The following is a 112,705-nucleotide window of genomic DNA, read 5'->3' on the forward strand; positions in this document are numbered from 1 at the left end:
GATTGTTTTATTTTGGGGAAAAGGCTCAGTGAGGATTGTGACTTTGAGGCTGCAGTATGTAGAGACTCCAGGAGGTGATGTACTTGTGTTTTAAACTGCATTTCTTTGTGAGGGATTTTTATTTCTAATTCTCTTCTCCAAGAGCTGTTTCCCAGACTTCAGAAGCAGGTCTCTCTGCTGAGTTTTATATTTTGTAAAATCTGTAACTTCACCATTCAGAAGATTTTCCCCTAAATTGATCCCTGCTCTTCTCAAACTCCCCTCTCAGCCTCTGTCCTTTCTCCCAGTGACATCAGCTGTTGTCTAGGAAACCCATCTTTGTGTTCTCCCAGCATCCCAGCCCCGATAATGAGAGAAATCCCAGAAATCCCTTTGCATCTCTGGGTCACATCACATTCATTCAGCAGCTCTGGGGGGGAGCCAAGCAGCTGATTTAGGGAGCAATCTGCACAGCAAAATGCTCTTTATAGGACAGGCAGAGAGAAGGAGCTCCCAGAAGGAAATCCTTCCTGACAATCCCCAACAGAGGCTGGCTGGACAGGGAATTCCACACATTCAAGTTGATCTCTCATCTTGGGCATTTCAGAGAGCACTGGAAGCCAGGACTGCCTGAAATTCTTATCTGATTTAATTAGAGGCTTCCATGCCTTTTAAGAACATTGTTTTTTCTGGGCCAGATAGGAAATCAATTAAGAGTAAATCTGCTAAATTCACAGACTGATCATGAACAGCTCTCTAGAAAACTGCTCAATATGAGCACCAACTTCAGTGAAACCATGTGTTACTTCTTGGCTAAGAAGAGTTATTTGCCAACAGCTTTCTTTTTTTCTTTTTTTCTTTTTTTTTTTTTCTTTTTTTTTTTTTTTTGCTGCAGGGCTGCAACAATGAAGCAATCTAAGGTTTATACATAAATACAAACACAGGCACATAAAATGTACAGAAGACACAGCTGGAAGAAGCCATGAGGAATAATCTTGCTACTCCCAATTCAAGGAATAATCAGCTTTGGTTCTGTCTCAGACTGCTCTAAAAAATGGCCTTTAGGATGGATGCTCTGTGAGGACCAAAAGTGGAAAGGCACCCAGAGATTGTGTAAAAGCAAAAGGGAGAGTGCTCATTCTATCCCAAAAGAGAGCAGATACCAAAAAACATGGTAACAGAGAGCAGGAATGAATGAATTTCAAATAATTCCTTTTAACATAAGTAGATTATTTGTTGTCCATACCTACTGACACCGTCTCCATGATTTTTTAATGATTTGCCACACTCCTGCTCCCTTGCTCCAGGGAAAGCGAGCCTGCATTAAAATGATAATAAAAAAAAGCCCTAATCCTGGTGATTTATAGTGTCTTACTGAGTTGTGCAAATGATCCACTGTCCTCAGAATATTAAAGCTATTTGCCATTCAAACCCAGATCCGATTTTCACAGAGGACCTCTCCCATTAATTGAAGGTTAGATCAATATCACTGTTTGTAGTGTATTTGAAATACATGCCAGGAGACATTTCCATATTAAAATTCAACAACATATTACACTGACAAACTCGTTCTTGCCTGAGGCCAACCTTAAACAGGAGATATTTTACCCTGTTAATCTCATTCTCCTCCACAGCAGCTCCTCATGTCGCTGGGCTCAGCTTCCACCTTCACAAATTTAATTCACCTCAAAGCTTGCACCTTTCACTGCTTGTTGTCACCACGTTACAGTTCTGGCCTTCGTGCCAGGAGTGTTGTTTTCTGGAATGTCCTGTTAAACCAGCACAGAGGGATGTGGAAGTTGGGTGATTTTCACTACTCTGTGTTTTGCACACTGGTCAGTGTGATGGAGACTCAGCCACACTGTCACACTCTAGACAAGGTTCTGCACCCTGCCCAGACTTTCTGGCTGTAGATTTGCAGAGAAATCAAGAGCTTTACTGAAAATGGATGCAGGCAAAACAGAATTTCAGCATTTCAGAGTTACAGCAACTGCTAATCAATCAAGTGGGACCCAGATCTTGCTCTCACCTTGCCCTGCAGCGCAGCCAGCCCCGTGTCTCAGCCTGCAGTGAGGGCAGGCAGCCTGGATGACCTCAGGGGCCTCTTCTATCCCTATTAAGAAGGGAAGTGCACTGGGAGTGGAATCAGAAATGTGAATGTTGCCCACTATAACCTTTTTTAATTGTCTCAGGTGTATTTTCCACTCCTCTAGTTGGATGGGAATGCACAATTGGGAGGCCCAGGTAATGAGATCTGCAGGCTCTGCTTTTTACATGAAATGCTCATCAGGATCATCCATTATTAACCTCTGCAGCAAAAGATCACCAGGCCTTTTTCCTCTTTCATTAAAAGTTTGCCAGAATGAAAAAGGGGTCAGTTTATCCCAAGCATGGTGTCCTCAGTGACCTCAAGAAGTTTTCCACCAAGGTGATTTGCTCTCACCACTATATATTTTTCTCTTTCCTCCCTATTCTGTACACATGAGGTAAAGCCAATGTCAATGCTTCTTTGAAGCCCCAATTAACATGACCAACAACCATTTTAATGAATGGTTAATGATTAGTTTCAGGATTTTACATTTTCATTTTGTGTCTCGAAAACACTAATCCTTTTTAAAAAACATATTTTCTTGTATCTAGAGATTCTTAACTGTGAGCAAAGCTCTAATAGAGAGTTCATCAACTCCAAGCAAATTTCACCACAGACGGAACATCTAACTTGGAAGCAAAAATGGAGGGAAACCTCCCCAGAAGAAACCTTCAAATTGCTTTCTGTATTTTGTGAGTGAACACCAAGACCTTTGACATAACTGATGACAAGTGTCTCCCTCAGATCTGGCAGCACTTACCAGGAAAACATCCCTGATGGGAAATGCAGAATTGAATTGCAGAGTTAGAGGAGGCTGAAGGCTCAGCAATCACTTCCAAAACTCCCATTTAAAATCTCAGTGGATTTTATAAATTGCATCCCCAGAAGCCATTGCACCTGGGCTGGTTTATATGTAAGGTAACCTTCATGTGGATGCATGCTTTCCTCTACAATTTACTCCTAAGAAAAGAAGGTGTTTCTCCTTAGAAAAAAAATGTGTGAGTGGGAATGCCTGTTTCTTCTTGTATTGGATAGATTTTTCTCCCATTTAGAAAGAATAACATTCAAATGATGATGACAATTTTTCCTTGTTAAAGCAATTCCAAGAATTAATGGAAATTCATTACCAAATTAAAAAGAAGCAACCATGGAAGTAACAAAATAGTTTGTATAAAACAAAAATTAAAATTTGAAAACCTAAAGAACATCCTTCACCATTAATACTGAAACAAGGGCAAAGTAAATTCTTGGCAAATTGAATGGAATTTTGCTTTCATCCTGTGGGGACTGCAAATGTAACTTGGTTGCAGAGACCTGAGGACCAGGGTTGGTGCTCTTGACCACCACACCTACAAGAAGTCAAGATTGAAATGCAACTAATGATGCTCAGGCAGGTGATAAGGCCAGCTCATAGTGCTATTCCTACATATAAGGTGATTTATTAAAAACCTGAGCAGTCATACAAACTGAAATCAGAATAATAAAATGCACTCAGAGGCTGAGGAAAATGATTTCCATTTGCTTGAAAGACATGGATACTGGAAGTTTGAGCTGACTGCTGTTCAAAAGTGGGAGTGAAGGTAAGATCAATCTCTCTCACTTTTAGGTAGCTAAAGAAGAACTTTGAAAAACCCCTTTTTGACAGATTTTGCAGCTTTTGTCATTAAGAGACCATTTGAATAAGGAAAAATCACCTCAAGATGGAACTGGCAGAAATAAAAACATTTAAAAATCACCTTAATCTTCATTGTACTTGGAGGCAAACTGTCCTCTCCTTCTGCACATGATCCCAAATCCCAGGATACACATGGTGGGTCCTCCAGAGAAGACATTTTTCCCACAGAAATCCTCATGGAAATCAATATCACATCCCACAATACCATTTAGAGTGGTTTCATGGATACCTGTGCATTCCAGCCCTGAGTGGAAAGAAGTTTCAACACATTATTTCTCTCTTCATCCCCTCCTTTTTCCTGCTGTTAAAAGGAGAGGAAGGCTCACTAGTCCAAGCTGTCTCCCTGAGAAAACTCCAGGAAAAAGCTGTGTGAGGCTAGGAGAGCAAGGACAAGGATAGCACCTTCCACTCACCTCCTCGGGAAGCTCAGCAAGGGGATTATACCGGCAAAATACTCCTGGGCATCAGCACCATCCATTGCCAATGGTGAATTCCTTCCCCTGTCCATCAGGAAGCTCCAGGCCCTTTTCAAGAGAGGAGGAGGAGGCAGAGTTGCTGTTTCATTTTCCCAATCCAATGCCACATAACATGAAGTCCATGTTTTCCACTCAAAATGAACAAGGCATTTCTGATACCAAGCCTGCACACAAATACTTGGATTTTAGACACATATTGCTGGCACATGGAACATCTCCAAAAGGATTTGGAAAGAAGAGTTGGAAAAGCTTTAGGAACTATACTTAACACAAACTGAAGGGACAGTCAGTTTTGGGGTTTTTTTAAATGAATGCTGACAGTTACTGCTCCTGGATCCCCTCCTGAACTGTGGTTCTTCTGTGAACACCATGTCATGCTTTCTTTGGGATTTCATTTAAAAGGAAAATCAGTCAAGCCAGTGGATACCTTTCCATTAACCCAGAAAATATTAATTGGAGATGACACCCTAGGATAAATTCTTTTACACTGATGGCAAGGCTGCAGCAATGCAAGGCTTTTACATATACAAAAACACACACACAAACTCCAATACTGAATTTCAGAAGTTAATGCCTTCACCAATAAAGTTAACTTTTAATGAAAAGTATGCTTTCAGATAAAGAACACATAAATTACCAATAATGCATAATTACTGTAATTAATTTAATGCCATCAGTAATAAACAACAAGCCTTTAAACCATCTTGAAACCCAGATTTATCACTGCAGAGTAATGACAGAGAAGCAGCCCCAGACACGTCTCCTGTAGGAGCTCTTCCTCCGCTTTGTTGGAAACTGGGCTGCTCTGAGGGTCTGCTGCTGCATTTTATCCCCAGCTGTATTCCCTCCCAGCCACTCCTGCTGCCAAGCTCACAACTTAATTAATTTATTTACACTGTTGCTAGATGGATGCATAATCTTCCAATTAAATATACACCAAAAGTGGGCACCAATTGAAGAGCAGAGCCACATCTCCTTTTCCCCAGGTGATTATATACCTGTATTCTGTATTTAAATCACACTTATCCCTGACTAAATTTACCATGTGGACTTTTGGCCCAAAGCCATAAGTTTTTTAAATACAGCCTGAGTAATGTATTTTTTATTATATTACTTTCAGTAAGTAATATCTTAATTATATGAAATATTAATATATTTTGATACATGGAATATATTTTATAACATAAAATAATTTCTTTTTAAAATTTTTATTCATCTTTTTACAGACATATTAAAATATACAGAAAGCATGCAAAAGTAAATCTGCCAAACTCACATCACCAAATTGAACCAAATTCAATGGGTTGGTTGGGTGTTTATTCTCTTTTGAGTTAATTTTTTTTCTGACCCAACACAAAACATCAGGATAGTTTTAAGGGTAAACTTATTTGAAGAATATTCTAAAAACAAGTATTATATCCTAGATACAAGTATTATTATTCCCCAAAATGAACTTAAATGGAAAAGAGATCTTCTCTAAATTTGAAGCACCTACAATATCAACATCTGTTCAGAGCTGGAGTTATTAATTAAAATCACCAGCTGTTTGAAACAATTCAGCTCTATATCAATCTTCTAAGGAAAAGAAATAATCAAATGTTTCCAGAACAGGGCTTTGGGATGCCAGGCCATCCTTCATTTGAAGGTTAGGAATACAAACGTAGGAAGAAGTTGAATAAACCAGAAAGCAATTATGTGAAAGTTAAAAAATATATATCGATAAATCAGATGTAAGAAGAAAATTCCTGCTATTTCAGGCAGGAAATAAATAAGGGAAGAGAAGGAAACCTCTGTGCTTACATAACTCCCAAAGTGCAGGTGGTTTCAGGAGTGAGGAACAGACCTGAAGCCATAAAGCAGGAGACTGCCTAAAACTGAGGCACTTCCCAGGTTTTCCCTCAAAACCAGGCACACTCAGGCCCTGCACAGCCCATTAAACCTGATCTAGGGATAACCAAAGTGTTAATGGATAGCAATACTCTACAAGAACCAAAACAATCCAGTCTTGATTTTATAGGTCGTGAGAATGAAATGTGAGCAGCAAGCACACTGGCAAAGAGAAAATACTGAGGAGAAACATCCCAAATGATCCCAGCATTTCTATTAAACATTTACATTGTCACCAGTGCCAGAAAACTGGGTCCCCACACCTTCCCTGCCATCCACTGTCAGCTCCTGGCAACAAATGCCCAGGGATGGACCATGGCCTGTGCTCTTTTCCAGCTGGAATATTGTGAATTGAAGCACAGGAGAGTAGGAATGCTCCATCCCATGGCTGCCTGTGCTCCCCCTCCATTCCCACAGCCCCCTGTGCATCCCACACTATCATTGCAGTCATTTGCAATGAAGGGATGGGATCTTTTCAGGTTAAGAACAATTTATTGTTCAGATAAATCAGTCTTAGAGGCTGCGAGACTTTAAAGGAATAAGCCAATGGCTATAGCTCAAGGGTAGTCACAAGTTTCTTGGCTATAAGGCAATATATAACTTTCTAACCTAATAGACAGTTGTTACAGGGTTGATTTTGTTTTTCTAACCTGTCACCTTTACTTCCTTTGCTGCACTGTGGATACTTTTGTCTAATAGGCTCTGTCTCACATGCACACATACACTTCTGTTATCACTTCTTAACTCTTAGCTTATTCTAAACAACCACACCCCTACATTATAAACCCTTCATCATCTTATCAATACACTTGCTTACTTACTTAAAGCATATTCTTACAACCATAGAAGCATATGTTTATGATTTTTCTGCTTAATGTTTGTGTATTGTATTTTTACATCAATCTAAGTTTCTCCCAAGGCTGCAAATTAAACACTTCAATGTCTGTGGAAGTTTCTATTTTTCTGATTCCCACACTGCACCATTCCCACTGCTGCTCCCCCTCACACACCCAGCCTCAGCCTTTGGGGACCCCCCTTTTGTACCCTGTGGATGGTTGGGCACTGCACTGCTGCGCTTTTGTCCCGTTTTTGGCACATTACCCAGGAATTCTCTTGTTTCATCCACACCCTGGTGCTTTCAGCAGTAGGATTTCCAAGCGCTGGGAAGAAATTTGTGGCTTGAATCAAAATCACACAAGGATCCAAATCACCCTTTTTTTCATATTTGGAGTTATCACAATAGTTATCAACTCTGTTTCTTGTCCCTTCCCTACCAGTCTGGGCTAGGGAGCCACTTCCACAAGTAATTCCTCCATCCAAGAGACAAAAAGAAAGAAAGCTTGAGCTGCAAGAGCCCATTTAGTACCTGACCATTGTTTGAGTTACAGCACTACCTGAGACCTCCACCCTAAAAATAATCACACTACAGGAAAGTGTGATTTTTGCACCTTTTTAACCTTCCTTAATTCCTTCTTCTAAGTAATTTCAGATGGGCTGCTCTTGCATCCAGAATTCCCAGAGAAAGAACAGGCACTGGTGTGTGCTGTGCACAGGACAATTGCCAGATGCAGATGAGGGAACATAAAATATGGGCCTACAATTTGATTTTCATTTTTTTTCCTACAGGAAAATGTTATTTCTTGCTGAATGCAGACAGCAGGAAAATTCTGAGGAAGAAAAACATAATGGGATGTAGTTAGAAAAGTGTGCTTGCAGCAAGCGGGGAGAGAATGAAATCCAAGTACTGTGCTCCCATCTAGTGGAATGAGTGGGCAAATTATTTCCAAATATCAACTGGGGAACTCCCAGTGCTCCTGGAGGAGCTTTGGTCTGTTCATTTGGAACAGCTTGGGTCCGTATCCAGCTTGGATATGGCACAGTAACTGAGTTCAGATACCTGGGTTATAACTGCACCTCGTCCTAGCAAGCAGAGCACAGAGCAACCCAGCCCTGTATCTCCCTTTCAGCAGCATTTTCTTCAGGAGAACAGTACCAGAAGCATTTCCCTGTGGAGCTTCCCCCAAAACAGTCCAGTTTTTTCTACATGCAGAGCCAGATACTTTCCAAAGAGATCAAGACACTTGGAATATTTAAGATATTAAATATTTGCAGCTTTTCCCACGAGCACACCTTGTTGCATGGCCCTGGAACTGGCATTTCCCCCAGAGCTCATTGCACAGTGCTAAGGAAGTGGTGCTGAATGGGATAAAGATGCCTTCTGACTACCCAGACATGAAATGTTAACTTTTAGCAACAGAAAAGCATGCTTTAAAAAAAAATAAATAAAAATCCTCCTCTCAAAGGATCAGTATAGGGATAGGAAACCCCAGACTGTCCTTTCCTCTGGAAGTGACAGAGAATGTCACAGGGAATGTGAGATGTGGGCACAACCCATCCTCTTGCTCATGTAGGTCAGTTCTAATGAGAGAAAATAACCCTCAGGCTTTGTTCCCAATTTCAGGAATTTAATATTTCTCCAATTCACCTCTGATGAATTGCAAGCTGTATTTTTTTTTAAACTTTAGCTTCTATCACTGTTTTGCCTCAGTAGGAACTTCATGACTGCCAAGTATGTGTAAATATAAAAACAAATAAACCACCCACCTTTCCCACTTCATCCCAGTTAATGATGATTCCACACTCAGTGGGATGTTCCAGTGTCAGGATGCCTCTTTTACTCTGTGCTTCATCCCCTACATTGCTGTATTTTTGACCCATTCCAACCATAACACCCTGCAAAGGACATTATTCTAATATTAGTGCAGTTTGTCAGGAACATCAGGGACAAAATACCATTTTGAATCTAAAACTTCCTGTGAAATACTGTTCCTGCTCCTGCCCTCACAGAATGCCCCCCCAAAACATGTAAGGAACTAAAATATGAATTTCTGGGTAACCACTTTGTAATAATTCCTTCCAGAAACCCTACAGAAAGACCAAGGCAGCTGCAAAAATTAAAAAAGTGCTGCTTGTGCAAGGAGCCCAGGCAAGGTGAGCATCAGCAAACTCATGGTTCTCCACAAGGAATGGGTCCTCTGGCATTGCACAAAGGAAAAAAGGGAAGGAATTGGAGGTGGAAAAGATGCTATTTCTCTAGATTCACTTATTTGGTGTCTCTCTCTGTCTAAGCAATTCCACTGTTTTGCCTTTTAACAGTGAGGTTCCCCCTTGGTCTAAGTCAAATGGTTTTGAAAAACTCATTAATATAAAGGGGAGAGAGATCATCTAAAAGGAAAATCACTTATGAAATACTGATTTTACTAAGTTTATCACATTTGCATTAGGAAGTCTGTCATGATTGCCCTAAATAACATCACAACATATGAGGTAAAATGTTATTCATCACACAGAACTTCAGGGGAGAGTTTTGACAGCCCAGAAAAATCAAAATCTGACTCATGATATGAATACATTCCAACAGGGGGAGCTTTCTTCCCTAAAACACATTCATATCATTAAAACACAACATTTTTGGGAAAGAATAAACCTAACCAGCAAAGTCAATGGATCTTACCATGCATGTGAAGCGTCCACATCAATTCCCACTTGAATAGGATTTCACAAAGCAAATTAATCAGGATATTGGCAGCCTTTTGTTTCTTCCAGAGGGGAAATCTCCTGCTGCAGCCCCCAGGGTCCTGTGATCCTGTTAATTAGCCTTGTGACCCATAGGCAAGCTCAGCCACAGGACACACACTCAGCTCTACTGAGACCTAGACATAAATCCCACCTCTCCCAAGGGGAAATTATCTTCTAGAAAGTTCCTTTGCTTAAAATAATTTAATTGTATGCACATACCAGCTGTAATATTAGTAGTTAATAGTAAATAAACCACCAAAAACATCTGTTACTTCAAAGACTGCAGTTTTCCTTCATAGAGCATTGAAATTTGCTGGGGTTTTTTGTTTGTTCTTTTCTTTTTTGAGGGTGATCATCAATCTCAAACAACCAACTAAAAATAACCCCCAGCAAGAGTTTTGGGGAAGCATTTGCCATGTGTTTTTGAGTGGCAGCCACTCTGTAATGCAGAGAGCTCACTGCAGGACCTATTCCATATTAGTAAGTGGCAAACACTTTAGCAAAGTGCCTGTTCTGGGAAAAAGAACAGGAGGCAGCTGGCACAGCAACACCTCAGCTTCAGGAGCTGGCCAACACCTCCAAGTCCTGGTGTCCCTGAAATTCATGGCAAAACCCTCCCCAAGGGCAAGCCCCACTATGGATCCCTGGGCAATTTTTAGGACCTCTTCAGGCAGTTGATAGAAGAGAAAGATTTTATTTTCCCTTCTTTGGCAACTTCACTCTGTAAGGAAAGTTACTTCAGAAATGGGAAAGGAATGAAAAGCAGCACTTGTCCAGCAAAGTTCTTGTCCCCAACAAGGCAGAAATTGATTTTATCACACAAATTTGGAAAGAGCTTTAATGTGGGAATCATCTGTGGGAATGTTTATCCCTTAGTTCTAGTTGCTGGTAGATTTGAATATTCATTCACATTGCCATTAATTATTTTCTCTAAAAACCCTTTGGACTGCAATAAACCCATTATTTACCAGCAGTATCCAACATTACAGCACTGCACCCATACTCTGGCTCCAACATCACAAACCAGAGGGAAATTCAGGTCTCAAATACATCAGGAATTGCATCACCTGAGACACTGGAATTTGAAGGTAGAGAATTTTAAACAAATTTTCTCAATTTGCTTGATCTCAGACCAAGCGAAGCCAAGCATTTAAATCATGAACTGTAGCAGCAGGAGCACAGTCTCAGGGCAATACTTACCCAGGAAAAGCTGCTCCCTAAATGACATGAGCTCACCTCCCAGGACATTTTTATCAGCCTCTGGAACGGAGTTCACAGGATATCCACATTTGTCAAGCCATTTGACTTTTTTCCCAGTTTGTGCTTATCACAGTGACAGCACAAAGGCCTGAAGAAAGCAGGACAGAATTTCAAACACCTCTGGATCCTTCCCACTCACTGAGCTCAGGACAGAGGGTTGTTTTCTCTCCCTCCAGGTTAAAAATCCCTCATACTGGATGGGTAAGACTGGAAGGACTGAAGGGCCACTGTTGCCTTTGGAAAACATTCTGCTTCAATATAACATAATTAGCTAAGAAAAGCTAATTATCATTTTGCTAACATCCATTTTCAGGCTGGGAAGGGATTATCAGTACTCATGTTCCCACTGCAGCTGGTGTTCATGAGTTGTCTCAGTATTTGGGTGACACCAGGGCTGAACACAGGGACTGAATCAGCCACTCAAAGGAGATGAACCATCACTATTTTTAAAAAATCAATTATAGCAGAGTATATTTGATTTATATAAAAATCCACACCTTTACCAGACTAAGAAATATTAAAGACCATCAAAAGAAGGTAGTTTACAGTATTTACCTGCAGCAGTAACTACCTCTTTAGCAGATAAATCACTTCACTAAAATATCTCCAAGTCAACCTTGGCTCTGCTCATCAGTAAAACCAATGGAATCCTTTCCATTTTCACTGGGTTTTCCTTTTCCCACAAGATTCTTAGCTGAATTTATTGGTTTGTACCATGAAGCTGAAACATGTAAAATATGTAGGGTTGTGTCTTTAGAAGCTTGAATTTCATGTGTTCTGCAGCTGAGTAACATTCTGCCTCCAAGACAGGCAGTAACTAAGCTCCACCAAGAAAAGTCCAAGTAAATTTAAAAAATAGTGAACCCTCCACAAGTTATAAAAACTAAAAAATTACAAAAAGAATATAAGAAGTTGGAAATATTTATGTCACCTCAATTGTGAATTTTTACTGAATCTTTAATTATTGGCTTACCTCATTACCACACACAGATCTGTGCATCTTGATTTCTTTACAAACTTAATGGGAAAGAACCTTCTTAATTCTTTTATTTTCAGCCAAGAAAATAGAAAAACCACCTAACCAACCAAAGAAAATCAAAAATACAGTAGTTCTTCCTTTATTGCACTCCATAAAACTTCTTGTTATAATCAAGAAGCCAATATACAGTAATAGTTTGATATTCCTTTAGAATTTATAGTTTAACTCTTAAAATAAAATTTGTATAGAAAAGATATCATTTACAACCCATTTAGTAGTAATCCACCATTATGTACCCACAAACGATATTAAATAACTTGTATGCAGCAGTTTCCTTATAGGGCAGAGGGGAATATTTTCTCCTTACAAATATAATATCCCACTGTAAAAGAGCAATTCAAGTCAACTTTGGAGCAAGTGTGATATGCAGGAGTTTCACTGGAGAAGCTCGAGGTTGGGTGCAGTGTCCCAGGGATTTGTAGGACTGTGTCCAGTGCACAGCAGAGAGCAGCATGTGAGGAGCCTCGGGGCTGGCACTGCCCACAGGGAAAGGAGCCTCCCAGGGAGGGCAGGGCATTCAGAGCACACCAGCGAGGCACAGGACAACAAGGAGGTGTAGTGTGACCAGGTAGGTGAGGAATAAATAGCGGGACTTGGCTCGCGCCGTCAGCAGCTTGGAGCAGTAGAGGCTTCGCCCCCGGAGCCAGCGGCGCAAGGAAATGGCTCCTCCTTTCATCTGGGGAAGAGACAGAAGTCACCAGAGGAAGAATCAGGAACACAAACCAGCTTTCTGGATTTCTGAGGCACTACAAACCTTTTGTCTCTGACACAGCAACCGACTCCAAACACAACCAATGCCAAATACCAAAGCATAAATGAAACGCCCCAAACCCAGCACTAATGAGAGGAAAAGATAAATCCAAGCTGTGAATTATGCAACTCCACACACCAACATGCATATTGCATTTTGGGCATGCATAATGAAATGCAGACACAGTTTATTTAATGGCCACACATGTAGTATAAATAAGATTACATACATTTTTAACCTGGACATATGCAGTGTTTTCTGGCATGGTTACCACAGCTGCTGGTCTTGGACTCACAGCCCCCACAGAAAGAAATGAAGGATGTTTTCCCATCACCTTTAAGGAGCTGAGGGTTTTTAAAGGCTTTCATTCCCTTACCTTTCTCACAACAACATGTTCACTGGGATTGATAATTAAGGCTTCCCTCTCCTCCTCATCTTCCATCTGGACAGTGTAGTCACTGGGGACAGACCTGTAACTGCCTACTTCAAATCTAGAAAAAAATTCAAGGCACAGAGACATGCACTGAATTATCTCCTCTTTTAAGTACTGAATTGACACAAAAGCCATTATTTTGCATACTGAAAACGACTAAGGGAAGGTGCCCACAAAATGCTGACTCACTTTATGCTGCCAGGTCTTTTTCAGTCTCTATTTACAATCTACTCTCAAGGTGCTTCATTTATTCAGAATTAATCTCCACCATCACCAGCTGACTGAACAGTGATTTTCAGGTGATGGTGGTGAGGGACCCTTTATTTATGCAGGTGCATAACAATATTTTCAATCTACCCAGTGGCTCTGCTAAAGCTGTTATATGGAAATTGTTTTCCTAACCTGGAAAAAAAGAAATAGCACCGACTACTAACAGATGAAATTAAATAAAGAAAAAAAATCCCAAAGCCTATAACACTTTCTTGATCTAGTGATTAACTTAGTTTTTTAACACACGGATTTTCACTACTTCAGGCACTGTGGGCTCACACACAGGTTTGTTTATTATTATTAGAAGTAGAATCTCAAAAAAATCAAAGACCCACAGGAAAACCTCTCACTAATCTCACCAAAAATAAAAGGCAAACAAATAGTCTGTGTTTTACCTGTTACTTCTCTCCTCAGAGAGTCCAAGAGCCTCTTCTGCAGCTTCTCTCCTCCTCCTCTCCTCTGCCAGTGCTTCTGTGAGCTGGGAGAGACTCTGCTGCACTGACTCATACTGCTGCTCAGACTCTGCAAGCCTGGGACAAAATAAAATCTGAAATCAATGTTTCATAGACTTAAAGAATTATTTACTTGTTCATTTTTTAATTAGGAGATCTTCCTTTTAGTGACAGACTTAATTATAATGAGATGCTTCAGCTTAAATATTGCAATAAAGCCACCAATAATCAGTATTTTATGTACAGATACAAACCACAAGTATTACCAGATGATAACAATTCAAGAATATGGCTTATGATTCATGTAATCCACTGCAAATCCACTCCTTCTCCATCTTCACACAAATGCCTCAGAGGGATAGAAAAGCATTACTTTCACACTCACAACACAGCTGTCAGGAAAATAATATTGCTAATACATGCTCTGAGTCCTGACCTTTTCCTGAGCTCATTTAGCTCCATATTGTCTGTCTCCACAATAATCCCAGATCTCTCCCGTGGTGCTCCAGGGGGAACTTCTGCTCTGGTTTCATCCTAGAAAATATTAAGGGGAAAAAAAACCAAACAAGTGACCATTTTTCTACTTGCCAAGTCTTTATTTCAATTACAGAAGCCATAAGCACCACAAAACAGTGGAACAGATAATTATTTGTGCCACTTAATGTTTTCATTTCCATCTCTCAACAATGTCTGAGGGGAAAAGAAATGCATCTACACATGAACAACTCCAGAAGCAAGACAGTTATTAATTTATTCTTAATTTACAGTTTTTGTTTGGATTCCAAACAAGAACTGGTTTTATTTCCATTTATGGAGAGCAACAGTTGTTTTCTGTATGTATTCATATGCTATTTCAGGGTGTTCTCTTAAAGATTGTTAATGAATAACTAAGGCAGTACAGGAAAGCTTTTTAAGAATAAAGGAATAATGATGAATCATAAAGGACTGGGTTGGAAGGGATCTTAAAAATCATCAAGGTCCAACCCCAAATAATAATCTTACAGATGTGTATGAGGTGTTGGCAAAGGGTACTGAAATGCTGAGCTGGTGATGTAGATCTCACTTCTGAAAATATTACTCAAGCATTGTAAAGTGATCTACAACTGATGTGAAATTATCACTAAATTTCCTGATCCACTGAGCAGTGATCATCCAGTTATCTCTGCCAGCTGCAGACCAACTCAAAAAAGATGTTTCAAACCAAAAAACACAGAAAACAGCTTCCTTAAATGAGAAGTCAAATTAGAGCAGCTTAACAACAACAAGGACAGTTATCTTCAGTCATGGGCCAGAAAAGTACTGGGTCACTGCAACAAAAAGCACTATTTCATTTTTAGCAAGAAAACCAGAAAAGTGTAAGCACAGAAGAAAGAAACCAAAGAACCTTTCCATGTATCTGTTTACCTGGACTGCACCTTGGAAAGCTGTCACTTGCATTGCCTGATATTCCCTCTCCAGCCTCACGTAACGATTTTGCAGATCAGTGTAATGGAGCTGGTTGTCCCTCAGAGTCTGGGAAAGAGTCTTCAGCTGGGCAGACAAGACAGCATTCTCTTCTGCTGATTGCACAACCTGAGAGAAATTCACATCCAAGTCATTAAAATTAGCTCTCCCAGGAAATCCCTGCAGATTTGAGACCTGCTGTTTCAAAATTGCATCCACTTTTTGGCAAGCTCATATTTCAGTTGGGATTTAAGATGTTTTATGGGCAGAGGAAATAATGAAAGCTGAGCAGTGATTTCCCCTGCCATCAGTACACCTAAAGCAGAAGCTGAAATCTTGTTCCAGCTAAGAGAGACACCTGTTTCTGTCTCTAAAGAAAAACATTTGACTGTGAGTAGAAGTTCAGAGAGTCAAACAAACCTCTTAGAAAAACACCAAGTCAGGAAAGCCTGGTAGAAAAAGCCCTGACATTTAATTATCTATGTTTCAAAGTAAAATACCATTCAATCATGCAAGATACCACCACTCGAGCAATATTCCAACATGAGGCCAGCCCAGATTCACATGAGCTTTTCAGGATCAGGGCTGCTGTTCTGAGCTACCTTGGAATTCATCTGCTGGAAGTGCAGGTCCTTCTGCTGCATCTCCTGGAGGCAGCGCTGCAGCTCAGCCTGCAGCTGGTTCCTCTCAGCCAGGACATGTTTGATTTCCTCTGCTCCATCTGCACTTCCAACAAGGGAGGCAGTTTCCAAAGCCTTAAAAATATCAGGATATTCAGGGTAAATGGTGCAGGAGTTCTCTAAATAATCCACAGCCCCAACACTAAATATACCCTACAGAATTCCCTTTTCACATTATTTTCTTCTCACAACTTAATACCACATTTGAAAGACATTTTAAATACAAGATTTTTTACACATATATATAGTGTTAATATTTGCATTGAAAAAAAATTACCACAAAAAGGCAACCCAATCTAATTTTTATTTTGCAAATAATGTGAAGCACAAAAATAAAAGGGGAAAAATAGCAAAATATTAATATAGAACACCTTTCAAAAATTATTTTCAAGCTAATAAAGTCTTGTATTCATGACTCGTAAAACAACTGTTTTGTAAATATTACGTTAAAGCCAAAAGAATTCATTTTGAAAAGAAAAAATGTTATTACCAATTTTCAGCTTTGGCCTTCTTTATCTCTGGCAGCTCAACATTTTGATATTAATCTCTAATAAGGGAGGGATATGTGCCATCTCTAATGCTTTATGGAATCTATTCACCCATACAATCATGAAATAGAAGGTTTTTACCACATAAAATACTCCACTACCCACAGACATTACTGGCCAATAGCTCTTACTCATGATTGTAATCACAGAAAATGAACAGCATACAAACTTCAACTAAAATGCTGGTTTTAATGAAATTAAAATGAATACTGCTTCCTTCATTTGGCACAGAAAAGGTAAATAAGAATACTATTCTAAAATAGCACTTTGCTTGAATCCTTCATGACAGTCCACAAAACAGCATTTGCCAGCCTGGGTGTCAGCTGCTGCCTTTCTAAACCCAGGATTTTGTTCCTGGCAGAAGCCAGCTCCAGCTGCTTCAGGGAAAGGACAGGAACACTTCCATTCCCCTTTCTCCCCCAGTTAGTCCTAGTCCAATCTGCAGTAACATGGATTTAGGCTCTGAAGGATGAACTTCATTAACTTCATTAATCTCTCTGCATCAACTATACAAACTGTGAAACCTGCTGTCCATGTAAACCACCAACTCTTTAATCCTCTTAAAAAGCCCGTCCCTGAAAATGGGTTATAGCCATAATAAACCTGAAAGAAATAAACCCATTTAATTTTTTTCAACTTCTTCCTTCTATATTCTGGATTTAACCAATTTAAGACAATAATTTACAGAATTACTACAGACTGCTCTTTGGAGAAGCAGGCTGCAAATTTCAGACAATAAGCTGCTACCTTCTACTTTACACTCCTGCTACATTCCATTTTGTTACCTTGACTGGGTAAGTGCTGCCAGCAGGGAGTGCCTTCTTCCCAGTCATGTCCTGCTGCAGCCTCTGGAGCTCTGCAATCTGCCGGTCCTTCTCAGCCACCGTGATCTGACACTGATTCCTCAGTGCCTGGGACTCAGAGAGGAGCAGGTTCTTTTCCATTCTGAACATAAAACACCAGATGTTAAATAATTCTATATTCTATACAAATCAATGAAGAGTATAAAGCTGCACTGTTATACCTTAGTCCAGCCAGCTCATTCTGGTACGATGTGATCTCTCTCTCTGTTTCTGCCTGGAAGGCTTTTGTCTGATGCAAAGCCTTCTCCAGATCATCAACCTTGGTCTTCAGTTTGGATATTTCAACAGCTGCAAGGTTGGCTCCTTCTTTAGCCTAGGTTTAATAAACATCATTAGTGAACTGGAATGAAAACTACATGGGTGAAGTTTGATTAAAACTAAAATTCTAATTATAGATGAAGGCTTTCCCTATTTGCTTTGTTTAACAGATTAATTACCTTAACTCCCAAAACTGTAAACACACCTTCTCTGGGCACACAGTGAGCTTAGCACTCACACAATCCACAAAGTTAAACTCCAGAATCCAACATGCCTCTGAGCATTTTCTGCACAAAGAATAAAATAAATCACAGAGCCATGTGGCTAATTACAACTTACCAAAGTTTCCCCATTGTTCTGAGGCACATCCAAACTATTTTTAACAGTGTTTTTCTCATTGATGCTGCTGCAATCAATGGGAAACGAAGCTGTGCCCTGGTGAGCTTCAGAAGTTACCTTCTGATGGCTGAGCTCCTGCAGCAATTTGTCTCGGTCATCCTGGAGACTGGCCATGGCCTTGGCAAACGCTTCCATCTGCTGGGCATAACTCCCACACTCGGCTGAGAGCCTGCTCACCTCCAGCTCCCGAGTGACCAAAGTCCTGCAGACACTTCCAAAGTCGTCAGCCACCCGGGCAAGGCTAACCTGGCCTGCAGCATCAAGGACATCCCCATGCACCAGAGAGTTTTCTTTGAGAATACTAATGAGATGGGATTTAAATCCCTCCAATTCAGCTGCAAGTTCATCTCCTTTTTTTCTTTCTGTCTTGAGCTCAGAGGTGTATTTGCTCTGAAGAACTCTGAAGTCCTCTATGATTCGATCTCTGTCATTCTGCAGAGCACTCATTGCCTTCCCAAAGGCCTCATTTTGGGATCTCAACTCCCTGTTTTGAGACTGAACTTCAAGCAGCATCTCCTCTGCAGAAGCATCAGGTTTATCTCCATCCTCAAGTGTCAAAAGAGTCCCACCGTATTCCTCATCTGCATTTCTGCCTCTGGATTTCTGGAGCTCCTGAACCTTTTTCTGAAGCTGTCCTCCATGCTGCCCATTGGATTCTTTTTTCTGAATACTCTCACTACTTAGCAGCTTCTCTCCAGACTCCGAAACAAGTTTCTCTTTGTTTAGTGATGCAACTAGAGATTCTAAATCATTTACTTTAGATGCCAATTTTTTATTCTCTTGCTCCAAAGTCACAGCAGCCTCCTTCTGCAGTTCAGTGGAAAGCTGCAGCTCTTTTATTTGTTTTTGAAGATCATATTTTTCATGCTCAAGGCTTTTAATACACTCCAGTTTCTGCTTAAGTAAGTCCTTCAGCTGATGGTCTTTCAGAGATAGAACCTGGTTTAGATCTTCCCTGTATTTTATCAGCTGTGCACTCAGCATTGCATTTTCAGAATGTAGATCATCAATCCGATTGAGGAGGACCCTTAACTCCTGTTTCAAAGAATTAGTCTCACTTGCATTGCCAAGCAGGAGACTGTCCCTCTGGTTTAAGACATCCTGGTGAAGATGTTCCAGCTCCTTGTATCTGGTAAAAAGATCATCCCTGTCATTCTGGAGAGATGACATGGATTTTTTAAAGGCATCTATTTCACTGGCAATCACAGCCTTCTCCTGACCTGCTTTTTCTGCTTTCACCTGGAGACTTCTCAGCTCGTTTTCCAGCCTCTGACAGGACTCCTCAGCTTGTTGTTTCTCCATCTGCAGAGACCCTACCTGAAGTTCATACTCTTTGATCTGATTCCTATGTTGAGTCTGTACCTGAATCAGATAGTCTGAAATTTCATCTCCTTTTGAAGAAATGAGTAAGGAAATTTCTTTGTCTTTATTATTTAGCATGACCTTCATTTGCTCAGAAATGGTGATCTGCTTTTGCAATTCAGCATTCATTTTTTCCTTCTCTGCTAGAAGCTCTTGCAATTCTTGCTCCTGTCTTGTAAAATTACTTTCCAGAGCTTTTATCTCTCTTCCTGCACTCTTACTATTCTCTATGAGATGATTTAGAGAATTATTTTCTTTCAAAAGTGCTTGCAAAGCTTCTTCTTTGGACTGAAGAACACTCTCCAGCTCTTGCTGTCTGTTAAAAAAGAAGGTATTTTCTTCCTTTATCCTGCAGAGCTCTTCATAGCGCTGCATATCAACAGATTTTTGCCTCAAGTACAGTTCATCCTTTGTTTCCTCTACCACAGAGTATTTGATATTTAGTTCTTGAATCTGAGTAATTTTATCTTTCAATTCATCTTGCAAGGCTGCTATTCTTTTGTTACTGTCTTCCAGCTGTTTCTCCTTGTTTTGGATGGCCTCTTTGAACTGCATTTCCCAGGTTTTCATCTCGGTGATGACCCTGTCCCTGTCATCCTGGAGGGAGGACATGCACTTTGTGAAAGCAGCCAGGCGTGCCAGAGCTGCGTTCAGCTCTGCCTGCAGCTGCTTGTTCTGAGAGTCCTTGGTGCTGACCTCCCCCTGCAATCCCTGGACCTCACCCATCACCCGATCCTTTTCTCTCTGGAGTGCACTGTGTCTTTCCTCCAGGCTCGAAATTTCACTTTTGTGAAGCAATTTCAGCTGCTGGAGATGAAATTCCAATTCTCTCTCGTATCCTCTCTTTTGAAGCTGCAGTTCATCTCCCTTCTTCTGAAGTTCTTTCCTCCAGTTTAGATTCTCATCTTTAAGCCTGTCCACTTCCCTTTTTGATTGATCCAACAGGTTCACCTGGGCAGTAAGCTTCCCCTTGAGATGAAGTATTTTGTCATTTGATTCTGCCAGCTTTTCTGATGCATTACTTAAGTCCTTTTCAAATTTTTCATTTTTTGACTGTGACAATTTCACAGATCTTTCCAAATCCAGGATCAGCTCCTGGAACTTTATAGAATCCTTTTGCAATTGGTTGATCTCTTGCTGTTTCTCCTTTAAGAGTTCTTGCAATTCTTTTGTTTTGTTCTTAGTCCCATTATTATCCCTCTGAGCACTTTTCACCTTTTCCTCAAATATCTTTACAAGATGGAGCTGCTGCTCTTCCTTTTCTCTAACAGCATTCGATTTTTCTGCCTTTAACTCTTCCAGCTGCTGTAACAGCAAGTTATTCTGTACCTGTGCTGATTTCATCCTATCAGTAAGATGATCAACTTTTTTTACATGATTAAGCAATTCTGTCTCAAGAAATTCTCTCTCACTCTTTACTTTGTAAGAACTTTCTTGTACATTTTCTAATTCTTCCTGTAACAGGCATTTGTCATCCTCTAAAATCTTAACTTTTTCATTTAGACTAACAATTTCTTGTGTTAAACTTTTAAATTCCGTGTCCAGCTTTGTTAGACAATGAGTTTTGTGCAGCAAAGATTTCTCAGTTTCTTGTGCTTTTTCTGAAATTAATTCTCTTTCTTGTTCTAGGACAAGCACAGCTTGTTCTTTTTCAGAGAGTTTATTCTTTAACACATTAATGTCCTTTAACAGTGATTCATTCTCACATAATGCGTCACTGATTTTGGATTGCGTATCATTTTGGTACACTTCCATTTGAACCTGTAGCTCTCCCAGTGCAGCTTTGGTTACAGTGATGTTATTATGAAGGACATCATTCTCATTCTGAATTTTCTCTAAAGCCTGCTTTAGGTTTTCAGAGGTTTGTTTCAGCTGCTCATTCTCCTCCATCAGCTGATGGTTCTGCTCAGTGAGCTCACACAGACGATCCTGGTGTTCCTGCATCCTGGCCTCCTGCTCACGGATCTGCCTTTCTGCTTTGCTCTGTAACTCCTCCACCTCCATCTTCTTGGATTCACTGAGTTGTTTCAGCTGGTTCTTAACAACTTCATTTTCATCAAGGAGATTTTTTAAATGCTTCTGCAGAGCCTCCTTTTCAGATTGTCCTTCCCTGAGTCTTTGAACAGCCTCTTGCTTCTCTTTCCTACTGACATCAATGACTTGCCTCATATCTGCCACTTTACCACTGATGTTCTCATACGCCTGAAGAAGCGATTCATACTCCTGCTTTAATTCACTGTGTTTAGCCTTCCATCCTGTCAATTCAACTGTCTGAGAATCTTTTAAGGTATTTAATTGGAAAGAAAAGGCCTCTTTTTCCTGAACTATGGACTCCATGGTGGATTTCAGACTTTCACACGCTGCAGTGAGGTTTTCATTTTCGGTCAGCAGCCTCGCATTTTCCGAAGCAAGGCTCTCCTCTCCGGACAACGGAGCCACAGCACTTGAACTCTGCTTTTCTCTGCCAAGCTCTAACAAGTGCTCCAGCATTCCTGTCTTGTTCATTAGTTCTTCTCTTTCCAACATCAGCTGATCAACCTGCTCCTTTAGAGATTTATTTTCTCTCAGGGCTTCTTTACGTGATATTAAAGCTGCCTGTAATTTCCTTTGGAGGCGTTCTCTGGATCTATCTTCTGTTACAGCTCTTTGCTCTTGGGCCTTGGAATCATTTAAATCTGCAGGTTTTGCCAGTGGCTCTTCCACTGTTTGCATTTTTTTCTGGATTTCACATTCTGTTGCTTCTCTCAGTTTAGTTTTCCCAGAGTAATCAGCCTCTGATAGTTGATGAGCAGTGACTTTTCTTTCCAAATTCTCTTGAAGGGAATTACTTTCTGAACCAACCTCTCCCAATTCCTTTTCAGTCACATTTCCTTCCTTAAGCTCTTTGCCCAACACCACAGGTTTACTCATCTCGGCTTTCTCACGCAGCATCGATAGCTCTGCCACAAGATTTTTGTTTTCTTCACTGAAATGTTCTACCTCCTTTTTCATCTTAATTAGTTCCAAATTGGACTTTTCCAAAGAGCTGAGAAGTTCCTCTTTTTCACTCTTGAGGTCTTCAAAGGCTGTTTTGTAATGGTGGGCTTCTTCCTGGCCCTCCTTTATGGCTTTGTTTAATAATTCTTTTTCCAGACCAAGTTTCTCTTTTAAATCCGTAAGTGAACATCTCAGTGCTTCTATTTCCTCATTTTTTCCTGCAACCTCCTGCTTAGCTTCAATTTGTGACCTCTGCAGCTCCTCCTGGCTCATCCTGTAATCCTCTTCACTTTTTTTAATAAGTGCTTTTTTCTCATCATTCACATGTTCAAGCACTGCCTTGAGCTCTACAGTTTCAGTCTGATGTGCTTTCAGCTTTTTCTGCAGATGCTTTATGTCCTCCAACAAGCTGCCCTGACATTGCTCCTCCTGTCTCAAAGGCTTTAAACTGTTTGTTTCTTCTTTATCATCACCGAATTCAACCAGTATTTTTCTCAGCTCTTTCCTTAACATCTCTGTTTCCTCCTGAAGTTTTGCATAATCACTTCTTAGTTCTTCTAGCTCAATGTTTTCACTTGGCACCAAAGTGACTGTGTTTTCTGACCCTTTCAAGGATGCAATGTGAACCTTGTTTCTTGGTTTGTCTGATTCCAGACTCCTTGGGTCAGCTTGCTCTTCTCCCAGCAGTGCCTTGGATGGAACCAGCTCCTTCCATTCTAACTGATTAAAGCCCAGTTCTTTACTTTTTGTTTGGAGAACTTCCCAGAGTGCTTTATGCTCTTGCCTGAGCTGCTCAAGGTGGGTTTTTTGATCATCAAAATCTGCTGCCAGTTTCAGGTGCTCCTCCCTTTCCTGCTGGAATTTTTTCATATCTTCTTTCATGAACAAAAGCTCCCTCTGTAAAGCTTCTTTTTCTTTTTGTAATTGATTCATGGCATTAACGTCATTGCTGGGATTCAGACACTCATTCCCAGCTCCAACACCTGAACAAGGCTCTTCTAAACTGCAATCTTTCAACAATTCTTCCTTCTTTTTAAGTTCAGACTTCACCTCTTCAAGAGTCAAGAGCAACTGAGAATGTTCCTCTTGATATGCCCTTGCTCTTTCATCAAGCATGGATTGCAGATGAGCAAGCATAGAGTCCTTCTCCCCTAAAGATTTTAGGTTCTGCTCACAAACATTTTGTTTTTCAGCTATGACATCATTCAGTTCTGCAATATTGTGCTGAAGTTCCTCTAAATAGGATGCTCTTGAAGATAAGGTTTTGGTCAGATCACTTATCTTGGCATCTTTTTCTACAAGTTGCTGTTTCAAAGTTTCAAGATGAGACTCAAAATCATTATTTTGTCCTTCAATTAGTTTCAGTTTGTCTGTTAACTCATTAACTTGCTTCAACAGGTCCTCTGCTTTTTTCTGCTCTTTTTCTATTTCTTCCTGTCCACTCTTTTCTAATTTCCCAACTTTTTGCATCAGATCTCTTCTTACTATTAATGCTGCTTGAAGCTTCTTTTTCAGATTCTCTTTTTCCTTTCCCATTTTCTCAAGATTACACTTCATCTCCTCTTTTTCATTCATTAAATCTTTAACCTCAGCTTCTCTACTGCTTAACATAACCTGGTTATGTTCCAGTTCTTTCTTACAATCTCCAAGTTCCTGCAATACTCGGTTTAGCTCTGCCACTGAACTATTATGAACAGCTTCAAGGTCTTCAAGTTTGGCATTTAACATACTCCTCTCTTCAGAAAAATTCAGCATTTCATTAGACAATGATTCCATGACCTGGGTAACAGAAGAGTCTTTTTCTTTCATTTGCTGGCTTAAACCAGAAATTAAATCCTTCTGCTGATTGACCTGGGATGTTAAGTTTTTGATGAGGTGATCTTTTTCCCCCATTTCTTCAAGGAGATTTGCTACTTTTTTACCTTCAACCTGCAGCTTTTCTTGACTAGCTCTTACCATTTCTTCTGATTTATTCATCTTGTCCTGAAGAAATTCCACCTGCTTATTTATTTCTGTCAAAGACTCCTCCCTTTCTTTCAGGAGACACTCTTGTTTGCCTACTGTCTCCTTGAGTGAGACCATTTCTTTTGACAGACATTCCATTTCAGACATGTATTTGCCTTTCATCTTTTCCATGTCACTCTGCAGCACTTCCTTCTGCTTCTCAAGCGACTCCATACTTCTTAATTCATCTTTCATGCTGTCTATTTCTTTCTGTTTTTCTAGAAGTGCCAGTTGCAAACTTTCTCCTTCTGCTTCTTTGCTCAGAATAGCAGTTACCAGAGTGGAGAATTTTTCCAACTGAGTTTTACTATCGGTTGGCTGCAGTTCAGAATCTGAAATTTGTGCCTTCTCTTCTTTACTTAAAAGCCTACTACTAAGTAATGGAGATAAGCTCTGAGTTAATTGCTCTTTTATAAGATCCAGCTCTTGCTGCAAAGACTGGATTTCGCTATCTTTTGATTTCATTTCACTTTCTAAACTGCTCAATTGCTCAGTAAGATCATTATTTTGTGAATTTGCCCTGTCAAGTTCTGTCACCCACTTGTTTTCTGACTCAAGCAGACTTAGTTCAAGAGTTTGACATTTAAGTTCTAAATTAGAAAGTTCTTCACCCTTCACACTAACCTGCATCTGTAACTTCTCTTTTTCAGTCTTCATCTGGAGTTTGACAGCATCTATCTGCATCCTTGAATAATTTTCACTGGTTTCTAGTTTTTCATGGATTTCCCGGAGTTCTTCCAATTTCTTTTGCAAATCAGTCTGAGATGCAGTAAGTTGTGTGTTTTCAGCCATCAGTTTACCAACATCATCTTGCAACAGTGCTTTTTCTTTCTCTAAAGACTCCACTTGACACTGCAGACTATTTATTAAAAGTGTGTTATCATGGCAGTCTTGAGATGATTTGGAATTTAAGTTGTTGAACTCCAACTTCAAACATTCCAATTTCTCAGCCTGTTCAGCGCACGTCACACGCAGAGATTCCACAGCCAAGTCTTTCTGCTGGAGTTCTTGTTCCCGGGTATTTATTTGGTCTAGTGCTTTTTGGTGCTCATTTTTAAGAGAGTCAAGCTCAACAGTCAAAGAATCAATTTTTTTCTGATGATTATCAAGCTTCCTGTTCTTTTCCTGAAATTCCTCACTGAGGTTTTTCATGGCTGTTCCACTTTCTTCTAATTTGGATCTGAGAACATCAATCTCACTAGAGAGAGCATTAACATTGATCTCTGCCAACTGTACACTGGCATCTTTTTCCTTTAAGGAATTAAGCAGTCCAGCAATAACTTCATCTTTGTGCTCAAGAGCAACGTTCAACTCTGTTCTCAGGTCGTACTGTGCTGCAATTTTCTCCTGAAGAGATAAAAAGGCATTTTCTTTCTCATGGACTAGCTCTTTAGAGTTTTGTAGTTCTTGTGTAAGTTCATGGACCTGACTTTGGAGTTGAGAAATTAAATGCGTCTTCTCTTCATCTTTTTTTGCTTTCTCCGTCAGAGTTTCGAGGAGACTTTTGTTTTCTGTAAGAGATGATTCCTTTTCTGATAAGGACTGGTCCATCTCAATTATTACATTCTTCTGATGCTCTATTTCTTTTTGGAAATTATCTTTCATTTCCTGCAGCTCCACTATCTGTTTCTTTAAGACACCACACTCAGCCTCTTTCTCTTGAAGCTGCATCTTTAAATTCTCACTGAATGATGAAATACTGTTGATGGCTGATTCTTTTTCTGAAACAAGTACTTTTAGCTGTTCTGCTTCAGAGGCTAAAAGCTGTAACTGCTTCTCCTGCACAACACAAGAATCCTGTAGGGCAGAAAGCTGTGCTTCTAAACCAAGGCATTCATCCACCTTTTCTTTCAAAGATGCATCTTTCTTTGCAACTGAGTCATTCAACTGGGATGCTTGTTCTGTCATGTTTTTAAGCTGACTTTGAAGGTTAGAAATAACCTCCATATTCTCAGACAGTTGAACCCTAAGTACATCAGACTCCTCAGATTTATCTTTTAATAACTTAAATTCTTGGGCTTGCCTCTTAAATTCATTTTCTTTTGCCTGCATTGTGTGTCTGAGCTCCTCAGCTTCAAAGCTCAGGGTTTGTATTTGGTGCTGGAGATCTGCAATGAATTCCACGTATCGCTCTTCTCCTGCCACTTTATCTTTCATTTCCTTAATCAAAGCCTCCTTTTCAGAAAGGAGACTTTCTTTTTCCTCAAAAGTAATTTTTAAGTTTTCTTTCTCCATCACCAGGCTGTCAATTTGGTCCTTCAAATCTAAAATACTATGACTTTGTTGGGACAGGTGTGAAGATAAAGCAGCTACTTCCTCTGACTTTTTGTTTACCGTAACACTAATTGTCTCTATGTCTGCTTTCAATTTTTTATTTTCTAGAGCTGATGTTTCTGCTTGGTGCCTTGCTGAAGCAACTTCAGACTGGAGACATTTACATTCATGTGACTTCTCATTCAATAACCTTGAAAAGTCCTCCTTTTCATGCCTAAGCACCTCCATTTCTTTGCTTAATAGTTGAAGCTGATTATTTAACCCTGTATTTTCTTCTATTTTTTCAAATATTTGCCTCTGAAACTTCTCAAGTTCTGAACCCTGACTTTTCACAGCCAGGTCTCTTTCCTCTACCAACTGAGTTAATTTAATCCTTTCATCTTTAAGATTTTTTATTTCATCCTGCAATTCTACAACACAAAGCTTACTCTCCTCCATTTCCTTATGCAATGAATCATTTTGAAGATTTTTCTCTTCTAGAGACTTGTTTGCAGTTTCAAAATCCAAAGTTATGCTTTGAATTTGTTCCTGCAGGAGCAAATTCTTTTCCTTGCTATGGCTGAGCTCCTGGATTAGACCACTGCATTCAGATAATTTATTATTTAACATTTCTTCTTTTTTTATTTCTTCATCTCTAACCTCCTTCAGCTGAATGAGCAGTGATTGCACTTGTTCATGCAAATGTTGGCTCTGTTCCTTGCTTTCAGACAACTGCTCAGCCAGCACATTACATTCCTTTGTTTTCTCCCCCAGCTGTTCTGCAACTGAACTTTCCTTTTGCTTGGCAACTACTGACAGTTGTTCAATCTCTTTTGCCAGAGCGTTTTTATCACAATTTAGTACTGAAAGAGTTTTTTCGTACTCAGCAGTGCTAACAGATAACTTGTTCTCCAATTCTGTCACAGCCTGGATTTTCTTTAACAACTCACACTCTTTTACATCCAGGAGTTTGGACAAATTCTCATTTTCTCTGATTAGCTGTTCCTTTTCATTTTCCATTGTACCTATACTTTTTTTCAGATATTCATTTGCTTTTATTTGCTCTGCCAATTTTTCTTGTTTCCCTTCAAGATCTGCCTGCAATTGGTTATTAGCTGAAGCTTTCTCCTGTGTCTCTATCTCCCATTTTTTAATTTGTTTATGCATTCCATTTAATTGGTCATTAAGTTCTTGGCAACACGCTTCTTTGGCTTTCAGATCCCCAATTAATTTAAGTTTAGTCTCTTCATTCTGCTTCTCCAAAGCCCCAAGTTTCTGCTCTAATGAAACAATGAGCTCTTGTTTCTCTTGCAACTCTTTTTCAGCTGTTTCCTTATGATCAGTATGTTCTGTGAGCTTTCTGGATAATTCAGCCAACTCTTCATCTTTTCTAGTATTTTCCAAAACCAGTTTGTTGTATGAATCTTTAATTGACTTTAACTCATTTTCCAATGTCTGTGCCTTGCTTTCTTTCTCTTTAAGCAAACAGTTCCATTTTTCCTTCAAAGCACTGTTTTCCTCAAGCTGAGATTTCAAATGTTCCATTTCTTTTCTTTGTTTATCCTCTGTTTCTTGCAGCTTTTCAGATGATTTAGTAATTTGCTCTTTCAGCAGAGCAATTTGTGACTCACACTCCGTGATCTTGTTATGGTACGCAACATTGCTGGCCTTGATTTCGGAGCGGAGATCCTTAATTGTCACACTGTTCTCAGTGCCCTGCCTGATTAACTCCTCGTTTTCTTTGGTTTTAGCTTCATTCTCAGCTCTAGCTCTCTCCAGCTCCATTCTCATGGCCTCACTCTGCTCAGAAAGGGCAGACATCTTCACGCTGGCATCTCTCACATCAGCTGTCTGCACTTCCTTCAGCAAATGCATTTCCCTTTCAGCCTTTGATAAAGCCTCTTCCAAACCTCGCATCTCCTCCTCTTTGCATTGCACTTGATGCTTCAGGATCATAACCTGCTCAGAATATTCTGTCATGTTCAGAGACAGGACAGACATCTCCTTGTCTTTTTCTGACAGTGCTTCTTTCAGATTATCAATTTCTCTTTCACGTTTCTGCAGATCTTGAATGAGTTGAGACCTCTCCTCCAAATGGCTTGAATTCAACTTGTCAAGCTCTTCATTTGTCTGGTCCAGGTCCAGCTGCATGGACTCCACCACGCTGTCTTGTTTCAACGTCTAAACAGTAAGAAAATATTGTTACAAGAATGCTCCAAAGACCTTTTAAAGGGAGAAGCTACACCCCACACGTAGGACAAGCATTTGAGGCAATCAGCCTGTACCCAATGTAAAGTCACAAGATGCTCTTCTTTAGATTGTTTTAGCAAACAGAAAGCTCAGTGTATGAAATTTAAAGCAGCTCATGCTGTCACTTTTGCTGACACTTAAATGGGCCATGAAAAATGAACACAGAATTTCTTCTCTTATAAATTGTTATAAATTACCTTTTCTTTCAGTGTAGCGACTCTTTCCGTGAGATCACTGATGGCTGTTTTCTGCTCAACGTTCTCCACTTCATACAGACTGCATTTCTTTAAGGCTTCATTCAGCTTAGCATTAAAAGTAATAGTTCGTATGATAGAAATACATAGAATTCTATTAAAATTGTGATGTTACCAGTTATAGTATTGAGTTTACACAACAGTGAAGTTTATACTTTTAAATTCATAACCAAAAACTTAATCACCCCACTAAAATGTAAATATTTTCATGCAAAGCTGTGTTGGGTCTAAGAAATTCTTACACCAAACTTTAAGAATGAACAAAATTATATTACTTAACTTACTTAATTGTACTTACTTACAAAATTAAATTTCTTAACAAACTTAACTAAATGAATAAAACTATAAAGACAAAGTACAAACTTTCAGACTGGGAAAACAGCAATAATTCTGTTGGGACACAAATCGAAAGTTATGGTTAAAGTTCATCAGTTCTAATAAGAGAAGTAGTAACTATAATTTTAGCTTACTTTTTGCTCAACATGCACAAACTTCTCCCCGAGCTCTTTGTTCAGAATATCCTTTTCTTGAAGCTGTTTCCTCAAAGTTTCAACTTGTTCCAGCTTTTCTGTTGTGCTTGCCAGTTTTTGTTCTCTTTCTCCAAGTGAATTTTCAAGGAAACTATTTCTGTCACTCAATCTGAAAAGAAAATACATATTTAGACATGTTGAAAACAAAGCTTGCATTAAGTTTTCTAAGCTTACTAACCTCAAACAAAGAGAACCATTATTTTTACACTGTCCACTTAAACTTTGAAGTACAAAAATAACACAACTGGAAATAGAAACATGAGCCAAGTAATTGTTTTTATGAGAAAAAAAGTGTTTTGAGAGACTATATGCCTAACCAGAATTTGAAGTTTAAAGCAGAGAAAGCCAATGGTGCGTGGTGTTGTAAAGAACCTTGGTTTTACCCTTTAAGCTGCTCATTCAAGCCAGAGATTAGAATCTGATGCTTTTCCACATCTCGCATTTGTTGGTTGCGCAATTGGGTGAGTTGAGTTTGCAAACGCTCATTTTCATTCTGCAAAAAAGCAATGATGAAGAGCATTATCACAACCAGAGAAGCATGAGAGAGCTTCACTTCACTTTGTTCACACAGCCTTTTGGAGGTTTCAAACACAGCACAAATCTCTCCTACTCTAGTCAGATCCACTGCACCAATTCAAAAATAAAACCACCAAAAGAAAAAAAAAAATCGTACAACAGCAACCAACAACCAAAAGCAAAACACATCCAGAATCAACAGCAAGTAGGACAAATGTGGCAAACTTGTCACCATTCATGAACAGAAGGCGGCATTTTGGAGGAGACAGAACACACCTGCACTGCCCTCAACAGCTGCCCTTCTTCCTCAACACCAAACGTTACCTGTATTGAAAGGCTTTGTTACAAGAGTCTCGATAATTAATGTAAGCTTGTCTCTCATCTTAAAACCAGTCATTCTTTTTTATACACGTGCAACTTAACAGATAAAGAACTATGAGTAATGCACCAAGAGTATGAGTACAACATCAGTTGTGTCACTTAAGTGAAAATATGGTTCCCAAATTACCACAGTAATTTGTCAGTCAGGCAATACTAAAAATAACTTTTCCTTTTAAAAGAACTCTACTATTCTTTGTGGGGCCTTCAGTGAATGGTTTTAAAATATAACTGTCTAGATCATATCTGGAGTTTAGATTGCATGTGTATTCATTTATATAAAATTATGGATCATTTTTATATAAGCAGTTTCTTCTCTAAAAATGTGTACATATATATAAAAAATTAAATTTAAAAAATTTTAAAAATTTAATACACTCTTACAGAAAAGAAACTTAAGCGATATAAGGAGTGGGAAATTCAAACGAGTCATAACCAAATCTAATTGTTGACTTTCTGGCAAAGACTTCACAAAGAATTATGAAAATCATGTTGTCTTTTTACTAAGTTTCTAGAACAAATAAAGCTTAATCCTAATCATAATTCTCCACATGCTGAACAAAAGCAACAGTCTTCAGCCTCAAAGCATAATACAGGATGTGCAAACTCTCTGAGAACATAATTAATGAGCGTAAATTGGATTTCAGCCATTTTTTGTCAGCTGCCAATTGATGGGTTTAGCTTACTGTAGGCTGTGATATAAAGAACATAAACTCAGAATGATTCTCTTGCATCATGAGAGTTACACAACTCCAAAGCTCACCTGGAGAGCCTCCATTCTACCTTGAAGCTGAAATCTGTCTTCCAAATCCTGACAACGCTCTTCCAGAAAAAGTATTTGTTCCTGCAGTTGGTTTCTTTCCAATTCCAGCTCTTCAACCACACTCCGTAAACCTACTCAGGTCAAAGAAGGAAAATTCTTTCAAGAGAAGTCCACCAAAATTCCCAAAGTCTAGAAATGGCTGCAGCTCTTTATTCAAAGTTCTCATCAGTGTTGGGCACAAACAAATCTCACCTATTTTCTAGTGGGAATGCCTGAGGCTCTACATCCCCAAAATTTAGATGGCAAAAGTACCCTTAACACAGTTGGAAAACCAAAATAAGTTGCAGAGCTCATGAACTCAGAGGACCTAGCAGATAAATTCAAATATTGAGCCACCACTATTGTGGCTCAGCCAGTAGTGTGGCTCACGTTACATTAACCACAAGTTGATCAGGTGCTTGCAGGATCACACCTTAAGTAATTATTAATAAACTAGTCTGGACTGACAATTTGTAAGTGAGCCCATTCCATCCTAACAATAACAGGTATTTGCAATCTTTACCATTAATATAAAATCATCAGCATTAAAAACTGAGAATTGTATTTTTAAATTAAGCAGCAATGGAACGGAATTCTGGTTTGCAACATAACTGTGATATAAACTGGAAACACATTCACAGGAGCAACTCATAACTTAAAAGAAACACATGATCTTGCCACATGGGATATTTGATGGGCATCAAAGCTCATCCAATTCCAGTGCTCAGCCATATTGATGCTGTACTTGTGAGCCAGAACTAGGCAGTTCATCCAGCACGCACATGCTTGGAAATGAAAAGGAAGAAAACAAAAGCCAAAAAAATCCAACAAAGATTAGAATACACCACAAATGGGCTGTTAGCTGAATTTGAAAACAAAAATAGACACAAAACGCAGATGCTGTGTGCATGCTTTCATCAACTGTCTAGTCGCTATCACACCTGCATTGGGTGAAGGGTACTCTGGCCACCAACCTCCCATGTTTTCTCCTTCAGCTGAGTCAGTGCTATCCAAGGTGACATTCAGTTCTTGGAAGCATTGTTTGCCATCGAAGGGGAATTCTTCCTACACACAGAACATGAGAAGGAAGCTTAACTTAAAGAAGGAAGCAAGCAGGGGTAAGATAATTCAGCTACTAAAACCACAGTTTCAATCCAAAATCCCAAAACTCAGCACTGATTCAGGCACTTAAATGCAAGTATGTGGGATTGCTGTGAACTAGAGAGGCCTGCCCAGCTTCCAGATATTATTTCCAGAAAAGCCAAGTCTCCCACAGGTTCTTTAAGACACCTGCAAGCTTTTAAAATCACCCTGGGCTATCTGAGAAGCTAATGGAAAACAATGTTTGGATATCTTAATTAATGCCCTGATTTCTGAAGTTGAGTCCTCTGAAGCATCAGTTAACTAATTATCTTCTTCCAACAGTCTGTTAATGGGACAATGACATCCTAATTCTTAAAAAAGTTACCATTTTTTCATGCAAGGTACACCACCACCTACCTAGAAGTCCACCTGAATGAAGTGGCACTAATTATTCAGTAAAGTTCCACCAGCAAAGAGATTTGTAAAGATTTTATAGGAGCTAAAAACAGCCTTAACATCTGAAGCATGCACATGGCTTCAGGCATGGGAATTAGTCCAGAGAGAACCTTGTGATTTTTCAGTGGAAAGGAGTAAGAGGTGTGAGAATTTCTCATATTCTTGCTCTGAACATGACCATTAAATTTACCAATGTTTTCAGTTCCAACCTCTGTTCCTAAGCTCCTAATGTTTTAAAGACTAAAGCACCACATGAATAACAGTACTTTCCACAGTTTTGTTAACAGACAGGTAAAAATAAACTCACATCTCTTTGAACCTACCTGCAGCTTCCTGCTGGTCTGACTGCCTTTCCTTCTTGCCTGCTGCAGCCTGCCCACTCCTTGAACTGTGGCCAGTTCCTCCTCCAGCTCCTGCTGCCCTGAGACTATGGCTGGATCGGAGCAGCCAGGAAAGAACCAGTCATCCTCAATCAGTTTTGTGCCACAGGAAAGCATTTACATTTATATCAGACACTACTACATGAAAAGAGACCAGGGACAGGGTGAAGTCCCTACAAATGACTGACAGGAACAAGATTAAAGATTAAAATCCACTGTGTTCACCTTGTGATTTCCCTCCAACATTGCTATGCAGAACATAACATAAAGTCTGAGTATCTCACTAAGAAGAAGCAAATCAAAGTCTAACTTCACTTCTTCATCAGCTCTAAAGGAAGACTTTATACAGGAGGGTGGAAAGGGTGAGGTTATACCATGCTAAGAAGTAAAGCAAATCAATTAAAATGCCAAATTACATCTCAATTCAATTTACCAGGTTCAAATATATCTAATTTGTATGATAAAAACCACAGCTTTTTCAGCTGATGACTTTTTAATCTCAACAATCACATCCATTTTTATAAAAACTTGAATTTTAGTACAAGCTCTAAAGCCAGATCATTTGAGGAAGTCACAAGCACATGTTATACTGGCATCAAACCATCTTATCATAAATTAGTAACATCATTCTTTTCAGAACAAATACAGATACAGAATCACTAGTAAATAAACACACTGACTAAACTGAGAATATGAAAGCTTAGGTATGCGTCCTGTTCATTGTTAGAAATGATTTGTCATCTGAAGTGCATTCCCATCTGTTTTGTGATACAACAAAACACATTTGGGGTAAAGATTAGGAAACAACACATTCCATGCAAAGCAGACACAACAGCACAGCCAGGGAAAGGGAGGGCAAGTACAGGTGGCTCCATATTTTAATTGAAAGTTACATTAATTGGATAATTAGGAATTTGGCCTTCAGTTTAACCACATGAATCCACAGTTGTCCTCACAGCACACAAAACTCAGAGAATTTATGTCGATGCATCTGCAAGGTCAACACTAGGAACGATTTGGAGATTCAGCCCTACAAGAAATACCTTCCTTTCATTTGAGTTGGCCAAGGATTACTTACACCACAGATTTCCTTAACTCACAATTCTGTAGCACCTGCTAGATTAAAATTCTTCCTGTAATATTCCAAAATTACACTCCTAATGTCTTGACAGAAAAGATTAGTGGGGAAAAAAACTAAAGAAAAAAACAATGACCCTTTTCAAGTGGGATTGATAAATTGGATTATACTTCTGATTTCAATTACACTTTGGCTTCTTACACTGTCAGTTCATAAGTGTTTTAAACACCCTTGTGTATTTTCTGGATTTTACACTTTTTTTTATCATTCTACCTACTTTTTCAAGGCTGTAAAATTAAATACCAAATTTTGATCACAGGTCTTAAACCTCTGTTGACAGGAACTGCCAGTTAAGGGGTTCAAAGAATAAAATCTATTCTAGGTAAAAATTTAACCCCTCTTCTGACACTCTAATATAGGAACCCAACATATTTAGGTTCCTAAATATCTAATGATGAAAAAAACAATGAAATTACAACTGTCACAAGAATAATGGAAGGACAGAAACTGGAGCTTTAGAATGATTTAGCACACTCAGAAGTGATAAAACACTTACAGTTAAACTGAGCATTGCTTTAAGAACAATTAGTAAGTAAATACATTTTCTAATGTTTTATAGCAGCTTAGGAAGCTTTTCATTTGCAATTATCTAAGATAAAAACCTGAAAAACTTCCCAGAACACCTTTTTTCAGATATGCTCTGCATATAACAAATGATGTGTCTGTACTTCCCTGAGTCACTACTGATGCTACATATTACTTACACATGGCTTAAAATATTGGCAGCTAATATTAATGCATGCAAGTTCAGCAATGTATGGGAAGGAACATTATTTTTTTTTAATACTACTGAATTTCAGATAGTAGTAAGAACTAATTTGATTCTTACTTAGTCACAACCACTTGTGGCAAGCCAAGAAATTTGCCTCTAGATAAAACATAAATATGGAGTCAGCTGTTACTAGAGTGAAAAAATGAAGATGATTTCATTAATATAAAAGAAGAAAACAGGTAGTGCAAGGCAGGAGAAACTCGAGTTAAAACCCAGAAGTTGTTACACACATTGCTAAAATCCACAAACCATCAATGGCAAACCTTGCAAGGTACTGTTGGCAATTTTCTCCACAAGAAGCAAGAGCAGGAGAAATCAGCAACAGCACATTGCAGGGAGCCATTGCTGCAGGAACCTGCATGCACAAAACTGATGGGAAACTGCTCTCCCTGGCTGCCCAGATCGCAGTGAGGGTAGGAGTGGAGGGGGAAGGGACGCTCAGGGCTCACCAGGTGGAACGGCAGGAAAAAAGGAACAGAAAGATCATGCTACTCCCAAGGGGAAAAAAAATGCAAAATTAAACCTGGACTGAGGCAGAGGAAATTTCACAAGTGTTATTAATATTGCATGTGGCTCTGTGGCCAGCACAGATGTGCCAACAGGTAGATTTGATGGAGGGGTATTATTCCCTTTCAATAGCAAAGCATAAATCCTTCAAACAGAAGAGACGTGATCTTTAAAACATTTCTGTGCTTACACACTGAACTTTCAAATGGATCATGGAAATGAAAAACAATTCAGCTGCAGATTGAAAAGAGAAGGCTCAAATTAACTAACAGGATTAATTATGATGGGAGGTCCTGTGCATTAAAACCTGCCATTATTCCCCATGCTAGGGGGGACAAAAATGGCAATTTAGTTCAGATGGCATGGAAAGAGCAGTAAAAGCTATCTAAAATTTAACCAGACTTTCATAAGTTTTAATAGAAGCTACTTCAGTTTCTCATCAGCTGATTAATTAATAATTTAGCAAGCTCTAAAACCTGACATTACTTGAAATGCTATTTTCTATAGGTAATTTGATATTTTTAACCACCTCCAAGCCACTGCCAGTGAGCATTATTCAGTTGGTCTATACAAGTGGCACCTACTAACAGATCACTAAATATCCTAAACAGAATTAATCAGAAGTTTCCTAAAGAGAAACTCCATGTCAGGCACATTTTGCTTAAGCACCACCTCCATTCCTCTAATCCAAACCAACACTATAGTCCCCCACACTTTCACCAGTTCTCTATGCAGGCAGCTTTAATATTTCAATGGGGAACTATTTATCATTGATAATTTTTTTTTATCATTTTTATCATTTATCATATGCACACAATAAGCCTGTCAAGCAGTCTTACAAAGCAGCAGCTCAAATGGCAAACAAACAGCACATCTACTTAATAAAAATTATATAAAACAAGATGAATATATGAAAAACAAACTCGAGGGAACAGGAAAAAGCAGAAATTGCACACTTCAGCAATTTCACTAACTATACATATTTTATGACTACAGAAATGAGTCATGGTGGTGTGCTATCAATTTGTTCTGAAGCACAACAGACACACACAGATCTATAAAAACAGGATTGTTGGCCTGGAAATAAAATAATTCACCTTCTCTCTCCTCCTCAATCTGAGCCATTCTCAAGGCCATGGCAGATTTCTCTTCTCGGACTTGATCCCGGGACTCCTCTGATTCTGGGACAGTTTCCTGCCATTCCAAGAGATGACTCTGCAGTTCATCCACACTGCCTGACTCACTGGCCTAACAAGAGAAATTCTGTATTAAAATAAATTTACCACACCTCTCTGCAAATGTAAATACGTTGTAAGTTGGCAAACCAACATAATTCATCATTTAACTTAAATAAAAATCTATGAAATTGGTAAATGCAGATTGTAGATATTGTAGACTATGTGAAAAACAAGTCCCATGAATTCATAAAGTATTAAAAATATTTTGTCTACAAAATAACAGCCACACTTTGATGACTCAGATTAAACATAACTAAATGAACAGCAAACTGCTTGGAAAAATGTAATTTAAAGTGTGTGCAAAGTAGGTAGAAATCAATCTTTTTGAGTAATTCAAAACCTGTCATCGTGTTCTCCAACTGAACAGCCACTGGCAATTCCATCTATCAATAAATTAATTCCCAGCTCCAAAATCCAGCTGACACACTTTTCAAAGTCTAATTAGCACCATTAATCAATAACTCATGCAAATCAATTTTCAAGTCAACCTGTGAAGCTGCTCTCTTTGTAACTTGGTCAAGATCAGCCTGCAGCTTCCTCTGCTGCTCTTCATAGAGCTCGAGCTTTTTCAGCAGTTCTTCTACAAAAACAACAAATTTGGTTAATGAGGACACAAATAATTTATTTTTGTTTCTTTACTTTGGATCATCTGCAAAAGATTTTCTGTTACCATTCTGAGTTCCAATCTCATGCAATGACTGAAGTTTTGACTGTAGTTCTTCATTTTCAACTTCTAATTCTGACACACGATTGCTTAAGGCAGATACATCATTGTTTTTTGATGAAAACTGAAAGAAAATACAGTTATGGGGGTTTAAAACACAGCAAATCACAGCAAAGTCCTTTTTTTTTTTCATATTCTTTAGTAGTATGTATAATAGTTGTTTTTCTAATATTTAAAGTGCAATACAGCAGCTCTCTCTAACAAATTTACTCCTGAATGCTGGTAACACAATTTGTACTATTTTTTATTTAAACTACATCTTGTATCAACACTTTATGTCCATTCCATTTTCATACCTTAATTCAGGTTTGAATAAAATTAAAAATAATTTACCTTACAGTAAACTATCTTAATATTCTATTTATGCCACAGTTGACTTTCTCCCAATCAAAACTCCAAGCACATTAGTTGGAGAAAGACACACAGCCTTAAACACAAAGCTACACATACATTTTTCAGTTCATCCTCCAGCTGTTTGATCCTTGATTTAGACCAAGCCTTCATTTTCAAAAACTTGGCTTCAGATTTGCTGGCCTCTTCTGTTTTCAATTTCACTTGGACTAAGAAACAAGAAGCAGGAATTATTTTAAACTGTAGACAGATTATTAATACAAACCTTGTGTGTAATTCCTTTAGCAACCGGAAGTTACACACACAAGACAACATTTACAGAAAAACATAAGACTTGGACACAGTGACAAATTTACAGCTTGTGATTATCTAGGTAATCCTCTAACCCTCATTACTATAGTACTTGATCCCTTTAATTACTGTGGCAATAACATTCCATCAAGTTTCATGTAGTTCTAATTGCACTAAGTATGAAATTGGCTCAAAAGACATTGAAGTCTGGGGCAAAGAAACCTTTAATACTGTCAGTGACAACTGTTTAAATAGGATACCTTCCAATTCTTCCATCTTCTCTTTGGTTATAGATTCCAGATCTTTGACTTCTTTGGAGTTACTCAGTCCACCAGCACTCAACTCTGCCACTTGTTTCTGAAGCTGAACCAGGGCCTGGTCTTTCTCTTGCAGCTCAGTTTCATGTTTCTCTTGAATTTCATGCAGTTCAGCATTGTATTTCGCCTTAACTTTTGTCATTTCAAGCTCATGTTTCTCCATCATGTCTTTTAATTGGGCTCTCATTACATGTTTCTCAGCATCCAGTTTAGACTGGAGGTTTTCTTTTTCAGACAGCAGGCGTTTCAGGTTGTCATTGTTCTCCTGTTAAAAGAAAAAAACAGCACAAAAAACATTTATCATTTCAATGCAAAGTATTTTCCTACCATTGTCAAACATTATATCTGTACTCCTACTCATGGCACTTCTTACTTTCAATTGCTGGTCCTTGGCATCCAGCTCCTTTTGCAAGACATCAATCACCTGTGTCCTTCCCAGCATGACTTCTTCCTTTTCATGGAGCTTCTGTTTCAAAGCCTTTAGCAGCTACCAAAAATAAAAAGTTAAATAATCCAGCAATCTATAAAAGACTTATTTTTATTCTCCCAACCAGACACTTGAACTGTGTCACAGAGTTTAGTAATTACATGACTCCCAATTCAGGCTGCTGAGTTTCCAGAGCAACATACCTGTTCTAGGTCAGCACTTGCATCAGATTTAGCAGCTAATCTAAAAAGCTCCTGCTCATGTTTTTCTCTCTGTGCTTCCAGCTCCTTTTCCTTTTCCTGGATAATATTTTGAAACACACGTATCTAGAACCAAAAAGAAAATAAATATGAAACCAGCCAACAAACTATTGTAAAACCACACTGAACTGTCTAACTAAAGGTACAGAAAGATAGTGGATTCCAAATTAACTCTGAATTTTGCTTCCAGTAACATTAAATACATTAATTAGTCACTTATGTTCATTCCTAGCAAGTTTCTAACAACTAAGCCCAAACGGCATCCTCCTCCTCAAACATTTGTATTCTACTTTTCCCAAGAACTGGACATAACTTTTGGAATCCTGCATTTACTTACATTTTCCATGTATTTAGCTTCTTTTCCTTGGAAATGTTCTCTTTCCTTGCTTTGAATGTTTTTCAGACTCTCGATCTGCTCCTGGAACAAGCTGCATTTTTCCTCACTGTCTCCCACCTTCTTGGTGAGGTTCTGCACCAGGATCTCCATGCTTTGCAGGGATGACTCTTTAGCTGCCAGCTGGTTCTTTACAATGCAAACCAAAAGACAATTAGCAGAAAAATGATACAGCAATCATGAAGCCTCTCCCTGGTAAGAACAAAATAAGCAAGTAAATATATATAAATTAAGATAGTCAGTAAAGAATTTTTATTCATATGAATTAACTGTATTTCAGCGAGGGACTGACTACATTTCATATCAAATTCATTGGTTCCTTGAAAGCTCTACAGAGATTTTATAACTGAGCTGCTAACATACCTTCAATTCCTCATTGGGCAGGAATATTTCATTGGCAGCATCACTGGATCCACAGGCCACCTGCAAATCCCTGATGTAAGCATCCCTTTCAGCCAGCCTCTTCTCCTTCTCTGCCAGCATGGCATCCATGTCAGCCCCACGGCCGCGCTGCGCCTCCAGCTCAGCATCCTGGGGTGAAAAGGCAGAATTGCTTGTGCTCTGTGCTTCCACCTCCAGCACAGAATGGTCTGCATCATTTCCTTACTGCCTGAGTTAAGAGTACTCCAAAAATTACAATCAGATATACAACTGGTTCTGTTTGAAATGTAATCATTATTTACTGAACTTTTCCCTCAAACTCTGCAGCATTCCCATTCCTGCCACCATCCCCAGGGAAGTTATGTCCAAAAAACACCACAACATGAAATCTGCCCTTGCCTACATTTTCTCCTGTTGTGACTTATTTTTTCAATGAGTAAAACTGAAGCAAAGCAGTACTTTTGTTCAAAATGCAAGATTTAAATACAACATTGACCCACAGAGCTCATCTTCATGTATCCTTCTCCATTCATCCAGGATTCCCTGCTCACTGAGGGCACAATGACAGAATTCCCACTGCCCTTGCTGAGGCTGTAACATAACAATTCCTCAACAGAAAACTCCCAGAATGGCTCTTCAGTAGCACAGAATTAAATATCTACTTAAATAAACATATTCAAACATAATCCTACACCACAAAGGTAAGAAGTCATGTCACACAAAACACCACCTTTTTCTGTAACTCTTCATTTTTTTGTGTGATCTGGGATTCCAGCTCTTCAATTCTCCTTCTCAGCACTAATATTTTCCCTCTATTTGCTGCAGCATTTTCCTGGTCTCCATCTTTTGATGCCTGCAAAAACAGGAAGGTTTGTATTCCATGAACAGGTAACTCCTGGATTCTGTACCTCTACTTAGTCTGATAATATGGATGAAAAAAGCAGACTTTACTCACAGACCCTGTTTCAGTTCTCTTCTCTATTTCATATTCCATGTAGAAGCTGGTACAGAATTTCTATTAAGCTTATAAAAGTCTTTGTATTAAAATTATTCATGATAATTACTGCTAAAAAGTGGACTGGAAGGAGATTAACTTTCTCCAGCAATTGAAACTCAGATAATCTGGCAAGTGTAGTCCATATGTACCAGAGGGAAAACAGGACTACTGGGGGAAAAATGTAAATTCAACCATTCCTAAGCATGTCTTTAAACAGAATTTCCCCAGCTGTAATTGCTGTTTTATAGAAATTATCTGCCATTACAAGAAACCAATTGCTAAGCATGTTTTGTCAGCCAAAAAAAGATCAGAAGAATAAATAGTTACTGCACATTTTTACGGAAAACTAGAGACTGTAACAAACTGATTGTTACCTTTCCCTTCCAGCACAGCTTTAATGTACAAATTTCCCTGAAAAACTGAAGCCTCACTAAAGTTATTTTAGAAGCTATAATGTCCTACTCTGAACAAATACAAGTCTACTTGCACAACTGTGTTACTCCAAACAGATCTGAGACTCTCTTGTTAACAGTAAAACACCTGTCACTTTCCAGCATTTAATTTACATTTTGCTAGTAAGGAGAGTTACACATTTCCTAAGGAACAAGACAGGTTTTGTTTTTATTTCTTCTCCAAAACTTATCTGCCTGATTTACATGTGTCAAAACTTAGAGGCGCTAATAGGATGAAGGATTGAGAAATTTTTACTAAAACAATTCGAAGGGAATGTGCAATTTTCTGGACTTCTACTGACAAATAAAAGAATTAAATAGAAACACAGATGAACTGACAGCACCCGCTCAGTCTACCTTGATCCTAACCTGACTCAGCTCAAAATCGGAATTTCCCCATTGAGTCCAGCATGGAAAACATCCCACAGCACCCTGGAAATTGTATCTGCTTCCAAATATGAGAACACCTTACCCTTTTTGGTTCTGCTTTGGCCTCTAAGCCTCCTGCCACTGGTAACTGCTTCTTCAGTTCTTCCAGCTGCGAGGTTAATGATGCAACCTTGGCTTTGTTCTGCAGCTTCAGCTTGGAAATTTTGGCATCAGCAGATTCCTTCTCCTCCTACAAACATCAAAGTCAGGACAGACTAAATTAGCTACATGGACAACTGCCTCCTTCAATTCTTCCATTAAAAAAAAATGAAAGAGGGAGAAATCTGAAATGATTAACAAAAAATATCTTCCCTGAAGAGACATTCCAATGTTTCATTTTCATTCTTTAAATATTCTCTTCTTTATCTAAACTTTCTGCACATGATGATTATTACCGTATGGAATTCAAAACCTTATTATATAAATTTCCCTTTTTTTTTTCACAGCAATACAAATTCTAGGCTTGACTTTTTAATGAGAAGAATTATCTTTTCATAAAAAAACAGGAATTATTTCTTCATAAAAATACAATAATTTTTTTCATAAAAAAACAAGAATTATTTTATCATAAAAAATACAAATATTTTTTCATTAAAAAATATAAAATACATTACCAAATGCAAAAAGACAGACACGTTCATGAAAGTGTAAAAGCTTTTTTTTTTTTTTTTTTGAGAACTCAATATACAATGAGTTTTAAAACATGCAGTATTTTAACACTTGGCTGTTCACATCCACAGATAAAAAGGGCAGAAAGAAATCTCTCCTAGGAAGAGATCAACCTTTATGACTTTTTCTAAAAGACTAAAAAGCCCCCAAAAAAGCCTTCAAGATATTAGATATAAATTCCTTCTAGCTCAGTCCTGGGACAGAACACACGCTGGGAACAAGCAGCAATGTCCAGAGCCCAGAACAGCTCCTAGTGACCATCCCAGAGCTGCTGTAACAGACCAGAATCTTGCAAAACATGACAAAAAGGACTGAACGGGGATTTTCACAATGGTTATGACATGAACACGTGCTCAGTACCTTCAGCTGAAGATCTTTGCTCCGCAGCTCAGCATCCTTCTCCCTGACAAGCTCCTTGAGCTGTGCCAGCAGCTGCTCGGTGCTCGTCAGCTGCTCCGTCAGATCCGTCACCGCCGCGCTCCCCACGTCCCCGGAGCCCGCAGCCTGCAGAGACAGGGAATGCTCAGCCTGGGGACATCCAGGGTGCCCCCCTAAAGCCAACTGGGGCACACTGCACTGCCCCTCACATGCCTGCGCCTTGTGTCCCACTTCACTACAACAGCCAGCAATGCTAAAGCTTCCATGGGTCATATATACTTACAGCAGGCTGGTTTTAGCAGGCCACATGGAATTCTAAACGTTATGAGCTGCCTTAGCAAGCTTGGCTTGAAATGCAGCAAAACCACCCAAGCATTCTAGGTATGAACACCTGAACTTCCTCATTCCCTTGATTTGTGTTGTGACAGCCAGCAGTGCTGCTAAATAAAATAAATACCCATAAAATATTGATATTGAATCTACTCTACCCAAAGATACCCTGAGGATGGAGCTTATGTAACTCCTACAGATGTTTTCTTAAGGCAGGATAAGCAGAGTGGGGACAGGCACAACAGCTGTGGAAGGCACAGAGATTAAACATCAAGGAGATAAGAAACCAGGACACAACCTGACTCTTAGAGCCCTAGAACTGTCATGGTAAAACCAGTCAAACAACTGCTTTATAAAAGAGAAAATACATATAGTTAGTGTATAAAAAATGAAATATTCTCTGTGTCAGAGAGTCTATAAAGGATATTAATAGTAATTCAGTACTTACTGCTGTTTTGGAAGGAGAATCATCTCCACTACCCCATTTCCACATAGTTCCACGATGGCTACAGAAAAATAAATGAAATAATACCTCTGTCAGTATCAGAGACTCCAATAACTGTAATTAATTCATACTTCTGTGTACCTCATTGTGAAATGCTTGAGAGTGATTTGCTCAGTTGTGACAGCACCTCTGATCTCCACTATAGCACCAGTTGTGGAGAAATAACACTTCTCATTATGTACAAAATATGCATAACGTGCCTTTTCTAAAGACTGCCAGTCAGTAAAATGCCAATACTTCCAAAAATAATCCAGAGAAGTCTTTAAAGAGTAAATGCTATGGAGTATTATTCTGCACAGCTGCCTCTCCAACATATAAATAGAAGACACAAACCACATATAGTTTGCTAATATTTAACCTGACCTTAAACACTGCCTGTCCCTGCAGGAAAGCAGGGATTACATCGACACAGATTTCTAAAAAAATCACACATTAAGGCTAAAACCATTAAATAACATCAAACTGCTTGAATTGCTGTGACTGCTGCTTATCTGAAAAGCACAACCAGCACTGCACCTGCTCAGCAATTGTCACTCTCAATTAGCAACACCCAGAGGAAAGTCAAGTGTCCTTCCCATTCTTATTAGAGACTTGTGAACCACACATGCACAGAGCAGGCCTGAGTGTGGAAAGCAGGTCATAGTGAGCACCAGCACACAGCTTATCTCTGAAAGAATGCAGCCTGATAGCAGGGGCTGCCTTCAAAGCAGTTCACCACTCCAAAGCTTAACCAGGAGCCACAGACTGCAACCCACATCACCTACAACTCCAGACTGGATCCTCCTAAGGATCTCTCTTAAATCAAATTAAAATCAAACAAGCCATGGATGTGGGGATGGGAATTGCAGAACCTGTAAGTAAACCTCTCCTCTCACAACTACTGCAGAGCTGTAACACCAAAGCTGTTCCCAGTGAAAAGCTCACTGCCAGGCACACCAAAGGGTTACCCCAGGTACAGAGAGGCCAGAATGACTCACTACATGGAACACGGTGGGGCATTTGTAAATATTTCAGCTCATTCCCAGCTCTGACTGACAGAATCATTTTGCTGGTCTCACCTGCCAGCATTTCCACCCAAATACCTCAACTGCTCCTTCCTAGTGTTTTTTTATTTACATCAGTGACACCAACCACTGACAAGTTTTCCAAATCAAGTTGGGAAACAAAACTGATCAGGCTCTTCCTACCCGGCATGAAATCAACCAAGGATGGGTTTTGCTTTTTTTCTGGGGTACAGAAAAATTAAAGCCACAATCTTTAGTTAAAGCTGCAATCCCTCAACTCTTGAACTCTTTTAGTTAAAGCTGCAATCCCTCAACTCTTTATCTTCCACAACTTCCACAAGACACAACAAATGCTGCTTAATTTTACAAAACAACTTTCTCTTAATGCTCAAAACTACAACTGAGGTTTCAGCTCTGATCACAACAGAATGTTACCAAAAAGAAAAGCCCCAGTGGCAGCTTTGCCTTCCTAAATCATCCCCTACCAGCTGCAGCCAAATCCAGCTAAAAAAAAACCCTAATCTCACATTATTCATCTGGGCACTTTCCAGCCTCCTCAGTGCCCTGAGTCAGAGAGCACAGGGCCCAGCACCAGGGGCACATGACAGATTTGGGCAGCAGCTCATTCCAGCCCTCCCTACTGAGGAAGGTGATGGAGTCCCCTCCCTCCTCCCTGCCACAGGCCTACAGCACAAAAACAAACTGTGTAATAGCTCAGCTAAACCTAATATTATTTTAAACGCATTGTCCGAAACAATTTGGTGTTGGCAACATATCTGCTGAAAGAAAACCATTTTTATTTGTTTTCTCCTAGTAACTGCTCACTTTTGCTTTTACCCACCAAGATGCTGGTTCTTTTGCAGAACAAATGAAATTTGTTTTCAGGAGATCTGTGCCACATATGAACTAAAAGCTCCTGGCCAAAATCTGCACGAACATACAACACACAGCACAAACTGAAGCAGTGTTAAGCAAACCACACACAAACACGTCCTGTAAAATACATTGAGACATCATATAGCCATTACTTGCACCTGTTATAAACACGATCTCTTAGTCACACTGACCACATTTAAATGTTAATCTGAATTGTTACGTATTTTCAATACTAAAGATATTATAGATAAATATTTTTAATACAAGGGAAGCACTATTTTGTATGAGTGACCCAGTGGAGAAACCGCAGATCAGAGCAGTGCAGGTGCACGAGGGGCGTAGAGAACTCCAAGGAGTCATTTCCACCCTTTCCCACATTTCCACCCTTTCCCACATTCCCAGCCCCTCCTGCCCGGCTCCATCAGCGCCTGGCAATGGGAGTGAGCGACCCCCCCGCCTCCGCCGCCTTCCCCCTCAGGGCTTCCGCGGGGCGGGCTCGCACCGGCCGAGGCCCGGGCAGGCCTGCCGGCGCAGGGCAGGGGTTTTACCGTGGCCGCGATGTCCGCACTCACCTGCGGGGCGGCGGAGGGGCGGCCGCGGCCCCCGAGCCCGCCGAGCCCCCTCAGCCCCGACGCGGCCCCGTCGCCGCCGCCTGTGCGGCCCCGAGCCCCGGCCCCGCCCGGCGGGAGCGGCCCCGCCCCCTGGCAGCGCCCCCTGGCGGCGCGGAGGAGCGCCCGCCTCCCTCACGGCGCTGCGGGCCGGAGGCCGCCGGAGCTCCCCGAATTCCCAAACTTTTTTCCCATTTTTCCTGAGGAAGCGGGGAGCTACAAGCCAGACATGCTTCTCCCTACACATTGCCACGTATTTATTAACTGCTCAGCTGTGCCCGCGCCTCACCACCACCCTCACAGGAGATAATTTCTTCCTGATGTCTACTCCAAACTCGCCTTCCTTCAATTTAAAGCCCTTACCCCAAGGCCTTTGTTCCAGCTTAGACTCTCCTTTAGTTTGTTACATTTAGACATGAGCAATGCCAAAGTCTCCAGTAAAATTCCACCAGCTCAGTACATTGCAGTGTATAATGTAATTAAGAGACATTTATAAACAAAACATTTTCATACTAGAAAAACTGGCTGCTGTAATATTAGGAAAGGGAGTTTTCATAACAATAGTTGTATTGATCTCACTGTCAGGGAGAGGAATGGATTGAAAATCCTTTTTCTAAGCAGAAAAAAAAAAGAAAACCACCTCCAGCTTGCTGTAGGGTAAAAGATGCAGGTACAAAAGGAAGCTGTGCTTCATATCTGACAGCGGCAGCATTGATATTCTGCATTTTGTAATCTTTTAGATAGCCCTTTTATCTGTGTGCAAACTACAGATTTCTAGAGATATCTGGCACTGGGTTCTGGGCTACAGCCCCACCACTCCCCAGACAAGCATCACTTCATCCCACAGAACAGAGAATAAACCTCAACTCACAGGATCCTACAGCATTACCATGGCTGGGAGCAGGAAAGAAGAAACCCATCAGACTTTAAAAGTCATTTGATTTCAAGATGTGGCTGTGTCATTTTAATCTCTTTAATCTTTTCCTGGTGCAACACTCTTAACATTGTTCCTATCAGATGTGAGCTAAACGGTGACACTGTGCATGTTCTCACCCAAGCCCTGAGCACTAAGGAACATGACACATGATGATGATGGGTGCCTGAAGATCCCTGCAAGACTTTAGAATCTCTGGAAATAGGAGTCTGAGCATGGAGTGAACTCCAGAACCACAGGTTTGCATGTGGCACAGAGCCCTCCTTGGAGAATGCTCTGGAGAATAAGGTTTCTGTGGTTTGCAGCAGTCTCCAAAACCAATTCCATTGTGAATCTGACCACAACATCCATCCTCTCAACCTGTACCCTTCGGGATTTTATCCCCATCCTGCAGTGTCTCCATAGCTTTTTTCCAAACCTGCCCCACAGCATCATCTCTGAATACCTGTGACAGAGGAGAAAACAGCAGCGCAGCTGCTGCACTCCCATCCCTACCTACCAAAATGGTGTGAGGGGATGGTTTGAATTGTTTGAATTGAATTGAATCAGGCACCAAACCAACCCTGTGCAGTGAGGAATGGTGGAGCTGTCATTCCTGAGCAGCACTAGTGTGCCATGAATAACTCAGCTGGACTCACAAGGTGCTGGGCTATGGGTTCAGAAACATCTAAATCAATTCAAGACTGCTTATCCCTTACATCCCTTACATAGAACCAACACTGGATCACATGCAGAGATTTCCTTGTCTGGGAGGGGAACTTTGCTCCAAACCCTTTTGTTTTTATTCATTCCACTTAGGAGGAAGAAACTACAAGTATTTTTAATTTGCCCTTTCCTAGGCTCCAGGACAGTTTTCCCTATGCTGTAAGTTGTCCTACCCATAAAAATAATATCATCTACTGGTCTTCATTTTATCCCAATGTATAAATTATTCTTGGAAAGGTAGGAGGGGAGATGACAACACACTTCTTTTGGAGATCTCACAGCCAATCAGTCGCTCCCTTCTCCCCCTCCAAAATGCAGGATGGTGTTAGCACTGTGCTGATAGTGCAATATTCACCTTGTGTGGAGTCAGAAAGTGCAGGGTGTTTGTTTCTGCCTCAGTAAACATGGGGATCTCACAGACAAGGCTTTCTTGGATGTTTAGGCCCAGCCAAACCCCCCTGCTGTGATGCCAGCTTAGGACTGACTGTATTTACCAGTGAGATCCAAGCCCTTGGAGACACACAGAGATTCAGACACATTAAACTCTCTTCCAGCTGGAGGAACACCACTGTAGTTCACTGCATTTAATATTCATATTTCAGCAGTATCCAGATGCCCCAGTTAGTGCAACAGTGAGGTACTTAATGTGCAGCTCTCTGCTGGGACTATTGTGTTATCTTAGCTACTCCTTTTTACGAAATAAAGCTGCTGACTGGTCAGCCTCCTCATTCCTCTCACACCAAAAAGCTGTGGGAGAAAACTGCTTGCTCTGCCTGTCAGTTTTTTCCCATGAATCTGCTTCTTTTCACAATTTCCTGCATCCTGAAATAACATGGGGACATCCCACGTCATTTTGAGAAAGGTAAAACTAGAGAAGGATTTCACACAGGATAAAGCCAAATTCTTCTCAACCAGGTGTATCAGCCCCACATTCCTACCAGTACCAGGAGGCTCCCAAGCTCTCTCCATGCCCAAGTTCAAGGCAAAGGACACTTGGTTACCACAGTGAGGACTTGGAGCAGGAATTCATGCTCAAAACAGACCACAAGAATGAATTGCCTGCTGCTGAAGCTTCCATTTGTTACTTTCTCCTTCTTGTTCCTATATAACTTGTGTGTGCCCCCCAAAAAAGAGACTGCTGGTTATGAGAAGTACATGTAGGGAAGGGTATTCTTGGATGATCAGATGATCATTAGTACATAAATGATGTGTAGTGGCACAAAAAGCACATTCAAAGGAGAGAGTTTTGGTCATGCCACTAATGCAGAACAGAGCAAACCACTCAGATAATGGCAAAATAAAACCAAAGAAACTCTAACAACAGTGACAAGTTACCCAGCACTCACTGCAGGGGGCAACAGACACCTCTGCACAGCAGCTCACCCGAGTTATTCTGCGTAATCCTGGGGCTTAGAGGACACAGCTGAACCACACACAGTGTCCGGCTGATGCTCCCACGGAGGGAGGCCCAAAGCCAGGAGTCCCTGGGTTTCAGGCACCACTTTGTGACACCCACCCCAAAACTGGGAATCACCCCAGAAAACAGCTTTGCAGAGGACTTGGGAGTCCTGGTAGAACAAATTTCAATATTTTAATACTTGAGCCAAAGTTTTCACGTCCCTCTTGGTTTTAATGGTCCTTTTTGTGGACTGGCCAGCAAACCTGGGCATAACACAGCAGCAACAGGGGAGAAATGCCAAAGTTCAAGGAGCAGCCACTGTTCAATAAGCAGCAGGAGAGCTCAGCAGTCAGCACAGCCAGACTCAGAAAATGCAAATCTTACAGGAATTAAATCACGTTCTGGTTGATCTTTACAAAAAGAAAGTAACACATTTAAAACACAAGAACTTGTTGCTTAGGCTGCCTCTAGAAGAGAAACAAAGAAGTATAATTTAGACAAAGTGTTCAAGGCTATCAAAAAAGAAATAGTAAAAATGATTGCTTGAAGATTAGACTCACAAAATACAGAGCTTCTTTTTGCACTTAACAAAAAAGGAGAATATTTTATGTATGCAGGCCATACGGCAATGAAACAAGTTTAAAAGTACCATCAAAAAGGAGACATTGACAATATAATAGAGAAAAAATGCTGCCATCAGGATGATTTAAGCATAAGGAATCTATCACCTTGTCCAACAAAAGATACCTCTCTGCTACAAACCTTCCCCCAATTTATACTGAGTCAGTGCTTTAATACTTTTTCACCAGAAATGAGCCTGAGTTTGACAAATGGTGCTGCAGCAATGGAAAAAGTCATTGTGCAGAAATTGCTGTCTTCCAGTGTCTGTTTTTAATGAGGTGGGAAATAAAAATAAGGAAGGAGAGTCTGCTTGGAACCTGCTGAGTCTCTGATGGGAAGCATGGATGCACCTCCCATGGAAACAACTGGAATCCTACCCAGCTGTAAATACCAATAAATCACCACATACTCCACATTCTTCTTTTTTGACATTTTTATTTATCAAAGACAGGACAACTTCTGTATTTAGAGTGATGGGAGAGATCCCAGGACACTTTCATAGCTACAATAAACTCAACCAAAAGGTACATTGTGGATTACATCAGGGATTTGGAACAACACCCTTGTTGTCACTGGTGTCACGAGCACAAGTGAGGGTCCTCAGGAAGAGGATATCCCATTGGCAATGGACACAACTCTGGCAGGGATATGCCAGCAGCTCCAGAAGAAGAAAAAGGAAGATCTGGCATCCCACCTGACTGAGAGGGTCCCCAGGTACCAGACACTGTCCCAAGGTCTGTCTCCACCACGGAGCAGAGCAATATAAGTATTTCAGGATTTGACCTCTCACACCTACAGATGGAGCAGGTATTGTTCATGCTATATAAATACACACCTATACTGTGCATTGCCATTTATGGAAAGAAAGTTCTGCAAGATTTTAATAATCTTAGGTGGAAGCTTGAAGGGTTAAGTTTACATGTCACTGTTTTCAACAAAACTCAAAAGCTAACTAGGTGAGGAAGTAACCTACATGTGCCATTTCAACTCCTCAGCATTTTATGATTGATTTTCAGTATACCAATAAATACTCAGTGCAAAGCACATGCTCACTTAAAATCCTAAGCATGGGTAATGTATGAGGAAAATCCAAAAAGAAGCTATCACGTTGTCTACATGCTCACAGAAATATGTATATATTTTAAAAAAAAGAGAAGTGTTTCTCACTTACAGCAATATTTTGGTTTTGGCTTAAGAAATGTTGATGCCTTCTCCCAAAATAACAGCACTTGACAAGGTTATATCATTGGCTTGTATAAAAAAAAAAACAAAAAAAACAGGTACAGTGATGGGAACAAAGTGTTTACATGACTTGAAACTGAATATTTCCATATTCATCACAAAGACTGCAGCAAGGTACAGTTATGGTCCAACACTTCTTGTGTTGAGGGCAAATCCACTGCTTGGTTTGTGACAAGGAGGATCCAAAGCAAAACAAATCAAAACCCACAGAAATGCCAACCAAAAATAATGACAGTTTATGGGACAGGAAAAAAATGACAGTTTCCAGCAGAAAAGCTGTAGTGTTCCTTCTCCTTCACATCACCCACCGGAGTTTGCCCAGGCTCTCCACAAGGTAACATGACTTCCCTAGAGCTGATATTCCCCATGAGCAGGGGGACAGATTAAAACACCCACTAAGTGGTAACAGCACACAGAACAGAACAGACAGAACCTTGAGAAACAAAATTACACAGGAATATTTCTGCCTATGGACTGGAGCTGAAAATATGCTATATAGAAAAGAGTTAATGGTTTTGTGTAACTTCATCTTGAAAGAACAGTTTACAAATCAGGATTATTACAGGAGCATCCATAACATGGCCATTACAGAAGCAATACTGAAGGCTGCTTTGTTAACCCCAGTAATTGCACTCTCATTGCACAGGTCGTGTTGGCAGCAAAAGAATTCAAAATTATCCAACAGGAAGGAATCAGCAATTTCATTCACATTGCACTGGGATGTCTTCCAGCAGGAGAAAGTTCTCAATTTACCTATGGAACAAAAAAAATTAAACAGATTAAGAGAGCATTGACAGTAACACTGTTTTTGGTACTGAGAGAGAAGCAGTGCTTCGACTGCCACTGTTAGGGAATGAAACTGTGAGGAGAAGGCAAAGCTCAATCTGTGTCAGGGGCCATGGTGTAAACACAGAAATTGGATGGAGGCCTTGTGCTCTGTGTTGCCATGGCATCAGGGGGCAGTGGAGGGAGGCAGAAGCTGCATGGTCTGGTTCTGTGACTCCACACCCAGAAATGCTGCACAGATCCAGCACAAACCTCCTAGCAAGAAATATTCTGTGCAAAGAGTGCAAGGTCTGACCACAGTCCCACCCACAGCACTCTGCACAGCAGTGGCTAATAAGGTACAAAATGTACCTCCAATTTCGTAGCAGACTGGAAATGAGAATTTGATGTGAAATTTCAGGGACAGATCACTGGGCTTGGCCTCTCACCCGCCCCCCCCCCAGAAGAGACACTTTTTGTGAAGTCTTGTGTCTTGCAGTTCATGGGCCATTTGTGCCCCCAGCATCAGCCCTATGGTTTTGTTTGTGCCACAGCCATGCACTTCCTTTTTTAAGTTCAAGTGCTTAGAAGTGTCCTGTCAACGGAAGGAGACCAGGACATTAATTAGATCATCACAGGCCTAATTTTATTGATCAGTACAACAGGTTAAATATAGTTTATAATGAGCTTCATACATATTGCAAAAGTTGAGCTCAGGATTGGTTAGTTACATATCAGCAACTACGCTTACTTCTGCATTCTTATGGTTCTACTTTTGATACTTTCTACATATTCTCAGGGAGAATCTCTCTTCCCTATCTTCATGTTGCAGCAAGGGCATTCTGTCCTTGCCTGTCATTGGTCACTGACTGCTGACTTCTCCTTTCAGCTTACTGACTGCTGACTTCCCTCTCTCAGCTTGACCAGCGGCATTATGTCAGTATAGCCTTTTTCAGCTAACTAATTATTAATAAATCTCTCCACAGTGTCCAAATTTGCTTTCACTAGAAATTTAGCAGTGTGTATCCAATTTACCCACTGGCAAAAACAGGGTGGATCCTGAGTGATACCTGGCATCACCAGCCAGCTCAGCTTGCATTCACAGAACCATCTGGGCTGAACAAGACCTCTGAGAGTATCAATCTTTAACCCAGCACTGCCAAGCCCTCCACTAACCCATGTCCCCAGGTGCCACATCCACATGGCCTTTAAATCCCTCCAGGGATGGGGACTCCAGCAGTGCCCTGACAGCCTGAGCCAGCACTTGGCAGGGCTCTCAGTGAAGCATGTGCAGAAGACAGAGCTGGAAGAGTAGACAGATATAAGGGTGGTAAAACACTGGCATAGGCTGCCAAGGGGGGTGGTGGATGTCCCATCCCTGGAAACATTCAAGGCCAGACTCTGAGCAACCTGATCTAGTTAAAGATGTCCATCCTCAGACACAAATCACTTCACTCTCAGGAAAAGAGAATTTATTTTAATAGTGTCAATTCATAAACAACTGAGCCATTCATCTGCAGCTTTATTTTGTGGGCTACACATCCTTTACCTGTTTTCATAGACTAACAGTTTGTATTTGAAACTCAATGCTGTCTTTATTTTTTTCCAGCTCCCTTGTGTGGGTTTTTGTTTGCTTGCTTTTTTTTTTAAATCTGGACGTATAGCTACAACTCATATCTAAATCATTACATTATTGCTTGGATATAAGCATGACCTTCAAGAGTATTTGCAAGTTCCTTTTGAGTGAGGCTGAGATATGCATGCTAGGGCCAGATTAGAGGTGTCCAGGCAATGAAAGCTGATCCAAGTTGGTTTATTTTAGGTCTGTGGGACACTGTACATACCAAATTTTAACTGCAAGCAAGTGTCTTCAGTCGCTAAGCAGGTGCTGTTGGTCCTGCACAGGGTAGGGCTGTTGTCACAGTGGTAACATCTTAAGGCAGAACCTAAGACAACAAGGGTTTATCTTCACTGAGTATTAAACTACTGAGACAGCAGCAGCATTAAAAAGGAAAAGAAAAAAAAAAAAAAGAAGAATCACTTATCTGCATCTAATTGTCACTAAGCATATGCCTGGTTATTAAGCTTAAGACTTCAGCTAAAATTGTTAAACTCAAGACTTCAGTTAAAATTGACAAGCTTATGTCAGAGCACCAATTGAGGCTGGCAATTTTGATAAGCACATTTTGAAGCATGTATTTATGTCACTTTTAAAAACACCATTATATGCCTGCAGAACAAGATGTTCGTTTGCTCCTTTTATCTGCTCTTGAAGACTGCCTTTTCCAGGCAATGACAGATACTTGCAGCTGAGTCTTTTTCTATCAATTTTTTAAAATCCATTTCCTTTCCCTCTCATACTACACACTAGTTTCCAATTCACACAAGAGGAATCCCATTTTCCAGCAGCAAAACACCAGTTTTCTGTTGTGTTAAGCAGCACCACATCCTACCCCTGATTCTCTCTCCTGAGAATCTCCTGTTCTGATTGTTTTGACCCAAGACAATCAGAACAGAAACTGAGCCCTGCTTCGATGGTTACTGACATTCCCCACAGTGGTATTAACTAATCCAGGCCTTTCTCACTGTTTTTCCTCCCTCTGGCATTTTTTTTCCAGGATTTTCTCAGCCTCTGCCATAACATTAAACCACTAAGTCCCTCTCTTCTACTCACCAGAGCCACAAAAAGCAATCAGAACAATGCAGGTGGTCAGCAGGATGCAGTTCATCTTGGTCATGCTTCTTCCCTAATCTGAGGGCATAAAGAGGTAATAGAAGTTTATTCTATTTAAAAGCAAAGTGCCCGGTGATGAACTAAGGTTTCAAGATTCGTTTCAGTATAAAACTGAAAGCACAGTCCAGGAAAAACAGGGAAACACAAGAGAGAAAAATAACTGCACTTTCCAAGAGAGGATTTTTATTCTGAGAACAGGATTTTTATTCTCAGAACTGACATTTGAGCCCTGACAGGCTCAGATGGGTCTCCTCTCTGATTACACCATTCAACAGGCCTCCCAACTTCTCACAGCTACAAATGCACCTAACAAAAAGAAAGGTCTCAAATGCTTTTTCTCTTTTAGCAATTCCCCGGTAACCCTGGAGCCAGACTGCTCTCCTTTCTCCTCTCTCACGGGGTTGCAAGAGGTTTGGCTGCTCTGCAGAAGCTTTTGCCTCTCCTCTCCCAAAATTTCTCCCTCTCACTGAGGGACTGACACAGGCAGTAACTCAGCAAGTGCCTGCAGCAGTGGCTCAGGTCTCCATGGCTGCTGCAATCTGTAGGCAGCAGCGAGATGGGAAGGTCAGGAATTTTTTTAACATAGGCAGCTCCAAAGCAGGAGTTCTCAGACTGATTTCTGCACACAGGCTCTGCACTACAATCACAGCTCCTGCTGAAAAACCTCTGCTACTGCAGGGGGGGATGTTTTGAGGAGGCATCAAGCGGACACAGCAGGGAGAGAGGGACCTCACTTGTGCTCGAAGGACATGATTTGTGTTTGTCTTTAAAGCCCAAGTGGCATTCAAAGTTCCAAAATATTAAAGGTATTCAGATAACAAGTTTTACATCCAATAAAATGGTAGTAAAACTGTCACTGCTCTTAATTCTGCCTGCAACTGTAAGATTTTAACATGGCAGACCTTAACCATTTTAGGATGGAGCTTTTTCCTCCCAGGACACTGATTGTGGACTTGACAAAATGGGTTCACAGCAAAAAAATATTTAAACACTTCTCAACCTTAAGTTTAGCTAATTTTTCTACTGACAAAAAATCCCAAAACTCATCAAACAAAAAACTCAAACCTATCCAAAAGAACCTTAAGAAAACTCATTCAATTACTAAAAAAAAAAACCACAACCTGCTCTCTTTTTTCTCCCCTCTATATGACTTACTGTTGAGCAGAGGGGAAACTATAAAAAACAAAACCATAATGTGCAAGATGAGCTTATTTTCTGGGCTAAACAACTTTGCAAGAAGCCTTTCAAAGCCAGAGGGTTGTTCCACAGTGATGGAGATCTACAGCAACTCTGTTCAGTCTGGTAGTTACAGCAAGAGCCCTTCTGGACAGCAAACAGAACCGCCCTGGGAATCTCTCCATCTTCCAGGAGTCCTCAGTCACCCATGTGTCAGCAGACAAAAACAGCTTTGCCTTTTAGCAACACCAAGTCATGACCAGCATAAATATAAGGCAGATGAATAAAAATCATCAGAGCCAGCAAAAGATCAGTAATTCAATGCATCTGTTTCTGGGAAAATAATTGTTGTGTGTTTTCAGAAATGTGTAATCGGGAAATTCCAACCTTTGAAAAGCAAATACTATATCTAAAAACAGCAATTCACAATGTGGCTTAGAAGAAATTAAAGAAGAAAACGCCTCCTAAACTGAATTTTCTAAATTATTCGTATCACCCGGCCCATCTCAATGACAGGAAACAGCAACCGTCACAGCGTGGAAGGCTCAGTGCCCGGTAGTGAAACAGAATTTCTCTGCAGTCCCACCTGGGAGGAGGCAGGCGGACAAGACCCGCTGCTGCTGTCACCGCCGATGCCAGCGTGGGGGGAAAGGGGAGAGGGCAGGGGGAAGTGGACCAGGAGCGGCATCCCCGCGGGGAGCGGCTCAGCCCGTGCCGGTACCGGTGCCGGTGCCTCCTGGCCGCGTTCCACCGCCCAGCGCGGCCGCTCCGTGCCTCGGCCCCGCAGCGCAGCGCAGCGCAGTGCGGTGCGGCCGCCCGCAGTGACTCAGGGCACGGCCCCGGCCCGAGCCCACCTGCCCCGGGCCGGGCACACACTCCCACCCCACCGCCCCCCGCTGCTCCCGGGAAACGCCGCCGCTCTCCCGCTCTCTGCCCCTGCTCTCCGCCGCAGCGGGACCTGCGCGCTCCCCCCGCCGCCACCGCTTGGCCTCGCCGGGCTCCCGGCGCTGCCGCCGCTGCTCCGCGCTGGTCCCGCTCACCTTCCGCGGGCAAATCCTGCCGTGCGCGGCGAGCGGCGATGCGGAGCGAGGCTGCCTCAGCCGGCGCTGCTCTCCCGGCGGTGCCGCCTCCGGGGCGGGGCGGGAGCCGCGGAGGGAGCCGAGGCGGGAGAAGCGCTCCCGAGGGCCGGGCGGCGGCAGGGTGGTCTCGGCCGGGAAGGGGTCCAGGAACGCTTGTGCCACCCTCCCTCACGCGTCATGTGGCCATCGCCGCTTTGGGGTTGGAAGGGAACTTCAGGACCATTCGTTCCTGCCATGGGCAGGCGTGAAAAGTGCATGTTACATGGCTCTACGCAGATATTTACTATATGTATTATGGTGTATTGAGTAGTGTCCTTTAAACATTTACCATACTCTTAAAAGGTACTTTTGTAATTGTGAAAAATGTGTATTTTATGATTGGCTTTTTGTAAATATTAAAATTAATATTAGTATGGTAAATGTAGTTTTATAGCTGGGAGAAACGCGTATTTTATGATTGGCTTTTCGCAAATATTAAAATGAATATTATATGTGTTGTGTTAGAAAGTAACACCGTATTAATTCTTTTAAGTAGTGTGTTAAATATAGTTTTAGGTTATAACAATGTTAAAATAGAAACTATATAGATGGGATATATTTTTAAGAGGGGAATGAGGTACTTGCAACAGATAGCAGCCACAGGACACAAATCTTTCAGAGAAAGAGAATTTATTGCTCCATTATCAGAAGAAACGAACTTCTTCCTGCCTCGCTCAGCTCTCAGGATTAAGAGGAAGACCTTGACACTGACCAGACAGAATCCTGTGTTTGAATGGAATTTATGCACCATGTATGAGATGTATGAACATGCAACAGGCTGTTGCTTTTAAGGGTTAATCCTCTGTTAACGGGGGTCCTTTTTTGGGCTTATTTTGAAAGAGGTACCTGGACTGCCCATAACTCTTTGTTTTTATTGTTTCGTATTGTCCCAAAACCTTATTGTCCAAATTTTTATTATTCTAATTTTACTACTATTTTTGTAACCATTTTATTACTATTAACTTTTAACATTTTAAAAACAAGTGATTGGCATTTTTCACAGCAGGGACACCTTCCACTATCCCAGGTTGCTCCGAGCTCCATCCAACCTGGCCTTGAGCACTTCAAGGATGGCCACAGCTTCTCTGGGAAACTTGTGTCAGGGCCTCACCATGCTCTGATGAAATAATTTCTCCCCAATATCCCATCTAAATCCACCCCATCACTTAAAGTCCATTCCCTTTGCTCTGTCACCCCAGGCTCTTGTCCAAGGTCCCTCTCCAGCTTCCTTGGAGGCCCTTGGAGATACCGGAAGGTGCTCTAAGGTCTCCCCAGATACCTCACGGTATGAATTAAGAGAAAAATGAAAACAGTGAAGGGTTTTAGAACACACAAAGGACAAACCAGGAGTGGAAAGTGGCACACTGCTCCACAGGTACCTGAATCTAGATTTAAACATTCACAACCCAGGAAAGCATTGAACAGCAATAGAAATGAGGACCCCAAAATTATTTTACTAATACTTAAATGCATGCTATCTAGAAAAAAAAAAAAAAAAGGTTCAGTGCTGACTTGAGGACAATATGAAATACCTGTAAAACTACCAGTTATATTTAAAAAGGATTCTTAGATTTATTTTTATCCCACCTAAACTGTCTATTTATTTACTAAACCTAAAGCAAATCCTAAATCACTCAGAACTTACATCAGATTCTCTTGGTGTGTTGATTATCAGTCAGCTCACTATATTATTTTCTGTCTAAAAGATTTTGCCTCTGTTTAAGCCATAAATAAAAAAGAGATGTAAGAGTAAGATGCTTGTGGATTATTTGATGCAGCTTATTAAATGAGAATCCCCTCAATTAATATGATAGGAAAAAAAACCCATATTCATTCACTTAGCTGAGGAACTGGGATCAAGGAACTTCAGCCACTGCTGAACACTTACCAGTTTTCCTTCCCCAAAATCTGGCAAGAGTCCTCCAACAGAGCACACATTTATCTGTATCATCACAGTTAAACAGTATTTCAAACTTGACCTGAATTTTGCACCTTAAATTCTTTGCATAACTTTTGAGAAATTAAACAATGACAGAAAAACAATAACACCAGAACACTAGAATAACTTGCACAGCAACTCTCAGTTAGGCTTTTCTATTTCACTGGCTGGCACACCACTTGTTTTTCTCTCTGTGATGCAGTGATGGCAAAGAAATCATGGCCAAAGGTGCCCTCCATGAAACCATTCAGCCAGCAAAATCCCACAAAAATGTTGAAGGAATCCTAAAGAACAATTATAAAGAGACTTTCAGGATAGGGACAGAAGAAGGAGCAGAGCAGGCACATGTTTGTGTTGGATATAGCAGGGTTTCACCACAAGCTCAGCCACGGGTGTTCAACAAAGCTGGTTTTAGCTGGCCAGGTCAAGTCCTAACCAAGCACTAGAGCCAGATGTGAGCCAGGAGAAGGTGGCAGAGCTTCAGCTGAGCCTGCAGGAGGGTGGCTGAAGGGAAGGACATTGCTGTGATTCCAGTGACTACAGGACATGTTGGGCAGCTGGAGTGAGTGACCCTGCCCCACACCTGTGCTCACCCAGAGCAGTGAGGTGCTGTCTGTGGCACGGGGACCTCGACTCCGCTCTCTCCTGCTGCTCAGTGAACATTCCCACAGTCCCGCAGTGCTGCCACACATCACCAACTCCTTTGTTTTCCATTTCACACTGACTCCATGATTCATACCTCTTGGGAGGGGTGAGGAGCCCCTGGCTTCAGCCCCACTTCAAATGTACATCATGAGGAGCTGCAGCACCGCTGGCAGCTCCAGGCAACACACCCTGTTCTGAAATAGCTGCCTGAAGCAAAGCAACACCCTCTGGCCTGCTACACACACACACTGGGCTCAGGGCAGGAGCAGCAATCCCTCCATTCCCTGCCTGGCTGCCTCCTCACTCCAGACCCCTCTGCCACCAGCTGTGCCCAGAGCCGAGGCCTCAAACCCTGGCACGGCAGCGCTCAGGGGCTGAAAGCACAGCACTGTCCTGGACCTTGACTTCTCCCACAGACAGCAAGAATTCCAGCTCAGAACCACTCCCCAAAAATGTGTGAAATTGCCAAGAGTTAGCAGTGATTATTGTGTAGAGTCCCATGCCCTTGAGCTGATTCCACTGCACTGGAACATCGAGATCCTGGGAGGAAACTTCCCAAGAACAGCCTCCAACCATGAGGGTTTATCTGTGCCTGGAAACACACAGTGCACTGACAGCCCTGCAGTAAGTTCTAGTTCCACTAAAACCTTCTTGTACTGATCCTTGGCCAAACTTGTGGAAATTTCTTACCCCTCACAGCTAATAGTGTGGTAATCCTCAAAAATCCTCGTGTTTTGGAAGCATTCCAGCAACTCAGTGTTTTGAGGGACAACACAAGCTGGTTTAGTTTCTGGAGATGTTTCACCTAATGACTGTTGTTGTAGGGATCAGACTCAATATTTGTTTTTCCACCGTGTGCCACTGTGGAAAATGCATCAGGAAAAGCTCTGAGCACATGAAGAATCCAATACCTGGACTTGCAAAAAAAAGAGAAATCTGGAAATTAGTCAATAATGGAAAATTTGAGTTGGAACCACAATATACCAGTCTACTCATAAACCTACAATATATGGTTGTCAAAAGAAAGAACTGACTACACCAGTGCTAGTCACAAAATTATTGCTCAAGTTTTGGCAAAAACAGTCCCACTTAGCACTTGAGAACAAAAGAGGCAGTTGTTTATTAATGACAACAGAAACAAAAAAAAGATAAAGCAAACAGATACTTCTTTAAATATAAATCTTCTAGCCATCTGCTGTTCTGCCAGCCTCCTATTTATTTTTTTCTTTTTTATTGAGTTACAAAAATTCATCCAGGGCTCAGGAAAACATGATACATAACATAAATTTGTCACCTATGACAACAGCAAACATCATGTAACAGAAAAAAAACCTCAAAACATATTTACAAATCCATACTCTGTAGTCACTGAGAAATTCCTTACTTAACGAGTGGCAGATTATGCATGGACACTACATTCCCAGAGGCATTCTCCAGTCAGAGTCACTTAGCATAAAATCCAACTGACAAATAGATTGTCTATAAATAAGGCCAGTTTCACTCCTAATTTATACATTTTGATGACCAGAATTTTTTGCTATTACTATGTTAATAAAAAAAAATAGCATAACAGCACCTAATCTCACCCAAATGGGATATTCAGACCAAACTGCAGGTTTCATTCTTAGCAGCAGTTATCCAGAGCAGAAACTCACGAGAAAGGACAACAGGATACACCCTTCTAATGCTTTGTACAAACCAAATCCCTACACCATATTTGCAGTATGATCATAAGAAGGCAATATTTTAAAAATGTGAGATATGAGTACCTTGGACTATCAAGCTGTTTCACACTTCAGAAAAAGTAAACAAAGCCCAAACACCTTCCTCTTCCCCCACTTCCAAACCAAGGAAATAGAAGTTATACTCTTAATGAATATGAGAACTGGCACCAACATTCATGCTAGTTGCCCTGATGTGCAACAGAGTTCATTTACAACAGTCAGAGATATTCCTATGCACTAGCCCTGAAGAGTCCAGCTTACACAAACTGTTTGGGCAGAAATCCCAATGGCAGTATCCAGAGGGTACAGGAATGTCCAACACTGTATGTGGATCTCAGGAGTCATCAATGCCTGTGGAATCTTCATCTTCATCCACTGCAGATTCACTGGGATTTGCTGCCTGATACAAAACACACTCAGGGTTAAATAAAATCTTCCCTTCAGGTTAATTTTAAGAAAGCACTAACAATTGCCTAGAAAAATCTGGGCTGCATTATCACACCCATTAGCTGAAGCAGACATTGTGATCTATGTCCTAAAACCAAGGTTAATTTGCAACAGAGGTCATTTTGCTAAACTACTTGACCTTTCACTCCCTAAGGATCCACTGGGTTTCAATATTCCATACCTAAATTATGTAAAGCCACAGTTCAGTAGCTCAGCTGCACCCATTTTCTTGGTGGTTTAGGCTGTCTTTTACTAAAGTAACTTAAAAAGAAAAGGGTCATGACTACTTTTAAAATAGGAGTGGAGCAACAGAGAACAGCAAATTACTTTCCCAATCTACTGAAGGGAAGGAAGTTAGGAAGGCAGTTACAATTCCCAAAAATGTGAGCAAGAGCTGTCATTTTCTGTTAGAAGCACGACATCTGCTGGCACCTACTATTAGAGCCACTGGGAATGAGTGTCTGAAATCCTGGGATAAACCTGTCACAGTGTGCAAGCAGCTGCTTGCTCCTGAGGAAAGCTCACAGCTCCTCAGTGCTTGCACTAATGCTGGGGATAAAATAAATCAAGAGCTCTTCTCTAAATATGTCAAAGAAAAAGGAGAAATTATATAATTAACCCACAATCTCCAAACTAAAACTACATTGCAATTAACAGCAATTGAAGTATCTTGGTGATTTGCAAAGTCATTAAGTGACTTCATAAAATGCACTTTCAGCAAGAACTAATGCACATCATAGGCTCTACAGTTTTTAAACTGTCATTAACTAGAGCATGTCTGAATAGAGAGCTACATTATTATGGCTGCAATTAATGAGTGTGCTCCCACCAAGGAGGGAGCTCTGAAACCCAAGCAGTTCATGCAATGCCATGCTTGCAGGCACCAGTGAGGAGCTCTGAATCGTGGGGAATGTTTTGTATGGAATCAGCAACACAAACACTATTCAGCACTGTAATTGTAATTTTTATCATTTTGGGGTTTGTTTTACCCAACTGCATCTCTGCTTACCATTCATGCTGTGGACACCTTGAATGCTGGACACACCATATGAAACCTAGGGATTGTGACATTAAAGAATCTGTCCTTGTTGTAGAGGCAGTGGAAAGTGTAGTAGCCCTCCATGTATCCAGAGGTTGTGGTAAACGTGGTACAGCTGGTGTACTCGTAGACCTTCCCTGGGCTGATAACTGGGAACTCTCCTGTGGGTAAAATATCACATCACAATGGTAAGGACTGATGGAGAGCTAACATTTAGCAATTGCTAAAGAGTTGCACTCCACAACAGACTCAGGCAGATCACTTTGTATTCCAGTGGATGCATAAACTGATGCTCAGCAATTAGTGATATTACAAAAACTGGAGAGGGTTAAGCAGAAGGATGTTCAGATACCCCTTACAAACTTGAAAGCCAAAACAGAGGGACACATCTCTTTTTCTCTGACTTTGATACAAAGCCCACAACCCAACAAACAGGCAATAACAGAATTTTAATAACAAGAACATTAAATACTCTCTCCAGTAATTTTTCACTTACCAACTACTCCAGGACCTTGAACTTCTTCCACATCACCTTTGGCATTTGTTATTCTCCAGTATCGACTCTCCAGCTGACAGGCATTCTCAGGAAGGGCATCTTTGGACATTTCAATTCTAGAAGCCAAAGAACATAACACAGTCCTTTCAAGAAATGTTTTAGTGCCCTTGGGATCACCAAGCAGACTGGGAAAAGAAAACACCCACTAAAATGGCCCAAATCAGTTGGCAGGATCCATCTCCATGCTTCAGTATCTTTTACCCTTTTCTAAATCACAAGAGCTGCTTGCAACTGCTTTCCCCTACCCATTACTGCATTTTAGCAATTACCAATTTGACTGGTACTTTGTGTACCTGACCAAGTAATGATCAGGATTATTTTATTGAAAAGTACAGCATATTGTGCACCTCCTGTTCATTTCAGGACATTTGTGAATGCTGTGCATAAATTTGTTTTGAACATCCCACAGGTCTACCTTGCATTGTAAGAATAAATTCAGTTATTTTTACCTGATTCTGTAAGTGAAGAAATAATGTGGTGGATGTACAGAGCTGAGTTCAGGTAGAAAAGAGGTGGACACAGACACAGTGATATCTTCTGTGGTAGCAACACAATCTTTATCATGCACATACCTGCAGAGAGGAGAGCATTAACTCTGCAGACAGCTCTGCACACTCAATACACAAAACTAAACACAAAAAGTGGTTCATTATTAATAATTAATATTAATAAAAACATTTCTTTAAATAGGGATGTGTCATTATAAAAAGAAAACAACCCAGAAACTCTAGCAGCAAATTTATTTACAGATCCAAGGACTTGGTTCTACAGCATTCCAGTTTGACAGAATTAAAGTTCTTGATTGTATTTAGAAGAAATTGCAAGTGCATGAAGATTCAAACACCAGAACAAGTCCTGCTCATTTACATATTCAAGAGACCAATTAGCTGAAACATTTGTTTTTTTAGTAACTCTGAACAGTCCTGCAGCAAAACCACACTCATGGCACACAGAATAAATATCATGTTGTTTGCTAAACTTCAGGTAACTTATAATGCAAAATTCTGGTCCCATTAATGCAATCTGAAGATTCTGGTTAAAAAAAATAAAGTTGCTTTAAGCATTCTGATTTACATGTTCATTTTCAGTAGTTTCACGGGCTTTCTCCTCTCCCCACCACCAGTTTTTGTATCAGATACCTGAAACTACTTGGGGAGAGGTAAACATGCAGAGAAGCAGCACCAAAACCTGGCACTGAGGTTACAAATCCCAGTCACAATACCTGAAAATCTGGTCTCTGATGATAGGATAACCTCCAGTGACAACTTTGTTTACATAAGATGTAAACCATTCCAAGTAAGATGTACCTAGATGGCAAGGAAGGAAAACATTCCTAAGGATGGGCAAATTTACCACTAAGCACATTTACAGTGAATACTTCAAGGAAAAAGTTTAAAGCTTTGATTATTTTTATTAAAAACTCTCAGGCTTATTGAGATGACTCAGTCAATATTCCAGATCATTCTACCAACAAGGATCATTTGGAGAAACCAATTAAGAACTGAAGAGTTCAGGGTGCACCCTCCAGAAATGACACAGCCAACAAAGAATCTCTTCACTAAGTATTTAACATCATAATCAGGGTCTCATCACTTGGATTCCATATGGAAACCTTCTAAGGAATACTGCAGCATTTCCTCACCTTTAAAAGAGGGATAAATCAGAGATACACTCTGCACTCCTCTACAAGCTCAGAAGACTAAGGCTGTATGCCATTCTGGGATTTTGTACACTTGTAGCCATTGTCTGAGAGCAGCTTTTCACACACCCACAGCCATTATTATGGAACAGCTTGATTGCTAAGCACACTCTCAAGCTGTCACATTTAATTCTCAAAGAAGAGTTTTACAGGCCAGCTTTCTGCACAAGAATTTCTCAGCCATAAATCTTCCAAGCATTGCAATATACAGTTCAATAGAAAAGCAGAGAGTTCAACTGTTTGTCAATATTACTGATTCAAAACTGGATTGAAGCTGAGCTACCAAGAAATTATTATCCTTGCCTTCCCTGACGTGTTATCAAGTACTCCCACTCCTGCTAGATTAAGTGTACTTACCCCTTCTTCCTTAGAGCATGAGCTGTGTGTGCTGTCCCCTTTGATCTTTTGGAATGCTAAGGGACTCCAAGTTTATTATTCTCCTTTCTATTACTAATCCACAAAATGCAAACCTTGTATAAAGTATACTGTGTATAAAGTAAACCTTGTATAAAGCTCTGAAAGGAGGAAGTGAATCTATTTACCTGCCACCTTTAAAATGCTAAGAGAAATGCTGTGCATGGAATTTCCCCTCCACCCCATGGTAAACCAAGATTAAGCCAAGTGGAACATTTCTAAATATGTTGGATGATCCCACACTGACTATTTTATTTTGAATATTTAATCTGAAGTGTTACCTGTAATGAACATAACAATAGTAGATGGATTGCGAGCCATTTGCTCCTAAAAGGGAAAGAAGGTTAAGGACATATTAGAGAGCATTGGACTTTCAAGGTTACAATTTAAATATCACTTTCCCTATCCTCACTAAACCTGAAGTCTTGACACATCACTGTAGTCCCAGTCAGATCCTCAGACATGTAAAACTCACAGTGCTCCCATGACCACAGAATTTACAGCTTCAACTTCCCACAAGGCTCCTGCACTACCAATCAGCACAGAGGTACTGTGGGAACACAAACACATCTTCCTTACTGGGCACTGGTAGAAGATCTCGTATTTGTTGCGTCCCTCCACGCTCTCCAGGGCCATGTACTGGCTGAGGCCAGTGTGGATGCAGAAGGTCAGGGGCAGGCACTGCTTGAGCCCCAGCCTCTGCTGGAAGCCCCCGGCCGCCGTGTCGATGTCCAGCAGGTCCTCGGAGCGGTAGTGGTTGGACAGGGCCATGCTGCCCATCAGCCTGCGACAGCAGAAACAGGGAACACCAACATCACTCACAAGGCAAAGCTGCCCGGTCATCTTTTGGAAACTGCTTCTTTCAATGCTCTGGATGGATATGAGACTGAGCTGAAATCTGTAGCCATGATATCTTCTGAAAAATACCTTCCTTAGGGTTTTTTCTCCTGAGAAGCTGAGAGGCCTCAGGAACAAAATGTAAACAATGATTACCTGCTGCTGTGGAATGCAACAGGTGCAGCTGTGATTGGTCTCATGTGGTTGTTTCTAATTAATGGCCAATCACAGCCCAGCTGTCCAGACTGTCTCTGTCAGTCACAAGCCTTTGTTATCACTCCTTTTCTATTCTTAGCCAGCTTTCTGATGAAACCCTTTCTTCTGTTCTTTTAGTATAGTTTTAATATAATATATATCATAAAATAATAAATCAAGCCTTCTAAAACATGGAGTCAACATTCTCATCTCCTCCCTCATCCTGGGACCCCTGCAAACACCATCACAGAAATCCAAGTTGAACATCCACATGCTGCACCAGGTTATTAGTTCACATCAGCCAAACCTGAGTGTACACTCCACACCCACACTCCCAGCTGGGAACACCAGGGAAAGGCAAATGAGATGCAAATTCCTGCAGATGCTGTTATGAAAGCAGTGACTCAGGTGCAAGCTGCCACATGTCAGCATGCTAAAAGCTGATCCTATCCTGGGCAACAGGTTCCATTCCTCTTTCTCCTTAGGAAGTCTGGCCTGGAATTAGTATGTTCTACAGAAGCTGTGCCAACATGCCAACACAGAAACCTGAAGCACCTAACAAGGACAAGTCCCACATAGTTTCTGTTTCTGATCTAACAACCTGCTGCACAAACTTCCACTGCCTACCCCTCATCTTCCCAGTATTCATCCCCCGTGGGACCACACCTTCCCCTGGAAACCTTTCTCCAAGCTGGAAGACTTCCCCAGAGCTTTCTGTCTGCTCCTGCAGCCCCTCCATAGCCACATCATTACAGTGGAGGCTTTTTGGGAGTGAAACAGTGGAAGAGAGGGTGCAAATGGCTGCGGAACACCATTTGAAATCTACAGAACTAGGGCACCTATCTCCTCTCTAAAAAATTTTGAAGTGTCTTCTAGAAAACAGAACTAGAAATCATCCTTATGGTTTCATAAAATAGTTTCCTGTATCCCTTCTGCACATAAAACACTCAAATTGGAGAAAGCTGCACCTTCTTTATGAGTGAAGGTTTCAGCAGAGCAGTATTTGTGCACTCCTCCCTACAGACATTGCAAAGATTTGCTGCAGTTTTCCATCTTTTGCTTCTGTTTGCAGCACTTCATCAGGTGCTTCAAGCACCTAATTTTTCTACAGCAGAAATACCAGAAACTTTGGTCATCAGCCTTCTAACCTTAATGTAAAAAGGAGTTTGTCACTGTAGAAACTGCATAAAATATTAAAATCTTCTACTGAGGAAACTTAATTTGCAGAACTGAAAATTTGATTCTACCTTAATATGACTAACTGGTTTCAAGTCATTCCCTAACCATTTTAAAGAATAAAATAATTACTAAAGAATGAAGATTAAAGAGTGCAAGGGGCTAATTTATTTCTGTAATACAAAGCCAAACTTCAGGGGAGCAACTTGCAGTGCTATGATTAAAAGTCTAACAGCTGGAAGTTTAGAGTTGTTGCAAAAAACTGACAAGGGTTCTCATTAGGAAAAGGGGAAGTGGAAAAATAATTTGAGCAATTAGAAAACCACACTGGGCTTCCAATTACTTCCAAGATTAGAAGACAGCCAATTCTGGAAGTGTCACTTAAGCAGTGACTCAGTCACAATACATTTAAATGCTTCATTTATCCTGTTCTGGGGACATTTCACCTTTTAAAAAGTGAAGTGTCTAAGAAATACAAAAGGAATTAATACTTGGTAAGTAGTTTCAGTCCTTACCCTGGAACAACCAACTTCTGCCCATTATGGATACGGAAGGAGCACCGATAGTCATCGGGGAGCTTGCAGCGGATTTGTGCCTCCACAGCATCCAGATCCTCCTCCCTCACACTCTCTGGAAAACAAAGGATGGTGCAGGCATTTCAAACACAAAGCATGGAATCTGTAAATGCCCTCATCCAACCAGTGTGGACTCAAGTCAGTATCTGGTGGTTTCACTGTGTGCTGGGTGGTACACAGTGAGTATTGCATAGATGTGAAAGGAAAGTGATGACTCTAATTGATTATTTAATACAGCACCAATCTCAGTGCAGTGCAACCTCCACAGGCCTGAAAGCAGCAAATGTTTATTAATGGAATGAACCTTTCCCTCACAACACTGCCACAACTGAGTCCCAGTTACAGCTCTCAATCTCTATTGATTTCACTCTTCCATCACCCTAAGGGTTGCTTCTTTCAGTTTCCACTTCCATCAGTGACACAAATGCTGGCTGCAGCCCCCATTCACCTGGAATCTGAAGCAATAAATGGGTTGTAAAAGGGGGATTTTCAAGTCAATAACACAAAGGGGTGGAGAAGAACTATTCTTACATTTCCACATGCACTTCAGGGGCGTTCCAACACCCTCACTTCCAGCAAAAATTGGTCTGATCCAACCCATTTTCTTAAAGCCCTTTTCATAATCATTATCTGTTTCATTAACAGGACATAACTCATGGAAACAGTATCCCTTACAAATGATATGAAAAAGGCCTAAATTTTATCCAAAACCTGCCATCATTATGTAAGAGTGGAAATTGGTAATTTGAAATTTGTTTTTGTTTTTCCATACATAAATAAAAGCATCACATTCTGTCTTGAAAAATACTTAGCAAAATGTAAGGATCCAGCACTATCCAAGCAAACCAAGAAAATACAAAATTTAAATGGGAAGGAGATAATCTGTCTCTTAATATTGTCTCTTAAGAGATCATTTGTCTCTTAATTTCACAGATCAGGTTAAATTAGACATCATGGTTTAAAAGTCAGCTTCATACAAAAAACTGAAATGCAGTTGAAAATGTAAAAGCTTTTTTGTCCCCTATACTAGAAAAGCCAAAACTCACTGTAGCTGTGATTTACGACCTAGAACACAGGAAGTACTTCAAGGATTAAAATAGAAATTGAAACTGAAAACAGAATCTAGGAGGGGAGTAAAAACAGAAAGGAAAAAAATGTTCCAACACTGGGCCACTGTAAGACCTACAGAAAAAAATAAAACTCAACAACATTCTTTTTGTCTGGCTTCGGATTAGAACATCTACTTTCATGTGGCAGTGCTATAATGAGTTCTTATGAAAACCTCACAAATAAAATCCCACGAGCAGGTCCTCAAAGCAATGGAGTTACCACACTAAAAAAATAACAAACAATAGGACAGAGCAGCCTAGAAGTGTGATAAAGACAGAGCAGTCACTAGAAAAAAAATCACCTTGATTTCAGAGAATCTTTGGATCAGTAGGAACTGGGCAAGGACTCTGCCTGGTTTGCAAGGAAGGGAGAGCACATCTACCTGACTTTCAGGACTCTGCTAATTAAAGCACACACCTTGCATGAAAGCAGCATGAGGCCTAATAACAGGCAGGGCTGGGTGAACCAAGCTACTGCCAGGTGTGCCAGGTACCTTTCAGAGAGCTGATCATGCGCGGGCACCACTGCCCCAGGTACTGCTCCAGGTCATCCCAGGCCTTTTTCAGCGTGGCATAGTAGTGGATGTACCTTCCCAAATCAGAGTAGGTGCTGATGAAGATGGCTCTCCAGCTCTGGTTCCGTCTGCTTTTTTCCTCCCTGAGGGCACATGGAGAAAATGTGTTCAAATGGCAGCTTAAAGAGACTTCTAAACCCAAGGAGTTGGTATTTGTTACTTGGCAGGAACGGGATGCATAACATTAACCCAGGAACACTCTGTGCCATGTAAAGCTACACAAACTCAATTAATTCCAGCATCTATTCAACAGCAAGTTGGAACAGAATTAGGAAACATTTGGGCTACTTAGGGGAAAATTTAGAAACAATACTCCCTCACACAGAGTGCCTTCTGAACAGAGCTCTGTCTGGTAGTGAACCTCAGAGCTGGTGAAAAGCTAATTCACATCCTTCATTACTCAGCTTTTCTCAGCTATGCAGAAGCTGAGAGTATGAGCTGGGTGTAAGATGGACTGAAAATCAGCTGAACATCTTTTAGAAATTTATTGTCATAGGAAAAAAAAGCTTAAAACAATCCCACTTACTCTGAAATGAGCCAGTATTTTTTGCAGTGTCTTTTCCACAGTGGGTCATGGCTTGATAGCTGATTTAATCTTCTATTCAAATAGCAGCAACTATAAATATAAAATCATTAAATGTGATTGCAGCAAAACAAACAGGCAGAAATGCTGTATCACGCATCACATTCTCATAGAAAAAATGCAGAGTTTGAAAATGATTTGGCTGTCCTTTAAGAGCTGTGCTTACAATGGTTAAAGCTCTTCATCACAGTTGTGTAAGTCATGAACTACTTTTCCACACACTTAAAGAACTGGCAGCAATTAAGTATTTTTGTAAAGCAGGTCACCCTGCAGACCTACACCAGAGTAAACAGTGCCTGAACGATTCCAGCATGACTCCACTCCACCAGTGGAAAGCATTCCAGTAGCACAAGATGCTATGATTTAAATCCCTTTTTATCTGGATGGTCAGGCTCTGCCCCATCTTTTCCACAGTAAGCTACAGAAACCATGTGCAGTTTGAGTATTACAAACTTACTTTCCTCTTTAAATTGTTTAAATAACAAACTTTGAAGAAAGTCTCCAAAAGACACCATCAGTTCAGATGTGGCAACATCACTTCCTCTGGTAGCTTGTTCTACAGTGCCGGGTGTGTGTTTCAAAGACTGTCATTAACCCCAAATGAGGACACCAAACAAGGTCCCAGTTATTGCTTTTGGGGGTTTTATAAACTAAACTGGAATTGTATTAGTATCTCAAAATCAACCTCAACAAAGTGATTCTCCCATATTCCCTGACATCACCCCTTCCATCCACATCCCCACCAACACATTCAATTCACACCTGGCTGTGCAAAAATTTCATGACATGGCGACATGGGGATTTTTTATATTTTTAGGGGTGGGGAACTGAAATATCCCAATGGAAAAAAGCCCTTGCAGAAATCTATTGTACTGGTGTTTATCAACCAAGCCTGTAATTTCTGGAAGGGAGTAAGTCACAGCACCACAGAAACATGGGACTTCAAACATGATAAAAGTGAAATTCAAGCCATTCTCACTAATTACACAAACAATGGAGAAGTTGGCATGTGATCAAATATCTAAGGGCCACCGTAACAACTGTTATCATTTTTGTCTATGCTTAATGTCTTTTTTGCTGATATCCTAACAGAATTCTCCCTGATATCCTTGTCATTCTTGACTAATATTTATTAGGGGTAATAAAAAACCAAAATTCCCACATTTCTGGTAATACTCTGTTTTCTTCTTATGCTTATTCCTCACTCTTTGATTAAACACTGTGATTTCAATCACTGCCAAACCTTGCACCTGCCTGCTGAGGTTTTACCCAAAACCACACTTCATCTCCACATGATTCATAACCCTTCAGCCCAAGAGGCACCTGCCACTTTCATCCAAGTTTTTTTTTTCCCTTGAAAAGTCACCCTGTTTCATTTCGTTTGGTTTTCCTCAAACCGTAGAATACATTTACTAGCAGCAAGACCACCCTTTGTTGGCCCGTTGAAACACAAGCTTCGGGGAAATACTGATTTCCCAAATTTACTTACTGCTTCCTTTAGGTACAAACACATAATGAGGAGAGAGAAACAGATTCATTGAATGGTTTGGGTTGGAAGGGACCTTATAGATCATTAAGTTCTCCTATCATAGGCAGCGACACTTTCCACTATCCCGGGCTGCTCCAAACCCCGTCCAACCTGGCCTTGGACACTTCCAGGCATGGGGCAGCCACAGCTTCCCTGGGCAGCCTGTGCCAGGGCCTCAGCACCTTCTCAGTAGGAGGGAACATTTCATTTTGTTAGAAAGATGACGGTAAAAGAGGAGAAAGCCCGGTGCTGCTGGAAGGGAAAGGTGCTCAGACCGTGTCCTCCCCTCAGCGCTTCCTCCGGAGGCAGGCAAGCCCTTTCCCCGCACAGCCCGGGGAGCTCCGCCCGCCGCGCCCCTGCCATGCCCCCGGACCGCCCATGCCATCCCCACGGGCTGCCCGTACCTCACCAGATCCCGGTAGTCGAGGAAGCTGAGGATGAGCAGCAGCGGGTCGGTGGGGAGCAGCTCCAGGCTCAGGCTCGGGGAGAGCTCCATGTCCGGGGGCGCCGCCATCTTGCGAGACGTCCTCGGGACGCGCCGCCCATCACGCCGCGCTCCGCGCCGCCCGAGCAGCGCCTCCCGGGGGCGGCGGCTCCGCGGCGTCCTCGGAGCTGGCAAATCCGCCCTCTAAGCTGGGAAATCAGCCCTCCGAAGTGCCAAATGAGCCCTCGGAGCTCCCAAATCTGCCCTCAGAAGTGCCAAATGTGCTCTCGGAGCTGCCAAATGTGCCCTCAGAGCTGACAAATCTGCCTTCGGAACTCAGCGCTCAAAACTCTGAATTCAGCCCTCAGAACTCCCAAATCTGCCCTCAAGAGCTCAGCCCTCAAAACTCTGAAATCAACCCTCAAGAACTCCCGAATTCAGCCCTCAGAACTCCTCACTCAGCCTTCAACACCCTGAACCAGAACTCATCTCTCTGCCCTCAGAACTCAGTCCTTAAAATTGAGAACACGGCCCTCAGAATTTTGCCCTCAGAACTCAGTCCTGGGTCTCCTGAAATTCAATTTATGTGCCAAGGGGTTTTGGTCAGGGAATGGCCTGCTTTTCAAAAGATTAGCTTCTTAATGATCTAAATGGACAATAATAAGTGAGCAAGACTGGGAAAATAAATCTTACTGAGTTGAATATCATCAAAACAAAGCAAAAAAATGTTGCATGTTCAGGATCACGTTTTATAGGAAAAGAACACTCAATGTGCAACAGCTGCACAAGCAATAGACGCTGCTCTTTTAATGCCCCTCACCTTTAGTGAGTTAAATATTCTTATTTGAAAGAAGGAGTTATTTCTTCAGCATGATTTTATGCTAGAAATTATTTTCTTTTCTCTCTTCTTTTTCAGGTATCAGTAGGATTTTCATGAAATAATTCATTGTCCTAGCAACACTGCTCAAATAAGAACATGAAAGGAACAAGGGGGTGGTTTTATGACTACACTATTGCTAGCTGTTGGGGAGATTTTTGTCCTTTATAATTTCTATAATTGCAAAGTTTCCTGTAGAGAAGAAAACACAATAGCAAAAGTATATTTGAAACGCAAATAAAATGATATTACTTGTGTTTGTCCTTGAGTTTGTGGCCCATAAAAATCTAATAATGCAGAGCCAAGAGAAGGTCCATCATTCTTTATGTCTTTCAGGTTTTGCCAAAAGCCTGGAGAGTTTTGCTTCTAGCACTTGCATAGATCCAAGCTGTTGCTCAAGGGCTTAGGCAGTGGCGAAGATGGAGGTGGAGGATCTATAGGAATTAGTTCTAAAAATTGATTATCACCCCTGGTCAGGCTAGAGGCTCCTCAAGTGCAGAAAAGGCTGGCAATAGATGTCCTAACCATTATTTAAACAAAAACATAGTAAAACAGAAATATCTGTTGCTGAGACTGAAGGAAAAAAAATAAACAAAAAGCAAGCAACCAATCAAAACCAAACAGAACCAAAAGCCAACATAAACCCATTTGAAATTGTAGTATTTCAATGTTTTACCTACAGCAGCCTTTGCATCCTCCATCAAGTAACTGACAGCTGCAGAAACTGTGACACCAGTAAGCTATCATGGAATTTTCCTAGCTCAGCCTAGACATAAAAGTTCTTTTCCACTTCAATAATGGAGCCTAATTTTTCTTCCATGATGACTGGCCATGGAGCCCAAATGGCCAAATAGATCAGAGGTACTCATCAGGCTGGAAACTGCTCAGATTGCTCTGCATGTCCAGTGTTTAATCTGTGAGAGATGTTGAGGCTTTTATCATCCTTCATTTCTTTTTACTTCTTGAAAATCTAATGAAATGACACACTGGGGATCTTCACCGAGTGCTGAGCATGTCTGGAAATTCAGCTAATGTGCTAAAGTTTTGGGGAATAGCCTGCTCTTCACAAGAGCAGCTTTTTAGTGCTCTAAATGGACAATAATAGGTGGGCAAAACTGAGACTTTGAGGGGAGGAGGCAGCTTGGGGAATTGGTAGCAAGAAAGAAGCTGAGGTCCAGAAAATTTGTGTTGTTATTATGCTGTGCTTACTGGGTTTGTTCTTTGCTGTAGCAAAGATGCAATAAGGTCAGGGCTTCACAGAAATAGCCAGGCAGTGACCTTGGCTTGGAAATCTGATCATGTGAAATTAACCAGAACACAAAGAGTGACTGTAATAAAGAGCCTAGAAGGAGCAGGGTAGGAGAATTCAGAATGAGAGCTGTATGATCCTGAGGTGACTCCGGTGAACCACACAAACATAAAGACAGTTCAGCAGGCCTTTGAACAGAGGGAGATTTACATATGAACTGATAACAAATCACATCTTCAGGCTTCACAAGAGTGAATCTCAGATGAGATGTGAGAGATGACAGGGAGGGAGCAGAGCCAGAACTTCACGGAAATGTCTACATGAATAAACTAGGTATTGCATGGAAGCTTGTTGGACATTTTAGTAACAAATGGTATCTCTGATAGAGTGCAGCTTCAAGCTGCCTTCTGACACAATGAAACCACAGCTGAAAAAATCCCTGCCTTGTTACAGCCACATACACCCAGGATAAACCAACAAAACCCTCCCAAACCTCACACAGTGGTAAATTCGCCTTGGCAACTCCACAGTCAAATGAAGTCAAGGGATGTTGTCGTTATATTGCAAAGGTTCCACATTGCTAGGGTTTTGTACCTCCTTGATGTTTCTCATAGGCAGCTCCTCCAAGCACTAACTCACCCTTCTTCTTGCAGTAACCAACTGACTCCAGAACCCTCAACCAACCAACCCACTCTTTTATAACACTCTTATTATCAGCTACAGCTGTGGCCTGTTAAAATCAGGCCTGCTCTTAATCTTTAATAATTAACCCAGCTGCAAGTCTTTAGGGGGCAAGATTACTTTCTATACTACCTTTATTTACTTATATTCTATCCCCCTACAGGGGGGGAAACTCCAAGAATCAATCAATGGACTTCATCTGGTGCTTACAAAGCAACTGGAGTCTACTCCAAGCTTTCTTCCTTCTGGACCATCTGCCACATGGATGCTTTTGCCTGCATCAGTTGCCTGAGGTTATCAAAAACTCTGCATCAAGGTGGCTTCAGGCTTGCCTTTGGGTATTAGCAAATCTTTTTGTCTCAGATTCTTAGCTCCAAAACGGGTTTGAAATATTAATGTATGTTTGGAGAGCTTGGAATCCCACTTGGAGAGCAATGTTGATAGACTGCTCTTTTTTCCTCAGATCAAAGATTCCATGTTGACACAAACCATAGCCAAGTTTTATTCTTTCACAGCCTAGCTTAGCTCCAAGTTGGTTTTCAATTCATATAATCCTCTCACATAAATCAAATAAAAGATACTACTACAAATGGAAACATTACCTGGGAATGTATGAAAAGTAAAGTTTATTTACTTTAGAGAGCATGGATGGCATAGAAAGGCATGCTTCTTGCCTCAGGAGTATTTCTAATTTCACACAATTCCAGTGGTTTCACTGTGTGTGATTCCCAGTCCATGATGTGGTTCATGGCCTAAGGGATGTGTGAAAGACCCCACTGAAAGGGGCTGCAGGAATATTTCATGATCCCATGGAAAGTGCCAAGACCTGCTTGCTTTGTGTGGGAGCTCAGGAGATCTTCCTTTACCTGAGGAACATAGAGAAGAATGAGGCATCCCTATAGAAAACTGCTATTGAGCCTTTCCTGACCTGAAAAAACCCCACATGTGCATGACCCAGATAGCAGCTCACTTTCCAGCTGCACACACTGTTCTTAGGTCATTAGCTGAGATTGTTAATGAGACAGGCATTCGGTCATGGCTACAGTGTGGGGATTTTGGCTACTGACTCCTCGAGCCAGAGCACATTCATCAGAGCATGCAACAACAACTGACTGAAGTGCTGAGCTGCATTTGGAGAGGTAACACACAGATAAAAGCCTCCAGAAGCCCTTTGCAATTCCCTTAGTCATCCATTCCCACTGAAAGCTTCTCTTTGGGAGTTTCCAGGAGGCCTGGTGCGACCTTTGGTCGTCCTTTTGGTCAGAGCTCTTATCTGTGCAGCGCAGACCCGGCCTCTTTCTGCTTGCACTCCTCCAGAGCGGTTGTTACGGGATAAACAAGCGGCGTTTGCTGATGCACGCTCCCTTATCAGCTGGACAGCACGCTTCTCCTGCATGGAGGGTCACGCTCGCTGCTGGGCCAGCTCCAGGAATTCCAGGGCGGCTGCATCACTGTTCATCACAGCCATGGGCTGCAGAAAATCACAGCCACCACGTGGTGGGGCCTTATCTTAGAGCCCACCAGGAGTTTCCCGGTGTTGCAAAGCATCTTTAGGTTGATAATTGCAGGTCTTGGATCTTTTTAGTGAGATAGCAACATGATAAGCGCTGGTTTGGGGAGCTGTCACGATGCCAGACTGAAGGCTATGTGCCTTATTGAAGGAGAATTTCACTTTTATTGTGTTTCTTTAAAATAAATAGGTAAAGCATTTCTGTATCTCAAAACCAGATCAGAACTGTTATGAAACTCATTGGTAAAGTTGTCTGAGATGAGATGCAAGACACATCTGGGGAGAGGAGAAAACCAAAACCCTATGAATTTTTACCAACCAGCCCAAGTCACAGCCCTGAAGAGGAAACATCTCAGGAATCACATGAAAAGTAGGTGGTACAGAGCTACTGCACTACAGAAGGAGTTATTTCTCTTGGGTCACAGCTTTCAAAAGTTATTTCTCTCTCAACACTGCAGAGCAACAGATTTCCATCACCCTAGTCGCTTCCTGTTACAACATTCCTTGTTGCCTCTCCTCCAGTTCAGCACCTCCATGGGAATCAACCTTCTTTCAGTCCATTCCCAGGCTTTGCTGCCTTATGCCAAGCTGTAAATGTAACCAGAATATGCCAGATACAGAGCAGAGGTAATCATGGAGCACTTAGCAAAAGGTGCGCTCAATTTTTCATTAAAAAAAGAAGCATCTCTTCACTGAAACCTCTTTAAAAAATCAAAAATTGTCATGCACAGCCTGCTATGGGGCAGGGCTTGTGGCTTAAAACAGGAGCCAGACATACAATAATGCATTAATTAATGCTTGTGAGGCACTTGAAAATGGCACATGGTGTATGCTCCTGCAAACCACGTTGATTAATTACCATCAGTGATCTGCTGCTTTGTTAGAACCTTTCTGAGATGTGCCTTCTCATTAGCCTGGTACAAAGCAACCCTCAGCAGGAGGGAACAACTTGCTTCAAACACGGTTCAACTTTCTGCCAGTTTAATCTTCATCTCACTGACAGACTTCTGAATCTTAATTTAATTATAGTGCCTTAAATGTTTTTGATAGCATATCTCAATCTCTCAGTTCTGTCTTCTTATGCTTTTTTAAGTTGTTGTGGGACAGAGGAATAGATAATTTTTCCAGTGTCCATTAAATTTCCCTTTGCCTCCAGTGCAGTATGTGCTCCATAAAAGAGATGAACCTGCTGCAAGTGAAATAAGCTGATGCTGCAGTGTCTTTTTAGGGCAACAAAAATCTTTATAGATTATTTTCCCGAGTGCCATGAATCTCCTTCAAAGCCTTAAGTCACTGATACCAATTAATAAACTTAATAGTCTCATTTTCAATTCACATTCATGTCGTACAGAGCGTGTGCTCTGGCAGATGCTTAAAAGCTTTGCCTTTCAGAGATGAAATGTTACCTTGTGTGTGAGGTGGGGGTGATTCAGGAGCAGAAGGACCCGTTAAAGTGCAGCACCTGAGGCCTCCTTGTTTTCTGAATTTACAGTCTCAGGCTGGCAGTCGTATAAATGAGTGATGCTCTCTGATGTTCTCTTCCAAGCAGGCAACGAAATTGGCAGGGAGTCTTGGGTTTTGTGCTGATGTGTCCAGAATTCAAATAATTTCATTCTCGGCTATAATGACAATTGGAGGCAGAGTATTACCTTGAGAAAAGAGAAGGGAGAGATGGCTTCTGGATCCTGGATTGAATTAACAAGAGATTCCCATTTACTCTCTCCACTGAAAACTCTATTATGCAGGGCTCTTATTGCCCTTATTCAAGGGCAGGGAATTAAAAAAGTGATATCGATGGTAATGCTCTCATCTTCCTGCCATGACACTGAATAATGGGGACAAAGAAGGGGAATCTTGACGGATGATACGCCTTTTAAAATACTGCTGATAGCGGAAACGCAGAAAGGACGTCGCCTTTGAGTATCAGTGATGAAGTCATATTCAGATTTTTGTGCTCTTTGCTTAAGATTTTAAATCAGCCCTGCTTTCCTTTTTGCTGTTGTTTTTGGAACATTTTATTTTCTTGTTTTTGCAGCAGAGAGTCCTTACTGTAAGGAACATAATGGAGATGAGGTAAAGTGTTGCTTATACTAATTCCAAGAGAAATCTGCTCTCTCTTCTCCTGGACTCAGAGAGCAAGCATTGGGAATTTGTTATGGAAAAGTCCAGCAACAGATTGGTATCGTTATTTGGGGAGACCAATACTACTGCTCAGGTGGAGGCTCTTCTGCCACTTTCAGTTTAAGCTCTTTCTGAAGTTACATGGACTAAATAAACCTGGTGGTCTTATAAAAAATTATACCCAACACTGGTGGTAATTTAAAAAAAATATGTAAAGGACCCTTCCTTTACAAATACATACATTTAGGTCTAAAAAATATATTTCCCTGTGTAAACTAGACCTTACACAAAATAATGAGTGTGTTCGCATTAGAAACTTTCATGGACTAAGTGAGAACATCTCCATTCTATGAGTGGGTAAATGAGAAGCAAAATATTGAACTACCTGGCCAAAAGTCACTTTCTGACGTGAGAACAAAACACAGGTCTTGGTCTACTTTGTGCAAATCTACAAGGTCTCCCTGAGCTATTAACACTCTTTCCTGATCTCAGCCCAGATGTAAATGAGGCCTCTTGCCCTAAATTTTTTCAGTCAAAGGTTCTGTGAGGTGAAATAATGAAAATCAGGCCTGTTATGGCTCACACTCTGTGTATGTGTGACACGACCTGGAGAACCATTGTGCACCTCTCCCCTGCCTCAGCATCCTGGCTACACCCACAAAGCTTTGTAAATGAGCTCATTCATGACTTTAGGCACTGTTTCTTGCTGGACAGAATGTTTGCAAGGAGCCACTGTCAATGAAGAGAGCTGATAGCTGTATTTTCCTTGCCTTTCCTTTCCTCTGCTGGCAGGAATTCAGGCTAATAATTATAATTATAATTATAATCCGCCTGTGGCCTCCAGAGGTCAGCATATCACCGGAAAATAGCTAAATATCAGCGCCCTCAAACTATACTGTCCAAGTTGTTCTCATTAGGTGCAGTTTCCAGTTTCACTGATAACAAGATTTAAAGGGTTTGCTCCCAACTCTCCTTGTGACAGCAAAAGCCAGAAAAGAGCTCTCAGAATATGCATTGTAAAATGCAGAAGGTTGTCACTGATCAGGGGCTGGCACATCCCCTGGGTGATGAGTTTATTGAGAACAGTCAAGAGGATTTCCACAGGTTGAAGCTGCTTTTCCTGATGTGTCAGTAGTGATGGAGTGAATGGACCTGCCAAGCACCTTCTGGGTGGGTGCCAGACTTGCTCAGTTGTGGGAAAAGCTTTAATTTTTAGTGCCTTTCAGCACAACTTGAGTTGTAGTCCCACTCTCAGAAAGAAAATCAGAGATGAGAAATAGGAGTTTATCAGAGGCATGAAACAGCTTTCAGGCAAGAAGAAACTTAAGACTATTCACCTCAGGAAAAATAAGTTGGAGAGAATATATCATAGAATCATGGAATGGTTTGAGTTGGAAGGGACCTTAAAAATGACTGAAATTAATTCTTTCTAATTAGGTTTATTGGCTCTCATGATATTATCCTGGCTTCCCTAATCCAGAGCAAAATCTGGAAGAGCTACCTTTCTAAAAGACCCAAATTTTACATGATTCCAAGATCGGATAGATGCAATCTGTTGCAAAACACCCAGAACCAGCCTCAAAACATCCTCATAAACACCAAAGAGCCTTGGTGACACACAACACTGATTTCTCTTATTTCTTAGCATGAAGAGCACAAGATTTACTGAACCCTCGGTGTTCTCACATTTGTGCTTTGAAACAAAACCTGAAGTGGATCCAGCTGTAGGCAAAGAGTAGAAACCCAGCTACCAAAAAATAAAATTAATGATATAAACAAAAAAAATCCAGCACAATTAAAAAAAAAAAAAAAAGAAAAAAGAAAGAACAACACTCAAATCTTTCATTATTTTTATTAAAGCTGCAGAGTCTTACTACACACAACAAATATTTTATTGATATAATCTAAGTTAATAAAATAGTTGAACAACTCTTTAGATTTATATTTGTATAGAAATGATCTGGGGAACATCTCATCTTGAGACAGCAGTGCCCGAAAGCAACTATTCAGCAGGGTTTTTTAAAAGAAGAGTTTGGGACTAGAGGATGCACTGTTCATTCTCAAAGGAAAAAGAAAAAATCCATGCAAAAATAACTCCCACCCAAAGTGTGAGGCCATATGGAATGACCACGTGAGGGATGGCTCTTTCCTTCCTTCGTCACGCCTACTGTGGGAGCTTGTCATCTAAACTCAGCAATGAAAACAAGACAGAAAGAAAACTGAATTGCACAATCCTAGTCTGCAGGTGACAACGTCATAACATGTCTTTACAGAAGTCCCTACTCTGCTCCAGTTGGGAGGATGGGTTGTGGTGCTGTGTCTGTCCCCAGCTGCCAGCTGGTGTCAGTTACTGTCCGTGCTGCGAACACGAGTCAGTCTAGCTACTATTGCTTTGCTCTCCCTCCTTCACCTGGGTGTAGTTTACATTCTAGGTAGCGCTGCCTGCCGAGGGCTGACCGTGGCGTTCCCCCCCGTTCCAAAGCCCACAGCCCAAGGGAAGATCTCCTGGCTGCAGCCGGGCCCGGGAGGTGTCTGTCCCAGAGCGCCAGGCGCGTCCGTGCTAGATCATGCCGTTGATCTTAGTCCACTCGTAGATGTCCTGCTCGCAGACGATGTCCGAGTTGATGAGCAGGTACCTGTCCCCCACGCAGAAGTGCTTCTGGCAGGCGGCACACTTGAAGCACTCGAGGTGATAGACCTTGTCCTTCACCCGCATGGTCATCTCGTAGGCGCGGATCCGCTTCTCGCAGGAGGCGCACAGCCCGTCCTGGCCAAAGAGCCTGCAGCGACAGCACAGAGTCAGCACGGCTCCCTGGCTGGGCAAAACCAGTCAAAACCAGGCAAACACCCCTGATCCATTAGGACAAGTGCTGACTTAGAGAGAGGTCGCGTGGGAAACTGCCCAGAAGAGCTGGAAACTTTGCAACACCAAAAATTGAAACAGAAAATCCAAGGTTTTCAGCTTGGATAAAATCACAGAATGGGTTGCGTTGGAAGGAAATTTAAAGTCCATCCTGTGCCACCCCCTGCCATGGGCAGGGACACCTTCCACTAGCACACGTTGCTCCAAGCCCCATCCAACCTGGCCTTGGACATTTCCAGGGATGGGACAGCCACAGCTTCTCTGGGCAACTTGTGCCAGGGCCTCAGCACCCTCCCAGGGAAGAATTTCTTCCTTAATATCCAAACTAAATCTACTCAAATCTATCAATAGAATTGGCTTCTCTGACCTTATTCTGAATTGGAGGAGCAAAGGTTTCCCAGAACACTGCATGAAGTTGTGCCATATTAACACTTCCACTTCTGTGATCCACAGAAATTACCTTTTGCTCATAATTTTTGCCTTTCTTAAACTGTTGCCCTATAATTTACAGCAAGGAGTTGGGATAAGCCATGGTCTGAGGCTCTCCTGCCTTTTGTCTGTGTCTCCACATTGGAAATTCTTTCAAGCATTTCTATATCCATGAAGACACTCCTGGTCCTGAAGTCACTCCTGAAGGACACATTCAGAGACCTCCTAGATAGCTATGAGACAGTTTCATGCTGTGGACTGCTCTGTAATCCATGTGGAGAAACACTGCTGAGGTCCTCATGACATTGTCTATAAAAAGGAGACTCTAATGAATGCCCTGCAGAGTTTAAGTCAAATCAGTAATAAAGAAGCATGACTATATTGATTATTTTATTTTTAAAAGGGACAAATGTTACAAGTGATGTATTCATTGAGTTTGACTTCCAAACTTCCATACTAATTCTGGAAGGAGTTTTTCCACCTCCTGCACATCTCCTGCATGTGCTGTGCCTGATTTAAATCATCTTCTGAACTGGAAAAAAGATGTCTGGTAAATTAAGAGACATTTAAGGAGAAAGAATATCATTCCTTTTGTCTACCAGGAGATGTCAGTGTTTACTTCTGCCCATTGAAAGTAACGCTAAGGTTACAAAAAGGTTGCCAAATTTTTCATTAATGAGGGACGATATCTATTGCATTATTAAATAAATAAAAACGTTGGATTGCACTGCAAGAAAATACATTAATTGTATTGCCATACTTCCTGTTGCTTCCATTTTAAGATGAAAAGTATCTGGGAAGTGTAATTAACACCGGATCACTGCTGGATTTACAAGTGGTCCCATTAGCAGAACTCAGTCCTTAATTTCTGCTCAGCAAAATTCCATCAGCAAAGCCCAGGGACAGCATAATTAGGAAGTCCACTGAGATTTTGGTTTCACTTTTATTGGCAGGTAAATTAGCCTTCAGTAAAAAAGCTGGAAATATACCAAATATCATTATTCTGTTCCACAAACCTCCTGACACATTAGGAATCCATTAGAAGAAATGGAACACAACCAGCACAGCAAAGATCAATACATTTTAATCAAGAATGTAAAGATCATTTGTTGTCAATTTTTTGTGAAATATCTTAGTCTCCAATTAATCCTTTACTTACAAATTTGGGCAAAGCAGGCAGGCAGAGAGTTATTGATGAAAACACCCATAACAAGCGTATTTGTAGGATCTGATTCTGCAAAATGCGCAAATTCTTGCTTATTCAGCACCAGGCTTAAGAATGCCAAACCCTAAATGATCTTTCACCTCTTACCTGGGCATAAACACCTTTAAGCTCCAAGACAATTCTGGGAGAAGCAGAAAACTCCTTAAAACCATTCAGGGGAACCTGTTCATTGCCAGCTCAGTGGGAGATTGCTGGAATTCAGCCCCTTTTCCCAATTTCTGCTTGCCAGAATGCCACACTGACCCTTCACCTGGAGCTGTGGGGTTAGACGTGTGCAGAATGACAGATGCCAACAACTCCTAGTCCTGGGAGTTCTTTCTGTATTCTTCACATTATCAAGTAATTCTGGTTTTTCCACAGTGTGTAGCACTGCTTTCTCTTCCATTAAAAATGCTTTTTTCCCCCCAAACTTTAAAAGATTTATCTATAAACAACTCTGTGTTGTTTATCTAAGCAACACAGATAATCTCTAGCTTTATCTATAACTTACTGAAGAATCCCAGCAATACTAAAAGCATCTGCATATGAATCCCAAAAATATGAGGACAGGCTGAGGGAGCTGGGGCTATGCACTCTGGAGAAGGTTCTGGGGAGACCTTAGAGCCCCTTCCGGTGCTTTAAGGGGTTCCAGGAGAGTTGGAGACAGACTTTGGACAAGGGATGGAGGAATGGGACAAGGGGAATGGCTTTAAAGTGACAGAGGGTGTGTTTAGCTGGAATATTGGGAAGGAATTTTTCCTGAGGTGAGGCCCTGGCACAGGGTGCCCAGAGAAGCTGTGAATGCCCCATCCCTGGAAGGCCAGGTTGGAGGGGAATTGGAACAACCTGTCCTAGTGGAAGGTGTCTCTGCCTGTGGCAGGGGCTGAAAGGAGAGGAGCTGAAATGTCCCTTTCCAGACCAAATATTCCAGGCATTCTAGGACAGGAGCCCATACTGCAAACCTGAGCTTGCAGACGCTGCCAGGCTCCGAGAGCCATTCCAAAGGAATTCCTCAATCCCAGCTGTGCTCAGTAAAACGGGAAGGAGGCAGGAAGGGTGTGAGGAGCAGTGGGATGCCTACCTGAGGTAGTCCCTCCTGCAGAGCTTCCTGCCCAGCTTGTAGTAGAGGCGCCGGCCCACCTCGCCGAGGCGGCAGCCGCACAGGTCGCAGCTGAGGCAGTCCTCGTGCCAGTACTGGTCGATGGCCTTGAGGAAATAGCGGTCCCCGATGTTCTGCTGGCACCCCCCGCATGTCAGCAGCGACGGGGGGATCTGCAGCACCTCATCCACCGGCTCCCTGAGGGGGTGACACACACCTGGGCTGAGGGGAACCCACTCCCAGAGCGTCCACGCGAGGAGGAGGAAAAGCAAAACGAGTCCCAAGCTCAGACAGGTTCGGACAGGGAGGGTGGTGTCCCCGTTATTGCTCGTTTTCAGAAGGACTAAGAAAGGCACCCAAGGGATTTCACACTTTCCATTGGGAAATGGAAATTTGGAGACTAAATTTGACAGTGTCACTTGTCAGAACAGCACAAAATGGATAAACACTACCGCTGATTGTGTTGCCCGACTGGTTTAAGTCTCACTGCTGATTTTAATAAAGCCAGCATTTTACCTCATGTTGCTGCAGGACTTCTTTTTCCCTTAGCCGAGGACATGAATCCCCTGGGATGGGTTTATGCCAACATACCTCAATTATCTGGGATTTACACATCCATGAGTGAAAGGAGGCACAAATCTTTATTGTGATATTAGCACTGACTCTTTAAGCACCTATTTTGTTCCTTTTCCTAAAAAGTTTGGAGAGCTAGGATAATTCTGGTAAAAAAAGTGAGAATTTTCTTCTAAGTATTTCTGTGTCTTTTAGGGTAATTTCACAACTTAAAAAAAAAAAAAAGAAAAAGAGCAAAAAATTTAAAAGATCAGTGCCTGAACTCTGTTTTGTAATGTTCTGGGATTCACCTAAATGCCAGAGAGGTAAATAAAACAATCTACTGGATCTATCCCTTAAGCACTTGCTTCATTTCAAACCTGTGGCTAGTAGAGTGGACCCTAAATTTTTTCATTTTATTGGATTAGTGCTCCAGCACAGAGTCCCTGAGCAATTTGCTGCTGTCATTGGTCTGTCCTCCCCTGGGCTGCTGGGGGCAGAGGAGACCTGCACTGATGAAGAAGCTCTGCTCCCAGTTTCCAGCAGGCAACAGGAAAAAAATTGTATTGCTCCTGCTTATTTACTGGATCAGCAGTTTTCTGGGCAAAAATTACTTTCTTCAGCAGGGAGGAACGACCTCTGGTCAAAAACTTCTGGGCTGAGAAAGTGATCCTGCAGTTTTTATTTAGGCAAGCTGAGCCCTGAGATATTATCTGGTTCTGTTCTGCTCTGGTTTCTCCCTTCTAAGTTTAAACTGCTGTGCCCTGCAAGCTATGTCGTAACACCCCTCTCCTGCCAGCTCACCATCCTGTGAGTTTTCATTAAAATCATGGGGAACACATGATTAGGCCCTGCTTTTTCCAAATTTTTCTTTTTGGGCCGCATGCTCCCTTTCCTAACACGTGGGCTCCACGCTGACAACTTCTGAGAGCTTTCCAGTAGAAGGAAGCACACGTCATTATCCTTCATTATCCATTTTTTGAAACTTTGGAGTGTACCCCGAAATGTTTCATCTGAGGGGTGTTTGGGAGTCCCAAGCCAGGTTTCTCTGAGAGCCCTGACTCGGGAACATCCCAACGGATGTTTATGCAGAGCAGCATTCCTGGTTAACGCATTAGGCTTTTGATGTCCACCCATTCCTAAGCCAGCACTTAAGCCACCAGAACACAAGGCAGGTAAATAAATAAAGATTAAAAAAAACTTTGTAGATGAAAGCTGGACATCATTAGGAGCTGGGATTAGTGTTTCTTAAAAAAAAAAAAACAGCATAGAGGAAAATGTAACGTAAAACATCATGGAATGAAGTGATTTAACCCCCAAAAGCAGCAGCAGTTCCCATGTGCTCGTTCCGGGCTCCAAGCGATGGCATTTTTAGTATCTGACAGGAAACAAACCACGAATGACTCAATTTACTGAGAGAGATGTTTTAAGCGTTATCTGGAAACGGAGATTTTATAATTTATTTCTTTTTTTCTTCTCTTTTACCGCGATCCCAGACAAGCCTAAGTGCAGTTAATTAGCCCGTTCAGGGCTGAAGTGGCCCTGGGTCTGTGCTGGGTTACCATCCCTGGTGTGCAGCAGGGATGGGACAGCGGGAGCAGAGCCCGGGAGAAAGCCTGGATCTGGACACGGAAGCCCAGGGAGGGAAATTCTCATCTCCTACATCCCGTCCATCAAGTCTGTCTACATGCTCTTAGCAGAACACCCAGCCCCCACCAAGCTTTCTACGAGCTTTTGGAAGTTGCATTACGAAAACGTGGAAGTTGGGCACCCGCAGCTAACAGCCCTGACCTTTCACTGATGGGCTGCAGCGGCTCGGGCAGATCGGGGACGGGGCGGAGAGGGTCCCTCGGCATGGAAAACCTGCAAGCTCGGGAAGCGGGATGCTCTGTCTCTCGCGGCGGGATGAGCGAGTGGGAGATGCCCTGCCCGGGGGAATTGCGCCTCTCTGCTCCCGGCTGCTCCTTCCCACAACTCGGGGGGCTCTCCCCAGGCTCCCGCACACCGCCAGCCCGCGGGGCCGGGGCAGCCCGGTGTCCGGGGCGGGGGAGCGCGGTGGGAGCGGCGAGGCTGCCGCCGAAGCCCTCCGGGGCTGCCGGGCACACAATGCCGGCGGCGGCTCCGTCGGGGAGGACGGGCGGCACCGGGAGGCGCCCGGGGACGATGGCGAGCGGGGCACCGGGCGGAGAAAGCGCGCACTTACTCGGAAGGATCGAGGCTTTTCCTCTCGATGGCCGATGACATTGGCAGGGCCGGTTCCTTTGTGGCGTGCCGGTGGTGGGCTCTGCCCCCGCCGCCCCCGCAGAGGCTGTCTGCTCGCGGAGCCTTGTCGCCAGCCGCGCTGCCCCGCCGCCCCGCGATGACATTCACAGCATTTCCTCCTGCAGCACCGAGACACAGAGACACACGCGGGGGCTGGGGCTGCGCTCCGGCCCCGCGCGGCCCCCCCCCGGCCCCGCACGGCCCCCCCGGCCCCGCTGACCTCCCATCCCCGCCGCGCTCCCCCCGCGCCCCGCACGGCGGGGCCGCTCCCGCTCCCGCGGCGGGCGGGGGGCGGCGGGCGCGGCCGCCACCGCGGCTCCTCCGCGCTCAGCGGCTCCGCGCGGGCAGCTCCGCACACGCTCCGCGCCCGGGCGGCAGCGCCGAGAGCGGCGGCGGCCGCATCCCCGCGATTATTATTACTCCGTGGCTCAGCCCCGGCTCTCTGGTTTCATTTCCTTTTTCCTGATCACGATTCAAATACAATAGAAGGAAATCACACTTAAAGAGACAGCTGCCCGTTTCTTAACTGCACTCCTGGGGATTCGGCAATACAAACAGCAGCATCACGACTCGCTGGGTTCCTTAAAGAGACAGAGCGGGGCTCCCCAGAGCCAGGGCTGGGGGCTGCCGAGGCGCTCTCACGTTATTATTATTATTATTCCCCTACTAACGCTGTCTCTATGCGCAGGCAGGTGGGCGACCTGAGAATGATCCCGAGAGCTGGAAAAAAAATAAGCGCCTGGTTGCGGATTGTGCCGCCTTCCCAGCCGCACAGAGAGCGGCACTCACCATCCCTCTGCTCGCCCTCTCCCTCTCTGACACCAACATGCACATGCCCACACGCACCCATGGGTTTGTGCGGCGCTCGCAGAGCCACAGGTAAAGATCCCGAGCATTATTTGTCCGCCCGGAGTTCAAACCGGTCAGCTCAGTTGTGCCTCATTTATAGCCCCGAGTGAACATTCGCTTCCAGACACCCCCGGATTCCTGGCAAACCGTGTAACAAATTTACACCCCGTCACGGCGTGATGCTAATGAGCTATAAAAGCCGGCGAGTACCGAGTATCGATCTGTAATTAATCCAAGAGATGCCAAAGACGGGGAAAGTCTTGCCTGAATATGTCTATTTTCCCTGCCACCCTTCCTCCTCTCCATCAGCACATCCCGGAAAGGACTGATTTACAGCGCCGGAGTGAAAACTATTGCAGCAATCCGAGCCTTTGCCAGGCTCTGGGGCATTAGACGCTGGCCCTTGCTGAGGCAGAGTTCTGGATGAGATGAGCAACTTGCCCTGTTAATTCCTTTAAAAACAGTAAAGAAATATCTGTAATAAAGTCCCAGAGAGTAGTAGTAGCAGCAATATTTCGCTTCTATATTAATTCCCAGAAGAGAAATGTGTTTGATGTCTATTTTTATGACTACATTCGCCTTTTTTTCCCAGCTTTTTGGCAGCTGGGGATATAATATCTGCAATACATTAATGATCCCGATCCCAAGATTAGTAATGTCAGCAGAAGGACTGTTATTCCTTTCAAGGGGCTTTGAACCAAGCTCTTGAAATACTTTAGAGCTATCACTGGTCATTAGAACACATCTTTCTAATTCTTTAAACACATTATCTCCAATGTATTTTAAGCTATTACAGCAGGACAGTCACTCTCATTTCTGTTGAAGGAAAAGGCTCTTTTGTTAGGTTTTCACAGACAGGACTGAATTATATGATGACTATTTAATTTCTGGGATGTTTATCCTGTGATCAGCAAAGTAAAATAAATGTAAATCTTGCCAGAAGACTGAATAACTAAACTATTGCAAGACTCCATGGGAAGAAAAAATCTGCCAGGAACTTCACTTGGTTAAAAAAGAATCAGAAATTTAATTAAAGATGGCTCAAAAACATTCAGAAGGACATCAAACATGTTTTAAAATACCCAAGACATTTATATGAGCTTGCTTCCTCCATTGTCTCAAAGTTTAAAAAAATATAAACTCTTAAAATATAGAAGGCAAAGTTTCCCTGATGATCAGGGTACTCATATTCTGATCAACTCCTGATGGAATAATGTGAACAGTTCCATAATGCCAGTAAATGTTCTGATCTCAGAAGTTGTGCACACATTGCAGACACGCTGACCTGCTGCCCCTCTTCTATTTATTTTCCCAAAATTCACAGGAAATTAATATATTTAAGACCTCTGTGCCTTTGTGCATCTAAAAGAGTTCAAAAGTTTTGGTGAGGGACAAAAGTATCAACATTGGCACATAAGGAATTACTTAATTCCTTAGAAAAACAACATCAAAATGAGCACTTAGAATACACAGCCGCCAACGGTTATTGGGAAAAAACAATTTTTGAGGTTTTGCAATTCCTTGCTTTGCTCAGACCACCTCAGGTCTGGCAGGTAATGAGATATTTCTCATATTCATAGTTGAGCACAAGCACTGATGGACAGACCAGGAACATTCCCTGCATTGCCAGATCGATCCCTTCACCTGCAGAAAAGCTTTTCTGCATGAAACCAGTGGAATAATGTGCAACACCGAAGCTGAAGAGGACAATTTGTATGTGCTTCACTTTTTCAGTCAGATCAAGAACAAAATTTCCCAGATGAAGTCAGATCTTTAAGCACAGAACTCGTGATGGTGCTGGGATCACTCTATGGGCCTGCAAGTACCATCTGTCTCCTCATCTAAAGTAATTTTAATTAAAACTGTGAGATTATTTCTTGTTTTCTCTGAGTCCTGTGAAGGAGAGATGCCAGGCAAAGTCATGAGCAAAGAAAAGTGGAAAAAAACCCTGGATTTGTAGCTAAAAGCTCATCAAGAAAGTCCTCAGAATGCTGACCAAGAGCTGCATCTTCAAACACCTCTGAGGAATAAAGCCATACACCTTTTTGGAACAATTCCATTTTCATTTATTTTGTTTACATATAATAAACTCTTGCTCTGGACAGTGAAATTTGGCCTTTCCAGCTGAGGATTTTCTGTCCCAGCAGAACAGATGACCAGTAATCAAGAAGGACTTCTTTTTCTTCACCTTGAGCAAGTCCCTTAATACCACTTTGCCTCAATTTTCCCATCTGCAAATGTTTACTTTCCTCAGCAGAATTGGCTGTTGATTTACTTTTGCCTCCTGCTGAATAAGGTTCCCAAAGACAAAGCGTTATTCAGCGCTGGAATTGGTGGTGCCGACATTTCCTGCCCAGGCACAAAAAGACCAGCACTATTTTTAGTGAGGGCTTTTCTTTCCATTGTTTCTTTCTCTGTGAAGCTGGATTTTCCAGTGCTCTTTAGTGTGGCTTTTTGTGTGTGCGTGTGTGTTCATTGATTGGAAATCCTCAGGGATGAGTTTTTGGTTTCAATTAACTTTTATTAATAAAGATCACGCTATAGACTAATTATTGGAGCATGGCTGGGTCAAATCTACATTTAGCATTTGGGGCTTGGAATAATGTGCCATGAATAAGTCAGCTGGACTTTTCTGGATATTTCTCAATAAGAATTCGATGCAAAGCTTCATTATTTCTGTGAGTGGTGTAATCTAAAAAATAGCTCAATGTGTCTGTTTCCAAAGAAACATCCTCTCTTGCACTCAGGGAGTATTTTCAGCTTGGTTTTGGAAGGCCAAAATATCATTATCACCACTCAGCCTCAGGTTGTTCCTACCTTTATTCCCTTGGTATATCCCAGCTTTATCCCCCCTATAGCTTATGGATACCATTGAGCTATTTCAGGTCACCCTCATTTAGAGAAGTCTGTGTTCAGTAAGATTAACTTTGCTGCCCTCAATAGCCAGTAATGCTGGTTGCCTAAAAATGCAGTTTATGAAGATTGAAGTCTCTGCATAGATGGAAGAATTAAATCTCGGTGACTGTGGCCTAGATTTTCAGTTAATGCTTTCTGTGGGAGGGAAAAGTCAGGACCGTGACTAAAGGTGAACAATTAACACGAGAGGCGGCACAAAGGAATCAGGATTTCTGTAATTTGGGCTGTCTTCTGCTGCTGAGCCACCATTTGGTGATAGAATCACTGCTCCACTCCAATCCACCTATCTGCAAGAATCCTTCTCTTTCCCACTACACACTGGACTGAAGCCTTGGCCTGCTAGCCCCTGAGGTGAGGCTCTGAAGTAATGGAAATTTTGGGTTGGTTTAGCTTTTTTCAACCCAAATTTGACCCCACAGAAGAAGATCCTTGTTCTCTCTTAAAGAACACAGAATATTTGAGGAGGAATTTGGAGGCTGGAACTAGGGGATCTCTAAGGCCCCTTCCAAGCCAAAGCATTCTGTGATTGCATGATTCTGTGTAAACCAGCTGCTGCCAAGGAGGTGGGACTGTGCCACTGGAGAACCAATGCTGTCAACATATAATTAGTATAATGACTATCAATAGTTACTCATATCACCACCAAGTGTCATATTAATGGCATCAAGGGCACCACATAATTCAAAGGGAAAAAAAAGTATTTGTACCCTTTTCATGAACCTGGAAATTTTGTTTCAGCCACAAAGTTCTGTTCTGGTCTGTGTGCTCTCCACAAGTGCTGTTTTGATTTTGTTGGGTTTTTTTGTTTCATATCAAACCCTCCTCATCATTCTCTCAATTAGCACATTTTCTAATCTCCCTGAGGACAGAGGTGGATGGAGAGGATGAGGAGTTGTCACTGAGTGATGACCACACGCACTGACTTGAACACGCTTTGGAGGTTTTTGGTGAAGTGTGACTCAGAGAACTTACAGACTTCTGACCAAGGACACACTTCTCTTTTTGGGGCTCAACCCTTCCTTTGAACTGGAAGAAAACAAACCAGAACAATAAAAACCACACTCAGGGTGAGGTTTGCCCTGGGACTGTGAGGTCCAGACGTTAGATAAGGATCCTGGTGCACAGAGAGCTCTGGGCAGTTACAAAGTTTTGTTTTGTTTTGTTTTGCTTTGCCTTATTTTCTCCCACAAGCAGCAAAGCTGAGAGAAATAAAACCACCCAACCCAGCAGCTGTGGTTATAGCCCAGAGAAATCTTCAACTACAGATCACATCAGGGATGATGAAAAGTTAGTTACAGGCAGTCAGATGAAGGGATATTTCACTGCAAAAACGTGAAAGGTCCCCCTCCCCATTTCCTCCCTCTTCTTTTATTGATTTCTCTTGCTGCCCTGCACGCAAGCCAGATCCAATTACTCTGTCATGGTTTTCATAAGGCTACTGCTCTACAGCACAGTCCTCTCAAGTAATTCCCTCTTTTTCCATGGTAAATACTCTCTCCTATGCTGATGCATGGGAATGACCCCAGTAGGGCACTGGGGAGAGTTTTGACTTTGGCATTAAACATCTCATCCCAACCCATTCATGTCAAGGGAGAGACCCACCAATACTTCCAGTTTAGAAAATAAATGGTGACTTGGGAATGCAATTCCCTCAGGGAAAATTTAAGAGGGAGTCATAGACAACCAGAGACTGTAGCTCAGGCTCTCCTGTGTATATATACAGACACAGATATGTATATATATTTATATATTCATGGGGTTGGGGTTTTTTTACACATTTCTAGGTAGTATGTATATAAGTATGCATTTGTGAACACAGAGACACTTGCAGACTTGCAGGTCTTCATCTTATGCTCCTTTCCAAGCTGTTTCCCAGGTGAAGGAGTTTTTCCAGATTACAGGCTCTAGTCAACACACTCCTTCATGTTACCACCAGGTAGATTCAGTAACCTTGGCACTAGCCAGCAATATTGCCAGGAAATCTGACATCATTCCAGGAACCCATCAGTCTTCTCATTCCCCCATGGAACGTTGTTATCTCTGTTCTTAATTCCTTCTAGGGTTGAACATGCAATGAAGCAATATTTCCTAATTAAATGTATTAGGAGGTGGATTTAATGAGGAAGTCTGGTGCCACCTGGTTCACATGGGGCAGGGAGACAGCGAGAACTCCTGCTGAGTGGCTCCCCCATCCCATTGCAAAGGCAAATCCCTAAGGATCCCTGGCCTGGGGACAGTGGAATCACGGAATCATGGAGTGGTTTGGCTTGGAAGGGACCTGGAAGGACGATCTCGTTCCAGCCCCCTGCCGTGCACAATAAGGTGCTGACACTTCATGTGCAAGCACCGTGGACCTTTGCAGAAAAACCAGCCAGAAGAAAAACAAACAGCTCGATTCACTATTGTTCCAGCAGCCCCAATTAAAGCTGCAGCTCAGAGGAGCCGCGCTCACCGCAGCCTGCAATATCAGCGCTCGCTTCCCACGTTCCCTGTGGAAATTCATCCGACACGTCTCACGCCCTGAGTCTGCCCAAGTTCCATCCACAGACCTGTGTGCTGGGGCTCTTCACATCCCTAATTCCCTTCCTTCACTGGCCTACCCTCTGCTGAAGAAATTTCATCACTTGGGAATGCCTGATGCAACCTTTAAATTCCTTCTAATTTTTTTCCTACCTAACAAGGTCCTGTCCCAAGCATACCAGCGACCTAATTACTAACCTTGACCTTGGGGAAAAAAAAAAAAGGCAGCAGAGTACATTTAATAACAACCCCAGTGAGCTGAGACGGCTTTACAATTATGTTGCATAATGTAGTCATGAGGAGAGGGTTACCAGGGAGATAATGGTAAACATCAGCCTTAATTCTGTCTGAAAAATAATTGGAGTGGTCTCCTTTTGTGGCTGGGGGAGAGGAGAAAATTGGATGGGTACATTTCCAGTTACTGCAGATGTTAGTGGAATATGCTGCACTCCACCACTGAGGGAATTATTAGCTGCCTCTGGATGCCATGGGTATGAGCTGTCTGGCTTCCTCCCCACACACAGAAGTCTGTGGAGAAGTGTCATTTCAGGGAGAAATGAGCATTGGTTTCAGCACAACTGGGGTCTCTCCATGCTGTTACTGCATCTCTTCACAGTGACCCTATCAAAATTATGTTTGTTGGAGTATTCATCAGTCCTGACACATTTTTTAAATAGACAGTCTCTGCGAAGTCCTCCTGCTGCAATCCTCACACCTCTCTCTCTGCACCAGGAGCCCTGGGCTCGCCTCTGGAGCCCCTGCACAGCTGTCAGCAGTGCCATGCTCTGCTCTGGCAGGACGTGGGGAGGGCAGGGCTGTGCCAAAGCAGGAGAGCTGGGATGCTGAGCAGTTTGCTGGCAGAGCATCCCATCCTGTCCCACCCCATCTGGTCACCACCCACTGCTGAGCTTTCTTCTCTCGTGTATGGACCAGGTGTCACTGGGCCTCTCTCAGGTGGGAATAAGCCCAGAAGAAGAAAAATATTAACTTGGAGGGCACCCTTCCCTGGAGTTCTCCTTTCTGCTTTCTAAGCCCCTTTGGGGACCTTTTCACTGATGTCACCACCCAGAAGTTTCAGCTTCTCTTCCTGGTTGTCAGGAACAACAAGGAAGCCCTGGATATGCTTCCCTGCATTTTGTGCCCCAGCCAGAGCCTGCAGCTGAGGCCAGGTGCCTCCCACCCTGCCTGGGCTACAGCTCTCTCTGCAGTGAGTCCATCAGCCTTTATTTATACTTAGAGCAGGCATTTAATTCCAAAACCACAGGGGCTGAGCACTCTCAGATTAACTCGTGGTTTCAATTCCCCTTTGACTGGGCTGTAGTCACCTCAGCACAGTGACAGGTAGGTGCAGCAGCTCCTATCACACACTCCCTATCAGCCAGCCTTCCAGCCACGGCTAAAGGTGGAATTATTCAGCATCCCCTATTAATATTTAAGTGAAGGCAGTGTTACACAGCTGCCTGTGTTTTTCAGCGTCTGTCAGCTCTGCTGCTGCTTTGCAGAGGATTTGGAGGAGCAGGGGCTGGCACAGGAGGTCCTGGCTGCTGGATCCCAGCAGTGCCGTGGGCAGCACTGGGAGCTCTGGGGTATGAAGTGAGAGAATCAGGATCAGTGGACAAACCTATGGTGGGCAAATGGTTTCCAGTGCTCGCGGCTCTCACACCTCAGGGGCAGAACGAGATGGTCTTTAATGTCCCTCCCCACCTGAACCATTCTATGATTCTCTGGAGCTCAAAGACACAGACAGCCCATTTTGGCAGAGCAGCCAGGCCAGCCTTTCCTGGTGGCACTGGAGCAATGTGTTCCCTGCTGGAGCTTTCCAGCAGCACAGCCCAGCTCGGCTCTGCCGGCTGTGAGACCCCAGCCCCGCCGGGCTCGGAGCGCATCCAGCGCTCCCCCCTCGGCTCCTCGGCAGAGCTCTCCTGATGTCAAGCCACACTTGTTGGCACAAACACATCCTTTAGAGCTGCTTTCTACTACCCAATTAGAAGGCTGTCAGCAGCACGGCCATCACTCCTCCTGCAGCTTCTAACAAGCCTGGACACCGCTGCTGAAGATTAAAGGAGCCTGTCCTTTGTGTTACCAGCGGCTGTGTGCTGGCCAGAAGCTAATTCCCCTTGCCAATGGATGTGCATGTGGAACAGCTAATGGGCTCTGCGAGCCTGCCTCCCTTCCTTGTGAAGAGGAACACATGCACTGAAGTACTGAGTTGTTTAAAACCCATTTCTCCCACCAAGCTGAGAGCGAGTTGCCGTTCCTGAGAGCAGGGGACTCTGGGGGTGGAGGTGTTCTCAGTAGTTACAGCAGTTCAGGAATTCTCAATTCTTTTTAATGATTCATTTAGCGGCTCCACACATCCTCTGAGACTGAGGAATGGGTGGGTGATGCTCTCACCTCCAGACTGCTGGCTCAGAGCTGCTCTGGGCTCTTTGGTGTGAAATGGGTTGAGTGACAATCCCGTACATTAACTTTACCACCCAACATAAAGATTACTGGGTGGCACAAAAGAAATGTTGCTTTAATCTCCTGCAGCAGCACAGAGGAGCTCAGGATTTGTCAGGTGCTGGCAGCAGGAGTGATGGTTTGGTGGGGAACCTGGCCTCAACAGCATCCCAGGCTGCATCTGAGGCTGCACTTGGCCCATTAACTTCCAAATTCTGGCTGCATTATGATGGAATATGTAGAGCTGAAACAAAACTAAAATAATTGATCCCATCAAACTTAAATCCCATCAAACTCCCCAAGAATTGGAAAAAGCATATACAGAGTACTCAAAGCCCATAAATTCATTTAACATCAGATAAAGTCCACCTACTCCATTGGTGTAAATCTGGAGTAATTCCACTGAAATATAATAAGGTCAGGGGAGTTGACTAGCATTAAACTGGCATCGTTGAAAATAATTTTTTAGCTATAAAGAATGAAAGATAAATGCTCTTTGAATTCCTGACCCCACTGTGAAAATGAAATAGAAGATGTGGGAACTCTTTGAAACTGATAGAAATGTCTCTGTCTCAGATCTCCCTCCGTTAATCAAAACAAGGCACTGTAATCAGCCCCAATTCTGGGTCTATCTCTAAGGAACAAAGTGAGCTCAGAGAATTAAATCATTTAACACATTATTTCCTTCCTCATTTCAGCGCCGATTGAGTTTCTTGCACAATTTCTGCCCCTCCTGCTGCTGCGGGGCAGGACAGTCCCCAGCATCCCTGTTGACTGGAGGGATTTCTGCTTTGGGAACTTCTCCTTCAGGCTCAGAGATGTCTTCCCAGCCTTCCTTAGGTCTGATTTCCTATTTCCTTTACTACCTGCTGAATAGGAAACTTAGGACAGACCTAAATGGGAATATTTGCCCGTGCTGTTACACTGCCCCAGCAAAATCCTGACTGTGCAGCCACAGCTTAGATCTGGGAATAATTTAGGCTGGAAAAACCCTCTAAGACTGTTCCCCCAGCACTGCCAAGGCCACCACTAAACTGTGTCCCCAAGTGCCACATGCACACAGCTCTTAAATCCCTCCAGAAACTCCAGCCCTGCCCTGGCAGATGTTCTCCAGCATCTTCTCGAGGAGTTTCTTGCTGCCTTCCTCGGGTGAAACAAAATCCAGTGGTGCTCCCCACAGCAGAGTAGGGCAGAAATGACAGGCTTTAAGCTTACTCTAAGCTTATGTTTGAGGAAAGGCTGAATTATGATCTTTTTTTTTCAAGATAGCACAAGTAGAATCACCAGACTCCTAGAATAACATTCTCTACGCTGAATTGATAAACCTTGCTTAGGGTTTTTTTAGATTTTAGATTTGCTTTATGGATTTGCAGTTTCAGTCAAATAAGATTTTTATCAATTGTTCAGAGAATATTCTAAAGATATTTTTGTTGTTTTACATAATAGGAGATGTAATAATTGCATAACCAGTGGGCTGGGCAGAGGAAAAATCTTTCCCAGGTGGGATCAGTGCCCTAAGATTGCACTGGCAATATGAACAATAGGATGGTTTGCAATCTCAGCAACACTTTCTGTGTTTTCTTCCCACCATCCTGTGCCTCTTTTAGAATGAAAGACCATTCTTGTAGAATTAATGGCTATTTGAGTCATTATATATCCATGGAAAATACATATCTTTAATTAGAAAGGTGGGATTGGCTTTGCTTCCAGAGGGAAGTGTCCACTGAGATCCTACAGATACATTCTGCACTATTGCTTTTCTCTGACGTGTTGAAAGTTTTTATCAGGCTTTGTCCACTAATTGATTTTTTTTCCCCCGTTTCACAACTTTCTATGTTTTTGAAACCACAGCAAAACAATGAGCTCGAATTTCTGGCCAGACGAAAATCACCCTTCTCAGGAAAACTTGGGTGGTTGGACTTGATGATCCTAATTTTCCAACCTAGCTGATTCTATCATTTTTTATGACTCTAAAAGCACCCACTGTAGTTTTCTAACTATTTCTATTTCCAATAGATTTCCTGTTAGCTGTGCCTGCAGGAAATAAGTGCCCAGTAAAAAGGCACTGGCTCTTAACTAAAGCACTCTGCATCCCACGGCTGGGAACGAGCCCTGATGCTCAATTGACAACTCACTTCCTCCCCGCTGTCGTTTGGGGAAAGTGTCAAGGAGAAAAACTGTCGGGAGGGGAATGAGGCTGAGAGCTGGGTGCCGGGCTGGCGGGGTTTCCTGCAGAGCTGCCTGCGCACAGATGGTTCCTGCGATAGCTCCTCACGGCCACCACGGCCGCTCCGGGGCCTCGGGGCTCAGCCTGGACAAGAGAAGGCTCTGGGGACACCTTAGGGCCTCCCAGGGCCTAAAGGGGCTCCAGGGGTGCTGGACATCAGACAAAGGCCTGGAGGGACAGGACAAAGGGGGAATGGCTTCACACTGACAGGGGGCAGGGTTAGGTTGGGCAGAAATCCTGCCCTGTCCAGATGGACAGGCCCTGGCACAGGTTGCCCAAGTGGGTGGTCTCAGAAACAAAAATTCTGGATGCTCAGATGGCTCATAAGTAAGTCCATATCTTGCAAGCCTTTCCTTTTAAAAGGATTCGTGGGCTTACAGCAATTTTGGAGAAAAGATTTACAGCAATATTGGAGATACAGGAGAGCGTCTGACCAAAATCAGCACCAGTCAGCTCATCTCGAGATGTTCATAGAATCCTGGAATGGTTTGGACCAGAAAGGACCTTCAAGTCCATTTCATGCCAACCTTCTGCTGTGGGCAGGGACACCTTCCATGACCTAGATTGTTCAGTTTATATACATATATATATATATATATATATATATATATATAATTTGAAAGGTGGGATTCTCTTTGCTCCCACAGGGGAGTGTCCACTGAGGTTCTACAGGTATATTCTGCACTATTGCTTTTCTCTGCTGTGTTGAAAGTTTTTATCAGGCTTTGTTCACTAATTGATTTTAGTGGGACTGGTGAACATCTGACCACTATTCACCAATACTATTTCAGCTTTAATAAGTTTGGGGGGGTTATGAAATTACTTCCTAGGTCAGTGTGGGCAAAGTTTAGTGCTTAGGCCGGAAAAGTTTAGTTGTTCTCTCAGTTACTCCTCTGGTAACTCAGCCATAGAATTTATCTTGATATTCCTTCAGCAAGTGCATTTTCCATTAACTTTAGGACAGACGTGGTGGTGTGTACTGAAAAGCTCAAAAACTAATCTAAAACCAGAAAATCAACCTTGATTTTCATGGTAGGGGGGGAAAGAAGCCACAGCCTTACTGGGTATGGCTCCAGCAAGGAATCCTGCATTCTTTCTGAAAGCCTGATTTTAATTCATTCCAAAGGTTTATTTTGTGTGAGTATGAATGATTGTGTGGTTGATTGAGAGATGGAAGGACAGACTCACATCTACCATGGATAACCTCTCCACACTTCCTTGGCCAATGTTTACCTTAATCACCTCCTGCTTGTACTGGCTCAAATCTCGCCCAGCTTACAAAAAACTTGGGGCAGATGGAATTTCCAGCAGATCTCTCTAAGCACACATTTATAATAAATCACAACACTCATTTTTTCACCTCCCTTCTCCGAAATTTTTAGTTTTCTAACAAGCTGCCTGTTTCCCTTTAATTACACAGACAAACCCCCACCTCCAACATCCACCCTGGATTCTTTTACAACCACAATATTTATTGCTAACTGACCCATGGAACTTATTCAGCATATAACCCTCTTTTTTTTCCTTTTTGACCACAATCCATTTCCCCCATGTGCATGTTTCTCTGGCTCCCTGTATCTCATCCCATCCCATTAGCTCTCGGTGCTGAATAGCCTGTTCCAGGACATCAAACTTTAATTTAAACAGAAGATGATCAATAAGCTTAGCAAATTGCCTATGGCAACATCAGCAGTTTGAATCAAAGGGTTTTATAGGTAATTTAAAGGGCATCCTCACTCACCCCCACCATGTGGTAGCTACCTCTTGCTTGCTTTGCCAAGAACAGCTCACTTGGCTGAACACAAGGAAGAAGAGCTTCTCCTCCACAGCTGAGCTGAGAAATGGCACAGAGCATCCATTCTGGATGCTTTTGAAAGTGTGCTTTGAAACCACAAAAGCCAGGGCATCTCAGGAGGGGAAATAAAAGCCTAACTCATGAGACTTGTTAAAAAACCCTGACAAATCAGAGCCTAGAATCAACATCAGCACTAAAGAAACAGAGATGTAAAAGGAAAACACCCACACTCCTCTGTGGTGCTGGGGCTTGGGACCACCATGTTTTCACCTGAGGGAGAAGAAACCATCATTTAATCTTTCCCTAAAATCTTTGCAGTTTGATTTCCAGACATGTGGGCAGCCTTTGGCCTGACACCTGGAATCACAGAATAACAGAATGGTTTAGCTTTGAAGGGACCTTTAAGAACATGTCCTTAAAGACATCCTCATTCCAACCTCCCTGCCATGGGACACCTCCACTATCCCAGGTTGCTCCAAGCCCTGTCCAACCTGTCCTTGAGCACTTCCTAGGATGGGGAAACCACAGCTTCTCTGGGCACACTGTGCCAGGGCCTCACCACCTTCACCACCTCTCTCATTTTAAAACCATTCCCTATTCTCCCATCACTCCATGACCTTGGGGGAAAATTAAAAGATGATCTTCTTCAGGATCCTTGAAATCTTGTGGCAGGAAAGGGAATTCTTTGGGCAGTGGGTAGCAGCAGCAATTGTGTCTGGCCTGTTTCAGACACACAAACATTATTTAGGAGCACAAGGGGCACAAAAGGCCTTGTGAGAGGGGATATATGGCTCTAAAGGCACTTAGCTGGCTCGGGGTCGGAAATTACACAATGGATGTTGAAATGTTGGCTTGTTGAAAAGTTGTCATTCGAGTAATGGATGCTTTATTTCCTGTTTTTGCTGAAAGCTAAAGCGAAACATAATTAGCAAGCGAGAAAGCAACCTTGGCAGCCAAACAAAAAAAGCACATTTTGGGCGCCTGAGCCAATTAAAATTGTTTATGTAGCTCATGAACAATATTTTCCTCCAAATCATTAAAACAGAGAATTCATCATAACACAGGCAGGCCTGGTGCTCCCAGCCCTGCTCCTGTGCCAGGCTGTCAGCTCCCAAGGATGGACTGAGGGCACACTGTGATGTCCAGGATGATTTCAGGGATCAGAGAGTGGCTGGAAGAGGAACGCTCTGCTTCCATTTATTTTGGTTTTGGGATAATCCTGCACACGGGAGAACTTTAATTTGCCTTGGAGATTGGAATGCCTATTAATTATAAATTAAAAATCTCTTTTTTCAGCCCTTTTTCTCTCTAAAATCAGAGTTGAAGAACCCCCCACTATTCTTTTTAGTACTTGAATCCATGCCCTGCTTGATTCTCACGTGGATGCCCAGAAATTGTTTCTGATGATGTAAGGTCTGGCTTCCCTTCTCACTGCATGAGAAAATAATCCTTTAGGAAAGAAACAGTGGATGGACAAATATTCCTGCTCTTTAGGATGATGCCCATCTGCTCCCCTTGTAACAAATCATTGTGCTTTCCATGTGAATTCTCAGCTTTCATTCCTGGAGGTGAGGTCATATAACGTGAAATATTTTAGTGCATTTTTATGAATTGGCCCATTTTTATGTTTGACTTGCTTCTGAAAAAAAATTAAAAATCTGGTTGTGAAAATTATCATCCCCCCTTCAATAAAAATTACACACGTCCTGAAATAAAAAGCAAAAGAGGGAATGAGTTGATACAGAGGAGGAAAAATTTCTCTCACCAAGCAGTAAAGATCAAGTGCATACACTCAACAAATTAGTGCTGTGCCAAGACATGCCCAAAGCTGTGTTTTTCTGTAAATTTGTTTTGCTTGTAACTTTTGTTTTTGCTTGCTGCCTATTTCTGGCTGTGTTTGGTGCGTGTGTGTTTATGTTACCGAGCGTCGCCCGCTTTGTTCCGAGACCTTCCCAAGGAAAAATGGGCTGGGCGTGACGTGCCCTGGGAATGTTCTCCAAACAAAGCCCTGGGTGGGTGTTCAGGCTGTTTGGACTTGCCCTTGGTGCAAAGCTGAGAGCACTTTGTGAGTGGATTCATGGATGGAAGCTGCTAGGAGCAGAAATCCTGGGCTCAGGCTCTGATCCCCACAGGGCCAGAGGGATAAAAAAGCTCCATGTTGTTTACAGAGCAGAAGTTCTTGTGCTTAAACACAGGTCATGGATCCAAAATCCTGGAATGGTTTGGGTTGGAAAGAACCTTAAACCTCATCTTGTCCAACCCCTTGCATTGAGCAGGGACATCTTCAACTAGACCAGGCTATTCAGAGTCCCATCCAACCTTGCCTTGACTGCTCCCAGGGATGGAGCATCCACCACCTCTGTGGGCAACCTGTGCCAGAGCCTCACCATCCTCCCAGGGAAAAGTCCATAAATACACAAACCTGGGTGAGGGGAGGAATTAACCACATGAGCAGAAACAACAAAGGCAAGGTCATCCTGGCAAGAGTCACTGTGGAGGACACCAGGCACTGCTGGAGCCATCGTGGCACTTTTGCAAGCACACCAGCAAAAAAAAAAAAACTAACAGTGAAATTTAACATTTTCCCTTTGTAAGAGCGCTGAGCATAAAATGAGTAACAAAACATGATGTGCATGGTCTTACCTGATCAAACAAGATACTTTTCTCCATGAAATCTATTAGCCCTGAGTGGGTTTTCTTTGACAAATGCCTCTCACTGAAACTGCCTGTGATGGGGTAGAGAAAGGAGCAGCCAGGTAAGGCCATGATATCCTACAACCCATTTGGAATGAAACAATTGCTTGCCTCAAAGGCAACATTTTGGTCAAATCATTGCTGTTGTGAAGTTGTGGGTTTGGTGTTGCTGTCATTGTGGCATTAATACACTGAGAAATTCAGACAGTTTATCAGCATCCATTAAGGAATGGGAGGAAATTAGGACAAAAGCCTGTTGTTTATTCAAGGTTGTGTTTTATTTATCCTCTGGCTTTTAAAAGCCTCTTATTTTATGTGCCTTCTGGGCACACAGGCTTTAGTTTAAAAACATCACCACTAAAACAAACAACCAAACTGACAAAAGTCGTTTTGGGGAGAGCAGCTGAGATGTAAAAGCAGCTCAGCACTCCAAGTACCCCTTGAGGTAAAAACTCTGCTGAGGTCTGAAGGACCATGACCCCTGGATCAGACCAAATGGGGAAATCGTGACTCCTGGCAAAGCAGATGTTCCTGTTTGGGCTCTTCAGACTTTTATCTGTGAGTGCTGAGCAGCCCAGGCTCCTGCCAGGGAGGTTGGGAGGTTGTGGGGGATGTGATCACATCCCTGTGTGTCCAGATTCCAGCTCATCCAGAGGCTCAGTTAACCAGTGAGGGCTTCCATGCTTAATAGAGGGGGAAAAGCTGACAGGAAAAGCAGCGACCAAAGGACAAATATTTCTATTTCTGGGGACACATGATAAGCATAGAACGTTGGGACCTTTCTTGCTGATACCAACTGATTTTCCAGCCTCTTCTCTGACAGCTCAAGGCTCATGTATTGTCTTTTTTGTTACCCATGGTTAAACTCACCAAACAGCAAAGTATTGAAGCATTCCAGAATGGTCTATTGACAGAATTTTTTTGTTTTCTGCCTTATCCCTTCCTTTTCTCATCCACCAGGAATTTTCATAAGTTCTCTGCTGAGGGCAGACTCAGCTGAGCAGGAAGATCTGTTAAAATGTTCCTCCAGGAGAATTTGTTCTCACAGATTTCACAGCTTCTCCTTCACCACCACCCCACATCCCCTGACCACCTCACCAGGGTGGGACCCTGAAATCCTCCCCTGAGGTCCAGAAATATGGAAAATCCTTTCTGACCTGCCTTCCCTTTGCTCCCTGGCCATCTCTCCCAGTTGGATTCTGTATTATTACCAAATTCAATATTTCTGCTTCCTTTTGTAGCTCATGCTGAGCTCTGTAACCCAGATGCAAGTACTGTGCACGCTTGTGGGTGTGTGGATGGATGGATGGATGGATGGATGGATGGATGGATGGATGGACGGATGGAGGTCCTGATCAATGAAATTATATTGATGTAGCTCCTGATGAATGAAATTAATTCATCTTACCACTTTGGACAGGGTTAAAAGGCCATTATGGCAAGTAGTTGTGTAAGAGAACCAACGTTACACCCACCACTGCTCCTGGGGGTATTCACAAGTGTTGGGGAACACCTATTTTCCAAGGGAGGTAACCTGAATGGGAATAAAGAGCAGGAAGGGTGTCACCCAAGGATCTTCATCATTTTTCTACTCTAGGGCAGTTCTCCCCCCTTGACTAGCATTGCTCCCAAAGTGGAGGGTGCACTCAGGGAAGGGATGGCACCACTCTGCAAACTTTGTAAGGAAGGCCCCCCCTTCCCCATACTTGCACACACCAAGAGCTTTTTATGTCCTGTTGAGGAAACACAGCAATGTTTGGAGAAGCCAAACAGGGAGGCAAAGAGGAACCAGAGTTCTTTTAAAACACTTTGGCTACCAAAAAAAAAAGTCCTACGCTGCTTTTTCTCTGGGCTCGGCGGGGAGGGAGCAGCAGCCAATTGCATTATAGCACTGCTGATTACTTATGATTCCCTTCCTGTGAGGACAGGCCCTGATGTGTTGTTTTTTGATAACACTGGCTCCTTTAGAGCAATAACCCTGGTACAGTTTCCTGCCTAATCGGAGAGCAATTACTGCGCCTCAAAAGGGAAAACGTTGAGAAGGGCCCGGGCTGAGTTCGGGAGTGATAACAGGAACCTTTTCTTGCTGAGCCATGGTTGGACTTGAGCTCATTCGAGCATCTCCCATGACAATACCTGACAAAACTCAAATGGAAAGGAGAGGCTGAGGGCTATTCTTGCCATGTTCCACTAGGATCAGATCCCCAGGTGCTTGAGTGGCTGGGAAGTGTTGATGCCCATCACTTGTGAGAGAACATGGAATCTTTTCCTCTAGGCCCTGACTGAATTTTCTGTAGTTTAGGAGTGAACAGTTCTGCTGTTACTGATTTCTGACCTGTGTTAATTGGCCTGGTGGCCTTGGCGTGGTGGTCGCTGGTGGCAGGTGACCGTGTCCAGAAGGAGAAGGCTGCACTGCCATGGTTTGCAGAGGTGTAATTTGTTTTGGCAAATTAATTTGCCAAGCCTCTATGGGAACAAAAATCAAAGTTTTAAGGGGTTGACAGACTATTCCAGCAGAGTGGTCTGCCAAAGACACTGGTTTTGAAAAGTGACTGGCAAGTGACATATTTTAGGGGGAAAAAGTAGCTTCTGCTTAGACTGCTGGTGTATTTCTGCTGCTCTGCTGCTTTCTTTAGGACTCACAGCCTCAGGCATTTCCACCTAAGGCTGAGGCTGTGCTTTGGACCTCCTCTGTGAGAAGTCCCTGGCTACAAAGGGTGTGTGCCTGTGGCAGAGAAGTGCTATCGCCCTGGAGTCGAGCAGGGAGAGGAAATGACTCAGTCATCAAAAGGCCCTCCTTCCTCAGGGAACTGTCCTTAATCAGTATTATCCCGTTACAATAATACCATTTCAGAAGGACTGGGAACCAGAGCACTTGCGTAGCCATGTAAACTGCTTCCTGTATTTGCCAAACAAAACAACATTCAGCAATTAATAGAATTTAGCTATTAGTGCTGCCATGATAAAACAACAACCCTGGCTGTTCATCCTGCAAAACATTTGGTGCAATCCCTCCCCCAGGAAAAGTCCTTTTCTTTTGGCTCTGTGTTACCTGCTGCTCCAGGAGAGAATAAATAAGAATAAACAAGATTTGTGGCATTTCGTTTGGCTGAAAGTGTCATAGCTATGGAAATTGTCCTCATTACCCTTGCAAGAGCTACTGCAAAGCTTCCTCCTGGGATGCCCTGATTAGTCATTGCTTTAGTATTAAGCTGGGATACTTTGTGCTGCTTGCCAGGGATCCTGTGCAATCTCTACCTTTTGGTAGAGATAATAGGCAGCTCCCAAAACTGGCAGCGGAGGCGCGGGAATGAAGCGGTGGCTCCTTGGGAGCTCCGGGAGGGAGCGTTGCAGGGCCACAATTAACTCTGATTAGACACAGCCACAGCTGGGCAGCAGCTCGGCAACAAATGGCCCCCTTTGTTCTCCTTGGGTTTGACAGGAGGGCAGCTCATGGTGACAAGGAAGGGCCACTGTGCCCTGCTCTGCCCTGGCCAGTGTCACAGGGCCTCAAGGCCAACCTCCACTAAGGGTCTAGCTGGGAAGGGACCTTAGAGATCACCCTGGGCCAGGGACACCTCCCACTATAGTGCTCCTTCCAACCTGGCCTTGCACACTTCCAGGGATGGGGCAACCACAGCTTCTCTGGGCAACCTGTGCCAGCACCCTCACAGGGAAGGATTTCTTCCCAATATCCAATTTGAACTCACCCTCTCTCGTTTTAAAACCACTCCCCCTTCTCCCATCACTCCATACCCTTGCTCTAAGTCCCTCTCTGAAAAACACGAATGAAAAACATCCTTGCATGAATTAATTTGGATGTGGGAATTTTCAAATATGTAAAGGAATCACCAGTGACATATGAAAAACCTACTGAGTGAAATTTGAAAGCTGCCTTTTTCTTTTTTTTTTCTGACAACGCATTAAAAAAAAAAAATATCACTCAGCAAGAGATTTGACAAAAAAGAATAATTCAGGATGCTCAGTTACCCAGGATGACTTCACCAGTGTGGGCTTTACTCCTGAGAATGAATTAGCTGATAACCAAACAGACTGGGCATGGGCATTTCCACATGCTTTGCTTCTAAGCCATTGCAAATGCAGAAGGATTAGAATAAGGATAGAGCAGAGGAAGAGAATGTGGCTCTTTGCTCTTCTTGGAAATGGGGTCTACAAACTTTTAGCATCTGCCTCCACTGGTTTCTGGTTATTGGGGATGATCAAGATTGAATGCTGGGTCCTCTCATCACAGGGACTGGTCAGAAAAAAGCTTTCCTTGAAGTATTCTGTACACAAGATGTGTGCTGAGCCAAAAAAAAACAAACCTCACTCCATGTCTGAATTCCAACTGCAGAGCAAAAAGAGAGAGAAAGATGGTACTGACATACCCCAGGTGAGACATGACTAATCACAAGAAGTGACAAAAATAAATCATTTTCATAGAACTGCCAGCGAGGGGCCAGAGCTCCTGCTGAGCCACCACCCTTTACCTGACTTTGAGTCAGAACTCGACAGAAACAGAGGTTAAAATTCTTCTCTGCCTTGGATAAGGTGGCTTGGGAATGCAGCAATGGATTTTGGGAGCATTTGGGATGCTGCCTAAATCACTGAAATCAAAGGGTTCTTTCCGCTGGCTTTCTGTTAGAAAATAAACCTGATTTGGGGAGAAGGGATTGTCTTTAAAGGACTCAGGAGATATTAATTCAGCTCTTGGCTGTGCCAGAGGTTCCCAGGGTGTTCTTGGGAAGAGTGCCTTGTGTGCCTCTGGAAGTTTTCCACTTGCACAGTGGAATGGTGCTGCCTCCTTCCCAGCACCTTCTGCCTGCCTTGTCCTTGGGAAGGGTTTGTGTAGGATCCACCCCAGACCTGGGTTTGCACAGCATCCATCACACTGCAGTCCCTGCTGAGGGGGGATCACAAAGGACACTGCAATGAATGACTTGGTGGGAAGAACATCAAATAGGAAATATTATTTATAAAATGAGTGGTTCAACCAGACAAAAAGAAATAGAATATTTTGTACTGAACGAAGCCTTAATTTTAAATTCTTGAGTCATTCTGGGCTCACTTGCTGGAGATAAAAAATAAGAGACAAATCAAACTGAAAGAGGAGAAATTTTGGTAAGAAGTTAGGAAGAATTTTTCCCTGTGAGGTGGGGAGGCCCTGGCACAGGATGCCCAGAGAAGCTGTGGCTGTCCCACCCCTGGAAGTGTCCAAGGCCAGGCTGGATGGGGCTTGGAGCACCCTGAGACAGTGGGAGATGTCCCTGCCCATGGCAGGGGGTGGGAATGGGGTGAGCTTTAAGGTCCCTTCCAACCCAAAGCAGTCTGTGCCTCCGTTAGCCATAAACCTGTGCAGCACATCCCTCATTTCTAGGCTGAATTTCTATATTATCCAAAAAATCTAAATCCTCAACCTCCTTCACACAGCTTCTGAGTCAGTAATTAACAACAGCAGTGCCAGCAAGCCTGGAGGGAGGTTGTTCCTAACAAGCAGCAAGCACATTTTAAGTGAACAGTGAAATTTTGGGAGAGCTGTTTGTTCAGATTCGCCCTCTTCATTAGAGTATCAGAAATAACATCCTTATTTCTGCATCTCCCACCATTCTCCCCTACTCAGCTTCACCAGCCTAATTGGGATAGGAGCCCTTTTTCCCCTCTAATTTTACTCTCCATGCATCCCGTAGATACATTATGGTGCATAATAAATCCTGAGCAACAGGGATCCAAGTGTGCTTAATGTCTGCAATCACCCAAGGCAGATTTGCTTTGTTTATTGTGGCAACTGATCAGGAAAATCTTCTTTTAGGATAATAATGTTACCTCAGAAAGAGCTGAGGCACAATAAATCAAAAAAACCTTGGCAATACAAAGGGGGAAAAAAACAGTTGGCATGCTTGGGTAAAAGATACAAGCCCAGGTGGGTAACTACTGCACTGAGCATGATACAAAGCCAGGCTTTCCTGGGAGCAAAATGATGTTTGGCAGGATAGCAACAGAGGAAAAAAATAACATTTTTCCAGCTTTATTGGCAAAGATTACAAAGGGTCAGATCCATCATGCCTTTGTTAGACCAAGTCCATGGAGACTTTCCTTGACACAACCAGATCTATCAAAAGAGGAAGAAAACACAGTTAGCTGTCAGCACTAAGGGATTCTTGTCAGGTTCCCCCAAATTACTTGGAAAATATCTTTCCTTCAATTCTAGACTTGTCCCGGGGTATTAAACATCTGCTCACTTGTAGAAATACTTGAAAGATTAGTGGGAGATAAAACTGAGAATAAAATAAAAGGTTTTCCAGGCAGACTGATAACGTGTACACTCATCCAGTAAAACAGATCTCCTCCCTGTGGTCTGTGACACAGCAGGGAAGGGACTCAGGTGAAATTTGTCACCTGGACCATGAGCCAACTCCTCCCTTGCTCCCTGAATTTCTTCATACATCTATAATCATCCATGATTTTATGATATACCAGCACAGCAGTCTGCAGAGGCTTCAGCTCTCAGGTGTTTACCTATCATAACAGCCACACCACAAAAAAACAGCTGCTAGCCTAAAACCTCTGCAGATGAAAACCTAGTCCTAAAAAACTCCCAAAAAAGTGCAAAAATTTGGGTGGAACTCAATAGGACTGTGCAAAACCTCTTGGATGTTTATGTCCCTGAGTGGTTCCAGGTCAGCAGCACACCAATAAGCAGAACATCAGTTTCTATATTCAAAACTGAGAATTTCAGAGAACTGAGAACACTCAGAGCATTTCCATGGGGGGGTATTTAAGCAAGGTAAAATATATGTTGTGGATTGGCCCAGAGGGAGTGGGCCATGGTAAGATGGGATGGCTGCTTGCCCATCAGCTATCCAAACTGGCCCCCCTGAAGGCTGTGGGTACCAGGGAGGGTGGGAGCTCCAGAGGATGGATGGGAGTTGTTCCCACTGGATCCCAGCTGGGGAAAGCTGGGAGGAAATCAGCTCTGTGTATGGTATTCCCTCGAGCTCCTTCCTCAGAGGGTAAAAAGCTTTTGAAGAGGGATGGTGGGAGGATGAAAAGATATTTCTGGCACACAAAAGATATTTCTCCTCAGTGCTGAAGGAAACTGCTGGAAGAGAACCCACTGTCCTGAAAGTGTAGCGACAGAAATCCCTAGAAATTGATAAAAAAAAGAGAGCAGGCTCCCAAACTAAAGTGATTTCAGCTTTTATTATAAGAAAAAGGAAGGCCTAAAGCAAGGGGGCCTGCGGGCAAGCAAGAGCATTCCTGTCGAGGATGCTGCAACACTGATGCTGGGGCTTCTTTTCAGCAGTGATGTCCCCGATGTCCCAGACGGAGCAGCACGGATTCAGTGGGTCAGAAGCCCCTTTTAATCTGTTTTTTGCCCTTTTGGATTGGTTTCTTTTTGGATCCTTCATTTGCATGAAGGTTTAAGCGCTGGATTCGCCCATTACAGTTCTGTCCCGGCTGGCTCATTTCGCTTGGGAGATGATGCACTTTCCTTAGGTCTATTATGGTATGTTGAGTGCCGTATTTCTTATAACTACCCTTTTACAATATAACAACCAAACTAACAGTGTCAGGGTCTCTAGCTTGTCAGAGTGACCCCAAGAAATGTTAAAAAGTCTTTTTTCCCAGCCTGGCATTTGAAGAAGGAGTCAGGGCTCTTCATTTCTCGGTCTCAAGGTTGTTTATTGAATTTTATCTACAAAATTCTTTCTCCTATCCTGCCAAGGTCCGCTCAGCAAGACAGTCTGAAGCATTCTCCCTGCCCCAGGGGTGTTGTTATGTCTTTATACTAAAAACTACCTATACAATGTTTACAGTTGCTTTCCAATACCTATCACCTATGTTAGATAGTGAGCTTCTACTCTAAACCAATCTAAAAGTGCCAACATCACAGCAGAAGATGGAGGCCAAGAAGAAGAAGAAGAAAAGCTGGACACGCTCAGATCCCTCCATTGCCCCCCTGAATCCCCATTCTAAAAACCCCAAAATCTACTTTTTCACCTTGTGATAAACTCACTATCATTCTACTTAATTTGTCACGGCTTGCAGATCTTCACCTAAGGCTGGTAACTTGTTCCACGGGTCACAATCAAAACCACAGGCATCTTGCTCTCTGTGCCAGGATCTCTGAGCCCCCTGGCAGGGGTCTTGGCTGCTCCAGGACAGCCAGAGGGATGTCCTGGGTTCTGACATAACAGTACATAACGATCTATAAACTATTTCACAACAGTTTCTAACCTATTTTTAACAGAAATCAGCAATTCTGCTGGCCCAGACCCCCGGGCCCCAGCCGAGGCCATCCGTGCAGGATCGGCCGCTCCCCGCGGCCCTGAGGGAGCTGATAAAGGCGTTTCAGGCTGGAAAGGCAGGCAGGGCACGGAGCTGCTGCCGGGCTGCTCTGCAGGGCGGTGATAATGGGGGCTCGGCCGGCCCTCCTGGCCGGTCCCGGGGCGAAGGAAGGGGAAAGGCGGTGCGGTCAGGCCGAGCCCACCGGGCCCGGGCCGCGCTTATCGGCGCGCCCAGAGGCACGGGCCCCCCTCACAGGGGCGTGTAAAACACCCTGCGGAGCGATAGCAACGGCACCGACCGGGAAACAGCCCCCGAAAACAGCTAAAACCAACATTTTCAGCGCTGCTTGTTTTATTTCCTGCTCCTTTTTTTTTTTTTACACATTTTTCTTTAAAACCTGAAGGCACCTCTGAGGGTATCGTACCCTCTGAGGGTAATCGTGTTTTTCCGTACACTCTCCTATCACACATCACGTTATGTGTCACATCTATATTTCACACTGACAGGAGAAAAGGGAAGTGTACAAAATGTCCTGAGCTCTGGGAGACCCAAATCCTTGCTCAGCAAGTGCTGATCACATCCACCTCAGCAGCAGGGGCTCAGAGCTCACCCAAGGTGCCCACATGGATAGAATAAATATGGGGAGTTCTAAAAAGGAGAATATGGGTGGGGGGAAGACAAGGAGAAAATGAAAATGGAAGTATGTGGAGGGACACAGTGGAGAGAAAAGCCAAGGAATGTGATATTCTATTTAATTAAAGTCCAAAGTGTAGCTGGAACACAAAGAAGCCACATGGTTTGCTGTCACAGCAGTAATGGAGTACATCTGTTTTCATCAGCCCTGCTTATAAGAACAATAAACAGAAGGACTTTAAGCTCAAGGTTTAAATATCTAATATAGCTATCAATTAAAATCTAGTGTTAATTTTTTTTCCCAATAAAAGGCAGGTGACAATGCCAATGGGTGGGTTTAGACTGGATATTGGGTAGAAATTCTTCCCTATAAGGGTGGTGTGATCCCGGCACAGGTTGCCCAGAGAAGCATTCAAGGCCAGGCTGGATGGGACTTGGAGCAATCCAGGATAGTGGGGGGTGTCCCTGACCATGGCAGGGATAGAACAAGATGATTTTCATGTTCCCTTTGAACCCAAACCCTTCTGTGACTCCAGGATCCTGTGACCCCATGGTTGCATGTTGAACAAGAAGGATCAGACCCAGCACATCTTTGTGCATGAAAGACTCCACAACACTACAATAAAAGAGTTACCAGGTTGTGAGGCAGTGCGGAGCCCAGATTTAGCCAGGATCATAGGAACACCAGAGCAGTGAATGAGTTAAAAACAAGAAAGGCTGTGGAACAGGTACAAAAATAACACCACTACAAACACTTTTGGAAGTGAGAGACTCGCAGGTGCCTGGCTGAAGGCAATCCTTGCCTCAATCCTGGCAAAAGGTGGCTCTGCTGATCAAAATAATTATGGAGGTGAAAGTTTATTGTCAGTGCAGAGGAAAAAAAACTCTGCAAAAATCATAGCAAACAGATCAGAGCAAGCTTTAGAGGGAGTGGTGAGAGAAAAGCGATGTGGCTTCAGAT

The 112,705-nt window shown here is 42.4% G+C and overlaps 5 protein-coding genes and 1 long non-coding RNA gene across 9 annotated transcripts; all 6 read right to left on the minus strand.

The window, feature by feature from the left end:
• Nucleotides 1-817: 817 nt before the first annotated feature.
• Nucleotides 818-3,931, minus strand: LOC132074696 (uncharacterized). The gene is made up of 2 exons (XR_009418635.1): nt 3,805-3,931; nt 818-1,748 (listed from the first exon to the last, which is right to left on the minus strand). It is a non-coding gene; the product is annotated as an uncharacterized LOC132074696 (long non-coding RNA).
• Nucleotides 3,932-3,956: 25 nt separating this feature from the next.
• LOC132074695 (uncharacterized) lies at nt 3,957-9,837 on the minus strand. Its single transcript, XM_059474658.1, has 4 exons — nt 9,621-9,837; nt 8,711-8,839; nt 4,157-4,383; nt 3,957-3,987 (listed from the first exon to the last, which is right to left on the minus strand). The coding sequence occupies exons 1-4, from the start codon at nt 9,621-9,623 to the stop codon at nt 3,963-3,965; spliced, it is 384 nt and encodes a 127-aa protein (XP_059330641.1). The 5' UTR covers nt 9,624-9,837; the 3' UTR covers nt 3,957-3,962.
• A 2,029-nt stretch (nt 9,838-11,866) lies between these two features.
• On the minus strand, nt 11,867-46,424 carry LOC132075008 (golgin subfamily B member 1-like). 3 transcript variants are annotated; one of them, XM_059475136.1, is made up of 30 exons: nt 46,338-46,424; nt 43,829-43,886; nt 43,033-43,176; nt 42,047-42,193; nt 40,856-40,978; nt 40,108-40,275; nt 39,688-39,873; nt 39,294-39,416; nt 39,037-39,150; nt 38,607-38,928; nt 38,155-38,264; nt 37,651-37,768; nt 37,469-37,560; nt 36,840-36,990; nt 33,269-33,378; nt 32,348-32,471; nt 31,368-31,498; nt 30,503-30,550; nt 30,094-30,203; nt 29,651-29,819; nt 29,124-29,228; nt 18,022-28,857; nt 17,586-17,737; nt 17,347-17,506; nt 15,936-16,088; nt 15,295-15,462; nt 14,327-14,424; nt 13,834-13,968; nt 13,112-13,226; nt 11,867-12,660 (listed from the first exon to the last, which is right to left on the minus strand). In XM_059475136.1, the coding sequence occupies exons 2-30, from the start codon at nt 43,871-43,873 to the stop codon at nt 12,502-12,504; spliced, it is 14,616 nt and encodes a 4,871-aa protein (XP_059331119.1). In that variant the 5' UTR covers nt 43,874-43,886; nt 46,338-46,424; the 3' UTR covers nt 11,867-12,501. The 3 variants fall into 3 exon arrangements, with proteins under 3 accessions (XP_059331119.1, XP_059331120.1, XP_059331122.1); XM_059475137.1 differs by lacking the exons at nt 42,047-42,193; nt 43,033-43,176; nt 43,829-43,886; nt 46,338-46,424 and having other exon boundaries at nt 40,108-40,354; nt 40,856-40,960; XM_059475139.1 differs by lacking the exons at nt 40,856-40,978; nt 42,047-42,193; nt 43,033-43,176; nt 43,829-43,886; nt 46,338-46,424 and having other exon boundaries at nt 39,688-39,936; nt 40,108-40,274.
• A 4,023-nt stretch (nt 46,425-50,447) lies between these two features.
• Nucleotides 50,448-57,077, minus strand: CD59 (CD59 molecule (CD59 blood group)). Of its 2 annotated transcripts, none has more exons than XM_059475140.1 (4): nt 56,990-57,077; nt 54,714-54,791; nt 53,884-53,985; nt 50,448-52,027 (listed from the first exon to the last, which is right to left on the minus strand). In XM_059475140.1, the coding sequence occupies exons 2-4, from the start codon at nt 54,775-54,777 to the stop codon at nt 51,834-51,836; spliced, it is 360 nt and encodes a 119-aa protein (XP_059331123.1). In that variant the 5' UTR covers nt 54,778-54,791; nt 56,990-57,077; the 3' UTR covers nt 50,448-51,833. The 2 variants fall into 2 exon arrangements, with proteins under 2 accessions (XP_059331123.1, XP_059331124.1); XM_059475141.1 differs by lacking the exon at nt 56,990-57,077 and adding an exon at nt 56,536-56,656.
• Nucleotides 57,078-60,747: 3,670 nt separating this feature from the next.
• FBXO3 (F-box protein 3) lies at nt 60,748-72,680 on the minus strand. Its single transcript, XM_059474746.1, has 11 exons — nt 72,513-72,680; nt 70,524-70,613; nt 69,917-70,080; nt 68,254-68,368; nt 66,110-66,314; nt 65,812-65,857; nt 64,640-64,724; nt 63,867-63,989; nt 63,358-63,473; nt 62,832-63,022; nt 60,748-61,775 (listed from the first exon to the last, which is right to left on the minus strand). Exons 1-10 carry the CDS (start codon nt 72,620-72,622, stop codon nt 62,835-62,837), a joined length of 1,242 nt encoding a protein of 413 aa, XP_059330729.1. The 5' UTR covers nt 72,623-72,680; the 3' UTR covers nt 60,748-61,775; nt 62,832-62,834.
• An 8,126-nt stretch (nt 72,681-80,806) lies between these two features.
• LMO2 (LIM domain only 2) lies at nt 80,807-87,819 on the minus strand. Its single transcript, XM_059473757.1, has 4 exons — nt 87,600-87,819; nt 87,321-87,498; nt 84,548-84,763; nt 80,807-81,750 (listed from the first exon to the last, which is right to left on the minus strand). The coding sequence occupies exons 1-4, from the start codon at nt 87,604-87,606 to the stop codon at nt 81,531-81,533; spliced, it is 621 nt and encodes a 206-aa protein (XP_059329740.1). The 5' UTR covers nt 87,607-87,819; the 3' UTR covers nt 80,807-81,530.
• Nucleotides 87,820-112,705: the final 24,886 nt, after the last annotated feature.

This window comes from Ammospiza nelsoni, chromosome 6, assembly GCF_027579445.1.
Source record: "Ammospiza nelsoni isolate bAmmNel1 chromosome 6, bAmmNel1.pri, whole genome shotgun sequence".
In the NCBI taxonomy this organism is placed as follows: domain Eukaryota; kingdom Metazoa; phylum Chordata; class Aves; order Passeriformes; family Passerellidae; genus Ammospiza; species Ammospiza nelsoni.

Excerpts from the sequence above, each read along its gene's own strand:
- LOC132075008 (XM_059475136.1), bottom strand. The coding sequence starts at position 43,873 with ATGTGGAAATGGGGTAGTGGAGATGATTCTCCTTCCAAAACAGCA. Across the intron at positions 39,417-39,687 it reads AAGCTAAATACATGGAAAAT|ATACGTGTGTTTCAAAATAT; the intron begins GTAAGTAAATGC and ends TTTTGGTTCTAG. Across the intron at positions 29,229-29,650 it reads TTGTGCATGTTGAGCAAAAA|CTGAATGAAGCCTTAAAGAA; the intron begins GTAAGCTAAAAT and ends TTTAATGCTAAG.
- CD59 (XM_059475140.1), bottom strand. The coding sequence starts at position 54,777 with ATGACCAAGATGAACTGCATCCTGCTGACCACCTGCATTGTTCTGATT. Across the intron at positions 53,986-54,713 it reads GATTGCTTTTTGTGGCTCTG|GTTCTGCCTTAAGATGTTAC; the intron begins GTGAGTAGAAGA and ends TTGTTGTCTTAG. Across the intron at positions 52,028-53,883 it reads TTGCTTGCAGTTAAAATTTG|GTAAATTGAGAACTTTCTCC; the intron begins GTATGTACAGTG and ends TTTGTTCCATAG.
- FBXO3 (XM_059474746.1), bottom strand. The coding sequence starts at position 72,622 with ATGGCGGCGCCCCCGGACATGGAGCTCTCCCCGAGCCTGAGCCTGGAG. Across the intron at positions 70,081-70,523 it reads AAATACTGGCTCATTTCAGA|GGAGGAAAAAAGCAGACGGA; the intron begins GTAAGTGGGATT and ends ATGTGCCCTCAG. Across the intron at positions 68,369-69,916 it reads CATGATCAGCTCTCTGAAAG|AGAGTGTGAGGGAGGAGGAT; the intron begins GTACCTGGCACA and ends TTTGTTTTCCAG.
- LOC132074695 (XM_059474658.1), bottom strand. Across the intron at positions 4,384-8,710 it reads ACTGGGATGAAGTGGGAAAG|GCTTGGTATCAGAAATGCCT; the intron begins GTGGGTGGTTTA and ends ATTTGTGTGCAG. Across the intron at positions 3,988-4,156 it reads TTGCTGAGCTTCCCGAGGAG|GGCTGGAATGCACAGGTATC; the intron begins GTGAGTGGAAGG and ends CTTTCCACTCAG.
- LMO2 (XM_059473757.1), bottom strand. Across the intron at positions 84,764-87,320 it reads AAAAGCCTCGATCCTTCCGA|GGAGCCGGTGGATGAGGTGC; the intron begins GTAAGTGCGCGC and ends TCACCCCCTCAG. Across the intron at positions 81,751-84,547 it reads TGCAGGAGGGACTACCTCAG|GCTCTTTGGCCAGGACGGGC; the intron begins GTAGGCATCCCA and ends CTGTCGCTGCAG.